This window comes from Hippoglossus stenolepis, chromosome 14 (assembly GCF_022539355.2).
Source record: "Hippoglossus stenolepis isolate QCI-W04-F060 chromosome 14, HSTE1.2, whole genome shotgun sequence".
Taxonomy (NCBI): Eukaryota; Metazoa; Chordata; class Actinopteri; order Pleuronectiformes; family Pleuronectidae; genus Hippoglossus; species Hippoglossus stenolepis.
This window is the reverse complement of record NC_061496.1, coordinates 11,331,736-11,436,541: the sequence shown is the minus strand read 5'-3', so window position 1 is coordinate 11,436,541 and position 104,806 is coordinate 11,331,736. Positions and strand designations below refer to the sequence as shown.

Here is a 104,806-nt window from a genome sequence, read left to right as displayed (position 1 = left end):
CCTTATTCCTCTGACAATTTATAGGTCAGAGGAAGAAGGGTGGTGAAATGGAGGAGAGATATAAATTGACCTCAGTGAAATTCATGGATTGATGTACTCAAGTGTGTTGCTATTTCTCATGTGAACCAGTTTAGAATAACAACAAAACAAGGCACAGCCGAACATTTACGAGAAATGGATGAAGAACTTGTCTGGTAAATAATATTTATAATTATGGAAATAAACTTTATTTAAATTTCAAAAAGAAATAAACACACCTAAAGGAAATATCATTACCAGTCCAGTACAATGGTCAATCGTGTGCATGTGTGTATGACGTGAGCACAGTACGAACAGATCGTCTACTCTACAGCTGGTTGCTTAGTTGCAGAAAATACTACACATGAGTTAGACCACAGATTTATTTTCTATCATAGACAATGAGGCAGTAAGGGTTAGAGACGCTTGTACTTTGCGACCCATGTTGCATTCACCGCTGGTTGTCGACTTATGACAGATAAGACCCAATCAGGAAGAGATGACGTTTTCAAAACTCTTCTTTTTTGGGGCTCCAAAACTCCAGGGTACTATGACACCAGGTGTAAAAAGTTATGCATTTTAAAATTAAAAATGATCAGTGTGAATGTAGCCTCAGCTGTATGGAAATCGTCCCTATTTTTTATTTGGGAGAAGTTTGGTTTTCTGCCTTCCAGGGTCACAATTTTCCATCTCAATCAGTGGCAGCCAGCACAGGAGGATGAAGGCATTTTGTCAGGGTTGAGTGAAGATCACAGCAGCAGGCATGGGCCCAAAAACAGGGTTCGCTACTCACATGGCTGTACACCCACTTTCTAAAGTTCAATGAATAAGACAACAGTCTGAACAAACAGCACAGCCCATTTCTGATTTTCAGATTTGAGCCTCACCTCGCACACTTTCCATCTGAATCACATGCCCACGTGTCAGTAAAACGAGTTAAACAAGAAAAACGTGAGTTTTCTGTACCTCATTACAATGTTCATCATATTGTTGTTTTACGTTAGTCTGTTTTTTCTTGCAGTTTGCCCCGACCAGTACAAATAATGCCAGCACACACCTCAACGTGGAATGAGGGTGAATCAGCTCTTACGCTCGTAACAAACACAACACGAAACAGACTGATGTTGTCACGAGATGACACACAAGAGACGGCTTTCGTAAGGGAGTGGCAGCTTGTTTTATTAGTTTCGAAATGAATATTGTTTTTCTAAAATGGCGGACACATTTTAACTGTATTACATATTAACATGAATAATAATGAATAACAATAAATACAAAGGAAGAACTTAAACACTTTATATCTTCTGGTGTGTCTATATGCTTCATGAATGTTTATTTATTTATTTATAACAGCTTTCCATGTATTCCCCTTATTCCTCTGACAATTTATAGGTCAGAGGAAGAAGGGTGGTGAAATGGAGGAGAGATATAAGTTGCCCTCAGTGAAATTCATGGATTGATGTACTCTAGTGTGTTAGAGTAAAGAGTTCAGGGAGGGAGGAACGTTGTCCTCAAGGAGATGATGAGAATGTTGCTATTTCTCATGTGAACCAGTTTAGAATAACAACAAAACAAGGCACAGCCGAACATTTACGAGAAATGGATGAAGAACTTGTCTGGTAAATAATATTTATAATTATGGAAATAAACTTTATTTAAATTTCAAAAAGAAATAAACACACCTAAAGGAAATATCATTACCAGTCCAGTACAATGGTCAATCGTGTGCATGTGTGTATGACGTGAGCACAGTACGAACAGATTGTCTACTCTACAGCTGGTTGCTTAGTTGCAGAAAATACTACACATGAGTTAGACCACAGATTTATTTTCTATCATAGACAATGAGGCAGTAAGGGTTAGAGACGCTTGTACTTTGCGACCCATGTTGCATTCACCGCTGGTTGTCGACTTATGACAGATAAGACCCAATCAGGAAGAGATGACGTTTTCAAAACTCTTCTTTTTTGGGGCTCCAAAACTCCAGGGTACTATGACACCAGGTGTAAAAAGTTATGCATTTTAAAATTAAAAATGATCAGTGTGAATGTAGCCTCAGCTGTATGGAAATCATCCCTGTTTTTTATTTGGGAGAAGTTTGGTTTTCTGCCTTCCAGGGTCACAATTTTCCATCTCAATCAGTGGCAGCCAGCACAGGAGGATGAAGGCATTTTGTCAGGGTTGAGTGAAGATCACAGCAGCAGGCATGGGCCCAAAAACAGGGTTCGCTACTCACATGGCTGTACACCCACTTTCTAAAGTTCAATGAATAAGACAACAGTCTGAACAAACAGCACAGCCCATTTCTGATTTTCAGATTTGAGCCTCACCTCGCACACTTTCCATCTGAATCACTTGCCCACGTGTCAGTAAAACGAGTTAAACAAGAATGTGTGAGTTTTCTGTACCTCATTAGAATGTTCATCATATTGTTGTTTTACGTTAGTCTGTTTATTCTTGCAGTTTGCCCCGACCAGTACAAATAATGCCAGCACACACCTCAACGTGGAATGAGGGTGAATCAGCTCTTACGCTCGTAACAAACACAACACGAAACAGACTGATGTTGTCACGAGATGACACACAAGAGACGGCTTTCGTAAGGGAGTGGCAGCTTGTTTTATTAGTTTCGAAATTAATATTTTTTTTCTAAAATGGCGGACACATTTTAATCGCATTACATATTAACATGAATAATAATGAATAACAATAAATACAAAGGAAGAACTTAAACACTTTATATCTTCTGGTGTGTCTATACGCTTGATGAATATTGAAATCATCGATCAATGAAGCCTTTATTGCTGTCTAAAATCTATTTTTTAACTGGCCTTTACATTTTCCTCTATCTGCCTAGAAACAATTAACATGGTAAATAATGTGACCCTGCATCTAAAAATAAGAACAAAACAAACAAAATAGTCAAATCAGGGGTTGTACGACTGCACCCAGATGATGATGATGGTAATGAAGCTGACTGATATGAAGAGGACGTACAGGCCGAACAGCAGGCGGTCTATGATGAAACCCACCTGGATCCACTCCTCTGAACTCTGGCTCCCACCCAGATGCTGCTCCACCTGGAGGCGGAGACCCTGGAGCTCCTTACCCAGGCTCCTCAGCTCGTCCAGGGCCTTGTCCTTATTCAGAGGTCCTTTCTGCTCTGGAGCCTCGCTGTCCTCTTCCACCACAGAGGAAACTTTCATTTCTGTTGCAGAGGGGACACAGGAAGAGGGGAAGGCAGATCTGACTATTTACTCTGACTTGACTACTTCTGCAAAGCAGGAAATGTTAACGTGTGTAAAATCAAATCTCAGGTCAGACCAGCTACCATGTGCTGAAGGGTTTTGGATGACTGTGACATCTTGTAGATCTCTGGACTTTGGAGGAAGTCGCACCAGTTGGCCCAGGATACGGAGAACAAGTACTCTGATCCAGTGAGGAACTGCAGAATAATGAGTGGAGCCGCACAGCAGGTTGGTGATCAGGATAGTCTCCAGCAGACTGGCCACCATCAGACCCAGGCACAGAGACAGGAACACATCTGGGATAACAATAGAGTACTTTTGTTCAATGTGTGGGATTTAGTGGCATCTAGTGGTGAAGTTGTCAGACAAATCACGTTCAAATGTTTATTGCAAAAGTAGAACAGGTTAGTGTTTGGCGTCTAGGCCCCGATTTAGTCACTCCCCCCGATATGATTACATAGATATGATGGGAGTGATGAGCAAATACTTGTAACCCCCCCGTCGGAGCCTACAGGTGGATACTGGGGTGTAAGCAACTGGCAGCAATACTGACGCAGCAGTGAGGCAAGCAAAGGGAGTGATGGGAAATCTTCTCTGCTTAAAAAGACAGCGTGATAAGGTATTAAAGATGATTGTGGAGAGTGAGGTATGTCACGTGATGTACGTCACATGATTGGAGCAGCGCAGCTTGAGTTGGTTGCCTGAGCTAGCTCGCAGGCGTCGCTCCATTTATGCGGCTACTAACAACAAGAGATAAATATAAGTGAAAGTATTTTCAACTGACTTATGAGAGGTATGGAGTTTCCTGTGACGGGCAGCAGGTCGTTCATGATGAGCAGGAAGACGGTGTAGCCCAGGATGAGGGTCATCTTGAAGGAGGAGCGGTCCACAGTCTGAGGAGGCAGCAGGAAGCTGAAGAGGTCCACCGTGATGAGGAAGCAGCTGGGGATCAGCAGGTTCACCACGTACAGGGTGGCCCGACGCTTCAGTGAAACCTGCAGCAGAGTTAATACATTGTGGAAGTCAAGATGAGATATACATGTAATGCATTGGATAGAAAATAACTAAATGTGTTTGTGTGTGTGTGTGTGTGTGTGTGTATGGATGTGAGTGAGTGAGTGTGTATGCAAATTTGCAAGAGCAGTAGTAAAAATAAATGATTCAATAAGAAAGTAAAAAAAGAGGGTAACATTTAGAAAAAGAATAATATACAATCCAATAAAAGAATGTTTAGAACGTCAGAGGTTTAACATCAGTTTACATTAAAACACTCAGATTTAATATTTGAACATCCCGTACAATAACTTTACTTTTAATTTTTGAGGCAAAAGAAGAGATTATTTAAATGTGTGCATATTTTTTGTATGATTGTCCTGCATAATCAGTGTGTAAAACTGTTGGTTCACATTATTCTCTGTGTCTTGCTAGTTTTTTATTTAACCATTACACTCTAATTCTTTACATCTCCTGTATCATCCTCTTAGCTTTCCTGTTGTTTGAATACATAAAACACCATAAGAGTGTATATTACAGTAACAATAAGTGTAGTGTAGGATTTACTTACATAGAAACGAAGCTCCTCATACACTTCTTCATTGTTAGCATTAAAAACTAATTTCTCCACTGTGATTCCAATTAGTTCCCACTCGCCCATAGTCGCCATCATTTCCTTAGACATTTCAAATATTTCCCCTGCAGGCCCTGGGAGGTTAATCTGTAGAGCAGACTCTGAGAGGAAAGATATAATACAGTCAAAGCTTTGTCAGATCAGATCTACTTCTATTATATTTTTATACTTTATTGAAAGTATCCATCTGCAGATTTCAACTCACAGAGTTAGTAACCCAAACCCCCTAAAACCCTTACTGAGGTACATGTAGGAGTTGAAGCTTAAGCTGCAGTTCTGGACGTCGAATGGGAACTTGTAGATGTCCAGTCTGCAGGAGCTGACCACTCTGACAGGTTGTGCATCAAAAACAAGGCCGTCATAATACACATAGGTGTATGGAGTGAATGGAGCTGAGTTCTTCTCCATACTACAGAAAAAAAGACATTAAACACATCGATTTTATGATTTCTCATAAAACTTGTATCTCTAGTCCCTCCAATTCAATTAGGACAATAATTATTCATATGAAAATTAGAGCTGTCGTAAGTTGAAGACGTTTGTTGGTTTATAACAGACTTTCTTACTGAGCAGATATAAGAACATTTTCAAGAGCTTATAATATATTTTTCAACAATTACAGTATTTTATAATCTGTTTATTGAGCAGCCTCAACGGGTTAAGGATGCCTACATATCAATTTACAGGTACTTGTGTTTAAAACTATATTATAGTGTGTTATAACCCATGAATTAAGTGTGCTCTCCATAGATGCTGAATGGGGGGGACTTCAGATAAAATGCTGATCTGTTTTGATTGAGTTTTAACACCCTCATTGATCTGTTTCCATCACACAACCTCTAATGAACCCACTCTTCAATACCTGCCCAACACGACAGGGTAGAGACACAGAGTTAGCAGGTAGCATGTGAACATGGTGGAGGATTTAACAGGCAAAGAGCCTGATGTTACAGTCAGGGCCTGGAGGGGACCAGGCGCTGAGCTAAAAGCAGACTAACACTCATCAGGTGGACAGAAACCCAACAGAACAGAATGCCAATGTTGGTTGGATTTGTAAATAGGCATCAATTTGCTAACATTATTGTGATTATGTACTGTAGTTATTAATTAAGAAGTTGTAGTTGTTAATAGCTTCAAGAGTTTTTCCCTGCCAACTATTGCTCAGACATATTCAATTACACTCTGTCCACTGACACTGGGAAACAAAACCAAAAACTGGTTGAAAAGATAATTCATCCCAAAAGTAAAAGCAATAGCGTTTATGTTATTTTGTTACTTCTCTTTTAATATTGATTAAATATCCTCCAAAGCACCTTTTATGTAGGAATCAATCAAAATCAAGCTTATGACATGTAAACATTTAACCGACATCTAAGGCGGCAGGCCTCTACACATTAGCTGGTACTTACAATTCATTAATGACCACATCTGGTACCCACAGTAGTTTTCTTGGGACTGTGATCGATGAAGAACCACACTGTTGTGGGTCCCACGAGATGAACTCGTTTCTCCAACTCTGCAACACATGAATCACACACATACATCAAGTACATTAATGAAACTAGAGCTCTCAGGGGATGTCACTATATATATATATATATATATATATAGTGTAGTGTCTGAAGTTGGTCACAAATTTTGACAGTCACATTTTATAATATGGTTTTAAAAGACTTGAAAAGCAGCTCTGTTTTCTTAATTCATTTCGGCTGAAAACATTTTATTTTGTCATTAATGAGATACACTTTACATCATATACTATATACTGACCTTTTTCGAACAGGAAGCAAGATGATCAATTTTATCATTGCTTAGAAACTGAGAAATGAAGTACTTACTAAAGATTGCCAGATTAAAGTTGTCAAGATTTGGGCCTTTTCATCCTGGAAAAGAACAAATATTTACTTGTGGTCAATTCTCTTTTAATGCAAAGTCGCATTAGGTAATACAGACCTAGTGCAATGACTTTGTTAAGGTTGACAGAACCACAAAATGTTGTACGAAGAATAACAGAAAGTTGTTAAACTCCAAAAATATAATTATAAAGATGACTTTACACTGACAAGCAATTGAACATGGCCTCAGGCAGAATTGGTTGTGTTTTTTGTCGTGTTTCTTACCACCCCCAAAATGCCATACAGGGTGAAGGAAATGTTGACATGAGTGATGGTTGATATATTCCTGACGGGTCGAATGGCGCTCAGTTTGAAAACTGGTTTGAGAGCCTCCAGCAAGGAGGGTGCGTCAGGTTGAGAGCAGTTCATCATAAGGGAACTGCTCTCGGCTGCAGAGGAAAAACCAAACAGTTTCCACAATGAGCAGACACTTGGCAACTGTGGGAAAAGCTCCAGCAGAACCAAACACAGGTAAAATGAGGAATATTGATGAATAAATATGTCATGTTTCTCTTTACTGGATTTCACACAGTGGCCTCTGTTTTCTGAACCACATGGATTTAATATTCAGTAACAAGCAGGAGCTCTATGTACATGTGACGATATGAGGTGAGCTGGACTTACCATTCATGAGAACAAAGATGAAGATGAATAGAAGCTTAGAAGGCTTGACTTTCCGCTGGCAGCACTAAAAACATCAACATCGGGTCAAAAGCTGTTGTTAGTGTGTGTGGTTTCCTGGTGGTGAGAGCTGACCTGTCAAGTTGGCTTCACAGAGTTGAAATGTATTAACTAAGATTAAAAGATACAGTTACTATTTTTATCTATTGTGTGATTGGACTTTAGGTCTTCGGTGTAGATGTTAGAGTTATTTTAAAATGTTATGTTGCATGAACAGGCCTGAATTCTACAGTCAATCCCAACATTAGGAAACCATTGTATAATATTCAGAGGTAAATTTAAGACCGAAATGAGAAAGTTTGGGTGTTAATATTGGAACGCAGATGTAAAAAAAAACTTCTGTCATAAAACACATTTCTTGTAATCACAACTACACCATCTAGTTACTCTCCAAGAATTTTTTAAATATGGATTTGGATTATTATGTTATTTTAAGTTGTGCACATATATATAACATGGCCTTGGGATACACTACAAAAGTATGTGGACATGAATTGTGCTTGGCATCGTATTGCTGAACCAAGGTCAATTTTCATGTTTCAGCGATATTTTGTGCTTGAAGCTTTGCGGCATTGAGTCTTCACCTCAACCACATCCAAAACCTTCAATGAATGAGAAGACCGACTGTGAGCTAGACCATATCGGCAAATAGCCACATTTTAAAATTCCGTGATATTATGTCCACATACTTTTGGCCATGTTGTGTAGCCTTTTTAATATATCAAATTGTTTGTCAATGATAATTGTGACTAAACAAATGTTTGTGCTTAGATTGCCTCTCTTTAAAAAACATGATCTTCAGTTACTCACAATGTGTTAAAATTGTAGATAAAAATGTGGCTTGTGTAATTTGAATGATAAATATAATAGTTAAATTCCCAAAGGTTTAACGGTTACATTTCTTAAAGCGGTAGGTTACACATCATCAGAAACATTGCTTTCAGTTATTGCTTGGTTATTCGCTTGTTTAAACCAACCTACTAACTATATATATTTTTATACATCTTATTATTTAAGACTCCTTTTATTAAGAGTTTGTTAATATTTCTGATCATATTCTACATGAGCAAATGAAAGCCGTTACAAATCCTACACTATTTGATTACTTCATTTAGTTTTGGTGGAGTGAGTCATAGCAGATAACAATATTTTCTAGTAATGTTAGCGTAGCTTAGCTTCTGCGCAGTGTGAGGATTAGGGGTTAGGATTAGCAATACAAATTTTAAATAAATGAAAAGTAAATAAAATTATTGGAACACAATCAGTATGTTTGAAATAAATGTCAATCAAAAACTGAAAGAATTTTTTTCCAAGTACTTTTATTTTGCATACAGTGGTTCCCTCCATTTTAAAATTGCAAAAAGCAGACGAGCTATTTTAGTTTTTCACTAGGGATAATATGAGCATTTGTTATACATTAACCATATAATAGACTGTATTTATTGCATAAATAAGAAAATGATCAGAAGCATTAAAACATTATGATGAACTGATCAGAAACTGATTGAAACATTTGAATCACTATCACGCAAAATGGAGGATGTTAAAACAGAGGTCTACTGCCTGTATGAGTTCACCCAGATAATAATGATGGTAATGAAGCTGACTGATATGAAGAGGATGTAGAGGCCGAACAGCAGGCGGTCTATGGTGAAACCCACCTGGATCCACTCCTCGGAGCTTGAGGTTCCACCAAGCTGCTGCTCCACCTGGAGGCGGAGAGCCTGGAGGTCCTTACCCAGGCTCCTCAGCTCCTGCACGGCCTTGTCCTCCACCAGTGGCCCCCTCTCGTCTCGAGGCTCCTCACGCTTTGCCACCGCAGCACTTCGCTTTGTGTCTGAAAAAAAGGCTTGATTGTTATAATTTCATCCGGAAAATACTTTCACGACATTTACCTCTTTGTTTCCTTCTTTTTGAATTGACATCGCATGCAAAGAATCATGTTGACCATATTTTCTGTCATCCCACATTATGAATATTTGTGTATTTGCCACTGTAAGATAGCAGTCACTCAATACCTGAATCTTTAACCTTCTGTGGCAGGGGAACAAGACAGCCCAGAATTTGCAGGACGAGCACTTGGATCCAGTGAGGGACTGGAGAGACGTTTGCGGAGCCGCACAGCAGGTTGGTGATGAAGATAGTCTCCAGTAGACTGGCCACCATCAGAGCCAGGCAGAGAGAGAAGAAGATGTCTGATGCAGAGAGATAAGAGAGTGTGTGTGTGAGGGATGTGAGGCCAGAACCAATGGAAAGCATCAGAGGGGCGTTGCTGTAAATACCCCAACCAGGCAATGCTAACTATTGTAATAATGCCATTTCATAATGATGATGACTTATGGTTAATCTAAATAGGCTGGACAATTTGCCTCTAATGACATTGGTTGCAAAACTTAGTGCATTACTACACTATATAATGTAATTTTCAGACAATGCCATTGTAACATTATTCCTACCATATGATAAAAAAAATGTTTGGATCAATATCAGCTTTAGGTTGTGTCTATACTCCTGACATCTTTTTATAACTTGCCATTCATTATATGAGGGGTAATAACAGCGATATCTCTGAATGAAGTTTTCCAAATCACATTTTCTTTATGCTGATCTTGACCTTTGACTGATCAGCTCTAAAAGTCAATCATTCTGAGAGATACCCTACCAGGTAATAGTCTCACCAAATTTGGTGAAAATCCATCTATTACATACACACACTCAGAGACAAAAACAATACCCTGCTTCTAGCTACAGTATGCTGGTGTGCAGGGTGATAGAATATTTATTTTCTGTTCAGCGGGCGGACAGCTGCCTATGTTGGTCAAATATGTAAAAGTCTTTCTACCCTTCTGCCTTCACCAGAAAATCACATGTAAATTATGTAAATTTTAAAACATTCTGCCCACCGAATCAGTTTATGGCTAAGATGGAAATCCAGTTGCAACACTTGCCTGACGAGCCGCCCTAAACCTTGTAAGCTCTCTAATTATGATCGAAAGGTCAACTAATGACAACAGATCCAATAATCTTCACCATCTTCAGTGAGGGAGAGGTTCCAGCAGATTTGAGCTATCCACTTAATTCTTTCAATGAGTTAATATTTGTGTGATGGTGTCAAGGGAGAAGGAAGAAGTACTGTTTTTACATCCTAGTCTAAACTTTCCTTCACTTTAGTCAGATGGCTCACAGTCTTCCATTCGCTACCAATTATATTTGAAAGGAACAAACCCTTCCTTTCACATTCTGTCATATTACACTGCTAAAAACCTTTGTTTAATCTGAATGCCGCTGACTTATGAGAGGTATGGAGTTTCCTGTGGAGGGCAGCAGGTCGTTCATCATGAGCAGGAAGACGGTGTAGCCCAGGATGAGGGTCATCTTGAAGGAGGAGCGGTCCACAGCCTGAGGAGGCAGCAGGAAGCTGAAGAGGTCCACTGTGATGAGGAAGCAGCTGGGGATCAGCAGGTTCACCACGTACAGGGTGGCCCGACGCCTCAGTCTGATCTGCAAAGGGAAGATCAGAAAAAAATAAGACACTGTCATCTGTTGCTCAGTTCAGTGTGGTTCTTATCAATTATCAAAACTGTGTACTTTTACATTGCTAAAAACTGAATATGGTACAGAGAACTATGTTGTAGTACCCGGCTGGCATCAGACATTTAACTGATGAGTTTAATTTTGTTTTCTACCGTCCATTTTATTGTAAAGGCACAAAGACTGAGTTATCTGTCTCTGTGTGAAACTTTTAAATTAGCCAGGTATTTGGATAAATGTCAATTTATAGATATATAATCGTTCTATAAGCGTTCATTTGGAATTTCTTTTTTTTCTTTTTGTGTGTGTGTGTGGTTCTTCTCTTTTTCTTTTTTCTTTTGTATATGTATTACCAGAAGAGGATGTATGTGTCTGTCAATTAAGGTTGTCTTGTAATAAGAATAAATGTATGTATGTATTTATGCTGTGAATTATTGTTGTCACACCCCAGTCCACTTATCTTTACTGTAGCTGTACATCTAAGGACTTGAATTGTATAGATGTCTGTAACGATGTTGTATCTACAATCATTTACAGAGCGTACAATCAATCAACGTACATGAAATGCGAGCTCGTCAATAACTTCACCATCAGCAAATTCTAGGGTGTGTTTGTTGGAGGTGATGTCCAGCAGCTCCCATTCCCCCAGTGTGGTCATGACATCCTTGGAGTGCTCCGTGATGTGATCCATAGATTTGTTCAGGAAAATAATAATGTCTGTCGCTGAGGAGAGAAGAGCAGAGAAATGTATCCTGTTCATCAGTGTAAACATGTGTTCATCCCTCTCACATGACCCACTCTCAATAATCATCCTAACTCTGACAAAGAAAGGAGGGAAAAAAAATACATGATAGTAGCAGCAGTGTGAAACTCTCTAATGTGCATAATCTACAGGTTAACTCATGTTTAGTAATCAGATACAACCCTTTATCTAAAGCGACTGTGACTCAGGAGAAAGAGCAGTTTGTCCGCTAACCAGAAGGTTGGTGGTTCATTCCCCTGCAAGCTGAAGTGTCCTTGGGCAACCCCTATATTGCACCCCAACAGCAGAAGGAAATGAAAACACTGTGAGGTGTCTCACCATAATGGATGTAGGAGTTGAATGTCAAAGTGCAGTTCTGTATGTCGAAGGGGAAGTTGTAGATATCGAGGTTACAGGAGCTGACAACTTTGGCCGGATAAGCATCATGCATCCAACCATTGCTGTACAGGTTCAGATACGGGACAGTAGGGGCTGTGTTTTCATCCATGCTGCAGGACAAGAGAAAAGCATAGGAGCATAGTACTGTCTTAACTTTTTCCGATGTTTAGGAGTCTATTTGCATTTCAGAGTTCAGATTTGAAAACAAAGCTACGTGTCTGCCACCACGGAATAATATTTAATTCATATGATACTTTCATCTAATACTCTTGTAACTTGAGCTTATTTTGCACTGAGAATTCTCTATTCATTTATTAAGCTCTTATATTCATGGTGGACAGCAAATATATATTCATAACTTCCATCGTCCACATATCCCATGAAGATTAAAACAGAAAAGAAAAACTTGAGAAGGAAAAACAATAAAATGATCCTGGCAAAGAGTATTGCCAAGTTTGTTTGACCAAACATTGACTAATATTATGCTATTTATATGGTGCAAATACTCACTGGAGCAGCAAAGCTATAGTAATTCACAGCTGAAAATAACAGTTTTTCACAGTGCTTAGTTGGAAATTACTGAACCTCTTAAAGAAATTAAAATATGAAGATTGCATAGCTAGTTTTTAAAGATTTACATCTCCCTCAGGAGTAAATATTGAAAAGACAAACTACTTGGTTTTGGTCAGATTTATAGAATTTGTTCTTAATAAGGAAAATTTGGAATGTCACCACTCTAACTTTAACAAAGATGCATTTTAGTTTTGAGGTCACTCACAATTCATTGATGACAATATCTGGAATCCAGAATTTGTCTCTGGGCAGAGTGATCTTGTTGGTGCCACACTCGACTGGATCCCAACTGACAAGCTCGTTTATCCACCACTGAAACAACCAAACTGGTGTCGGTGCACAGAGCAGCTTATACACTTACTAATATTCACATCACACACACAGACTGATCACGCAGTTTCCCTGAGACATTAAGATGGACGAGTGCAGGACTTACATAGTGGAGCCACAGGTACGTGGTCAAGAGTTGAGCCTTTTCATCCTGGAAGACAAGAGGAGCGACTTTAAGACACCAAAACATTGTCAATGCTAATCAATATGAAGTTTATGATAAATTTATCATATTCTTATACTTGTTGGACTATGTGCTACAGCTAATGAGTTCTACTCCTCATCAGAGAGTTGAACGTACCACTCCTAGTATTCCATACAGGGTGAAGAAGATTTTGATGTTGGTGCAGGTCGTCATGTTCATGACAGGTCGTATGGCGCTCAGGTTAAAGATTGGAGTCAGCGCCTCCAGCAGGGCCGGCTGGTTTGGCTGAGAGCAGTTCACCATGATGGCGCTGCACGGAGCTGGTGGGACCATTCAGAGATTATTATGGTAATCTTCTTTATTAACGTTAGTGATTTGAAGTAAAACTATTTCCAGCTAATAACATTTTTTTTGCTAGTTTTCCAGTTTCATGAACAATATACAGTAACTTGAATCTTCCAGCATTTCAATTGCTTCAATCCTTTTTTTTGTTGATTCGATTTGTCTTCACATCATTTAGTGTTTATTTACTGTAGCTTATATGTATTATTATTATTATTGTACAACATACATTACTTTCTTGAGGTAAAGTTGGGCCACAAACACAGATATTGTGCAGAGAGAAACTCTTACCTGGCATTAGGATAACAAACACAACCAGAGTGGATGTGACAAATGGAAAAAGCCACTAAAATGAACACAGATGAAAGACTGTTATGGACCGATAAATTATATGGGTAAAGATCATCAGTTATAAAATGGAGATTTATAACAACAGATCAGAAATAACACTTCATCACATACAGAATATGCACCATGAGGAAGATACTTTACCTTCAGTGTGATGCCCTTGGATGTCATGATGTCGAGAGTTAAATCTCTATACTCCTTCAGGATGTTGTGCCTATAGAGAGGAAATAACCATCATCACATTGTTAAATGGGAGCCTTTGATTTAGGCGGTGAATTGCAATGTCAGAAAAGTCACCTCAAATTTAAACTGAGGTGATCAATAAATAACCAACCCACCTGTTACTTACCTGTGAGACTAACTCTTGCATGACTAAATTCAGCCTCAGTGGCCAAGATATACATAGTGCCACGGGCAAATGATGTGGGAAATGGAAAACTCTGCAAGGCTGCTACTTTCCCTGTCGGTGGTTTCACACAAAACAAAGCAAAACCACAGTGAACGTCTGGTGCCTCGGTGTGTGACTGGGAGAAGGTGACGACTGACCACGACAGAATCATTGTCACACCTGCTGGTCGGATGCAAATAAATCGTGGAGGCCCCGTGAGCAACAGGTGTCCTCTGGTGTCAGCTCCAACCCACCCACCTACCTCCCTCGTGTTGTAGGCCTCATCAAATTAAACTGGTAGTGTCTTTATGTCATACTTGTGCAGTGCCCATTCTTAACCTGCCTGTTTGGAACTTTCTGTTTGGAGCTATACTTTAGTATTATTTCTCGTCATTAGTGAGTCCACCTAAAGTTTTACAGTTTACTGTTTTATTGTTTTTGTGCTGGACGTAGTGTGCAGAGCTCTTTATAAACAGACTGTGGTGCAGAGTAAAGATAGAAAAGTTTGTGTTCATCCTACCTGGTTTGTTTGCATTGAACATTCTTCGCACCCAAGTTAATAACTTTTCAAAATAAAAGCTCTGTAGTTGGGCTTGTTATAAGCATTACAGCAACAAAACAAACCTTGTGGTTTCATTCTATGAATGTTGCTGGCATGAAAAGGCTCAGCACCCATGTCGGATGTGATGAAATAAAAATAATCAAATTATCGCAACGATCTGATGGCCATTTTGAGCCACAGTTTGACCAAGATGTGGACCACTGCTGTAGTTTATTCATGGGCGTAGAAGAAGACATGTTCAACTCAGTCCACAGACTGAAGACACACTGCCCCACCCCCACTGTCTGCAACAGAGTGCTGGTTGCCTGTTTATTCAATTTGTATTATTTATTGAACGAATCAGGTGGGCCAATCGCACCAAAATCGGCAATGCACTTTTTCGGGCAATTTATAATCGAATGCCAAGTGTGAAGCCGATAGGAAGAAGAATGCTTCACAATGGTTTCACATACACAGACATTTGCGGAATTAATAGGCAGATAAAAAACAACAACTTTTGGCTCCATCTTTCAAGTGACGGCCAGCACACCACAAGTGTCTTTAGTTCGGCCTCGTATGGTATACCCATGCAGTCATTTACCCATCAAGCACCTGTGTTGGAAAAATAGCAAATGCACTTGCACCCATCTGAGACATGTAGGTCTGAAATAAAAAATAAGGTGTGGTCAGGCACATTGTTGTCTTGATCAAGAAAAACCTGTTTTCGTTGAGAGCTACTACGTCGTAGGTGACGGCTGCACACAGCCAAGTTTAGGTATTTCTGAATACCCATTTGCAAGCCTGATGTTAATAGGAAACAGCTTCAGAACATGTCAAATAAAGAAGGCACATTGTTTACGGGGGGAGATGGACATCAGACTTTGAGGGTGGATTATTTTATTTTTGTGCTTCACCCTGTCTGTACAAGTGGTCCTGGTGGCTCTAAAGTCAGCTGATGTGTAAACTAAATGAACAGCTTGTGAGAAAGATTCCTGTGCCTGTTCAACATTTCTCTTATTGCACATTGGGGCTGTGTTTGTCCTGTCCAGCAAATTGAAAGTGATGTCGCTCTGCCAACAGTTAGAGGAAAACGAAACTTAAAGGGGACATAGCATGCCCATTTTACCACAAGTTGATATGGTTCCTTGGGGTCTTAATGAAATGTCTGTAACATACTTTGGTCAAAATACCACAAGGATCATTTAAAACCGCACCCTTTTTACCCTGTATAAAACAGCCCTCCACAGAGCGACCTGTTTTGACTGCCTGTTCCTTTAAATGCTAATGAGCCAGCTCCCCCTCCCCTCTCCCCCCATGATTTTAAACGATATAAATTACATATTTTATATGATATAAATTATCAAATATGCATCCCATACTTTGTATTCCCTTGTTGTCCTGGAGTTTTAATTTTCCCAATCACATAATTAAATGTCCCCTCTGCCCATCCACTACAAGCACACAAGCAGACAGACAGAGAGAGAAAGAGAGGTGGGGGGCTATGAAGACCATCATTTACCCCCGAACCCCGACATTCAACGGGTACAACAACAAGCGGAGAAAGCAGAATCGCGGGCTGACCTTATATGTACAGTCTATGGGGCTGACCAGCGGAGAAATGCTCGTCCCGTGTGAACAGCCAGGCGGCTGCGTGCTGGAGAACGGCGCTGCGCTGCCTCGCAGCGGCACTTCCGCGTCCGGTGTACCCCGGCGTAACTACTGTAACCCGGCGTAACTACTGTAACCCGGCGTAACTACTGTAACCCGGCGTAACTACTGTAACCTGGGGTACAGTAGAGCTGAACACTGCGGAAGTCTTCCACACTGCTGGCAGTGTGGAAGACCGCTGCGAGGCAGCGCAGCGCCGCTCTCAAGCGCGCAGCCGCCTGGCTGTTCACACGGGACGAGCATTTCTCCGCGCTGGTCAGCCCCATAGACTGTATATATAAGGTCAGCCCGCGATTCTGCTTTCTCCGCTTGTTGTTGTACCCGTTGAATGTCGGGGTTCGGGGGTTACAGTAGCGCTGAACACTGCGGAAGTCTTCCACACTGTTGGCTGTGTGGCGCTGACACAAATTCCAGCTCACGCACGGGAGAGCGCGGTCGCTCCCGAGCAGCTGCTGCAGCCTCCCAGTCCCAACGATCCAGACAAATGCCACATGTGAGTGAATCGCGGGCTGACCAGCGGAGAAATGCTCGTCCCGTGTGAACAGCCCGGCTGCGTGCTTGGGAACGGCGCTGCGCTGCTCCGCAGCCTCCGGTGTAAACCCGAAGTAACAAGTGTGGGGGACGGGACGGGACGGGGCCAAGACCATGTAGGAGACTTCCAGTGTATTGTTACGACACAATACCCAGGAAGCGCAATCGAGTCGCTCAAGCATGACGTTTCTGACTTAGAGGAACTATAACAAAACGCGCGAGTGTTTTTTCCCCAGAGTTTTTGGGTTGGTAGACATGCCAGATACCCACATTAACCTGTAGAAGCACTAACAAAGTGGAATTTGCATGCTATGTCCCCTTTAATCTTTCCTTTTTTCTAGTACATCCATTTCACTTTAATATATATATATATGTACATTGCAAATTTGCTTGAATGTTGAAAAAGCAATAAAAAACCTCTTCTGCCCAAGGGAATCATTTGTATTTCCGCCACTTAAAGGTGTTCCAGTGGTGCAGTTGTCTGCAAGTAAGTGGTTAACTTTGCTTCTAGTGTGGCTGTGAGTCTGCTGCACTGTTTCAGCATCTGAAGTGATACATATTAAGGAGATTAGAAATATAAATGGCCCCCCTTGTGTGAAGTGTAGCCCCTTTATGGCCTCCATAAAAGAAAAATCTTAGATCCTCCACAGGTAAAATAGAGCCAAATAACTTCAACTATTTGCAAGGACACTGGAGAATTTGCTAAAACGTCAAGGCTATTCAGTGCTCATCACAGTGATGTTCTTATTTGTGAAACAGAGGGAGCTTTGAGGGTGGATTATTTTATTTTTGTGCTTCATCCTGTCTGTACAAGTGGTCCTGGTGGCTCTAAAGTCAGCTGATGTGTGAACTAAATGAACAGCTTGTGAGAAAGATTCCTGTGCCTGTGCAACATTTCTCTTATTGCACATTGGGGCTGTGTTTGTCCTGTCCGGCAAACTGAAAGTGATGAAACTGCCAACAGTTAGAGGAAAACGAAACTTAAGTTTGAGGTTAGACAATAATCAGGGTGGAGCACGGAAGTCTCATGTTGCTCAGCTTGATGTCAACACCAAATAGTCATCAAACCGTCTAATTGTGAAAAAGCTAAATAAAAATATATTTACACACAGAATATGAAAGTGTAACTCCTCTTTGTTTACATGGGTTACATGGTCACTTATGCCCGGAGACCAAAGCCTACTGTTTTAATCTTACATCACACACAGAAGTTTTGATTATATCGACTAATGCACAGACAAGACCTCTGCACAACATTCACATTTCTTCTACATCTTTAAAACACTTCTCTTTTCACATCCGCAAATATTTTCCGTTCCTCTACACCACACCTCTGCCTCCACTGTATAGGATAATAGAAAGATAAGTCAGATTTACTCAACGTTTTCATTTGAAATAAGTTGAAAAATGCTTGTTTCATCGTAAGAAGAGTAGAGAGCCAGAGAGAGATATTACTTTTGTAAATTATAGTTTAATAAGAGCATAACAACAAATTCAAAAACTCTTGTTACAATCTCAAAAAAACACACCCTCCCCCCCAGGATATTAAATCTGGGACAAGTATTATTTTTAGGTACATTTATCAAAACAAACGGAGTTACAAGCGATGCCAAAAGCAACGGCACAAAACTGTGCGATCATGAAGCGCGGCTCACTCTTTTGTACAGACGCCTTGAATACATCCCTCGCAGTGGGCAGGCTCGTGGGGACTGTTGACTTCGAGCTTCGTGGGATTGTAGTGGCCTTGATCCAGTTTTTCGTTGTAGCACTTAATTCTTATCTTCTTCACCAGGTTCCTCATGAGGATGGTGATGTTCTCCGGCTCTACGCTGGGATCCACCATTGGAGCATTGCTGCACCTTTTGCAGTTCTGACGCAAGCGCCTCACTTTGACGGTGCCCGTGCTGCCCTCCAGGTGCATGTGGAAGACCACCATCACTCGGTTGGAGGGCCAGCCCCGTGGACACAGGCTGCACTGAAACCTTCAGATAGACAGATGGCTTAAAACACAGTGTGGATATGAAACTGACAGTAGTGTATATTTCCTTCAACAGGCCTCTCCTCTTAGTCTCACCCACTATTTAAATATAACTATACATTATACATCTCTAATTCAGACCATAGCAACACAGATATTTGCTGTATTTTATTACATGTGTTTGCTGTGTGGCTGCTGTCTCAATAGTATTTATTTGTCTGGTTCAAAATCTAAGAACAGCCAATATCTCTGCTGCAGGAAAGCATCCTAGCCAAAATGTCCTCACTTTGGAAGATCTATGCTCAAAATGGTCCTCAAGAAGATGTAAGGACAAGTACACGTACATACATACATACAACAAAAGTCACATTTAAAATTAAGGTCTAAAAGTCTGTCAGAAAGTCTTTTATCCTGTGTGACATTATCCCCTGTTCATTTCTATTCCAACAGTTTTAATGTGCATGATAGATGTGTTATGCCTCACATTTGGAAATGTAAATAATGATCTAAATGTAAATAATAAAATAAAAGAAATAATTTTTACTTATTTTTAGAGGTTAACCTACAACTTATCATGTAGTATCTAAAGTCTACCAGAATCATTTGCAGTGTTTAGCAGTACACTGACCTTGCACTGGTCTTCCTGAGGTACTCCTTCCATCCATGCTGAGGATGTTCGGTCTGAATACTGGAATCAAACTCCAGATTCCAGGTGTCTCCATGCAGGAGACCGTCAGCTTCGCTCTGGAAGTTAGACCTCCACTCTGCCAGAGCCATCCTGTCAGTGCCGGTGGTGCTGGTGGTTCAGTAAAGTCTGACAGCTGATCAGTGCGGTAAAAGAAAAGCTTGAGAGGACATCACGTCAGCCTGGTCAACTTCACTGCTGCTGCTGCTTGTGAGTGCAGATCTTGTATTTATATGTTTTCGTCCTCCGGTGAACAGGAAGTGATGTTGCACTGTTACAGAGAGTTACAGGAAAATGAAACTTAATATTGGATTCCTCAAATTTAGTTTTATTATGGTGGGGAGGAGGAGGGTGAGGAGAGGCTTGTGTTGTTATGACAGATGTTGATTATAAACATGAGTCACTGAATTATCCAGCTGTGAAAAAGATGAATATGCTACTATGCTACAACATTTAAAAAATTTGTTTCAACGTCACACACACAATATAATTATGAGTTGTGTGGATTTACTGACAGACTATGGTTTATTTGTCCTTATTTGCCAAGAAGAGAAGCACCTGAATAACTGACTCTAATCAGGCTGCTTGGGAAATAGAAACTTAGGGCTTCAGTTTTCCATAGTTGTTTTGTTTGTGCAGTAGTGCAACCTACTGGAGCTTTTCTGCATTGCACCCTTCAACAGTCCATCTTTTGGTGCAAAGTCTGCTCTGTCTAACAACCACACACCCTTTTTATGGACGTCACAGTTTGCGAATTGCTGATTGAGGAATCTTGACTCGCTCCTCCTACAGATCATTTGAAGTTTTGCTCCATTCTTCTTGGTAACACGTTTTTGGTGATTGTAGAAAAGAGCTTGATTTCCATATGTCTCTGTCTGTAGGCCTGCTGTACTGTACTGTACCTTACTGTACTATACCATAGTGTACTGTCCTGTTCACTGCACTGTACCATAGTGTACGTCTATACATCTTTATCATACCTTTATAACTGTGATGTAATTTGTCTTTTAGGTCAAATGAAACTAGCAGTTCTAATTAAAAGTCACGCTTCAAAAACTTTACTTGAGTTTCAATTGATACCATCCTCGTTTCCACATGGAGAAATATTAAGGACGTTAAAATTATAATTTTGTACATATTGATACTGGGCTTTTTTCTTCTTCAACCAATGCCCAATTAAAAACAATATGAACTGTGAATAAAAATGGTTGAATAAAAATTATAGCTGCTATTTACACATTAGCTTGACTCACAGTCGACCATCAGTGGAGGAGCTACAAGAGTAAATGTGTAAACCTTTATTCTCTCACCACAACCGTGCATGTAAACAGAAGCTCATTGTAATAAACCAATACAAAAATGCATTAAGGTCTGATTGCTCATTCGCAGGTTTAATGATTGAAGGGAAAGTAATTGAATTACAGTTATTTGTAATTGTACCTTATTATGGGCCTCTAGATAATGAGGATCAATACAGAAAGGGCTGAATCAACCTTTGGCTCCAGTGTAATCAGACATTTTATGGCCTTTACCCGCTGCTTCTGCAGCAATTAAACTGAGCAAACAGTGTTGACCCCTCTGGCTTTGTGATACAAGCGTGATTTCAAATGATTATCTTTAATGATTCTAATAAAGCATCATGTAGATTTGAAAGAGACTCATTGGATTTGTGTTGTTTTGCGAGTGAGTGTTGTCCAGCACTTGATTTAGTGTATATGCAGATGTTGGATGGTGCTAAATCAGGAGGAAACCTTGTTATTATAGAGACATTTCAATTTGGCCTGTATATGATACATACTCAAATATTTGTGATTGAATACAAAAAACCATTGATTTTAATATGAACAGTTTATTGTGGAAACATCCATCCACTTTTTCTTTCACTAAGCAGGAGGAGTGAAAATTGAGAAATGGGAGATTTGGATGTAAAGTTCCCAGTATCCGTGCGGCTATCAGAGCCTGACACTGATTATTGGACCGTATCTGGTCTTTTTGGTTTCTTGTCAGGGAAGTGAAACCAGGAGATACATGTATGTTCTGATTTGATTGCAGCTGAAGAGGCCTTGAAAGTGGTTGAGTTCAGAAATCACGATAAAGACCTTGGCGACTTGGATGTGACTTCTTTGAATATCACCCTACTTCACGTGGGAGTAAAAGGAAGTGAGGGTGAAATAAAAGAGATAGAGGAGGTAGTAGTGACATTTTAGACGATTCTTGTATCGCAAAAAAAAAGGCTTATTCCCTCAGAAGAGACAGAACAATGAGAATAAAGATCAGAAGCAGGTATTTTTGGTTCCTCTCACACTGATAAAGTCAGAAATACATATAGAGTAGAAGACAGATATGGAAAGGATGAGATAGAAGGTTTAGGTTGAGCCTTTCTGAGTAGAGTGTTTGACATTTGAGAAACCTAAAGGAGATGCGCCCTCGGGCCTTAACCCCAAACCTCAGACAGATCAGTGATAACACCGGACAGCTTCCAGGTATGAATTAACGTTACTCTGTGATCATAAATGTCTTTATTCTTATTATTTCCATCCATCCATTATCTATACCGCTTATCCTTTGAGGGTCGCAATGTCAAACTGTAAATATCAACCGTTCAAATCGCACATACCCTTTTTTTCTAAAATCTAGTGTTCATAATATTTTGCAGTGTTTTTCAATTTTTCAATTCATTATTGCTCTAACATATCACAGCTGATTCCTTGTATAAACCTACTTGGCAATAGACCACAGTTGTCACAGTGATTCTTTTTATCATTATTTTAACTGATGTCAAAGATCTCATAGTGTTTTCTTTTGTTTAGCAGAGGAAGAAATAACACATTTCAAAAGGACGAATTAAGTTTTCAAGACTAAATTGAAAGGAAATAACCCACGAATTCCTGGTTAGTATTACATTATCAATGGGGTAAACATACTCTTATTTTGAAACGGGAAGCTTGTGTTGAACGTCGCTATGGTAACAGCCACCACTGAGCAAAGACTAGCTAGTTAGCAGAGAGACAGCGAGCTCAAATGGTGGCAGCGGCAGCTCGTAGAGGCACTTCCGGTGGCAACAGAAACTGCCACTGATTTGTGAAGGCAGTTAACGCGATTTGAGGCAGCTGTCAGTTGCCACAGCTGTTTGGGGGCAGTTGCCCCTGCTGCCACACTGTCTGAGAGCAACTACCGCTGTTTGTGACTTATTCAGAACGCTTACTTACTTGTTATTGTTCCGGGGCATGGATGGTTGAGACACTGCGTACAGTTATGTTGTCATCCCTTCACATCTGTTTTATTCTTCTCTACTTTCTGTGCTCATATGTACTGTATTTAAATATGGCTGAATTCCCAAATAAATATTTTGTCTACAAAATATCCAGATATATTGGTTTTCATCTGAAAAAAACGTTTTATTGGTTTAGTTAAACTTGAATAAGATTTATTAAGCATTTTATGGGTCCATGCCATGTTAATTCTTTTATTTTTGTTTACTGCCACACCTCAGACTCCTAACAGCGACACAGAACAAATAACATAATCATATTTGTCAAAGTCAAAGAAATGCAGTCTGCATGGAAAAAGAAGTTGACTGGTCAGCACAAAATGAGCATGAGCGCTTAGGCGACCCATGCTAGGTTTCCCTAATGATCAAGGAGAACAAGGCAAAGATTTTCTTTTGTTTCTTAAGTATTGTATCCTCATATTGCTTAGTAATTGCATTTTACTAAGCAATACGAATGTGGTAGGACTTGGCAGTGATGTCAGTGGAACATGATGCTTATTGACTGAAACTGGAACAATGCTTTCTTTTCAATGAGTTACATAAAATGACTCAAATTTGCTATGACTTTACTCCTCTGTCTGAAATGATGATGGTGAGAAGCTGTTATTAATGTATCATCAGCCAATTAATGTCTGTGCCTTGTCAACCGCAACAATTTTTTAATATTAAAGTCACTTTAACTGAGTTTGTGTCTGTTGTTGCAGCTCTGTAGCCCTTTTTAAGGTTCCAATATTAACATTTACCTTAATATGTCATTGCATTAGACAATGCTATAATTTAATGCTTTAATTTAGTTATTATGATCTGCATTTGCACAAATTACTCAAACATAAAAAAATAAAAGGCGATTATTTGCACATGTTTAGCGTCTATCTGTCATCAAAAGCAACATTATTTTTATCTTTCAAGTTGTACTTGAAATTACTGAGAGCTAAAGAGCTATCTCATAAACTTTCATAAACCAGCATCTCATTGAATAAATGTAGTTGCTCTCAGTGTGGCAACAAAGGCAACTGCCTTGAAACAGTGAAGCGTCAGAGGCAGCTGCCTTTACGTATCAGTGGCAGCACCGGAAGTGTCTCTACGAGCTACCGCTGCCACGAATTGATCTTGTCCTCACTGAGTTAGCATCGACATGTGTGTTTTAATGTCCTCTGTGCTGTTGTGGCTCTAACGTTGATTCAACATGGAGTCGTCGGACACTTTTGTCATCAGACCTCATCATCAGCACAAGTGAGTCGCTCGAAAAAACAGCTTTCAGCGAAAACCTCTGGTGGATGGGTTTAGCCGCTGTATTAGCATTTCCAGAGTAACTCGCCATTTCCTTTGGCGTTTTAAGATGAAACCACTAAGACCGGTGTTAGCTTGGATATCTGTTTTACAAAAGACCAGGATTAAGTGTTTATTCTAGCGTTAGGTCAGGTAGCTCATACCGTTAGCTGTGTGTACACATGTATGAAGAAGTGGTCAAAGTTAAGAGTCAAGTGCCCTGTGTAGTAACATCACTTATCAATATAGTGACATTACACCAAGTCACCAAACACTTTAATGCACTCAATTTAATTCACTTTTTAAAAATCTGAAGTTATCTCCCTTAGAGCATTGGAGGGAAACAACCAGTATCCATTAGGAGATTTCTACCACAGTCCCCTCATGAAACCACTATTAAATTCACTAGATCCACATTTTCATTCTGATCTGCACCGGATTGCACACACTCTCAGATATTACTCCTGTGGTATTACTCCACATGCCAGATGTTTTTTCATTAAGAAACCATTCATTATTTAGTTTTTTCTAGAAATCAATGTTAATGTTAAAAAACGCAATGTTTAATAAAGAGGAAAAAATTAAACCCTGGGTCCGCTCCCTGATCCAGAAATGCACCAAATTTTAATTGGTTTTACCCTGACCCATACCACATCCTTCCACCAAGTTTCATGTCGTAGTTTTTGTATAATCCTGCTAAATATCAGACAGATAGACGCACGCAGACGCAAACAACCTCCTTGGCAGAGGTCGTCATATGTGGCCCCATACTTAGGGAGGCTGATTATTTGTTCCCACTGTGACCAGTTTAAGCTGATTGAATTTAACTTCCTGCCTCGTTTCTTCTCACTGTTAAATCTTCCAGATTTAAACCAGCCATCGTGAAGGAGTGCATTCGTGAAATCGTGAGGGAGCAACTGTCTGGGGTGCAGTATGACCCAGAGGAGGTCCCACTGCTGTCCAAAACACTGGCAGACTCTGTCAAGGAAAAAGTGAAGAGTGAGAGATGCTTTTTTTTTTTTTTACTTTCTGGTGTTATTTACTCAGAGGGACAGAGGAGCCAGAAACGTTTTCACGATAAAAGAATCCTGCTCTGATTTTCAACAATGAGATGGCTCAAAATCCCACAAAGTCGACACAGTAATACCAATGTCATCCATATAACTAAGACACACGCATTCACCTGTCGTAAACCCAAACCAAAATAAAACTGGATCAAACTACACGGACCGGACATGTTTGCTTTCAACACTCTGAAAGGCTAAATGTGAGATTTGGGATTTTGACTTAGACTATTTGAGACATTGGGAAATGCTTGTTTCTTTAAGTAATGTAAATTGCATTGTTATGATTTGTTTGCTTTGCGCAGGCACCTCAGGTCTTTGGGATTGTTCGGAGGGAAAGTACAAGGATTTGGGGTTATCTCGTTAATTCAGAAAAACAGAAGAGTTTTGCAATATGGTTCTGTAAAGCTCCCCTATCTGTGACTCTTTTTTTATATCCCCCATCTCCTCCAATAATATCACAGACCTCCCTGTGGGCTGCCTGCTCTGTGTGCACTCATGTCCACCTTCCTGTTGCCTCTTAAAAACCATGAATCCTACACAGTAAATGTAGCATATCAATACCCACCCTTGTATCGTCCCTTCTCAATATTTGGATAATTGCTGATGCGCATTATTACAACTCATTTCCTCAACAGATGCTGGATTTGACAGATATAAGCTCGTCGTGCAGGTTGTCCTCGGAGAACAACGAGGACAGGGAGTCAAGTGAGTGATCATTTGGTACTGGTACATAAAAAGTAGCTGCTACACTTTGTAAAACTACTATATTCTGCGGTGTACTATGTTATTTGGGGGAAGCAGGTGTAAAACTTGTTGCACTTCACATTGGATTTGAAAGTGTGCTGCTCTGTTGACAATATTATTGCTTTAGAAATGCAAATACTGTAAACTCGTAAATCTCTGGCTGCCTCTCAGTCTGTTGTCAACTAATTCTACACCCACGTTCCCCAGATAACATAGTATAACATTAAACTTTTTTTTTTTTTTACCAGTATGAGTGTTTGTTTACTAGTATGTACTTTTTATTAAATGATCTTTTAGGAATCCAGTTTTTTTTTTTCTCTGGCACTGAGCCCACAGCAATATTTAACTAATGTATGAAGTGAAGCCTGTGCTCTTGTTGTGTGATTATGGTTTTAAAATATCAATATTCAAGCAATAACTAAGCAGTTGCTTACATTTGAACATCAGATAACAATTTTCAATAATTTAGTCATATTCATGTTTACAAAATCAACGTTCAGAGATAGCCTGGGAAAGGAAATTTAAAATGTGACATGAAACTCTGTGATAATGAAGGTGGTTTGTTTGGTTTTTATTGACTTTACACAATTCATTTTTGGGCTGGAATTTGTGCTGGTGTTCCATTACATTGTTTAATATTGAAAAAGTATCTAAATGGGGTTGGAGATAAGATCTAATAATGAATATAGCTTCAACCTTCCTCTGACTTTCAACAAAAACAGTGAGGGTAAATTATATTACTATGTTCACATAATAAAATAGTATTTTTTACAAGGTTTTTCTGTGATTCTTTACATATTGCAGGGTCTCCCAGACAGGAGTCCAGATGTATTTCAATGTATGAGTCCATGACCATTGTGACTCAGCTCAATCTCTTCTTGTGTTTTACTAGGATGTCCTCCAGGTGCTTGTGGGATGCTGACACAGACAACTATGCAGAAGATGTTTATATGAACGTAGGTGCTTTTGCTCAGATCACTTAATTGGGATGGGGGTGTGGGGCAAATTACTCACAGTTATTCTTAAATTCTGTGTTTTGCCTCTACAGGACAACTTGTTCTGTTTGGTGGCAGTTTTCGGAAGCTATCATTACTGAGGACGGGACGAATTTACCAGGATGAGAGTGGAAAGACTGGCCTCTATTGTAGATATAGTGTAATGTTGTAGATCAAAGCATGGTAACTTTGACTCCTTAACTGTTGTTGTTAACAAGTTCCAAATGGTGTTGAAACGTTTGTTGTCATGTTGGGTGTGGAAATCCTCAACACGTTCGTGAGATGTTATTTTTACTGAAGAACAAAACAGACTTTCACACCCATCAGTGAAAATGTCAACTTTACCGCATTTTCTTTTATTTTGAAATTCTTTTATTTAAAAGACCAGTTATTTGTTTTTGAAAGTGAACAGATTAAAATTGTGTCTAAAAACTTTTCCAGATCATTTTATTCCGTGTTTAGCAGACATGCAAGGTTAGAAAATTACAGCCGTCGCTGTATCCAGTACTTGCAGCACTTTCAGCTGCAAAAACACAGTAAAAACAAATGACTGTAATGCAGTATAGTGTGTATTTGTACTATACTTTGGGTGCTTGACTCAGGAGTACAGTAGAGGTCAGTATTTATTTCTGGTCATAACAGGGGTAACTGCTGCAGGGAAGCTACTGGCTGTCAGAATTTCAAAACTCATGCTTTTTAGATTAAATTGAGGAAAAGAAAATATATCCTGTGTCTTTCTGACAGGAGGAATGATTGTTAATAAGTGCTGAAACAACAAAGTCTGGCCAAGTCAAGCTGATATAATACGCTTGGTCTGAGAGAAAATGTCTTCAAGCTACTTTGTCTCTTCAGGATTAAAATAAAAAATCCAAAGACCATTTGTCCTGCAGAGGCTTTAATCAGCCGGAGAGCCATTATATTACTAATCATAATTGTTTTCCATTCCGCCTTTTTAGTCAGATTCCACTGTGAGAAGGTTCTACATTTAAACAGATGATAAACGTAGTGATGAGACACCACATTTCATTGGATCTATGAAGCATATGAGGAGGCTGAAAACACAGCATTCAACTGATAGTACTCACAGAGCAACACTCCATTATTGCATTGGAGAACAAGGAGGGGCTAACACAAACAAAGACAAAACCCAAAAGATTCAGTATGTTTCATAATAAAATATCTTGATCATGTATCATTTTAAACTCTTATTCTATCTATTATTAAGTGTTATCAAGTATTTTTGTAAAATTTTTAAGGTATGACTAAATTTGTGGCATGTTTGCTTCATCAAAGTGTCTCAGCCTACTGCATTGTGTTTTCTGCTCATTTCACGTTAGCTGTACGACTCCTCGAAGCCTGAATATAAACCTTAATTTTGTTTTCACACAACAAAATCTCCTTGTAGCTACAGTATTTGCAACTATTGTCAGTTGTCTCAAAGGTTTACCAACTCTTCTCTGTAATTATTTGGTCAAATTGAGGCGCCTGTCTTCAGTTATACAGGATGACATTTTCGGATATTCCTTTGCTTTGGTAGTTACTCCTCCATCTATCCAGCCATCATCTATACTGTTTATCCTTTGAGGGTCACGACGGGGCTGGAGCCAATCCCAGCTGATATTGGGGCGAGAGACGGGGTACACCCTGGACTGGTCGCCAGTGTATCACAGGCGCGGACTTACAGAGACACACATTCACTCTCACATTCACACCTACGGTTAATTTAGTCTCCAATCATCCTAAACCCAATCTGCATGTGTTTGGACCGTGGCAGGAAGCCGGAGTACCTGGAGAAAACCCACACAGACACGGAGAGAACATGCACATGCACACAGAAAGCTGGGATTCCAAACAGGAACCTTCCTGCTGTGTTGGGACAATACTACCACACCACTGTACTGCCATGTAGTAATTCAGGTTTTTTCCATTAATTTCAGTAAATCTGCCTCCAGCGAGCAAACTAAGATGCTTTTCAGACTGTATATAAAGACTAATGAGACTTGAAGTGATCAAGCAAAGCCAAATCAATTAGTCCAATGGCTCACACTCTAATTACACATAAATGCTTGATGATTCTGTTATGCTGCTCTATTTCTGGTTGCAGCGCGCAGCTGAGTTGTGAATGTCGTGTTAGAAACTCTTATACTTTACACATATGATTGGTGATTGCAATTCCTTCTCATTATTTAGTGAGAGAGGTGACAGAGAAAGTGAATTGTTACAATTGCACCGTATGAGTTTTGTGAAGATCAGAAGAATGTCAGCAAGGTGTAAAAATAATGATCCATAAGCTTATTACTTTTGTGTTTTTAATGATGAAACAGATTGAAATATAAATAAAAAAGTATTTGTGGAAAAAATATACGTTGGCGTTCAGAGTAGTTTGAAAAACTACTCTGAACGCCTTTGCAACCTAATAGGCAGCTATTTGCATTTTCACCCCATTATGTCTTCACTATAATTTATTATCTACACTTGCTGAGCACCCAGTGGGAACACCACATTTAACCTGGGTAAGACCTCCCTTTGCTCTCAAAACACCCACAGTTTTTTCGTGGCATCGATTCGACCAAGATGTTGGACAGAATATAAACCTCCAAAAAAACCCACATAGGTGGTTCAGAGAGAGCCACATGTGAGGGATCCCTCTCCCAGGATAGATGCCGCGTTTAACTAACATGACACTATTTACAACATGGATTAGAAGAAACTGGAAAATTGTGTCAATGTTTAAAGTATTTATCTATAAGAAAATGTCTGACAGAGATAAAGCGATCAGCAGGGACAATTGAAATGGAGGAGTTATGGTCAGTAATGGTCGAGAATGTGAGTAGACATATTGTATATAAACAGTCTAGTTGTAATTATAGTGCACGATCAGCTGCCGCCCCGATCAGGATCCACCAACACAATCAGATGCCACCACGATCCACTGTTTACTGTTTACTCTCTCATCCAGAGGCTCGGTTTATCATATCTTCTCAATGCAGTCTGTGCTACAGCCCCAGTTGCTACGGCAACTGCCTTTGGGGAATGGTGCGGCTGGACCCTACCAGTGTCCTCACAGCCATCCTAGAGACACACAGCATCTATACTGCCTTAAGGGCTCACTTGTTAGTAGTGCCTCATACCTAAATTCCTTCCCATGCACAACCTTGCAGAAAGTTCAGCGGAGCCTCACATTGCTCCTCATCTATTTGAGCAGTCCATAAGAATCTGAATTCTTTGTGAATGTATTTGTGCAGTGATTTGCACAGCTGCTCTTTACATTTTAAACAGTGGTTTTGATGTTGTTTTTCATTGTGAATCCACAATGACAGATGCTGGCTGTTGGGTGTTTACCACTCAGGGAGCAGTGATTGTGGCGAGTTGTGTAAACCCTCTATTATCCTCGGCTCTCTCCTCCTCACTGCCTGTTGTCTTGGAAGCAATATTATTGAGTTATAGACTACTACTTCACCAAGTGAATAGGATGACTTCGCTTACTTGACTTAAGGCTAATTGCTTTATTTAGTGGATGCTGTTTTATTGGCTTAATTCAAAGTTATCAAAAATCCCTGCTTAATATTCAGACTAACACCAGTAAACACTTCAGAAATGCACAGAACTGAAACCATTGACTAAGATTTTCAATGCTCTGTCAAGCCCTAAATATCTATGTTTTACTCAAAACAAGCAAATTCGAGGGCAGTAAGTGATAAGATGTCTTAAAATATGTCAGACTGTCATTCTAGCTTCTCATTAACCTAACCAATGCAAACGTGCATAAATTAACACACAAAACTAGATCAGTTTTTAGCTTCAAATTACTTCCAATTACATTTTTAAAATCCTTGATTTTAGGGAGCAAAATTATAAACAAACAAAACATTTGTACATAAACACAGGGTTAACCCAAACCCTTAAGCTTATTTAAAATGTGCTTCTTTTGAATGAAAGCATACTTGCATCCAAACAGGGCATTTGGCAAGCGAGTACCCTAAATACATTGAGTGCTATCTTTTTAAATAGAATTCTTTTTTTTCTATTCAAATGTGGTGTAGAAACTATTTTTTTGCAAACAGTTCTCCTTTTTGGTGCAAAATGAAACACATATTTGAGGGGGAAAAAATATGAACAATGGCGAATCTAGACTTTGGGCCATCTAGTTGTAAACCTGTGGTATAGCAACTTAAAAATAAATTGATCTCTCTAAAACTCGGCTACAATGCCAAAATTGTACATTAGCTTATAAAGCCAGTGCGTGGCCAACCTCTGGTCATCTGGTATAATTATGCTGTCATTTTTCTAGGGTGTACATTCTCCGCAAATCTCCCGTGTGCTGAAATCTATCATTATATCCTCCTGCTCATTACCAACATGTTCCCCTGAGCCTTTCATTTCACATATCCACAGTTGAGCACAGTAAGATATACTTAACACGCAAAGGTGAGAACAAATCTATATATGTTCAACAAAAATGTCCCCTTGTTAGAAGACAATACTGCTATGTATCACTCAAATTAACTTACTTTAACTAACGCAATATAATTGTATAAAAACACAAATATATATATATATATATTTTTACACAAGCTATTTTATATTAAAAAGAACAAACCAAAAAAAAACACATTAAAACTGTCTTTTACACAAGAAACATTCAATATTTATACCTTTTGCATATAGAGGTGAAAATCATGATGGTGAAAACCATCATGACAATGGTGACGACAAGTTCATGGCTCTGCGTATAGACTGTGTATCAAGATGGACGACATGACAGCTCCTCAAAAGTGATGCTCCAAAGATGGCAGCGTTCAAATCTGGGATATTTTGGCTTCATTTTTGGAATGTGGAAAGGAGTGGAGACACGTCGTCCATCTTTATATAAAGTCTACTGTTCTGCGTACTGAGTCAAGGTATATCTGACTTTGAGTTAACGACACACAGCACTTTGTGTAGCACTGGGGGCGCAGCTTCAGGGTTCCATGGACTTAGTTTGCCATGTCCTGACAAAGACCGCAGCCGTCACATCTAAATTAGGTTAGGTCTCTTTTGCTGTTGAATTAAGGTGCAACCAGCATAAACACAGGCCAAGCAAACAGGTTAGTCCAAACAGGCAGGTTAAGAACAGGCCCAGCACCAGGTTCTTTAGTTCCTTTATGACTCAATGGCCTTTTTTCCCCTAATATTTGTGAAGAACATAGACAAGTCAATATACCTCACCCTTGACAACACCTCGGGTTATTTAAACCTTTCATCCTCAGCCCGCAGCTTCTCCCATGAGCCTAAGTGGTGAGGAAGCAGATCTATTGATTTTTCAGGGAAAACCCTGATCTCCTTTATTGATTTTGGGGCTTAAAGCCAACAGATTTACCTGAATACATAGAACATAGGACATAATTCACAACCGCTCGTTGGAGAGGAAGCAAGAGGACCACACCAGGCAATTCCCTCTGATATCTAAAGGTGTGAGTAAATGTGAGACTGAGTGATGTCGAAGTGGACACTCACCCATGCCCACCATGACGAAATAAATTCAATGGCTGAGCTGCCTGAAAATAGAAACACATGGTGACTTTCATGGTCTTATTTAATGTATGTTCTCACTTTCATCACCTCCATCAATGTCACATATTAATCTCACAGGACGTTTGATGCCGTCATATAGCTTCGTCTTAATTGGCTCCGACAGATTGGAAATCTAAACTGTCAAAGACACGTACCCCTTCGATCATTAAGCGTGAAGTTGGAGGGTTTTCTAATTTGCGCTTAGCTTTATGTTTTACGTTTGAAGGAGTGATTGTATGAGCCATTCCCTATCATCAGCATATCACTCATCATCACTCACTGCCTCTTCAAATTTACTGTGTTTTATCCCCCATTTCATTTCAAAGAGTTATTAAGATTCATGGGCAAATGTTTTACAGTTCATGAACATGGAATCTTTGGGTCACAGGTTTTCAGGTTACAGGAATTCTCTCAACAGCCCCCACTCCTTTCGAGGATTTGCATAGATTATTCATCAAGGCAGACAAAGCAGAAGCAGAAGAAAACCTCCCTGTCGACTATATTCATTCATTTCTAAATGATTTGTCCATTTACATTGTTGGTGATATACTGAACGGTATTTTGACCTTAAGGAATGAGGCATCTGACCACTTGTATCTTCACAGAATGGGAGGCTTTTGGTGAGCTGACCTTTGCGTGATCGTTTCAGCAACAAAAACTGTAAAGCTAATGTAGCTTCCATGAAATATCACCTTGCATCCTGCAGCACTATTCAGTGTGAAGCTTTCACCTTTCAAATGTCGTTCTAGTTCTAGAACTACTAGTTAATGGTCATTTTCCAATGGACTAATAGACTGAAGGATGCATTCACATTTGGGATGTGGCTTGACTCGAAGAAACAAGTAAAGATATATGACTATTATTTTCTTTAATATAATCCAGGCTAACAACGTGTGATAAAATCAGTTGACTGTGCTTTCCATAATGATGGTAGTCCAACCAGAAATAGCAATTGTCAGGTTAATTAAAATTGTTGTATTATTAATACAACTTGAGATAATGGCGAATTTGTATATTTACTCAAAAGAGCACTGCACATTATTATTACACAATTTTACACATGATTGAATAGTTCTTATAGTAGAAATATATATAAAAAAAGATTTGTCATATAAGATAAAGAAATTCCTGGATCTGCCTATTACCTGCATTTGCACCTTTTTTAATGTTTTTTTCTCAGGCCCAGGCTCCATCCCTTGACCAAGTTTGGTGGAACTCACATATGTAGACTTTGTGTAATCCTGCAGACGAAGAAACCAACAAACAGACCATCTGCACATCATGAAGCTCAGTGACTTGTATTGATTGAGGCACCAACATTTTTATCAACACAAAGCAGAACTTGTTTAAGCCTGTATAACTGTTAAAGTGAAGCAAGCAAACACAGGATTTTGAAAAGATCCGCAGTGGAAATCTTAAAATACTGAAATGAGACTTGTGGCATCATCAGTATAATTCAAATGTACAATGTGTAATTAGCAGTATTCAGTCTATATGGCTCAGAGCTGTGCAGTGACAATCAAACTCCCTCTTGTTAGATATATTTATAAATGAGCTATAATTACTGGACTGGAGGATTTGCATGATGCAGCCAGTGCAGCGTTTAGCATAATTTCCATGAAGAACATGAAGAACTGGTTGTTAGTATAATTATACATTTAATAAGTGAAAAATAATAACTGGTTACAGTTTGGCTGTTGTTCTTTTTAGTCCCAACGCACTCTTATTTCCCAGTAATATAAAATGATGATCTCAACAGCACTTTCTACATTTTACATGGAGTAAAAAGTATTTAATTGATTGTCACTCACTGTTTGCTGAAAGCCTAACAGCGAAATTATTGGCTAATTTATAGCCCAGAGTCACATTTCAACCATTATATCAGTATTTCTTCAGGCTGTATCACGATTTAATTACAAACCACAAAGTAATTGTGTTTACACTCAGTTATTTGCTTTGTTATCACCAGTGATGAGGGGAAGGTTTGTCTTGCCTCTGAACAGGAGAATATTGATGTGCAATAATTTGTGGCCGAAGTGAATGTGTTTACATTCAATTAAGCTTTTTCTCAGATAATGGAAATTGTGGCCAGAAGGTCTGCAGAGGAAATGGCTCTGTGAGATGATTACAGAACCTGCCTTCCTCTTGTTTTATGTTCTCTCAACAATCTCCACTGGCTTCAGACAAGTGTGTTGTCCTGTTGTAACCACTGTGGGGACAGCTTACCACAATGTTCCTAATGAATGTGTTTGTGCTTTGCTGCGTCTATAATTTACTTTTGCCAAGCTGTCACTGGAGTGGTAGCCATTTTTTTTTTGTTTGGTGTTAGTGTTCACCATTATATTTAACACTCCATCTTGCAGCTTCACCCAGGGACAAGTTGGTATGCAAGCAGGGGCCCTGAGTTGAGAGAGGGCCCCCAAGAATGGCTGATTATGTCCACAGCAACGACAAATTTGTAAGAACCCCCTTATATTCTATGATCGGCTATGCACAGGGGACTGCGAAGACCCCATGGTTGAAAACCACCAAATGAGGCCCCATGTCAGGAGCTCTCTGCCAAAACCTTGAGTGTCTGAATGAATGTGTCTGATGTTCCTTGGGAGATTTCACTTTCTCAATCAGCACTTTGTTAATGCTTTTGATAGTAAAAGAATCGTTTAAAGATTGTAAGGATATGGTTTTGTATCAAGTGTGTCTCATGGAGGGGTGGGGTGGGGGTCAGGTTGGTTCCATGTAGGGTCCCGATATTGAAATGTTCCTGCATAAAGCTGCATATCTTTTTCACTATATGATCAAACTGTCATGAAATATGGACACGGTTGGACACATGCCCACACAGACGATGAAAGGTTGGATTTCATGTAGAATATCACTGGTGGCACCTTCTGAGACAATTTCCATTTGAAAGCTGGAAAAAAAATGATCCTGTGAAGATGATTGATATTTAAATTTCTTATGTTTCGAGACACTAGAACAAGTAAAGTGAATTATTCATTCTAGAATAGCATTGTCAATTAGTCCATGAAATATAAATATTTGCTCTTATATCTTATGATCTATAACATAGGTTGGGCATAACCATACTTCAATAAGTATCATGAGAACACTACTTCATTATTTTACATTCGTTGAGATGTATAAAAAGTGAAGTTGCATTTATTGTCCTCTCAAACACACCTGGCATGTGGGAACTGACGCACAAAGACCTCGTTCCTTTATTTACTTTAGTTCAGTTTGTGGGGTGAGTTTTGTGGGGAAAGTTTTCTTCCAGTAAAAAGAGAGATTAGTACATTGTGGTGATCGTGTTAATAACAAGAGATGAGCATAAAAAGAGTATTTTATTAATATATTTTATAAAATGCTGTTATATGTATATTAACTTTTTTTTAAAGAAAAACCTCTTGATTGAATCGGGACTGTGGCTCGTGGTAATAAAGGCCTCAATAATATTTCTCAGTGTGAGTTCTCACTCGGCCTCAGTAAATGCTTCTTACCTCTTCACAGCATTAGTTTTATCTGCACTAGCTGATGCAAATCCCACCTCTGAGCTTTATGTTTAATCCCTCCTCCGCCTGCAGAATGGAACTGGTTGAGAGTCCTTGTTGCTGATTGAATAATTATCATCCAACCGTCCATTTGCTGCACCAGTTATCCTTTGAGGGCAGGAGCAAATCCCTGCTGACACTGGGCAGGAGACAACATGGGGAGGTCGCCAGTTCATCACAGGGTTGACACGCAGAGACAAACGACCACTGAAGTCCACTGATTACATAATTATCTGCTACTAAATTGATCAAATAATAATTCTTGTCACAATGCAGTTAGAAGTTATGTAAATGATTCCTGAACAAAAGGCAGAGGATGAATTGGTAAAGTAAGAAACTCCATGCCACCAATTATTTGTGAACAATTATTCATTTATCCATCAGCATTTTCTTACGTGCCTGTGAATTGCAACCAGCAGACAAATGTGTAAAGTTTTGCATGAGAACAGAAATGTCAATGTCAATACATTTTAAAATGTTCATTAAATCCCATCATAATAAGGAGGCATCAACTCAGAAGAATTTCACAATTTAGATCCGTTGCTATAGATCGACCTAAAGAGGACACTGGGGAGGGACACATGTTTACTTTCACCTTTGTGCTCAGTGAGACATTTCCTTGTTTCCATAGCAACATCATATGATGACTGAGCCACATAATCTAAACTGGCAAACTGCAGTGTTGGGTAGTGTAGAAGAAAATATTGAACTTTCATATACTCATCTTGATATTTCCATAATACACCAAGATCAAGTTCCCTCTTCCTCCACATGACACCAAGGTCTGTGCTGAACTGTTTAAAATTAATTATCAGGTGACCAACTTTCCCAGGAAGCCGACCTGCGAGAAGACTTTTTCTCTTACTAATGCAGGTGGACAAATCACGTTAGCAGAGGGGGTGAAAAGACTGACCAAATGGGTTAGTGGCAGATAAAAGCACTTTGTATTGTAAATCAGCCTGTCCAGGACTCACACAGACCCTTTGTGTGGCTCAATCCACAACCTATTGTTTAAGATTTACTTTAAAAACCCAACTCTGAATGTTGACCAGCAGAAAGGAATGTGCTGCCTTGCTGTGGTGCTTTATAAATATAGTTTTTCGTTAGCAGGAAACTAATGTATGATAATTTTTTTGCACCAACATTGTTGAAAGTCCTTGGAGTCCAAGTTGTACAAAGACAAAATCATCACTTTCTACAGCAGAGAAATCGGATCAGATTCCCTGATGTGGCTGCGCTCTTCCAGCAAACACACTTGACTTGGGCGGCTGTGGCTGAGGGGTAGAGCAGTCGTCCTCCAATCTGAAGGTCTGAAGGTCGGCAGTTCGATCCCCAGTCTTCCCCATCTGCATGCCGAAGTGTCCTTGGGCAAGATGCTGAACCCCCAATTGCCCCTCATAGAACAACAAAATGCTGCTAATAGATGCACTGTATGAATGTGTGTGTGAATGTGTGTGTGAATGGGTGAATGTAGAACTGTACTGTAAAGAGCTTTGAGTGGTCATCAAGACTAGAAAAGCGCTATATAAATACAAAACCATTTACCATTTACTTGGTTTGTGCACGTGAAGCTGCTGAGGAATCTCTCCCCTGTGACATGGTTGTATCTCATTCACTATCATATCTGCCCTACAAGATTTAATCACCCCATCTTATCAAAGTCCGACTCCACGTGGTTTTTGAAGAACATATACGTACATATTTTTTTCACTCTTTTAGGATTGTTCAGCTTTCTAGTTCCCTGCCAGCTGATGGTTTATTCATGAATTATGTGTGAGCCTGTCCGAGTAGAGGGTTTTTTGTGGCTTTGTTATGTACAAGAATGCAGCCTTGTTTGCGATTTTCTGTCCGAACGTGTCCAAGCCCAAGAGAAAACTAATTTACAGGCACATGCAAGGTTAAAGAAGATAGCCTGGCCAATGTGACCAAACCCGAACCCCAATATAATTTATAATAAGTGTTGTCCGATCCCAGTCCAACCAGATGCGTCCCAACAGATCCCTATGGACTCACTCACACTTGTTGGAACACAATGAACAGCTTAGCTTCAGTCCACCCTTCCTTTGCCCCTATCTTTTATTCCTGATTACTGAAACCTGCTAGGTGCAATATTCAGTTCAGCTCATAGTGACAGTGCAGTGACTTATGAAAAAGGAGCAGAGAACGCCCTAAAATTACAGTCTCAATGGAGATATTGTTTGTTTTCATTTGAGGATTCCAATAGAATCAACAGTTTCAGAATTCAGAGGTTATTATTCTTCCCATGTGAAAATGTATGTTCATCTCAGAGTCTTGGTTTGTGCTCTTCCAGATGGCTTCAGAGTTGTGTGTCTGTGTTCACAATCTCCTGATGGACTCTGCTGAGAGTTGTGTCACTGCATTAATGAGGCCGTATTTTCCAATCTTCGCCCTCTCCTCTGGGAGAGTTGGCTGTGAGCTGATCACTGGAGTATTCCAGTGGAATCCAGTGGTGATAATCTGTCTGGGCAACGGGTTCAAGTATTTTGCACTGAACACTGGACATGTTTCGATAAGGATCTGAGGCATTCATCAACATTTCTGCGAATGTGCCAGTGCTAGCCAGCTGGCAAATCTTTGACTTCAGTCCTTCAGCACGATGTTTTGAGAATCATCAATGCAATTATCAAGACAAAACCAGAACCATTACATTACATTACATTTCATTTAGCTGACGCTTTTATCCAAAGCGACCTATAATAAGTGCATTCAACCATGAGGGTACAAACCCAGAACAACAAGAATCAAGAAAGTACAATTTCTTCAAAAAAGCAAAACTACAAAGTGCTATAAGTAAGTGCCATTTAAGTGCTACTAAATTGTTAGTTTAAAATGTGCATAGCAACAATACAGATTGTTCATAGTTGCATAAAGTTTTATTTCCTTTAATAATGTCACTGATTGAGTGTTTTGTTTTATTGTTTCTGTGCTTTTGCCTGATACACCCGTGTCTTTATATTGTTTAACTAATCATCTGTACATCCGTGTGCTATGTGACAATTTGTTTTCATATGTCATACAGCTACATCAGTGATTTAATCGTTATCCATGCTCAGTGTCTTGTGCGTCTGTGCTTTAATGCATGTAACATTTTAATTAGTAGGTTTTAAAGCTTCTTTCTGGAAGACGTCTTCACTGTTGGAAAGAATATTGTGTTTTAGCTGAAAGGACCGAAAATGCCAGGACAGACGCTTGGCTTGTGGAAACGAAGAACTGAGTGCAAACAAAGTAAAATCGGTTTAAAGCACAGTTGTGGCTTGGTAGGTAGAGCTGGTCGACCACTAACCAGAGGCTCCAGTGCAAAGGCTGAAGTATCCTTGGACAAGATACTGAACCTCAAACTGCCAACATGTGTGTGAATGGTATTGAAAAGGTAGAGCATATAACGGCGCTGTGTGATTGGGTAAATGTGGTTTGTACTGTAAAGCACTTTGAGGGGTTGACGAGACTAGAAAAGCACTATACTGTATGGATACAGTCCATTTACCATTTTATTTACAGCCTTTGTTTTTTCTGTAAACAAATATTATGCTTTAATAGTAAATAGTTTAATTCAATCTATTGAATGAATTGAAATTTAAAACCGAAGCTCAGCACCGTGGCAGTAAGATAATACAACTGCACTGAGCAAAGTGAGTGGATGAAAAGCAGTATCTACTTTGATTATAACGATTCAAAGTGCTATTTCTCCAATGACTCATATTCCCGTGGACGTCCCACTGCTCTGTGATTTCATTTTAACGCCACAGAATTGCGATTGAGAGAAGGCAGAAGCTGTCACTTAGCTAAAGGTGTAATTTGAAGCCTTGAAAAGCTTTTGTGGTAATCACATCAAACTACAGCCCCATTATTCATCTGACCGAGGGCAAGACAGTTGCTGCCCCGAGATATTTGTGCCATGCAAATGTGCTACATGTAGGATTTTTCTCTTTTTGCTGTTTAGCACATGCAATAGAGTAATAAATTCACAAGATGAAGGCAGGTGCGCCATGTGAGTGTAACTTAACCACATTCTTAGTCTCTTGAACTTAGGGGAAAAGGTAGATAAATGAGCTGAGTACAGCTAGAAAGCATCAGATGTTCAGATTAGTCAGATGAATCATGAAAAGCTTTAATTATGAATTATTTAATGCCCTTATAAATTCCCCTGGTAAGACAGGATAGCTTTAATAAGATGCATAGCATGGTAGGTTAATGGTTGAGCTGTGGAGCTATACACTTGTCAAACCTCTGCACTAAATGTCATGCTTGTGATACATTGGGTCTCAGCATAGAAGAATACATTTTCTTCTGCTGAAGGGCAAAAGAGAGGATTACTGTTGCTGCTGCTGATTAAGGCAACAAGCTTGGCACTAAATACTTTTCAGCTTTTTAGCCTTTCAGGGTACATGTGAATACAAATCATATTAAGTGCAGAATGAGCCTTTCAAGTGAATGTCAAAGTAGATGAGGGTCTCCAGTGTTCAAAAATTGATTCAAGAATTAATTCACTGACAAAGAACCAAATGCACTCAGGTAAGTAGATACAGTGGTGAAATCACATTTACTAGAAATACTCACAATGCCTGAGAACAGGTGAATTGTACTCATTGACAAAATGAAGAAACTAGGGGGGCAATCAGTAGGGTTAGGGGGTTAGGGGTTAGGGGGTTAGGGGGTTAGTGCATACCTCCGACCAAAAATATATTTTGTTAGGTCACAGTGTCCTTGACCTTTGACCACCAAACTAAACCAATAAATAAACTTTTCGACCAATAAAATCCACGAGCCAAACTGAATGATGATACCAAATTTGAAGAAATTCCCTCAAGGTGTTATTGAGATGGCGCGTTCACAAGAATGGGACAGATGGACGACCCGAAAACATAATGCCTCCGGCCACTGGCTTTTGCCAGCAAAGTGGAATAAATAGCTGCTAAAAAACAAGACAATGCAAATGTGGTTGTGCTGCACCATCAGTGCAGCCTCTTGTTAATATAAATTGTCAGTTAATAGGAACCAGACATGTTATTTATGTAGACAAGGCTCCTGAAGACGCCACCTCTTTACTGAATATTATACAGACACGCAGGTCGATGCCCTTGGCGATCCTCTGCACACTCAAACGTAGCCGTGGAATTCGATGTGACATGAAATGGGATCGGAGTAGTCTGCATTTCTAGAGAGTAGTTAGCTCTCCAGCCACTGCCAAAGTCCTGCCGCAGCCCGCCGCATCACTACAGGCATTTCTTTTGTGGTTCACTGTGCTTACGTCTTCGTCATCACCGAAGTTCATCATCATGCTCCGAACCTCTCTGCTTTGATTTTCTTCGTCACTGCTTTGGCGAATGACAATGCACAAAAACATGGTCGGTGTTCTCAGGCAGAGAGGTTACACTTACAGCTTTTTTATGAGGTAACAGACCTCATAAAAAAAGGGTGGGGGGGTCCATAATCCTTTTGCTCCTGGCAGTTATCCCCACACGGTTATATAATATACATATTAATCTTTTTTTATTTTTCTAAACTCTTTTATACTCTTTTCTACTCCTTTTTAAGTTTTATTTAGTTTGAAATTTGTTTTAAACTGTTCTTTCAGATTATAAACAGTTTTCTTTTAATTTTGTCTTTAGGTTCGATCACTTATTATTTTCATACATTATTTTGGTTTGTACCTCACATATTAGTTTGGTTGTGTAGTTATTCATCAGGTTGTGGGTGGCGTTTGTAGTATCACAGAAGGTAGTGTTTTTTTGTTCCTTTAGTTGTGATTGGCGTTGTGCTTCCATCAGTTGTGCCAGTGGTTTTGTTTTATTGGCTTTATGGTTTATCACCACCCGCGGCCCTCTACGCCTCACTTGACTCCTGATTTGTTTGTTTGCCCGTTAATGTTCATTAAACACACAACAGCTTATTTAGCCTTTTCCATCACCAGCGGTTGTTGCTTCCCTCGTTTCTTTTATCTGTAAACACCTGCAGGGTTGTAACATAGAAAATATTTTTTGGTACCCTCAGATAAATATTATTACACAGATGTTGAGATGGGAAATTACATGAAAGAGATAAAAAATATGAATTACCACATGAGATAACTTGCACACGGAATCTGCAGCAAACGTACAGCAGGCCGGAGTTCCTCAGGGGTCAACGCAGCCTTTTCCTAAATATGATGAGTTACCCATGAAAATGTCTGCTGTTCCAGAGAAACGTGTGATGAATAGTACACACAGCAAATGATGGTGATAATGCTTGTGGTGCAGGCACTACTTTCTGCCTGAAATACAAATGTACAGCTTTAAGGGAATCTGCCTCCCTCCCTTAAAGAGAAGGGGCAACTTTGGTTAATATCTGTAATCACATGTCACAAGTGAGAAACTGCTTCAGGTGAATTCTGACCCCTCCACACGAATGGCTTTGAATAGCAAAGACAGGTATGATGGATGCCTCTAATTACAGTCATGGCACACAATTATCTTGTCTTCTATTGTATGCTGGCAGTTCACGTACAGAGAGGTCTTTCAAAACTTTATTTCTGCAGCTTTGGCCATATGGGTAACAATTCCATTTGTTGGGGATGTTGTAACACTGCTAGAGCCACGACCGAAAAATATGAGCTGAGAGATGATGACTCCTACACAAAACAACACCTTTTGTTCAGCAAGTTTTAAAAGCACTTATAGCCACTAAAGCATCTGAAAGCATTTTGACTGGCTTCCTACAAAACACAATGCAACATAGAGAAATGGTACAAATGATTTTTGAATGTACTTTCACGTAGGTCTACAAATTGCTGCTGTAAAAAACAACCAACGGCAGGTGTCTTCATAAAGTACAACACACTTCTACACTGTAAAAAGCAAAAGACATTCAGCAGAAATGACTTGAACACCGATGTAAACATTCCACAGGGCTGACATGCATTTGGTCACCTGAACATAGCTTTTTCAGATTATATACAGATTATATACAGAGTTTATAATTTGGTAGAAATAATAACTCTACTTACAGTGTAGTTGACCATGTTAACAAGATATTGAATTTTCCCTCATCTTGCAGCCATTCGTCACATTTTTATACATGTAAGCCATTTTGAATATGTTTCCACACAAATCAGTGCACAAGATCCAGGCTTTTGTCAAGACTCTAACATTGAGATACACTTGGGCTTCCTGTTCATGACCAAATCTATAAATATATACATTTTCAAATTCTTTCTGGGCTGGACCAATAGCAGCATTTTGGAAGAAATGTGGCATCATCAATTGAATGTACAATATTTTTCCAAATGGAACGAACAAACAATATGTTTTCATTTGAAATTACATGACATGTCTTTCTAACAAACAGCAACGGAGCGAGTGAACTAACCCTAACCCTTTTGAGTTCTCAAAATTCTCTTAATATTTCCCTCAGCTAGCATGATTTTTTGTCATTGGAATATTGTTATATGTCATACAGGGTCACCATATAGGCTGTAATAAGACTGAAACTGTCAGATCAATGGAGTTATTTTAGAATCTGGCAAATATGCAGGTTAAAACTCACAGAAATTGAGCGTAAGTGAGCTTTTTTTTATGTGCGCTGAACCATGATCCAGTTTAGAACGTTTTCATTCTAAACTGCACGGTTTCCTGTGACTTGAGAGCAATTAGGTTTGAAATGATGCACTGCAAGAAATGTGATGTTAAACTTCAATATGTGATTTGCTGAGTTACAGATTAAGTTTTCATAAGCAGGCTGCAGTGACAGTTTCAGCTGATGAGTGCTTTGCCCACCTGCACTTCCTCCACTCAGACGATTCTGTATTTAGCTGATGCACCTGTTTATAGTGGATGTTGATGACAGCTGACGGATGCAGTGACTCAGAACGAGAGAGTCGTTCCGTCCACCATGCCACCCTCCCATGTCCTCCAAGACTAACCCCTTAAGTTGTAAAAGTGGTCTCATTCTTCACCCTCGCTTCTCCATCTTCTGCCTCGGCTTCAACAACAACAACGCCATTGCTGAGTGGCGCATCACTCAGGGTGCTGCGGAGCGTCACCCGGGTGACACTGAGAGAGTATTTCCTGGGAGCGATGTGATGTGGCCGATGGCACATGACCTCCTTGAACATTTCTCTAAAGCGCGTGGACATGAGGTTGTAGAGGATTGGGTTGACAACTGAGCTGAGGTAGAAAAACACACCGGAGATGATGTGCACATACTGGAAGATCTCCAGGTGGTTTTCGGTCCAGTCATGGATGAAACTCCACATGAGGCGGTCAGTGTGAAAGGGGGCCCAGCAGATCGCAAAAACCACCACGAGCACAACTGGAACAAACAGAAAAAGCAAGAAGAAATGACAATGGGAGACACAGTTAGATGGGATTTTAAAGGCCATTAATGGATGTCCCCGACATGCTCCCTCTGTTCTCAATCAAATTGTCCCTCTGTGTGCTGTGAGTCAGTGATGCAGAAAAAAAACCTCTGCACTGGACACACAGCCTTTGATTTAGTTCTAACACATCAGTATTAAATCCATTTTTTGACTCATAATTCAATCAATCAATTAATCAAATTTTGAAACTATATTTATTATAATGGAAAAATACATCTTTGAAGTCCTCACTCATATCATCTTCTGGTTCCTTGTACTTATCCTTAACTTGGTTTTTGTTTTGCTCTCAGAAAATACCTTCACATACGACACAAAAACCAAAGGCTGAATAAAAAGTATGCATGAAGATCAAAAGAGGAGCTATTATGAAATAATAGGTCTACATTTTCACCTTTGTCATTTTGGTTTGAAAAGTAATTGTTTTATTTTACTTTAGGGAGACATTTCTGTCTGAGTTCTTGAATTAAAGAAAGGTAACCAAAAATGACTGTTTTAAAGTTTTAAAGGTGTGGGGAACAAGTTCTGTGCTTGTTGGGAGCCAATGGAAGGTCAACAGGCTTAGCCAGAGGAAATTTCAAACACATATATTACCTTAGCTAGCTTTCTTAACACATCCATAAAAAGGGTTCCAACAATAAAGCATCTGATCTTTAAACTCCTAAATATTGGTATTGAACAAAGACATTTTGAGCATTATTGTTTTGCTGATTGGTGAGTTGGGCACACATTTCCCAGTTAGCGTCATTTGAGAAAAGGCAGGAAAAGAAGAAAATCTATGGTTTTGATAGATAAGGACAGTTTGTTACTCACACAACATTTTCGTGACCTGCCGGCGACGTGCCTTCTGCTGCTGTGTGCGGATGTTACAGAAGCTGTCCTGTCCAAAGCCCGACTTGGTCTCCAGTGCCTGATGCATCTTCTCTCGCTTCAGCTGCAGCCCGATCAGCAAGTAGAGAACGCTGATGATGAGCATGGGCAGAACGAAAAACAGCAAAGTGGTCACCTGGATGGTCAGATTGTACATCCATAGTGGTTTCACCAGTGTACAGATCGCGGAGTCAGGGATTTCCACATTTTCGTTCCCAGCTTGGCCGATGGAGCGACTGTAAAGGATGGCGATCCCATGCAGACTGGTGTTTGGAACTGCACACAACACTGACACACCCCACACCGTGAGGATGACCCGTTTGGCGTGAGTGCGTGTCACAACGTACTTTGCGCGCAGTGGGTGCACCACAGCAATGTAGCGCTCCACACTCAGTGCCGTCACGTTGAGGATCGATGCCAAGCATACTGTCTCGAATAGGAAGGTTTTGAAGTAGCAACCTCCCTTCCCCAGGAGAAAGGGGTAGTTATGCCACAGCTCATACAGCTCCAACGGCATGCCAAGCAGCAGCACCAGCAGGTCTGACACCGCCAGGCTGAAGAGATAGTAGTTTGTTGGCGTCCACATCACTTTGTTGCGTGCAATGACACTGCAGGTCAGCACATTCCCCAACACGCCCACCAGAAAGATCAACAGGTAGATGAGACAGACAGGGAGGAACACCGTTGATCGACGAGGACCCAGATATTTTTCCAGGTAGCCTGCCAAGCATGCATCGTCCAGATCGATGCTGCTGCCGTTCATGCCCGGGGTCAGATTGGTACACTTTTCCCCAAGAGGACAAAGCCACCCTCCTTTTTCAGCCAATAGATCGAGAGAACAGTTGGAAGTTGACATCCTGCTTGATTAGTCACAGTGGAGTCGCAATCTGAGGGAAAGAAACAAAAAGTCATCTGTGTTAAATTGGTACAGACTCACACAAGAATAGAGATGGTGGATGGTAATCACATTCACACAAAACCTCCAATTAAACAATCAATTTCTAGAGATGAGTGGTTTTCAATCATAGTTGAATAGGAATCAAATCTTTGTTCAGGAACTTGGGTGCCATCATCAAATTAGGAAAGAGTTGTCTCACATCTTGACATTCATCATTCTCCATCACATTTCCCAACCAATTTTCCAAACTCTGAATTGGAGTAGCCATGACATCTGTTTCTACCAATGAGTTTTGAACATAAGACTGAGTGATTGAAAGATCTTGAATTGCCATCTGTTTCCCGCCCTTTGGTTTGAGCTCAAAACCATCAGAAAGTCTGCCTCTGTGCTTCAATCTACTCAATCATGCAGATACGTGTTGAAACTGAATGGTAACATCATAAAGGCCACTATGCTTTAATAAACGTTAGTAATAGCTGCTCTAATGAATATATTTTGAGTTGCAACAAATGGGATGACTACAAGCAAATTGACATGGGGTGCTTGTCGTCATGCACCCACAGAAAATGTAATATCATAATGGATTTTTACCTAGTTCTGCTCATTATTTTAGTATCATTTTATGAATAAGAGTCATTTCCGAACACGGTGAAGAATAAAGCTTCTGAAGAGCCAGATACAGTATATTAATAGGGAAGAGGAGTTGGTGGAGACAAAAACAGAGAATTACATTCCCCTGATACAAGAATCCAAATTGCAAATGTTGTATTATAAGTTGTTGCATTACAAATGCAGATTTAAAAATGGATCCCAAATATATGGATCAAAAATGTGGGTGCAGCGGTCGGCTCAAAGCAGGAACATTCTGTATTCAAACTAAATAGCCGACATGGACCATTCTGTGTGGAGTTTACATGTTCTCCCTGTTTCTAAGTAGGATTTGCTTCTTCCCACAGTCCAAAGATATGCAGCTTGGATTCATTTGAGACTCCAAATTGCCCGTAGGTGTAATTGTGAGTGTGAACGGTTGTTTGTCTCTTGATGGGGGTTTGTCTCTCAATGTCAGCCCTGTGATATGCTGGTGACACGTCCAGGCTCCACCACGCTTCTCACCCAATGTCCTGCAGTGCTTAAAGGATAATTGGTATAGATATTTGATGGATGGATGGAGGGAAAACAAATTCATCATGAACAAATGCACATTCAGCAACACTTATGGTCACAGTGCCTTTCTCCATGGTAATAAAGAAACACGGCACCTGGTTCAGTTGTGTGTCTCATTGACGTGTATTATTAGCTTTGGAAATTGGAGGTCTATTACACAGATAACGCTTCATGTACGAGGGCAAAACTCTATACTTACGAGAGTTATTTCTTTGCTGTCTTTGGTCTTTTCATGGAATTTATTGACGGAAGAATTATTCACCCTATTTCAGAATTTCTTAGAACTGTCCAATCAGTATATTTGTTTCACTGGCTGGAGCATGGTCATATGAGGCCAATACGACCAAAAGCTGCGATGAAAGGTCTGCTGTGGTAGGATTCCTATTATTCTGATTACCTTGACTCTTTGAAGCTCAGCAGGAGCAGCTTGCCAGTGGGAGGGGGGTGTGGGGCTCCCTCACTTATGTGACTCAACATAATGAACATCACTGCTGCTCTGAGTTTGTTTCTCAGTCGGGGGAGCAACTTTATTTGCCGTACTGTGAGTCCTTGTGCCACTGACTCACTAGGTTTAATTGACCACGGATGGTAAATGTAATAGTTTTATGTGCATGGTGTCACACCCTGCAGGGAGCCAAACTATTGGCTCGAGTGCGAGCCTCCGGAGCTTCAGTTTTCTTTCTCTGCCTGGCCTCTTATTATAAAGTCAGCTGAAAGTCTGCAGAAGTCGAGGTGAGAACACAGCAGGGGATCCCCACCGCTGGATTCACTGAGGCCGAGTGGAGGGTGGATTCTAACAGGCGACAGGCGCAAAAATGAATAAAACAAAGAAAACATATTTCGGGATGAAAAAGTGGAGCCACACATGTAGGAGACACCGACATCTGAATCCTGTGGAGGATCAGTTGCTGCTGTGAGCGTGTTTGAGCAGAGAACGCCCGCAGCCCCATGCATGTGTGAAGGGCAAACTGCGGAGAAAGTACGGACCCAATTCTCTGGAGATGGTTCCCAGGACATGTCTGAAAACAAACTTTAAACAGACTAATTAACATTTTCACATTATCTTATTTGTTTAATCCTAACCATCAAACTCATTTAACCCCCAGCATAAATGCAAATACAAAAATGTTTAATAGGCTAATGCTTCTATTTGTCTTTAAGGGCGCGTCAACATTATTGGAAAGATGTGCTGGCGCCGCACTTTGACCACCTGGACCAGATCTATCCTGCCAGTCTGGGGATCAAACAGACGACCTTTCTGTAACCTTTAGGTTGCTGCTTGGGCATTACAGGTGCAGGGGCAAATCAGCAGATTCATATTAATGCCAGCAGTATACTGTTTGTCCTTGAAAGGTACTTTACCTTCTGTTCAAAGGAAAACAGATCACAAAGCAGTGTCATTACATATACAATCTTTGAAGGCTTTTGAAGCTCCGGTTGATGGAAATGAACTGTAATGATGATGATAATAATTCAGTCTAGAACACTTTGTCATGATTTAACCATTTATTTCACAAATGAGAATATAGTTATTTGCTTGGCGCGGATGGCTCCATTCTTTGGATGTTCCCTGGATTAGCCACGCAGCATGCTAACATAAAACAGGGAACACGTGCAAAAAAAACCCATGCAGTGGGCGTAGCAGGCAAGATACATTTGTTCAAGATTAATACCATTTACCACAAGCATGTTTGAACTGCTAAAAGGTGCCGCTGCCGGCAAAGCATGTGTGGCAGTGTAGCTGAGCAGGGATCAGTGAGGAGGAGGTCGTATTTAAAGGGAACAACTTTGTTGAGAGAATGGGCTGTGATTGGTTAGTGACTGGCGTGCCCCCATAAACCTATGAGCAGCTGACAGCTTATGGCAGTTGAGCACAACATGATGCTTCATTAATAATGATATTCCTGGTTGAAGATGAAAGTTCCCTCAATAAATGACTGTTTTTCTGTAAAGGATTTTTTCATTAATTTAGTGGTTTGTAAGTTTATTACATAAAGAAAATTTCATTTTGTTTTACAGAGGAAATTCTGGGAGGGATTATTTCCGGCCAAGTCTTTGCATTTTGTCATTCTTCACTTGACGTAAGGGAACACGTTTCATTTAGCTGAATGCAAACTTGTGACATGGAGGTGAAGTGGAACGATATTTGCAATTTAGAACATGAGAGCTGGATAATGAGAATGACAGGGAAAGGGCTTTCCTGCCAGTTACATATGAATGACTTCTGATGACGAGCGGTGAAAAATACCACAATGATCTTACCATACATTTACATATATCAGTCAGAGGCCTTTTCTGTCTGTGGCTCAGAGTGTCAGTGTTTCATCAGGATGCAGCTCATGTCTGTCAACCCTCTCGATCTTGACAGAAAGTGAGGCCTGTTGGTCGTGTATTGTAAAGCCACATCCACTGCATTAAAACAAACAGCATACCAGTGACTGTTCCCCTGTGGCTTTGAGTGCAGCCACTGCTGTGCCATAAATGAATTTGATTGTCAATAGGATTTTCACATCACAGCGCCCGCTGTCAATCAGGCCACTTGTTACAGATCAGACTGTTGGCTGCAACAGCTTATTAGCATTCTGACTGGCCGTATTTCAAGGAATAAAGTCGCAGGCTTTATAAATACGAATACACTACTGTAATGAATGTTTCAAGGACAGGATCTACGGTGTATTTGATGCATTAATGGATGACACATCCTCATGAGCATTCTGCAAGTCACATGTCACAAATATTCTACGTCGAAAATCTCAGTAACTCTGGATTATTTTGTTGTAATTTTTTCTAAATTAATACACACTAAAATCGAATATCCTCTCTTATGAATTATTAGATTGGCAAGCAATCGTGTTTAAAAGTTTTTTTTTTCCAGCTTCTATAAATTGTTTTTCCTTCCTCAGAGTCATGACTTGTTTTCACCTAAAATGAGTGAAACGAAGTCCTAACACGAATTGTCCTAAAATCGATGTATTGAAGTGTCAGTTCTGGAAACTACTGTATTCACTCTGCTCACCTGTCAGAAATCTCCAAGGTAGGGCAGTTGATTATTCTTTATTTATCCCCATGGGGAAATTCATCCTCTGCTTTTGAATGAAATGAGCTGCAGCTACGGCGCTCACATGTCAGCAATAACCCCCTTGTGTATGAAATAACTACATGCACTGCACAGGTTAAAACATAGAACATAAATCAATGTTCCACACAGCTTTTATTAGGTGCACAGCAGCCGTGCATTGTACCGCTCATTACAAACAGTATACTGCAGTAAGCCACTTTCACTCTGATGCAACATATCCAGCCTTCAATAGTTCACACGCCTTGTGTCTGATTCTGAGCAAACATCCATTGCCTTGCCCTGAAGCTGCTGCCCTGCAGTCTCTGTCCTTGTCCTGAGAGCCCCGACATCTCTGTACTCTCCTCCAGAGCGATGTCATGAATAATCCAAATCACAAGTTCAAGTCGTGTGCATTTGCCTTGAGAGAAGTCAACACAGCAAAATAACTGGAACAGCAGCACAAAAGCTGATGCTACTCCCGATGAGAGTCAACAGTGTCATGACTTTGTGGGATGAAATTGGGTTTGAGCGCCAGGTTCTGCAACCTGCGCTGTTGTTCACTTTTTATGTGTTTAATCAGCAGTAATTGTATGAATGGTATTAAGACGGAAGAACTTTAATAACACCGCATCACATTTTATGATCCATCACTTAACGAACTGATTCCACAGAACATCCCCGACTCTGTTCTGCAGGTAAATGCTGCAATTTTCCTGATTTCAGGTCACACTGATACTTTTCTCACAATCATGACTTCAATATGTTGTTTTCCTGGTCATCATCATTTTCCTATTGTACAGTTTCTTTTTGGACGCAGAAAGAGCCTAGACATATTTATTTGGTCACCAGGACACCAAGTTTTTTTTAAATGATGTTTAGATGCTTTTATTTCACAGGTAGCCTAATTACACTTACTTGGTTTAAAACAGGCTGCTCCCCCTACAATCCAGTTGTACTAAACCTGGCACTGCTTTAACAGAAAGTCACCACTTAGATAAATGAAGGTCACACGAGAAATTAAATTATAGCCTCCGTGTAGTAGCCCAAGCAAATCCTTTTTTTGCTGGTTATTTGCACAAATACGAATGTACAGTGTCCTTGATATTAAATGTTTTTGAAAAAAGCAAGTTATTTATGAAGAAAGTCAAACATAACAGTAATCACTGAAATAGAGTATATTATGGCTGCTTACTGATCCACTACATTCATTCACATTTATTTAAGCTAAGTCGAGTGTTTATTCTAACCTCATTTATTATCTATTTCAAAAAATGACACAATTAAAATAACTGGAGCATTAACAATAATTTCAAAACGTGGATATATAAGTTAATGAATTGGTTAATTACATGAAGACATCCGGAAAGGACTTACCTCTAATGTGCTTCCCTTGTTGTTATTCCCTGGTGTAAACACAGATTAGTGTCTTGAGAGGTCGGTTAACAATGAGCTGCTCTCTCAGTCCACTCTGCTCCCTTTCTGACGCTTCCTCTCCTCTAGCCTCACTCATGATCACACACTCGCACATTTAGTACAAACACACACACACACACTGTCCCTCTCTCTCTCTCTCTCTCTCTCTCTCTCTCTCTCTCTCTCTCTCTCTCTCTCTCTCTCTCTCTCTCTCTCTCTCTCGTCTTCTTTCCCTCTTCATCATTCTCCCTCTCCTCCGCCCTCTCTATACCACACATGTACCTGAAGACATCCAAACCTTCACTTATAATTCTGCCCACACTTAAAGTATAATGACTGTAATGGTAATAGGATAATGACATGCTGCATGAATATTGAGCTTTCAGTCTTCATGTTTGAATATATATATGCATAATATGTTTCACACTTTACTCTTGTACTATATATGTAAAGTTGTCTTTGTACCTCGATAGCTCGGCTTGTTTATTTTTCCGATCTGTCGAAGTGACTCCCACAATTTAATTAACAATTATTTTGTATCTCTACACGGGCCGTGGAGATCCTGTGGTGTTACTGTACAACCCTGGAAAGAGAAGAAAGTGAGCCTGAGTTGCAGGAGACGGACGGACGGACGTCAACATTATCTGGTGAGACTTAGTGATCGAGAGCTGTGAAGCATTGCGATGCACTGCAGGAATCACAAGCCCTTATACAAATTCATGTGGCCCTATAAGTAGAAGAAGTATTGACAAACTCTCCTGTTGAGACTGGCACCTTGTTTATCAGTTTCTGCATCCAAGCTGGCCCGTACCCAAAATAAGGCTCATCACTTAAAGGTGTTCCTCAGAGACAACGTGTGCGTGGCCAGAGGATGCGTCCAATGTGCGCCTCCTTCTCCTGCACTCACTATTTGGGAGCATTTCTTTTAACACAGCCAGAATCTGAAAGTTGAAGAAAAAAGCATCCTAGACCTCCCTAGACCACGGCCATCTGTCCCTCCCTCGTCTATTTCTCCAGGCTCCAGGAGTGATGGTGTTGTGCTGTTGTGCATGAAGTGGTCACTATTCCGGCTGCGTACAGATCCTCTTGATTATAATGCAAAGGTCTCCTCCTCCTCAGTATACCTGGAAAAGATTCTAAATCAGTCCTTCGCTCATTATTAATTCTCTACCACTTTCTTGTTTTAAAACCAACTGAAAAACATATTTTTTTGTGTGCAAATTTAGATTAAAGTATGACATTAACAGGTGAAACTTCTGCATGTATTACTATTGATTGTAATGATTCTCAGGTGATATGGTGGTGCAGTGTCTAGCACTGTCAACTCACAGCAAGAACGTTCCTGGTTTGAATCCCAGCCTGTGGAGTGCGGCTTCTGTGTGGAGTTTACATGTTCTCTCTGGGTTTACGTCGGTTTTCCCTGGCTACTCTAGCTTCCTCTAACAGTCTAAAGACATGTAGACTGGGTTAGGCTAATTGGAGACTCTACATGTGAATGGTTGTTTGTCTCAGTATGTGTTAGCCCTGGGATATGCTGGCCTCTCGCTTTACGTCAGCTGGGATTGGCTCCAGTCCCTAACTGCGACCCTCAAAAAGGATAGGTGATATATGGATGGAGGGAGGATTATTCATATATTCATATACATTGACTCTATGCTGTATGCAATGTGTTATAGGAATACATTTTACTTGACTTATGGGAAAGAGTGTCCCTTGATAGAGATGGGTTTTGATGATCCCAGCCTCCCATACTCCAGGAATTGGCCTATTGCCAGTGAGTGTCTGGGGTTATGATGGAGATTCTACTGTAAATAATTAGGGATGCACCGATATGGAAATTCTTGGCCTATACCGATATTTAAAACAACAATCTAGCCGATAGCCGATACCGATATTTGTTTATTACTTGCTTCAGCGCCCGGTGTAAACCCGGCGTCAGTGTACCATAATCTGGATGCCAGATTGGCAGGCTGCAGAAAACATACCAATGAACATCGGCCAATGTTATCGGTGAAAGTCAAGTTTATTACCGATACGCCGATGGCAGTAAACGAGGCGAATATCGGCCGCTACCGATATACGGCCGATACATCGGTGCACCACTATAAATAATCAATGATTCATCAATGCACCCAGGAACCCTGTGTGAGATTTGGTTGGTGGAATATATGGACATCTCCATATATAACCTCTGGTGACCTTATATATAAAATATGTCACATTCACTGAACATATAATCACAGGCATGGTTTGCTCCCACCTGATTCTGGGCTGATTGCTTTGCCTCTAATGGATAATAATATAATATTATATAATAATATGGCCATAGAGAGGAAGCACAGTCGCAGCAGGTGGACTTACTGTACGTGTGCCCTGCTGGTTCCAAACATAAGTCTGCTCCACAGAGGTAAGAAAGGAGTTCCCGTCTACTACAGTGGAAACCACTTAGAGTGATCATGGATATAGTTATCATCAGCTGATATGGATCAAAAAGCTTGGGACAGAGTCGTTCCTATAAAAATGCTGTTTAAATAAGTCGTTATAGTGATCAAGTAATCTGCTTACAGAGTTGATTTGGGGTCTTTTATACATGATTGGACCGAAGATAATTCATTTTTTACAGTTTTTCACAGTTTCACAGTTTGTGACTGTAAAAAGTCAGAGATGTCAGCTTAGAGAGAGAAAGAGAGAGAGAGCAGCGGAGTCAGTGTGTGTGTGTGAGCAAGGTTACCTTTGCCTCAAGTTCCAGGATTATCATACAGAAGCTACGCAATTTTGTTTATAGTAATCAACCACTCATACTGATAACTTTGGCCCTGGACGAACGTGATCACTATAAGCAGTTTCCACTGTATTTGATTAACCATCAAGATAAACCAGACATTAAATCTTCGGAGGCAAAGACTTTCAGCAAAGCTTATATGTTTCTTATACCGCAAATTCTCCAAACTATGGTTCAGTTTGTTCTGGACAGACACCATCTCTTTTGGTTGGGTTCATTTTTGGTTCGTCGGTCCAGCCTGTGGTCCGAGGCACCTTTCTCATCTGTTATTTATGTTCAGACTTGTGGAGTTTATACGTCGTGTCCTGCCTCCTGAGTGCTCTACCTAGGCACCAGCCCTCGCCTGAATGTTTCCTTGTTGATGTGAACGCGTCTGACCTGGAAAATCTTTTGTTGCGTCCTTCATATGTGAGAGGCAAACTTTTGACTTTATCTTTCTGAAACATCTGAAAATGGGAAGTGATCTGCCAACAGAACAAAATAAACTGGAATGTAATGTAATGTAATGCTCCAACATAAAAACTGCTCGACAACACAAAAAACAATCATTTGTTGCTGTGATTGAAGGCATTTATCTCACTTATCGATTTCATTCTACAGTGAACACGCTGGTCTCTCATCTCCGCCACCTCCTGTCTGTCATTTTCTCTTAATCTCCTCCTCCAGTCCTGCGTCTCTTCCCTAACAGGATGCTGAGGAGCTGTCAAGGTGCTTTAGTGTTGATGCTCACTGATCTGTAAAGGTTATGTTTTTTTTTAGATTGAATCAGAAATGAATGAAATGGAGCCTTTAAGTTGTAAATTTGAAAAGAAAACATTATTTCTACTTTCCCTGGACGACAGTGGAAATGATGGAATGACTCATTGCAGCAGGAGCAGTGAACAATTTCTTCCATCCTTCGGGCTGCAGGCGGCAGAGGAGCTCATATCACGTACTTTTCCCAAAGTTAGATTAAATTTTGAATTGCCAAACTACCTGGCTGTCATTTTCCAAACCATCCCTCAGGTTCTCTGCATTAACATAAAATCAATCACTTCAATCTGAAGTCATTTCTTCTTTGTTGATTCCCGATTTTTAAAATGTCTTTGTGATTCGTCATTAACCCCTTTTTCAGAGGATGTGAAGACTAATTGTTCTGGAAACATAATTTTCATTATATCTCTATGTTACTGCGGTCATTTATAAAGTCAACAGGGCAGGGAATTTTTTTTCATTTCCTATCCATGCTGCTAATTCAAATCAGGAAAAAAAACTGCTTCCACTCTCTGAAATATCAAAACACAGAAGCCTAAGGCGAGATGATTTCATGCAGTTTACCGAACAACGCATCGTAGGGACTTCTTTCAATCCCTCTCCAGTACGTGCTGATTGCCTGTGGAGTGATCAATCTCACATGGGTAGGGAACTTCATGGTGGGGGAGCATTTTTCAAATGAACTTTCAGACAGTAATCCAGGTTAAAAAAAAACAGAGCAGAGGCGGCTGATAAGAGTGAATAATTTAAATAGCGCACAGGTATCACACAGCATTTCTGTTTTTCATGAATAATCAATCTGTGCTGAGCAGATGTTAACCTGACAGGACTGATGCATGTTAATAAGTGACCTTTTGCTCTATCTCTCTCAGACACACACACACACACACACACACACACACACACACACACACACACACACACACACACACACACACACACAGCTTTTCATGAGAATTCCCACATGGGAGTAATATTGAATACTTAATCTAAGTACGTCACTCACTCGCCACATGACATCTACAGAAGGATTTCCTGCATGTTGAATAATGATTCGTGATTAATATTTTTTTATTATTACTAATTATAATGACAATGATGGGAGCGAGAAGGTTCTTGATTCAAATCTTGATCCCCATTTAGATCCAATCGGTTAATCTCTACAGTCTGGACATTATTCAGGCTTTGTCTTATATGAAGAACGCAGCAGGAGATTGTTTTGGTCACCTGCATTCACAACAACAGAAAAATCAGGTGAGGGTAGGCTTCTGGGTAGAGCATCAGCCCTTAGCACCAACAGCTCCTGAAACACATTGTCTTTCCAAGTTAAAGTGTTCTTTGGCGTCTTCAACACCTTCTTCGACACCTCCTTTTCCATCCTGCAATATTTGTATTATGTTTGGTATTATTTTCAGTTTAAAATTACCCATACTATGAATGTGAGAGTGCTGTTTGTCTCTCTCTATATGCTGGAGTATGCTGACCACCTGGCCAGACCTCATATCCGCTGGGATTGGCTTCAGCCCCACACCCTCAAAGAATAAACTGTAAAGATAATGGATAGATGATAATGATGATATTTGAGCAAGATATTGTAAAAAGAAGAAAAGGCAATATGAGCCTTGACCGAAATGAAATGTCCATGTTTGCCAATGCTGCTGCTGCTAACTGCACATCTCTGACCAACCTTCACAGATGAATATTTAAACATTTCAATCTATCTATATATACAGTATATCTATGTTTCTTTTTTATTATTTAATCATCTATTTATATGATAAACTTTGCTCTGTCTTCCAGCATCAAGGCAGGGATCCCATTTAATTCTTAAAAACACTATCCTCTAGCAATAAACATTACTGACACCTGACAACCTGAAACATCCACATTCAAGTTACCCAGTGCGGTAGAGAGGATGCCACACTGAGCTGGCCTGTCAGATTTCTTGTTTTGTGCACCCATTGTAGCAGTGTAGGCCATGGCTGTTATGACCATGACAGCATAATGGCTTGTCCTTTCAGTGCAATCCATTATTTCTGACACTGTAAACCACATATAAGCTTGCTGAGTCTCCTGAGGGTTAGAGATTACAAGACCACAACAGCTGATGTGTCTGTCGAGTGTCTTTGAAGTTGCACGAGGCAGTTTCACATATATATTCACGTTTATAATGGCAAACATCCACTAACCAGAAGGTCCATGGTTTGTCGCTGGCACATGCCGGAGTGTCCTTGGGCAAGACAATCAACCCATAATTGCCCCTGACGGCTGAATTGGCAGTGTATGAATAGTCAATTTACAGCGTATATTAAAAGGAAAAAATTCTGAGGACATGTAGTGGCATGATGATTCATTTTAATGTATTCTTGTGAATAAAATGAGGGTTTCTGCTTGTAGCTTGAACCGGTTCACCATTTCACTGTGGCACATGTAGGACCACATTGGAACATTAACAGATAGTTGCTGCAGAATATCAGGTAAGATTATTAGACTACGTCATAGCAATCAGTGTCAGATGTCTGCCATTCACCAAATAAGGTAAAAAAAAGACTTTAATCAGTTCTAAGGAAATGGCTGATTTGGTTTTTCCATATTAGAGCAATTAGGGAACATTTGACTTGACGTATAATTTATCAGCTCAGATGCAGACCATGAGTGAATAGGCACCACTTAGTCAATTGGAGAGAGAAAGATCGGATAAATGGGAAATTACAAGGACAAATAGTAGCATTGCAGTGGGATAGAGTTCTGGGTGGCTGAAGAAGACATGATGATGTGAACACGATGGCACATCCTGAGGGTAGATGTTTAGACCACCAGATTTCATGGCAAACCTTCAAGTAGTTGAGATTTATTTTAAATACGTTTTTTTTAAATGTTCACCCAGCAGAAGAAAAGTCAAATTATCAACAGATCAGAAGGCGACAAAAGGTACTCTCATATTTGTAGAAATATTTCATTCTGGACCAAAGCTTTGCTGTGAGCGTGTCTAAGAATAAAGAGGCATGAACATTATGGCCGGCAGCAACAAGAAATCCCGTCAGGATGCTACATGGAGTTTACCAAAAACAAAGAGAGGAGAAAAGTTCCACGCTACAGGATCAGCACATCACCTGTGCTTTCGTAAATAAACCCAGGATGAGCCAAATGCCTACTGATGCCCACAGGATCAGACACCTCTCAGTCCATTCCCATCAGATCCATCTAATCCAAGACTTTGTGTGCGAAAAGAAACAGGCTTTTCATTCAAAGAATCATTTGTGGAATAGATCAATGACTGTGGAATTGATTGTTGATATTAAATAGGCACGGTACACATATTTGAACCCATCCAGCAGTCACTGGAACATGTGCCAGAGACCACTGATCTCGAATTACTGGATGATAAATATGCAATACACTAATGCTGAGAGTCAACAGTGTCTGTGACAGCTGCCATTTCAGACACATGTTGCTCAGGGGACATTTGATCAAGTCATGGGCGAGGGAGAGAAGAGTGGTTGGGACTGGCCAAGCTGAAAGCCAAATCATAAATATGAATAGGATGTCAGATGGAGGCTGCATACATAATGCATTTGTACTTTTTCTCCCATTCCCTTCTCAGAGGCCACCTTGTGTTCAGTGAAGTTTTATTTATTTCAGAAAGGATCACAGTTTAGATCGAGAAAAGCCGTCTGTTTTGCTGTTCTTTGCTCTTTCTTCACATCTACATTTCTGATGTAACTGATTCTATAGTAGCAACTTTGCTAACCTCTTTAGCATCTGCCATTAACAAACAGTCACTAGTCGCAGTTGTCACACCACAGATATGCCTGTAGCTGCCAATGGTTCCTCCCTCGTTAGAAGCTGATTGGTCTGAACATCTACGGTTTGGCCACAAGCAAATACTTTTGGCTAGATGGATTCTCACTTGGGAGAAATCCAGCTTCCCACAAGATCACTAATCTGTCATTATGCCTAATAAATCATGGGGGGGATCAAGGGCCCTCCGACATCACAATCATGACTTTCAAAAATACATGCTTCGAAATAACATGATTATCAAAGCTTGATTTCTAACAGTAATCACATATGTGGCGATGTTTGCAAGCTAGTTCAGGCGGCCAACTGGAGCTGCACTGCTCCAATCACGTGATGTGGCTCACTCTGCACAGTCCTTTTTATTACACACCCTCCCAATGTGGCGATTTATTCAAGCTGCAAAAAATGTCCCATCACTCCCTTTGTTTTCCCCCGCTGCTGCTGCGTCAGTATCGCCGCCGGTTGTTTCATAACCTTCACATCCACAGCTCACCACTCCTATGATATAAAATAATAAAAATAATAATATGAATATGAATAATATAGTAATAATATCAAGGGGGAGTGATGAAGCTGGAGCCCAGATGCCAAACACTAACCCTGCTGCAATAAGCACTTCAAGGTGAGTTATTTGACTGAAATGGCTTTACTGTATAATGTATAAACAAGGAATGTAAATTTGATGTTTTGGGAAAAGTAGAAGAAAGCGCATTGGTTCAACTGTGGCAATACAATATCCAGGCATTGAAAACATGGCAATGTGCAGGAAGCATCATATTTAGCCCCCTCAACCCCAACATACAGCCAGGTCATGAATAAAGTCAGGATTCAGTCCTATCATTTTGATGAAGTGAAGAATCAAGCTAGTGGCTGGTATACACAGAAACAAAAGCAGCTGGTTGACCAGCTGACATTTTCTCTGTGCCGCTGCTGTCGGTGATGGGGGGATGATTTGTGACAGGTGATCTGAGATGACTCCATGTTCGAGGCCACTGACCCCAAATGCACACACACGCTCACATCTGCCCATGTTTGAAAAGCATTGCCATTCATCTAAGAAGATGCACACTCAGACAATATCTATATAATGCCAAGACATCATGAAATAAATAATCTATATATAATATGCTAAGCATAAGCGACAAGTGTTTACATGGGTGTACCAAGTGGGTGATAAGCTTTAAGTGACTGATATCGGCTCAAACTGAGAATTACTGTCATAAAAATTCATGCCAAAGCCGAAAGTAGATTTTCCTTTTAATAGATGAAAATTATTATTAGCTTACTTTATCTTAAAGCCCCTTCAAGGAGTTTTAAATTGGCCTTATTTTAATATCGCTGCCTCTTTATGACCTTCAACAGCAAATGAGACAATCAGGAAGAAAATTGTCTTTTCTATAAACTATTCTCAATGACTGGTCGGGACGGAATACCCGCGAAGTCAGAGCAACGATTTAAGCCAGTCAGGCTAGAACAGCCTATTGGAGGGAGAGGAAAAACTACCGCTTTTGTCCACAGAGGCGCCAAAATGGACAAAAATCTAAACATCCTTGTAGAACATTCAACAAAGTTATTGGTGTTGATAATTAAAGTTGAACCAACTAATACGTGAGTCAAATGTATTCAGCTTGTACAAACCCACAGAGGTCTGTCTGACCTGCAGGGAAAATGCAGAGGCTTGTAGAATCCAGGCCTAATGAAATGTAAAAGTGGCTGAGTAACAGGACTAAAAGCAAATGCCAGAAATACTTACTTCAACTGTCTGCAACTTAAAACAAGACATGAAAAATGCAAACCATCTGCTGACACTGTTGTAGAAAAGATGGACGATGCAGAAATGTTAGTTGGGCTCACTTGCCTGCACAAACTGTAACTGCAGCCAATTGATACATTCATGAGCGCTTTCACATCCACTTTGTTCAGTTGGGACCTTCTGACTTTTTAGCCCCGTCATTTCTAAAGTCAATTAGCAGTGAGGTGAATCCAGGAGACAGTGTGACAACCTGAGCAGGTAATCAGGGGATCCTGAGACGAAGCAGGGCTACAGCACAAGCAGGCAGCTACAAGAACATGATCCAACAAACTGGACAGGGTTTGGACGAAGCATGCCATAAAGTAAGGCTAAAGTTCTGGTGAGGAGGTGGCGATCGGACCTGTGCTTGTATAACTCCTGAATATCTCTGCAGGAGAGAATATGGTCGATATCGTAAATCTCAGCCTCTGGTAAACACTGTCCATCACTGTCAACAGCAGCTAGCAGCAGGGTTGATACTACATGAGTCTGTTCACAAAGTTAGCTCACTTCTCTTGGAACAATTGAATTAGCTTTTTCTATTAGTCCAAACACACTGCAATGCAACTGAGCGGCTGGAGGGAATGTGGAGAGGTTATGGTTGATCATGCCGACGTATTTTGGTCTTTCCCCCGGTCTATTTACAATAATAGTGCATTAGATCATTTTCAACATAGGGAGAACTTCAATTCTCACAGGTTACAGGATGTGAGATGGCACCAGCGTTGCAGTGGTCCAGTGTTGTTTGGAGAAGTTGGTTTACCTTTAATTAGTTTTAGTCACTTGTAAAAACAGTGACATGTAAGACAACTCTTGCATTTATTTCTTCCAGGTGATGCAGCGACGCGATGACATTTTGAGTCAACTCAGTCGTCTATGGGCCAGAAGGTTCTTTGTAAACTTACTTGCAACAACGTACAACCACCATTATAAAATTAACATGATTTGACCTGAGGCCGTTTGCCAGTATTACTGTATACATATTACAGTTTGCCAATATTACTATATAAATAACTCCACTGAATATTATTAGCATAATTTACAAGGTTCAGCCATTAAAAAGTGCTCAACGTGGTTGGTGTCTTCACTTTAAATTGTTATACAAGAGGTAGAATCTCTGTCATCATCAGCATCCTCTCTGACGGGGGTGGGGGACATGGGGACGGCTTGCACTACAATCACTACCTGAGCTGCTGGCGAGCAGCACCGAGGAGGCAGAGCGTAATGACACGTCTGATGAAATTTTTGTTTGGGTAGTTGTTCGCTTCATGTTTGAATTTCCTTAGAGGCTGAATTTAGTTGCGTTTTTTAATGAGTTCCCTTTAATCAGGAGGATTGATAAAAAATATCAATAAGACAAACACAGACATCCCTTCCAGGTCTCTATTGGCTTATTCTGATATTGTTGTCCTAACTAACCAATCAGAAAAAATTGGCTTGCAGAACACGAATGATGATGTGCACCACAGGCGATTTAGAGGTGGGTACTATATGCTGATTGAAAAATAAGTTGTTATACGCCGTATACCTGCGTTTACCCTGCACTACACCACTGTTGTGAGGTAATCCAGAATGAATGCAGGACTAAGGACCTGTAGCCCCAAAATATAACCAAAAAATACAAAGATTTTGGATATAATGGGTAAAAACAACAGATATAGGCAAATTAGATTAGATTTGCACCTTTTCAGTTGTAGTGAAATACCTCTCTTTGGGTATATGTGACGTCATATTGTGGTTTCACCAGAACCGGGAATATCATTATATATCAACCAATATCACCATGACTAGTTAGAAGCTACTATAGTAGCTTCTAAGTAGTCACAATTATATCTATGATATTAGCTGTTGTCATATATTGTCATATATTGTTTTTTGAAGAAATTAACAGTATGTTCACATGATGAAGCTGTGGGGAATAAAAGCTAAACCTCTATCTGATTTACCTCTGGAAAAAAAAATCACTGTTTACATTTACAACCCACTGTGTGCATAGTATCCTTACTAAATGTATGACTAACTTCATCAGTAACCGTCTTGACAATCCAGTCTGTGTTTGAGTCCACAATACACTTCAGGAGTCTCAGGGGTAAACTGTGTTGCAGCGAATCCAATACATGGAAGTCAATTGTGACGTCTGTGACCTCTGATGTCCGCCAGCCCCGACATTCATATTCGACTCGAAACAGTGTCATTTACACCATGTTTTTAGCCTAACCGGCATAGTGGTCAGGAGATAATGAGTGACTTTTACATTTTCTGTGAACTATCCCTTCAAAATTAAAGTGCTATTAAAAAGGTCTTAAAGCATTAAAGTCATTTTTTTTACTGATACCTGCAGATACCCTGTTTTAGTTCTTCTGGTATATTTTACAGATTTACGACAATGACGATGCTGCAGCTGTCCAAGAGGCCCTGAGTACGTTTGTACTGAACATCTTTGTGGACAGCAAAGCCAAGGATGAAGGTCTCAACAATCAAACGGGAATAGCCATCGAGGGAGAAGAGGTGCTTTTCGGTATTTCTGGTGTTGCACATGCTTGTGCCTTCCTGATGTGCCTTACAGGTGCATCTCAATAAATTAGAATATCATGGAAAACTTCATTTATTTCGATAATTCAATTCAAAAAGTGAAACTCATTACACACAGAGTGAAATATTTCAAGCGTTTATTTCTTTTAATTTTGATGATTATGGCTTACAGCAAATGAAAACCCCAAATTCTGTATCTCAGAAAATTAGAATATTACATAAGACCAATAAAACAAAGGATTTTTAAGACAGAAATGTCAGCCTACTGAAAAGTATGTTCTTATATATATATATATATATATATATATATGCACTCAATACTTGGTCGGGGCTCCTTTTGCATGAATTACTGCATCAATGCGTTGTGGCATGGAGGCGATCAGCCTGTGGCACTGCTGAGGTGTTATGGAAGCCCCGGTTGCTTTGATAGCGGCCTTCAGCTCGTCTGCATTGTTGGGTCTGGTGTCTCTCATCTTCCTCTTGACAATATCCCATATATTCTCAATGGGGTTCAGGTCAGGCAAGTTTGCTGGCCAATCAAGCACAGTGATACCATGGTCATTAAACCAGGTATTGGTACTTTTGGCAGTGTGGGCAGGTGCCAGGTCCTGCTGGAAAATGAAATCAGCATCTCCATAAACCTCGTCAGCGGAAGGAAGCATGAAGTGCTCTAAAATTTCCTGGTAGATGGCTGCGTTGACTTTGGACTTGATAAAACACAGTGGACCAACACCAGCAGATGACATGGCTCCCCAAATCATCACTGACTGTGGAAACTTCACACTGGACTTCAAGCAACTTGGATTCTGTGCCTCTCCACTCTTCCTCCAGACTCTGGGACCTTGATTTCCAAATGAAATGCAAAATTTACTTTCATCTGAAAAGAGGACTTTGGACCACTGAGCAACAGTCCATGCCTGCAGTCCACGTTGTCTCTGGTTCGGGAGTGGCTTGACACGAGAAATGCGACAGTTGTAGCCCATGTCCTTGATACGTCTGTGCGTGGTGGCTCTTGATGCACTGACTCCAGCCTCAGTCCACTCCTTGTGAATCTCCCCCAAATTCTTGAATGGCCGTTGCTTCACAATCTTCTCAAGGCTGCGGCTATCCCCGTTGCTTGTGCACCTTTTTCTACCACACTTTTGCCTTCCACTCAACTTTCTATGAATATGCTTGGATACAGCACTCTGTGAACAGCCAGTGTCTTTAGCAATGACCTTTTGTGGCTTACCCTCCTTGTGGAGGGTGTCAATGACTGTCTTCTCGACAACTGTCAGGTCAGCAGCCTTCCCCATGATTGTGTAGCTTACTGAACCAGACTTAGAGACCATTTAAAGGCTCAGGAAACCTTTGCAGGTGTTTTGAGTTAATTAGCTGATTAGAGTGGGACATTGTGAGTCTACAATATTGAACTTTTTCACAATATTCAAATTTTCTGAGATACTGAATTTTGGGTTTTCATTAGCTGTAAGCCATAATCATCAAAATTAAAAGAAATATACATTTGAAATATTTCACTCTGTGTGTAATGAATCTATATAATATGAGTTTCACTTTTTGAATCTAATTATCGAAATAAACAAACTTTTCCATGATATTCTAATTTATTGAGATGCACCTGTATGTATGCCTTGGAACTAAGCTACCCTAAGAATTTAATACCATAATTTCATACGTGTATTGTGCGAGCCTGTTTTAAGCCCCAAGTGTTTAGGAGTGGGTTAAGTGGCATTCCAAAATGTTTTTCAACTTTTAAGGACTTTTAAGTGTTTTAAATAACTTTTGATACCTGATGTGGTAATTGTTCAGGGATTGTCATGATTTTGAGTACATGACAGAGCCAATAAACCCTGTCAATTTTGATGACTTTGTGAATTTTCCTTTAGCACCACCATGAATCACAATATTGTCTTATACACAATAGCTAAAAATCTGAAGGGCAGATATTGAACGCTGTTAGTTTGATTACTTAATGACCAAAATGTCAGCTTTTTTAAAAAAGGTTTAAAAATGTAACAACTGCCATGATATTTCACTGAAAAATAGTGTTTGATCTACTTAGAAAAATTAAGGCAACTTTTTGCATCAGATTACTATGTACATCAAGCAAGACTGGTCATTGTATGAAGTACTTAATTTTTTGTATGTATAAAGCACATTTTGCCAGTAAAGTCAGCTTTATCTTTCTAGTTGAATAACTTGAGTTTTCAAGTAAAGTCAACTAAATTTTTTGTCATAAAGTCAGCTTATTTTTGCTAGTTGAAAAACTTAATTTGTCAAGTAAAGTCAGCTTAATTATGAAAGTAAATTTAAGTTGACTGTACTTGCAAAGTTTAGGTGATTTTACTTGGAAAATTAAACTGACTTTACTTGGAAACTTTAGATCTTGTGTACAAAAAATTAAGTAGTTCATACAAAGACCGATTTTTTATCAGTGTACATTAGCCAGGTTTGACCCTGCTGGGCCTCCTTCAGATGATCACTCCAGTTAATGTCACTTTCCTTAGACCTCAAGGGCCTTTGACGACTCTGCCGCAATCACTCGTACGATAAAAGAAGAGACATTTGTACGTTTACATCCACAAAGGAGGTCATGTGTTCGCCTGCGTTTGTCTATTAGTCTGCAAATTTAGGCAAAAACCACTGGACTGATTGTAACGAAACTTGGTTGAAGGATGCGGCCTGGGTCAGCGAAGAATCCATAACATTTTTGGGCTGATCTAGAATGTTTTTTTTCCTCTTTCTTTTTTAAAAACATTTTCATTGATCTTTAATCGAATAATCCATGGATGTTGGTGGAAAAAAGATCAGGCATGTTTACGGGACCGATATTTATGATTTTGTGCAGATCCAAATAAACATCTGGATGAATAGGTGAATTTAAATGTGGTTTCATTAGCAGACTGTTGGGTCCTTCTAGTTTCATTTTCATTGACTTAGTTACATTTCCCTCATTCCCTCCAATACATTGAGAGCGACCTCAGGGCCGTGGACAGGAAGTGGAAAGGATTTGGTTTTATTTTGAAATGACTCTCCAGACATAAATAGTGCGGCTGCAGGTTGTTTGCATCACACTTGTCCGGTAGTCAAGCGACGTAACGTTTCCTGGGAACTGTTCTCTGGAGTTTTTGTGTATCCGCAGGTGAGTACAGAACAAAACACGAGTCCGCTTATAACGAAACATGCGTTAGTCTGTGGATTCACGAAGCCAGCGCACGTTTTTTAATGCAGAAAGATACGCTGCTCACCGTAGCATGTTTCATACATGTACAGACAATGCACCGGCTGTCACATGCATGCACATGCACTGTGTGTAGTTCCTGATCTTTCCCCTGCTTTAACCCCCTGTGTTATTACTGCGAGTCACACTAATGCTCCAAGAGGGACCCGCTGCAATTTGAACCGAGTCACCTCGTGCAGATCCAGCAGGAAAACACCGAGCACAATCAAAAGTGCAAGAGTGGAGAAAGTGTTGGAGCAGTTACTTCTGAAAGGAGCTCGGAACCTTTTCAGGATGAAGATGACGCAACCGAGTTTAGTTTTCAGACCAGTATTACAAGTTTCTTTGAAAATGAATTTTAATAGTATGTTGTCCAGAACAACATACTAAAAGTCATAAGAAATCCTAGTTGAGGAAATATGTTAAATTCTCATCAATCCGAGATGTGTGCCAATAAGGCCAGGCAACAATACACCCCAATGGGGCTATTGTTTTCCTTTACTCATATCAAAATGAAACTTTACACAATGAAAGTACCCATGAAAAGTAACATTTTTTGTATTACAAGTTTCTTTGAAAATAAATTTTAATATGCAAATGAGCTATACACTAATCGAATATGCCCAAAATACACCCAAATAGGCTTAATTTTTTCCTTTACTCCTACCACAATAAAACTTTACATCGTAAAAGTATACATGAAAAGTAACTTTTTTAACAACAAATAATTCAGTTTTTATCGATACTTAAAAACGAGTCTCAGATTTGCAGATTTGTATAATTTTTTATATAAACTAGTAATTTCTCTGTGATAAATGACTTAAAAGTAATGGAGTATTAAAACTGTTGCTCATTAGTACACAGTTTATCTAAACAGTTTAATAGGAGAGGGAATTCACAGATGGAACAATTAACATACAGTCCTTATCACAATCACTCAACAACAGCAATAATAGTTAAATGAAACAAAAAACTTAAATTGGTGACATGCCAGACAGTAATTTGTTTAAATTATTATAATTTATTACATGCTATAGATTACTGTGTTGCTAATTATTGCAAAAAAAATAAATATTAATCATTGTTTTTCTTGTGGCATTTTTTCATTCAGCACAATGTTGGAACATTCCAAGCCCAGCCTTAGTGAGCCTCAGGCGTCTGAGCTGGTGCAGAGGGTTTTCAGCCTGACACCATCAGAGGTTCGCCCTCTGCCCAGCTACGAGGACCAAAACTTCTATGTGGCCACGGCAGAGGGTGGCGAGTACGTCTTGAAGATAATGAACTCGGAGGACAGCAAGGACCCCAACCTGATTGAGGTGCAGACGTACGCCATGTCCTTCCTGCACCAGAACGGGCTTCCTGCCCAAACAGCCCTGCCCACCGCTTCGGGAAAGCTCATGAGTCTGGAAGAAATGGGTACGAGTTCAGTCACGCTGCTCTGCCCTGAGGAATAATGTCATCTAGCACGTTAGAGATATGTTAGAGATAGTTGTCATATGTTTACTTTAAAAATTACATCCTTGTTCTGTAGGTAGTTAAATCATCTTCTCCAGCACAGTTTCTCACAACAGTCTCAGTCAGTATTTTCATTTCGTTTATATATAAACGAAATGAAAATACTGACTGAGACTGTATGTATACATTTAATTCATTCTATCGTCCACCTCACAATACATCATATGTAGCCACAAGAATAATTAAAAGTAAAACCAAAGACTTCTGCGCAGGATGGTAACTTTGGTACTTTTAGGGATGTTTCTATTTCCCCAAAGACAACTAATTGTCCCTAACTCGTCCCGCAGTTCATACAGGCGGCTCAGCACATTTCCCCGCAAGAGCAAGTCTGATATTGAGTGGACGTGTTTTGCTCGCAAGAGATTCTCTGTGAATAATACAGTGTGTGAAATTTACGTGCGGCGCCACTTGTAAGACTCTCGCTTTCAGTCCTTTCTTTTCCCCCAGCATCGCTCCAGCCCTGTCCCGACACACACCAATACAGTTTTCCGAAGATAGTCCCTCTTCTTTTAGTTTTGTAAAAATGTCCACCTGTGCACGTCCACTCCAGCGCGGAGCAAAACAGCATTACGTTTTCCGTCAAAACTGTATCTGATGAAAACAAGCAGCTGGGCAGAGTTTAATATATCTGTGGATTCATCTAATTGTAAAGCATATTTCCCTTTCTTAACTCTATCCACCAGCTGGCACTTTATGTCCTGGGCCATGTCGGTGATGCGCCGAGCAATAGTCCCGTTAGACAGCGGCACTGATTCCAGATCACGGGCTAATTTATCCCCATGCATGGCCCGATTTATAGCTACAGCAGCGGGTTTAATTAACCTTTCGCCGATTGTGTGTGGCTTTTTTGCCTGTGTAATTAAATATGCCACCTCATATGATGCCCTTTGAGCTTCGGCTGGGATTGTCTGTCTGTTTAGTAAGGACTTTCTTTTGGCCTTGCAACTCTCGCTCGTTCCGCTAATCCGTGTCGTAATAACCTCATGGGTCAACAAAGAAAAAGGAAAAAACTGATGGAAATGTTTTTATTGCATGGGTTTATTCTAATTTCAACTCATATTTATGTATATATTTATACAATAATGGGTTAAATATTCCATTTTAAATTAATTTAAAATTGTATTTGTTTTTTGGACAGCATCTCGCGACCCCTCCTCTGTGTCTCGCAACCCCCGGGGGGTCGGGACCCCCATTTTGGGAACCCCTGTGTTAGACGGTAGTTGCTGGTTCAGAGAGCACAAAGATAAGTGATGGGCTACTCAACCACCGGAGAAGGTACACTGACATTTCCTGCCTCAAGGCGAGGAAATACTTTTCACTCTATTATTTACACTACAGGAAGGATAGATGTTCCTCTGAGCAAGGCTGCAGCACACATGTATTACTGTACGAGACTTTAAGAGGGAGGGAAATGATTGTAATACTAATCTAATGCGTTTGTTTTTAACTTCGGCAGACTTTGGCCACGGCTGTCAGAAGTTCATGGTGCGGCTGTTGACTTATCTGCCTGGAACCACAGTTTCCAAGCTTCATTTAACGCCACAGTTATTGTATGATATTGGCAGCACAGCAGCCAGAATGGAAAAAATCCTGAAAGAGGTATGTTATTTACAACAAAAAAAAACAGTGCTTTTCTTTGAAAAATAAGGACATTTCTAAGAGACCCCAAACTTTTGAACGGTAGTGTATGTTATTCACATTTTAAAATGTCCAATGTTATGTAGATGTAATAATGCTGCAAGACAAAACCCAATCATTGTTTTGTGAATAGTTCACACGTGATGAACCTACCAACCACATCATTATGCCACTTCACTTTCCCCAATGCCATCGTCTTAGTGTCTTCACTACTCATCAACCACGAAACGATAAAGCTCTCAACTGACAAATCTTAAATTACTTTTTCTTGTCGTGTACATTTTCTTTTCTTCCTTCTAATTTTCCCCCCCAGATGACACACCCTCACCTCAGTGTGCTGCAGAGGGAGGGGTTCAATGTGAGTCTGTCAAATGTCCCTCTCCTGGAACGATTCCTCTATGTGTTGGATGGAGACCCTCTTCAGGAGGTTATGAAGTCTGTCATTCAACAGTACAAGACCTCTGTGGTTGGAAAATACCCTGATTTTCGCAAGTGTGAGTTTGGTATTTACTCATTATACCCCCCACTTTGATCCCTGTATGTCACTGAATACAATAGTCAATAATGTATTTTAATTCACCTAACAAATCCTTTTTTATTTCTCTTTTCTAAGGCATTAACCACGGCGACTTCAATGACCTCAATGTGCTCATGCAGCCTGATGAGACTGACTGCTACAGGATTTCTGGTATCATTGACTTTGGGGACTTGAACAGCGGCTACTACATCCATGAGTTAGCCATCGCTATCATGCACATGATGTTAGAGCACCCTAACCCCATTGAGGTGGGTGGACCTGTCCTTGCAGGCTGGGAAAGTGTCCTCCCCCTCAATGAAGCGGAGAAAGAGTGTCTCTATGTGCTGGTGATGTGCCGCTTCTGCCAGTGTATGCTGTTAGCTCGTTACGCCGTGACCTTGCATCCAGAAAATGAAGAGTATTTGATGAGTACATCCAGGAAGGGCGTCGGAATTCTCCGTGAACTCTGGGAGCTCGGGAAGAAGCAGGCAGAGAAGGCCTGGTTCCAAAGTGCTGCTCAGTTTGCTGACAAAAAGTAAGGAATGTGTGAAGGAAGCCATTCACAAATTTCTAAGCACAATAAGTTGATTCCACTGAAGCTTTTGCGCAAGTGAATGAATTATAAAAGCACAAGTTAAAACAATAGATTAGAATAAGTGAGACAACTTGAATATAGAACCGATTTGTTTTCAACATAAACCAAGCTAGAATAATATTCAGGCGAGTGCATTCACCGCCAACTCATCATGAAACCACAATGGAATTCACTAGATCTGGATATTTATATGGATCTGCACCACATTGCACACACACATAAATATCAGTACCCTAAACATGCCTGCAGTTTTTCATCAAGATCCATGAATTATTTTCGGAGAAATCAAATGAAACGCTGAAAAATCTCACGATAAAAAGAAAAACAAATCCCGCCCTCTCAAACAAAATTTCATTTAAATCAGTTCAGTAGTTTTTTGTACAATCCTTCAAATGTAGAGGAAAACACAACCTCCTTGTTGGACATAGACATACATTACCCAAATAGAAATACTGAAGTGTGTCTGAGTTAGAGATGAGTAGATTAACAAAAACTGCAAAAGGAAGTATTGATACTGTATGTTAACAATGGATTATATACTGTAAAAGTAGCCAGCAACCAAACCAATAGAGTGCGATTACTAAAGCATTTAGGGGAAAGTACTGAATAGGGACGTTTAGGATATAACTGCAGAAGCAACTCACACCAAACCATAGAGAATCAGTCACGGTATCTGACCAGAGGTTGGATTTAAAGGTACAGTGTGTAGAATGTAGTGACATCTAGTGGCGAAGTTGCATGTTGCAGCTAAATATCTCTCAGCTCACCCTCCCCTTCCAAACATGAAAGAGAACCTGTGGAGGACCTGTAGTGGACCTTAAAAACAAGGAGGCCTCTGTCGAGAGGACCCGCTCCAGATGTAGATATACAGTATTTATATACAAAAGGCCCATTCTAGGGTAAATACAACAACAATTCATACAATTTAGATGAAACACACTAGTGAAAACATCACTAGGATTATTTTATACTAAACTTATGCCAATAGATCCCTTTCACCTAAATCTTACACACTCGACCTTAAAGAAACATGTTCAGTAAGTTCCCAAGGTCTTCAGGGTTTATACATTTCTATGTACTTGGGTTTATACATTTCTATGTGCTTGGGTTTATACATTTCTATGTGCTTGGGTTTATACATTTCTATGTACTTGGGTTTATACATTTCTATGTGCTTGGGTTTATACATTTCTATGTACTTGGGTTTATGCATTTCTATGTACTTGGGTTTATACATTTCTATGTACTTGGGTTTATACATTTCTATGTGCTTTGGTTTATACATTTCTATGTATGTGCTTGTGTAACAGAATATTCCTCTGTATGGTAACCGGTTGCTTAAATGGACCTTGGACTGTTTTTATTACCTGGGACTCAGCCAGAGATGATGTAGGTGGGAAATTGTCATTGTATGTTTATAAGTAAGTAAGGCCGTTTAGAATATTCTGTGGTAGTAAAAGTTCCTGTCCACATCCAGAAAGAAACAGGGTCTGATTCTCTATATCTGGCCCAGTTAATGTGATCTGTGTTTGATGAGGAGAATGTTCAGGCCACATCTTATGCCTTTAATTAGTAACAGAAACTTCTGGATTCTGGAAGTGTACTGATGGGATACATGGACGCAATGTACAGTATTCATATGTCCCTTTTAACCACTAAAATCAGTCAGTACATTGAGCATCCATTATGTTGAAGGAATCAAACAGTCAACAGACACGACTCCTCTGCAACAAACTTTGTGCCTTCAGAACAAAGTTGAATCTGGTTTACCAAAGACAAATTTAATGCTCTGGAGCTTTTACACTATTCCAATGATCTCTATAAACAAGAGCATTTCTTACAGTTTTTAATATGTTTAGTTATAATTAAATGTTATAACTTTACCTGTTTCTCACCACAAACTGAACTGCAAACTGAAAAGCTTGAGATTGTAAATTTCAATCTTTGATTCCGATCTGTGTATATATATGAAGTAGTGTGGATACTGCCGTACAGATATTCTGAAGCGATTGTATCAATGATTGTTTAACCTATAAAAAAGAGTCATGATGAATAATTTGAAAAGTGTAAACATGTTTGAAGTGAGATGGTTGATTGGATGTGAATTTTGATGGAAACTCCTTTTTGTAGAATCACTATTGTTGAGATTTTTGGACGATGTGCACTGAATGTTTTTCTTCACAATCCAAGAACGTTGTGAGTAAAACTAATATCATTATATGGACAGATTTCTTATTAGTTGTTTTCGCACTTGAATCAACTCTTCGCTTCTGCAAATATTAAATAAAGTATACCACCTGCATTCAAAGTGAAGTGCTCCTAGACTTACTGTTTGAAATCTCACTGTGTAAACAGTTCTATTTGAAATGCCATTAGCCTCTTCTCTGTGATGTCAAACTACAGATTGTGTGTACCCATAAATCAGGTCAATATGGCTCTTGTTGGTTCTATTATAACATTTATATTTACTGCTGCAAAAGTATATTTAAGCTATTAATCCTTTTCATAAACTACAACAACTTTTAATTTTAAGAAAGTGACTATAACAAAAAAATTCGGCAGAACAAGGTACTTTGTCATGTGAATGATCCAGCAAATGAACAAAGAATAATGTTGTATTTGAGTTGTGGCTTATTTTGTTAATGTGTTAATTGTTCATATAGTAGGTCAGTGTCCTGTGAATCATCACATCAAGCCAGTTAACTACAAAACATTAAATCTGTTAGAACAGTAAATGAGCACAACCTGTGTCTCTGTCAGTAATGTATGTCAATTTTATTTATATAGCACATTTAAAACCACTTGGTTGATCAAAGTGCTTTAGAGGTGTAATGGTACAACAAAAGGACAGTAAAGCGTAATACATCATAGTGTAAGTATTATGTTACGACATTATGTAACATTATGTCACTGATGTATCATCAGTTTTATATGTAATCATTTACAACCGTCTCATTCATAAATAACTGAAGTCTTGCACTGAGAACAGTTCTGACCCTCATGTTCTTATCTTTATCTATTGACCAGTAAATTAATTTGTACAATATTTAGCCCTACATCATAAAACCTAGAAGGAGGACGTTCCTTCGGGCGTGGCTTGTCTGCTAAACAGGAAATACGCTGTTGCTGCGATTCACTGAAACCTACAATCTGAAGATTTGGGAACTTTTTTGATCGTGTTGCAGCGCACTAATACGACAAAGATGTCATCTGTGGTTGCACAAACTGCTCTAATCCAACATATTCCAACGACAACATCACACTCAGCCAATCCAAACCACTACGATGGTATAATATCGATCAATATGTGATGATCAGTGTTGATATTTTGACGTATTTTTACTGTAAAAAGTCAGAGATGTCAGCTTAGAGAGAGAAGGAGAGAGAGAGCAGCGGAGTCAGTGTGTGTGTGTGTGAGCAAGGTTACCTTTGCCTCAAGTTCCAGGATTATCATACAGAAGCTACGCAATTTTGTTTATAGTAATCAACCACTCATACTGATAACTTTGGCCGTGGACGAACGTGATCACTATAAGCAGTTTCCACTGTATTTGATTAACCATCAAAATAAACCAGACATTAAATCTTCGGAGGCAAAGACTTTCAGCAAAGCTTATATGTTTATTATACCTCAAATTCTCCAAACTATGGTTCAGTTTGTTCTGGACAGACACCATCTCTTTTGGTTGGGTTCATTTTTGGTTCGTCCGTCCAGCCTGTGGTCCGAGGCATCTTTCTCATCTGTTATTTATGTTCAGACTTGTCTGAAAAGTTCAATCGAGACTGAAAGCTACAAGACTCCGCAGCGGAGTTTATACGTCGTGTCCTGCCTCCTGAGTGCTCTACCTAGGCACCAGCCCTCGCCTGAATGTTTCCTTGTCGATGTGAGTGTCTGACCTGGAAAATATTTTGTTGCGTCCTTCATATGTGAGAGGCAAACTTTTGACTTCATCTTTCTGAAACATCTGAAAATGGGAAGTGATCTGCCAACAGAACAAAATAAACTGGAATGTAATGTAATGTAATGCTCCAACATAAAAACTGCTTGACAACACAAAAAAACAATGTCTTCAATCACAGCAACAAATGATTTTGTTGGGTTAGGGTTAGGCCTAATGAAATGTAAAAGTGGCTGAGTAACAGGACTAAAAGCAAATGCCAGAAATACTTACTTCAACTGTCTGCAACTTAAAACAAGACATGAAAAATGCAAACCATCTGCTGACACTGTTGTAGAAAAGATGGACGATGCAGAAATGTTAGTTGGGCTCACTTGCCTGCACAAACTGTAACTGCAGCCAATTGTTACATTCATGAGCGCTTTCACATCCACTTTGTTCAGTTGGGACCTTCTGACTTTTTAGCCCCTTCATTTCTAAAGTCAATTAGCAGTGAGGTGAATCCAGGAGACAGTGTGACAACCTGAGCAGGTAATCAGGGGATCCTGAGACGAAGCAGGGCTACAGCACAAGCAGGCAGCTACAAGAACATTATCCAACAAACTGGACAGGGTTTGGACGAAGCATGCCATAAAGTAAGGCTAAAGTTCTGGTGAGGAGGTGGCGATCGGACCTGTGCTTGTATAACTCTGCTGTTGTGTAGATGATTGCAAGATAAGGAACAACTGCAGGTAGTGATTGACAGGGAGAGGCAGGAACTGGAGGTCACGGCCGAACGAGTGGCACACACTGTCAGGGGAAGAAGCAGAGTGGGGACATAGAAACACACAGAAAGTGAACCAGAACAATCACATGTTCCAAATCATGTTTTCAAAATAAGTATAACTCCTTTTGGCAACATGTGTATGATGAATATCTTTCTCCAAACCATACATTTTATCCATGGGTTACATTTCGGATTTATCCTGAAACCGATTCATTTTCTCCTGCTTTGTATGAGATACTAATGTTCAAATTTCTAATTCTTCTAATTAACTACATGTTAACATTTAGGTAGACAAACTCATTAAAATGTGTAATAATAAAGAACAGTATATGGAATAGTGGTAGTGGAATGTATCACAAGCACCAAATTTGGGCTTTTATCAATGCGGCCTGGGTCAGCGAAGAATCCATAACATTTTTGGGCTGATCCAGAATGTTTTTTTTCCTCTTTCTTTTTAAAAAATATTTTCATTGATCTCTAATCGAATAATTCATGGATGTTGGTGGAAAAAAGATCAGGCATGTTAACGGACCGATATTTAGGATTTTGTGCAGATCCAAATAAACATCTGGATGAATAGGTGAATTCAAATGTGGTTTCATTAGCAGACTGTTGGGTCCTTCTAGTTTCATTTTCATTCACTTAGTTACATTTCCCTCATTCCCTCCAATACATTGAGAGCGACCTCAGGCCCGTGGACAGGAAGTGGAAAGGATTTGGTTTTATTTTGAAATGACTCACCGGATATAAATAGTGCGGCGGCAAGTTGTCCGGTAGTCAAGCGACGTAACGTTTCCTGTGACCTGCCCTCTGGAGTTTTTGTGTATCCGCAGGTGAGTACAGAACAAAACACGAGTCCGCTTATAACGAAACATGCGTTAGTCTGTGGATTCACGAAGCCAGCGCACGTTTTTTCATGCAGAAAGATACGCTGCTCACCGTAGCATGTTTCATACATGTACAGACAATGCACCGGCTGTCACATGCATGCACATGCACTGTGTGTAGTTCCTGATCTTTCCCCTGCTTTAACCCCCTGTGTTATTACTGCGAGTCACACTAATGCTCCAAGAGGGACCCGCTGCAATTTGAACCGAGTCACCTCGTGCAGATCCAGCAGGAAAACACCGAGCACAATCAAAAGTGCAAGAGTGGAGAAAGTGTTGGAGTAGTTACTTCTGAAAGGAGCTCGGAACCTTTTCAGGATGAAGATGACGCAACCGAGTTTAGTTTTCAGATTTAATATCCAGAATAAACTTTAAAAAGTTGCTTTTACACGTTTCTGGAGTTCAAGATGTCATCTTTTATTTACTGTTAGGACACGAGGACAACAACAAACACAAAGCGAAAGACAAAGGATTTGGTGTAAACAACAACAAATAATTCAGTTTTTAATGATACAAGTCGCAGATTTGTATAATTTTTTATATATATTAGTAATTTCTCTGTGATAAATGACTTAAAAGTAATGGAGTATTAAAACTGTTGCTCATTAGTACACAGTTTATCTAAACAGTTTAATAGGAGAGGGAATTCACAGATGGAACAATTAACATACAGTCCTTGTTACAATCACTCAACAACAGCAATAATAGTTAAATGCAACAAAAAACAATAATTGCACAATGAAACAAAAAACTTCATTGGTGACATGCCAGACAGTAATTTGTTTAAATTATTATAATTTATTACATGCTATAGATTACTGTGTTGCTAATTATTGCAAAAAAAAATAATTAATCATTGTTTTTCTCGTGGCATTTTTTCATTCAGCACAATGTTGGAACATTCCAAGCCCAGCCTTAGTGAGCCTCAGGCGTCTGAGCTGGTGCAGAGGGTTTTCAGCCTGACACCATCAGAGGTTCGCCCTCTGCCCAGCTACGAGGACCAAAACTTCTATGTGGCCACGGCAGAGGGTGGCGAGTACGTCTTGAAGATAATGAACTCGGAGGACAGCAAGGACCCCAACCTGATTGAGGTGCAGACGTACGCCATGTCCTTCCTGCACCAGAACGGGCTTCCTGCCCAAACAGCCCTGCCCACCGCTTCGGGAAAGCTCATGAGTCTGGAAGAAATGGGTACGAGTTCAGTCACGCTGCTCTGCCCTGAGGAATAATGTCATCTAGCACGTTAGAGATATGTTAGAGATAGTTGTCATATGTTTACTTTAAAAATTACGTCCTTGTTCTGTAGGTAGTTAAATCATCTTCTCCAGCACAGTTTCTCACAACAGTCTCAGTCAGTATTTTCATTTCATTTATACATTTAATTCATTCTATCGTCCACCTCACAATACATCATATGTAGCCACAAGAATAATTAAAAGTAAAACCAAAGACTTCTGTGCAGATTCTGTGCAGGATGCTAACTTTGGTACTTTGAGGGATGTTTCTATTTCCACTGTCCCCTTTGTTGCTGAAACACGGCAAATTTCCCCAAAGACAACTAATGGACGATTATTGTATCCTTTCTTATCTTAACTTAGCTTATCCCTTGAGCAAACGTAAAAATGAGGCTACAATGAGGATTACAGGATGGCAATTATGAAATTAGAATTATGTGAGAATAATTATAACATGAAGAGATTAAATATATAATTCAAAGTATAGATATGTGCTGATTTCTCTGAAGGTCTAGAAGGCTCTACAAGGTTCCTCAGTAATGGGAACAGATCTATGGGATACTTTATATATATATATATATATATATATATATTATATTATCCATCATCAGTGTATATTTCTATGGGCATGTGTGGACATGCTTACTATGTTAGACGGTAGTTGCTGGTTCAGAGAGCACAAAGATAAGTGATGGGCTACTCAACCACCGGAGAAGGTACACTGACATTTCCTTCCTCAAGGCGAGCAAATACCGTTCACTCTATTATTTACACTACAGGAATGATAGATGTTCCTCTGAGCAAGGCTGCAGCACACATGTATTACTGTACGAGAGGGAGGGAAATGATTGTAATACTAATCTAATGCGTTTGTTTTTAACTTCGGCAGACTTTGGCCACGGCTGTCAGAAGTTCATGGTGCGGCTGTTGACTTATCTGCCTGGAACCACAGTTTCCAAGCTTCATTTAACGCCACAGTTATTGTATGAAATCGGCAGCACAGCAGCCAGAATGGACAAAATCCTGAAAGAGGTATGTTATTCACTTTGATTTTAAAATGTCCAATGTTATGTAGATGTAATAATGCTGCAAGACAAAACCCAATCATTGTTTTGTGAATAGTTCACACGTGATGAACCTACCAACCACATCATTATGCCACTTCACTTTCCCCAATGCCATCGTCTTAGTGTCTTCACTACTCATCAACCACGAAACGATAAAGCTCTCAACTTTTTCTTGTCGTGTACATTTTTCGTTTCTTCCTTCTAATTCTCAGCCTTACTTATGATGTTTTCCCCCCCAGATGACACACCCTCACCTCAGTGTGCTGCAGAGGGAGGGGTTCAATTGGAGTCTGTCAAATGTCCCTCTCCTGGAACGATTCCTCTATGTGTTGGATGGAGACCCTCTTCAGGAGGTTATAAAGTCTATCATTCAACAGTACAAGACCTCTGTGGTTGGAAAATACCCTGATTTCCGCAAGTGTGAGTTTTGATCCCTGTATGTCACTGAATACAATAGTCAATAATGTATTTCAATTCACCTAACAAATCCTTTTTTTATTTCTCTTTTCTAAGGCATTAACCACGGCGACTTCAATGACCTCAATGTGCTCATGCAGCCTGATGAGACTGACTGCTACAGGATTTCTGGTATCATTGACTTTGGGGACTTGAACAGCGGCTACTACATCCATGAGTTAGCCATCGCTATCATGTACATGATGATAGAGCACCCTAACCCAATTGAGGTGGGTGGACCTGTCCTTGCAGGCTGGGAAAGTGTCCTCCCCCTCAATGAAGCGGAGAAAGAGTGTCTCTATGTGCTGGTGATGTGCCGCTTCTGCCAGTCTTTGCTGTTAGCTCATTACTCCGTGACCTTGCAACCAGAAAATGAAGAGTATTTGATGATTACATCCAGGAAGGGCGTCGGAATTCTCCGTGAACTCTGGGAGCTCGGGAAGAAGCAGGCAGAGAAGGCCTGGTTCCAAAGTGCTGCTCAGTTTGCTGACAAAAAGTAAGGAATGTGTGAAGGAAGCCATTCACAAATTTCTAAGCACAATAAGTTGATTCCACTGAAGCTTTTGCGCAAGTGAATGAATTCTAAAAGCAAAAGTTAAAACAATAGATTAGAATAAGTGAGACAACTTGAATATAGAACCGATTTGTTTTCAACATAAACCAAGCTAGAATAATATTCAGTCGAGTGCATTCACCGCCAACTCATCATGAAACCACAATGGAATTCACTCGATCTGGATATTTATATGGATCTGCACCACATTGCACACACACATAAATATCAAGATCCATGAATTATTTTCGGAGAAATCAAATGAAACGCTGACAAATCTCACGATAAAAAGAAAACAATGGATTATATACTGTAAAAGTAGCCAGCAACCGAACCAATAGAGTGCGAGTACTAAAGCATTTAGGGGAAAGTACTGAATAGGGACGTATAGGATATAACTGCAGAAGCAACTCACACCAAACCATAGAGAATCAGTCACGGTATCTGACCAGAGGTTGGATTTAAAGGTACAGTGTGTAGAATGTAGTGACATCTAGTGGCGAAGTTGCATTTTGCAGCTAAATATCTCTCAGCTCACCCTCCCCTTCCAAACATGAAAGAGAACCTGTGGAGGACCTGTAGTGGACCTTAAAAACAAGGAGGCCTCTGTCGAGAGGACCCGCTCCAGATGTAGATATAAAGTATTTATATACAAAAGGCCCATTCTAGGGTAAATACAACAACAATTCATACAATTTAGATGAAACACACTAGTGAAAACATCACTAGGATTATTTTATGCTAAACTTATGCCAATAGATCCCTTTCACCTAAATCTTACACACTCGACCTTAAAGAAACATGTTCAGTAAGTTCCCAAGGTCTTCAGGGTTTATACACTTCTATGTACTTGGGTTTATACATTTCTATGTGCTTGGGTTTATACATTTCTATGTATGTGCTTGTGTAACAGAATATTCCTCTGTATGGTAACCGGTTGCTTAAATGGACATTGGAATGTTTTTATTACCTGGGACTCAGCCAGAGATGATGTAGGTGGGAAATTGTCATTGTATGTTTATAAGTAAGTAAGGCCGTTTAGAATATTCTGTGGTAGTAAAAGTTCCTGTCCACATCCAGAAAGAAACAGGGTCTGATTCTCCAAATCTGGGCCAGTTAATGTGATCTGTGTTTGATGAGGAGAATGTTCAGGCCACATCTTATGCCTTTAATTAGTAACAGAAACTTCTGGATTCTGGAAGTGTACTGATGGGATACATGGATGCCATGTACAGTATTCATATGTCCCTTTAACCACTAAAATCAGTCAGTACATTGAGCATCCATTATGTTGAAGGAATCAAACAGTCAACAGACACGACTCCTCTGCAACAAACTTTGTGCCTTCAGAACAGATTTGAATCTGGTTTACCAAAGACAAATTTAATGCTCTGGAGCTTTTACACTATTCCAATGATCTCTATAAACAAGAGCATTTCTTACAGTTTTTAATATGTTTAGTTATAATTAAATGTTATAACTTTACCTGTTTCTCACCACGAACTGAACTGCAAACTGAAAAGCTTGAGATTGTAAATTTCAATCTTTGATTCCGATCTGTGTATATATATGAAGTAGTGTGGATACTGCCGTACAGATATTCTGAAGTGATTCTATCAATGGTTGTTTAAATTATAAAAAAGAGTCATGATGAATAATTGAAGTGTAAATGAAGTGTAAACATGTTTGAAGTGAGATGGTTGATTGGATGTGAATTTTGATGGAAACTCCTTTTTGTAGAATCACTATTGTTGAGATTTTTGGACGATGTGCACTGAATGTTTTTCTTCACAATCCAAGAACATTGTGAGTAAAACTAATATCATTATATGGACAGATTTATTTTTAGTTGTTTTCGCACTTGAATCAACTCTTCGCTTCTGCAAATATTAAATAAAGTATACCACCTGCATTCAAAGTGAAGTGCTCCTAGACTTACTGTTTGAAATCTCACTGTGTAAACAGTTCTATTTGAAATGCCATTAGCCTCTTCTCCGTGATGTCAAACTACAGATTGTGTGTACCCATAAATCAGGTCAATATGGCTCTTGTTGGTTCTATTATAACATTTATATTTACTGCTGCAAAAGTATATTTAAGCTATTAATCCTTTTCATAAACTACAACAACTTTTCATTTTAAGAAAGTGACGATTTATAGCAAAAAAATTCTGCAGAACAAGGTACTTTGTCATGTGAATGATCCAGCAAATGAACAAAGAATAATGTTGTATTTGAGTTGTGGCTTATTTTGTTAATGTGTTAATTGTTCATATAGTAGGTCAGTGTCATGTGAATCATCACATCAAGCCAGTTAACTACAAAACATTAAATCTGTTCGAAAAGTAAATGAGCACAACCTGTGTCTCTGTCAGTAATGTATGTCAATGTCAATTTTATTTATATAGCACATTTAAAACCACTTGGTTGACCAAAGTGCTTTAGAGGTGTAATGGTACAACAAAAGGACAGTAAAGCATAATACATCATCGTGTAAGTATTATGTTACGACATTATGTAACATTATGTCACTGATGTATCATCAGTTTTATATGTAATCGTCTATAACCGTCTCATTCATAAATAACTGAAGTCCTGCACTGAGAACAGTTCTGACCCTCATGTTCTTATCTTTATCTATAGACCAGTAAATTAATTTGTACAATATTTAGCCCTACATCATAAAACCTGTTTGCAATTACTACACTTGTAAAACAAATGAGTTGACCTTTGAACTTCAGAGCCTACGGAGCCCCCCTGGTATCAGGTGAAGAAAAAAAAAAAAATCAGTTCCCTCGGTTTAACTAATCCGTGCCTTGGGTTTAATAATCTGTGCTCTCAATTTAATAATTCGTGCCTTCTGTTTAACTAAGGAAGTCCTTCTGCATGCAGAAGCAGGACGTTCCTACGGGCGTGGCTTGTCTGCTAAACAGGAAATACGCTGTTGCTGCGATTTTTACCTGAAACCATTCTACAGAGAAGGAGGAACAGCGACTGCGACCACTACTGCCAGGTAATGTTAACCAAGTCCAGTTTATCCACTTAAGGTTAGAATTAATCCTATATTGTGTTGTAATAAACACAATGTTTCTCGGTTAAACATGTGACACAGCACAATATAGCATTAATAAACTGGACTTAGTTAACATTACCTGGCAGTAGCGGTCGCAGTCGTGCTCCTCCTTCTCTGTAGAATGGTTTCAGGTAAAAATCGCAGCAACAGCGTATTTCCTGTTTCCAATCCTACACAATATTATATAGTTCTTATAGAAGCAATATAAAAGTAAGAATGGAAGTGATCTGATAACCTTAATTATTTCTTTGTCATAAAACATTGTTTAAGAACATGAAAAGAATTCTTGAATCTTCCTGAAAAAACTTAATAACCTCCATGGCGGGGGTCATTAACCATGTTGAGGGCTGTAGCTGACATAAAATAATAAAATGGGTAGTTGACATGTCTCCACTATGGTCATTAGAGGGTGCAATTCACTGAAACCTACAATCTGATGACAAAAACAAGGAACAATGATGGCAGCTATGTCTCAACAACCCAGCCTAGGAAGGCAAATATGTGAAATCTGAATCCGCCATTAAAACCTGTTCTGCAGCTGAGGGTGTGTCAGTGATATTTGACAGTAACTAGTTAGTGTGGAGTTAACATTTCGCAACTGCTTACATTAGGATCACAGATTTCACTTTTAGGTTTGGGAACTTTTTTGATCGTGTTCCAACGCACTAATACGACAAAGATGTCATCTGTGGTTGCACAAACTGCTCTAATCCAACATATTCCAACGACAACATCACACTCCAATCACGCCAATCCAAACCACTACGATGGCTGTGTGTGCTCAAACAACAATACTTTGAGCAATCCAGCAAATCTCTTAACAAATACAAAAATCCCTCAAAGCTGCGCGATGCCAATACATTTTTGGAAAGTATAAAACAGAGAAACTGAACGTGTTCTCACATGTTCAGAACAGATCGTTTAGATACACAGACATGTCAGATTTATTTTCAAGTAGAATGTGTCCAATTAAAACAAGTAATACAACTTTCTCACTTTTAAGATCTTGATATTTTAGGGCATATCATCTGTAGGATGGCTTCATCGAGGAGCTTCTGAAATTCCGGATTTATATTTAATAGGATTCCTATCCACTGTTTACTCGTGCATTCTTTTCTTAAAGACTGTGCTTTAAAACTGGTTTGATCAAGTGTTTTTACTTTATACTGAAGTTTATCTATTTAAAAATTAGATGTAACACTGCCCTCTGGTGGTTCTCAGACCCTCCTACATCCCATTGAGGCGGCATTGCCTTCACTTCGAAAGCAGATGCAGAACGATTTTTATTCAAATGTATCTTATCAGGTCACAGTTGACATTGTCCCTGTGCTGTGTGTGAGCAGTTCAAGCAGCCACAGGCCACTTTGGTGCACAGGTTCTGTCTCACCCCCACATTATTTACCCGGAGGCCAATTTGTTACCCAACAACATTTCTCTCTTCAAGTGCCACATGTTCTGGCAGGAAACAGTCGAGAGACATGCAAGAGACATGCTGCCTATAATGACGCTGGGGGTAACATAGTAGCATAACTGTAAGCATGATATCTGTAAGCATGATATGTCTTTTTTATAATGTTTGATTTAATTTCAGAATATTCTGTGCATTTTTTTGACCATCTGATGCACAAAACTGACATAGACGCAAACTGAACAGATTTACTCATTGTGTGGATATTGGTATTGTTATTACCATGCCCCCCAAAAAATGTAGAAGACAAATTGCTCTTGACAAATTGTGCATTGTGTGTAAACACTGTGTATTTTCCTGCAAGAAAAAAAACGTTGTGAGCCCTGGATATGCTGGTGCTTGTGCAAAATGTTCCTAAGCATGAAAAGCCAACAAACGCAAGTGAACGTATCGGTTGAGATGATTATAGGGAACTTTCTGACAGCATGAAATCCCCGGATTGCATAGCAGCTGCTCAAAGTTAGACACTTACAACATCCCGCTGCTCGAGCTCTAAGTGCACGATCCTGAGGAATCTGAGGCGTGCGGAAGTTTGCATCTCTGTTTTGGAAAACCTACTTCTGAGAGACTACTGCAAAGACTGCTCAAGGCTGACCGACCTAAACCTGGAGAACCAGCTGATAGTTGCATCATCATCATCATCATCATCATCATCATCATCATCATCATCATGACCATCTGTTATAAGACACCTCACCAGAGAGCAGCAGCCATGGCATTAGAGAGATGAGTGTGTTCAGTAGACTAATGGGATTGTTGATACAAAAGTACCCCCGTCCCTAAAAGCCTTAAAGATAATTACATGTTTCAACCCCCAAAACAACCAATCAGAAAACATTTGCTTCTGGGTGGGGCCGTCTGGTCTTTACTGGCTTATCTGGAAACTTCGATCTCTGATAGAGTACTGCTACAGTCTCGCAACGCCTCACATCTTTAGGCAGAAGATGATGGGTAAGTGCTTATTTTTTATCTTCAATAATCTTAAGCAGTGTTGCTGCTGAGTCTTGCCGAGAATGCCAATGTTTGCTGTGCTCTGAAAGTGCTGCACACAGCTGCAGAGACGTTGGAACAGCAGCCCCACACAACATTTAGACCTCAAACGTGTTAAATATGTGTTTATATGTATGAATATTACCAATTAGAAACAGTGTGGATCATACGCTTTGTACTATTCATTACATATTGTAAAGCTGTGACTAATCACTGTGAGTTCTACTCTCGGGTAGGATGGCCTGCTCAACTTTTTATATAGGGCGATTCTGCATGGGCCTGCTCCCTCGTTATCTGTGTGTCTGCGTTATGCAAAAATGCATTGGGAATTCCTCTGTGCGTTCGTTTTTCTCTTTTCCAATTGTTTACACAGAAATTGGGGAAAATGCTTTTGCTTATTCTGCACCTGCAACATGGAATTTATTGCAGAAGGACTTAAAGCTCAGTGAATTATTGTCACTCAAGCCTTCAAAACCAGTATGGAGGCAGATTCGATAAGATGTTGTTGTTTTTAACTTACCTAGTTGGGTGTTACATCTGTTATGGTAGTTTCCTGGAAGCTGGTGAAAGGAGAACTCAGGCAGCAGCTGATGTCTTATGCAGAAGATTTGAATGTAGACTTGATGCATCAAGGAGACCAGAAGGTGGAACAATATAAAAATTATAACACAGTAACATGAGCAATTGTCACCCCCAAGTCTGACAATGTCTTCCACACCCTCCCAGTATATCTTCCTCTACTTGCGTCACCCATTCCAACAGCACATCCATGAATGGCTAGAATTGCTGTCACTCTCCATGTTACATGTAGGTGTTCGCAGCCTACTGGATAGTTAAGCCTAAAGTATGCATTCCTAAATCACGTTGTGTCCTTACGTGTTGCCACTGGTGAAATACCATAGTATCTGTGGAATTAGACAGGCACTATTATCCTGTACAGATATGATGTGTAATATACAATATACATACTATATAGTGGCATAGAGTACAGTAATGTGTGAGGATGGTCAAAAATTCCTCAACATCCATTCCTTTTTCTTCTAACCTCTGACTCTGCAACGTCTCATTCAACCCATTCTTCATGTCTATGAATCCTGTGTGACTGACGAACTGAACAATGCGCTTTGATGTGAACTTCAGCTTTACAGTCTGGCAAGACTCCGCGTACTCTCTCACTATTTGTGTTAAATCGTGTTGTGTTGTTACTGTTTTGTGCACAAATCCCACAGCTGCCGATCCGAGGCCGACGCTCACCCCCCAGCAAGCAACCGAAGTGACGCAGCAGCTTTATGGAGTGACTGTGAGGGAGATCACCACCCTGCCTAGTTACATGGACCAGAACTACCTCGTGGAGGATAAGGAGGGCTCCAAGTATGTCCTGAAGATCATGAACTCAAAAGAGAGTGAGGAGACGGCCCTGCTGGAGTTGCAGACTCTCGCCATGTCCTTCCTACACCAGCATGGATTTCCTGCGCAGACGGTGGTGTCCACCACCACAGGGCAGCTGATGAGTATGGAGGAAATAGGTAACAGCCAAACATCTCTCCAGCATTACATTTCACTCAAATGAAAACATAACTCATAACTAATCCCTGACCACCATAGTTTCACGTAGTTATCAATCTTATCTTACTGTGCCAACTGCCAAAATACCACCCAAATATTTTAAATGAAACGAGGGCTGAGGCACATATCTGTTACATAAAGTTTCACTTTGAGACAATAACATTTGTTGGACTTGGATAACAAAGAAAACTAGATAATTTTTATGTTATGGGTAAAACATCCAAAAGTCGCAATTGAGTCTAGAACTCCCCTAGAAAAAGAAATCCTTTTATTAGGGGCTCAAACTGCTAAATATTCTCATCATGACAAAAATGTGGTTTGAATCAGATTTTGTCATCTGGTAATTATCAGACAAATGAAACTTGCTGAGACTGGTCTGCCACTCCACCAGAAAGCTGGACCCTCAAATTGATGATAGCCTAGGGGCACTATAAACTGCAGGTATGCTGGAGCAAGTGCTTGATAGTGATTGAGAAATCGGAAAGCCGGTCCATCTACCTTCTGCCGTGTCGTAATATCTCTTGACATAGATTCTCACGTGCCTGCTGACACATTTTACTTTATATATTCAAAGCAAAGGTGTACATTTTATTTAAAAGTTATCCTCTGTCCACTGAAACCCCTACACCTGTGTTGTTGCTTGACTTGTAGGCATAGAGAAACCCCATTAGACCAGAAACAGGGGCAGACAGGGGGAGGAAACACATTTGCATTAAATGAATCTAGCACACAACCTTATATGACTGACTCTTTTGTGGTGGTCATATCACATGTGTGCGTTTCTGATTTGCAATGCTATGCAATGCTTTGATATATGTGCAATACTGTTATAGTGTTCTGGCCGAGGAAAGTCACTTAGCAGCAGATAGTCAGAATGAGGTAGACAAGTAGTAAAAATAAAAGATCTAATAAAAATCCATGGAATAATATACATAATATACACCTTTCACTGGGGAAATATGTTTTGTAGAATAATGTAATTAGGTCAAGTGCAGTGGCACAGGATAACTGCACAAGGATGTTGTAAACTGTATTTTTATATTAGTATAAAGAGATATTGAAATAGATGCATCAATATATGTATATATAGACTGTTATAAGTATATATGTATGGTTTACAAAATAATCTATGTTTGTGTATAACTATATAAAGATGTATGTTTATATATATATAAGAAATCGGTATAAATGTGCAATAGTATTTTATATGATATATATAATATATTTTGTTTAAATAGTGCATATTCTTTTTCATATAGTTGCCTGTATAGTCTTTTTTATGTATTTATTTTGTATTTTCCTTATCTTATCTTAATACTTAATTGCACTTTTCTTGGAGCAAAACACTGAACCTTGATAGCGATGTCCTGGTACTGAACTGACTGGGTTTTTCTATCCGCCCTATCGTCTTAGACTGCGGACAAGGTGCTCAAACCTACTGCGTCAGGTTGCTGACCTACCTCCCTGGAGAGACCGTCGCAAAGTCTCCAGTCACGAAGCACGACCTGTATAATCTGGGCAAGTTGGGTGCAGCCCTGAATAAGACGTTGCTTCAGGTACATGTTAACCTCAGATCCCTTTGATGGCTGATGCAGGAGGACTTTCTCCTCCACATTTGAACTCTGTCTGTCATTAGTTTGCCGGGGTTAAACAGTGGGATTTAAGGGATTTTCACAAAAGAGGAAAAAAACAACAACTGCATGCTGTGACTGAAACCGAAGCTATTATAGTGGTGAGACTGAACCAAAGCAGAGTAGTGGACTGTAAAACCTCAAAAATAAAAAAGCTCCAGCTGGTGGGAACTTCAAAGTCTGGTGATGCTTCTCAGTGGGTTCTTCTCTGCAAGACTTTTCTTTCACAATGCTCAATAAAAATACCACTTAGAATTACAGCTGCACATAATGACATTTCTATGACATACGGCTAATGGCTCAGTGGTGATTAACCCATCGTGAATTGGGCTACATCCATACTAAGACGTTTTTGTTTTAGTACAACGTGGACATTTGTGTGTCTGTGTAGACAGGAAACAGATTGTCTATTCTGTAGTTGGTTGCTTTGGTAAATAAAATTCTACGAACAAGTAACAGCAATGTTGAAAAGTTTTCAAATGTCTATTTTGCCAGCCCCCGAGTTTTCAAACTAAAACGGGCCCAGCAGCTTTTCTGAGCTCTATTTGAGGGGCTGGGAAACTCCTGATCAGTATGCCAGTTAAAACATAGCAGCAGTGATGCACTTTGGAACTAAAAGGAAGTAGTGGATAGTAGCCTCATTTCCAGATGTGGCATTCTCAGCTCTACAGAGTTTGAGCATCTTTCAGCTCATTGTTTATGGTTTTAAAGCACACTATTAAACCTAGATACCCGCTGTACACCACCTTCTCTGCACCAAAATGCAGACGTTCAAAGTTTGCATTGAGCCGGTGAACACAGTGGAGTATTAATGTGGTAAAGACCCAGTGCTATTGTTCGTTAACATGCTGTTAGAAGACAAAGAACTAAAATAATCTAAAGAGAGTGAACATTTGGGTTTTAGAAACAAAACCCCCAACTTATGCAAATTGTATGTAAATGAATTATTAATCCACTGTTTGCTAACATGTAGCCAAACCTGTTTTCAGGGCTCATTATGTCTATTGTATATGCAAATTTCAACGTGTAGAGTTCTGCCCCAATGTTGCCAAAACAGTTAAACAGTTGAAAAACAAATACAAATGTTTTGCAGCTTTCATCCCCAAACCTGGATATGTTACAAAGGGACGATGAACCGTGGCATATGCAAAACGTTCCTCTTCTGGAGGGCTACCTGTCAGTGATGGATGGAGACCCCCTGCAGGATGTGATCCGAGCAGTCATCCAACAGTTTCAATCACATGTGCAGCCCAAAATCAGCAATTTCCATAAAGGTAACAAGTCAACATTGATTATGTGCTGTAATGTTTTTCTTTGCTGTGAAACCCTGTTAGTGATTTTTCTTATTTTATTAAATTACTTTTTTGTACAAACAGTGTGAATGCTAATCCAGGCCAGAGTACCGAGAAATTCAGTTTTTATTGAAATGGGGATGAGCAATATGGAAAAAGTCTCATTCCTCGATATAGGTCAATTTTTAACCAGAATATATTGACTTGATGCAAATTTCCTACATGTTTCCATTCCATGTTGAAGATTGCAAAGCGTTATCCAAATGATGAAACATATTCTATTGTTGTGTGTTGATATTCAATTGTTATTCTCAATGAAATACAGTATATCATCCTATTGGACAGCCCTACATTGAATGACTTTAGTTAACATTTGTTTTACTTCAACCATAACCACAATACAAACGTAGCTTTAATAAAAATGTTTACAGTAAAAATACATCACATCCCAAATGGACAAACACATTTTTTTGCAGGATTAATCGGAGGTTTTAAACAATAATTTAACAATCTTACCCTAAACTCAACCATACTGCAGCTGCAACGTGCAGATATTACAGAAAGAAGGGTTTCGCAGAAAATGATCTATTGTTGATTCAGTTATATTAGTGAGTAAATTTTATTATTCATTTCTTTATTTTAGTTGGACTGATTTAGCAAAAAAAACTAACAAGCAAAATGTCTTTACTATTGCAATAGATCCCATAAACTGGAGCCTATATAAAGATGGATGACGTGTCTTCACTTCCTCTATTGTACTAAAAAATGAAGCTAAAATTTCAGTTGTGTTAATTAAGCAGTGGTGATTGTAGAGTTGAGCTACGCTATTGAGGTCCTGCCACTTTTTTTAAGAAACAGTCTTTGAGATTTTTTTTTCATGTGGACTTTAACTTTCTAGTTTGGTCCATGTCCCATCCTGTAATATAGAGGAGGGGCATTTTTACCTTTTCTACAGCCAGCCACCAGGGGGTGATCAAGATGATCAGGCTTCCCTTATGGGAGGATGTCATGTCATCCATCTTTATAGTTTTACGATAGAGACAGGCCCTTTGTGTGAGGCTGCTACTAATCTCTTTCTAGCAACCTTGAGAAATGAATGGCCACACTTCATTTTAAAGTTCTAAGTGTCCTGTCTTTACACAGGGATAATACACGGGGACCTGAGTGACCAGAACATCATTGTCACACCACTAACCAATGGGCACCATGAGGTGTCAGGCATCCTGGACTTTTCAATGCTCATGAGCGGATGCCACGTGTATGATCTGGCAATAATGATCATGTACACGATGCTGGAGAACCCCAGTCCCTTGGACGCAGGTGGCGCACTGTTAGCAGGCTGGGAGAGCGTCATGCTGCTCAACAGTGACGAGAGGGACTGCCTCTTCCTGATGGTGCTCGGTCGGCTGTGCCAGTCTTTGGTTTATGGAAGGTACAATGTCAACAAATACCCAGACAACAAGGAATACCTATTGATCACAGCCAAAAGTGGGACTCAGATATTATACAAACTCTGGGAGCTGGGCAAGAAAGAAGTAGAGAAGAAGTGGTTCACAGACGCCAGCACATTCAAACAAGAAATAAATGTGTCTCCGTGAATTAGCATGGAGGTTTAAATCCTTACAGTAAAAGGGAAAGGGACGATAAACTGTGGGATATGCAAAACGCTCCTGTCGTGGAGGGCTACCTGTCAGTGATGGATGGAGATCCTCTGCAGGATGTGATCAGAGCAGTCCACCAGGAAACGTATGGTAAACAGAAGCAAAGCGACTGCTCTAAAATCCTTACATTGCCCTGCTTGTTGTTCTTGGTTTTCTTTAATACAATATGTTGACAATAACACGGTTGAGGGTTCTTTACAACACAAATAAAATAAATAATCTCTACTTTTCAGTGAATTGTGGATGTTTTATTTAACATATTTGGCACATAAGAAAACATTTCTTGGTTTATTAAATCACCAGCCTTTGGAACAGTAAAAAACATGTTGGACTTGACTTCACATAAATAAAAAAAATATATCTATCCATCAATTGGTGAGGTTGTGTGTGCATGCATGTGTGCGTCTCCCACAGTCTCAACGTCCAGCGCTCGCAGACTTTACAACCGACTTTTTCAAAAGGTAAAACAGACTCCCCTCTCCGGCTCTACTCTCCGACCCCTACACTCATTGCTCTGCTGCCTACCAGTCACTTCCATATAGTGCTTCAGAATACGTGGGGTTGTGGTTGGATTATTGACTGATTTCGGGTGTGACAAATCATTTTGGGATAACACTACAATTTCACGTGTTATAGTGTTAATGGTGGCAGCGGTTGGGGTTTGGCAGGAAGAGGTGAGACACAAAACCGGGGACGTTTGGACAACGATTTCAGTCTTGTTTTGAGAATCGTTACAGCCCCACAGTCCAACATTTGTCCATTCACTCTCAGGGAAAATATGGGCTATAATACAAAACCAGGCATTAACACAGTGTGGTCTATTACATTAGTCTTTACATAAGTCTTTGTACAAAAAAGATTCACGTCAATATAGACAGCCATACTTGTAATTTGTCTTTAAGCTAAATACATACTATATAGATTAACATGAAGTCACTGCTGAAATTATAAAAGTGCAACATCTGTGAGACGGAGGTGAGTGAGGGAACTTCGGGCTCCCTGCATTATTATTATTTCTGCTGCTGATCATGTTGTTGTGCTCCATAACAAACTTTCCCTTTGAGTTTTGAAAACATATTACAAGGTTATAAATTGCACAATTGTATTCATGATCATTCAAATATTTATATTTATTTATATTTATATAATTATCATTAGTGTCACGATAACAAGCAATTGGCCTTTTCCTGAAAATTCCATAGAGAAAGCTGGTAAAAGAAAAAGGTGTACACTAGATGGAGACATCCAACCACTTATCCTGCTGCACATGTTGCATAAAAGGCTCCTTAAAAAAAAACCTTAAAACCCTATGAGTTGTTACAGACGAGCTGTGGAGGGGCCTCATTTCTCGTGAAAATGCTGTGTAACATTTGTAGTTTGTGGAAAGGTTTGTGACTTTACCATAAGCGCTCCAAATGTGAACATTTTTCCATCTTTACCCAAAACAAAATCATTTCTAAATGAAAGATAAACATTGTGGTGTGAATAGGAAGGTGTTTAAATAGCATAAACAGAACGAAGAGGGGCAGAATCTATGAAGAATCCATGGTTCAAGGAAATTAAGTTTAATATTGGTCCCATCATTTTGAGTAAAGCAGAAAGAATAAAAAATGAAACTGTCAAAAACTACAGGATTCTTTTTCTTCAACTGGATCTCACCTCACTTGTGCTGCTGTGCTCCAGACACCTCAGCCAGAGCTTTGTGTCAACACCACACACACACACACCCACACACACCGTCTACCTTTGTATATTTCAACCTCCCACCTCAAAGGCACCATCTGCCCTCTACCCCTGCTGCAGCCCTTGATATGTAACCTCCAGTCATGCAGAAAAAAATCACAGTGTGCGTCTGCCTGCATTCACGTTTGTTCTCCGTCTGTTTCCCCTGAAGTTTGCCGGCGTCTGAGCACAGCGAGCCCAGAGAAGCACAGATCTGAACCATTCCACAGTTTCCCTTATAAAAAGCGCAGTCCCTTCCTCACTCTCTTCTGCCTTTTCTCATCTTGTACTTTAAAACCATGTTCCACAAACCACAGATGAAACAGAAATGGCAACACTCAAAGGCCTTAGCTTGATCCACCAACCCCACTTATCAGTGCCATTAATCCTCTTGGCATTTCCAAACGGAGCACCGGGTCTACACTGCACCTTTTTGAAAATGCAGCACTGAAATTTAAATTACACTCCAAAGACCACCAATCTACATGCTTTCAACGGCAGAGTTAAGTGTTTTAAAAATAAATGCTGCACACATTGTTTAGTCTCTGGAATGACTTTAGGTCTGAATATTCTTCCAGCTCTGTTCAAACAAAGGAAACATTGTGGTACAGTGAAAAACAATGATGACTGAAAGATCTCAGTTACTTGTGATTTGATGGTTTATTGATAATTCACACCTTTTTTGTATTTTACAAAAGACACAGCGTCTCTAGACGCTGTCGGGGGTCTATACTTGGTCCACTTGCCAATCACAAGTATCTGAAACGGCGAGCTCAGCGTTCCTGATTTCCATTTAAGTATGTTTCTGTTCCTGTGGTTCAGCTCCTCAGGGTCGTTTGTCTGATGATGTTGGACTTTACAACCGTGAAGGTTTCCAAGCATTACCGCAGTCTTCACCAATCATTGACGGGCTTACTGAAAAGCCAGGCTACACTTTAAGTATGCAAATACTGGCTTTGAAAAGCTTGAAAAAAAAAGAAACTAATTTCATTACAAACTAGAATGTGACTCAGTAGAGCAAACGCCTCCTCCAAGGCTATGAAACCACATTTAACTCACCAGATACATAATTTTTTTAATCCGCACCAAATTGCAGAAACTCCTAAATCAGTCCTCTCAACATGCTTGATTTTTTTTACCATGAATTATTTTTGGAAAAATCAACAAACTCATGTTAAAAAGAAAGTGAATAAAAAAATCCTCGATTCTCCCCCTGATCCAGATCTGCCCCGCCCCTCCACAAAGGTTCATGGAAATAGAAACCGGCACACGCAGACGAAAACACAACCTCATCGTTGGAGGTAATAAACGCCATTGCCAATTATAATGACTTAGTAAATTAAGTGAGGTTTATTTATATAGCACATTTCACAGAGTCACAAAGGGCCATAAAAAGTTCTTAAGAGAGTTTTACAAGCTCATGAGAAAATGCAAAACAGAAAACAATACAGAGTCCCGTAAAGAGAGAGGAGGGACACACATAAAATTAGAACCCTTGGTCAGTGGCACCACAAATTCAAAATGTCCAATACTATCTTAAACATGCATTTTAGTATTGTCCCCAACCCCTGCATCAACTGAGAATGAAAAAAAACAAGCCCCATCATCCCACCTCTTCCTCTTCCTCCTCCTCCTCCTCCTCCTCCTCAGCCGTGCCTCTTTATTTTATTGAAAACAACTGTTAGTCTCTGTCTTTAATATGGATTCATCACAGAGCTCTGGCGGCGGTGCCAAGCCTTCACTGCTGCCAAGCTGAACTGTCCGGACTAATTCACCTCATGGATCCCTGACAGACGCTCGTGTTATGCATATTACGCCCGGACCACGCAGAGTGGCCAAGATGTCAGTGTTTGATACCAGGCTTATGGGTCTCTCTCTCTCTCTGTTAACAAAGATGTCTCTCATCCATTATGTTAGTCGACAGTTTGCTTAGGTCCTAAACAGGTTTTACACAAACATATGTGCATCCATTACTTAATTGTGTAGCCGATGCAGCGTGCAGGTACCTGACATTTATCGTCGGGCGTTGCTTACTGGGACTGACTGAATCATACAAATTTATCGTGCTGAGAATGCGGCCTTTATTCTTCTAATTCAGTGGCATCATTTGCATTCCAAAGAAAGAACAATTCAAGGTTGGAGTCACCTCGAAAGTGTGGCAACTTTCTAAAAGATGCATAAGCACACCGGCATCCAGCCGCCAGAATCATGCAAAAACAAAAGGGACGCTCCGCACAGTCAGGAGTAAATCTGGAGACGAGACAGAGGCTTCAATTAGTAAGCGGCTGCCGTCGCTCGGTGGGTTCTTCAGTCTTATCAGTTTGTTTCAGAAGGGTCTGGGCTTTGCAGACGGATGCTGGAATCGGTCGTCTATCGCAAACTGTTCCCCATCAGACCTACAAAGCTCACCAACGGGAGAGCAGAGGGAAGGCGTCAGCGGGAATTCATTAAAAACCTTCGCACATCATCACGTGGCGCTTTTCAGTGGACGCCTCCACATCTGCGGTAGCAGGCGTCATGGTGGCCTATCTGCAGCGAACAGGTGAGCAGCACAGTGGCCTCTCAGAGCTCCAACATTAGGGAGGCGCGCAGAGAGGGCGGCTAATCGATTAGACAGACTGGATTTACTGAGTCACAGGGAGACTGTGCAGGCGAGGGAAGAAATCTATTTGTGTGTGTGTGTGTGTGTGTGTGTGTGTGTGTGTGTGTGTGTGTGTGTGTGTGTGTGTGTGTGTGTGTGCACTCATTTTTGTTACCTCTTGAGGACCCTTCCAGTATAAACACTGACCCTGTCTGGACGGGTAGACCTCACAGGGACAAAGCTAATGAGGCTAAACTTGATTTCTGAGGTCCTGGTTAAAGTTAAGGGTAAGATGTGGATGTGGTCAGGTTAAGGTTAGAGTTAGACATGAATTGGTCACGGTTTAGGTTAGTAATAAGGTTTTGGTTAGGCTGTGCACAATGAATGGAAGTCAATGCAAAGTCCCAATAAGGATCGTTATGCAAACTTGTGTGCATGTGTGTGTGCGTGCTTGTAGTAATATCTTTGTGAGGACCATTTTAAAACACAGACATTATGGAGAGAGGACATCTTAGGAAAGTGAGGACATTCTGGGAAAGTGAGGACATCTTAGGAAAGTGAGGACATCTTAGGAAAGTGAGGACATTCTGGGAAAGTGAGGACATCTTAGGAACGTGAGGACATTCTGGGAAAGTGAGGACATCTTGGCAAAGTGAGGACATTCTGGGAAAGTGAGGACATCTTGGCAAAGTGAGGACATTCTGGGAAAGTGAGGACATCTTGGCAGGAGCCAAAAGAGATGTTTAAAGGTTCAGACTTGCTTTTAGAAAGTCCCTTTCATATATGAATTATTACATTATATCTGTGATATTGAATGTTTTGTGTTTTATCTCTTCAAAATCTTACAGGTGTACAACACCCCACTTGTACTGTAATAAATACGTCCTGCTTGGGTCCGAGAAACAAAGTCTGTTCCTCCTATTCTAATACTCTATTCTAGTACTTCTCAATGATCTAGATAAAGTTAATGGCAACTGTATGTGTGACTATATCAGCTGTTTATTATAATAAAGTAAGAATAGAAACTACATGATGTCAGAATACGCTGATGTACTGAGATTGATTGTCATTGCAACTCAGCAAGTCTCAGTGATAACAAATCCATCAAGGGAGAGAAAGAGCAGAGACCTGGGGCCTAAATAATATTTTGAATAACGATGATCAGGACCTACTGAGAGATGTAACTACGGCTCTGTTAGAGTACATTCTCTATTTTTATTGGCCAATTTCCATGCACAAGAGATAATCATCCCAAAACACAGTAAAAGCTTTTAACACACTTGAACTGTGCTCACAGCAGGGGGGTGATAGTGGAGCCTCTTGTCTCATTATATCAGCGCACTGTTGGCACACGAAGCTCAGAACTGAAGCTTTTCACTCATACCAGCTGGATCTGTACCTTTTTATTTCCACATTAACCTCTGCACCAGCTTTCATCTCAATTACTTCTCTTTGAGCAAGGCAGGGGGCTGTATTTCAGCTGTTCTTACATTGTGATATCTCTTTTTTGTTTTATTCTTCTTGCAGAAGGTGGAAATGATAATAAAAGAAATAGTTTTCATAATGTTTTCAGCCCATTTAAATGACATAGTAACATCATCCCTATAGCAACAGCAAGGTGGATATTATTTACTATCTACATACCCATTACTTTCCAATGGTATAAGTGATATTATTTTAAACTTTGCAATTTTCTGTTTCTGTGATTCACATCCTCGACTCTGTCTGACTGGACGTTGTTGTGATGTTGATCCGCCCACACAGCAAATGTACAGCTGAACTCAAAGTATAAAAATTCACACTATGTCTGACTCCTAAAGATAGTTTCAAACACCCCCACATGCCCCGCAGCCAATGGACACACAACTCTTGTCAATCTCATATGTTACTAAAACTTCCACTGCTCCTGCAGCGCTGCAGGATTTGTTTACCACGTTGTTGCAATACAAACTTTTATAACGCTATCAACTGAATCTCATTACTAAAGAGCCCACACATGCTATGCACCCTGTTTTTAAGGTTTATTGCTTGACAGAACCAGACATAGTGTGTAGAATAAAAGTGTGAGGTTTAAATTGTATCCATGCTGAACACTGCAAAGCTGCTGACTGTCAGAAGGATGAACGCACATGCATCTGGAAGGTGAAATTCACATCCTGCAATTTCATTCTACTCAGGAAACTGCTTGTATGCAAATGCACAAAAAAACGTGAGTGGAAATATTTTGAAAACTGGCTGTTTGATTTTCATACTAGGAAGGAAATGCGCTCAACGTGTTTATGAGTGTACATGTAATCCATTACTCTGTGGAAAATATATATTACAAGAAAACAGCATTACTGCTCGCTTGTGACAAAGTTTGTGAGCTGCCGATGTGTGGCCTCAAGTTTGACATATTGTCTATCTGTCAATCCACGTCCCAATGCATACTGTGCATTATTGTCTCTAAATGGGACCATAATTCACATCATTAACATCATGCTGTATCGAAGAAGACTTAAAACTAGTCATTCAGACCATAAACTCCTTATGAAAATGTTTACTGACATTATAAATCAAGTGAGAATTAGTCATTTTCTCATTCTCTTCTATAGAAACAGACTTCTTTTTCCAACCACTGGAGTCGCCCTCTACTGGTCATTCTATAGAATACAGGCACTTGCACCTTGGCTTCACTTTCCAGACCCGGAATTTACCATTTTTATAAATAGTCTAATGACCACACTTGTAAGTAATCCTGGTTTCAGCAACTCAACACCACTAAACACATGATATCTTAGATGTAGCTATTAGTTAACATTCATTTTTAGATTAGGGCCAATGCCAAAATAATATTTAACCCTTTTGTTTATAGAGGGGTAACTGTGCAGTCACTCATTCCTTCATTTACTGTCTTCTTTTCCTCGTTATTTGTCTGGATAAGTGGGCATTAAGCGCTGAGTGGAAGTGAGCTGTGCTGAAGACAAATACACCACGTAGGAGGCTGCTCACATTCCCCTCCAAGCACTGCCGGTGCTCTTCTCTGTCTGACACTCACGTCATGCACAGCTCAAGGTGAGAGACATGTTCAGGGAAATGACCCAAAAACCCAACACGTCCAAAAATGTGAGATTGGAGGAGACACACGTTGGCTACAAACAAGGGCAAACACAGGGCGAGGGAGGAGCTGGAGAGTGAGATATGACCGTGTGATGGTGTATCCTCTCGAACGCATTAACCAGCTGGTTCAGGTGGGTTCAGCCCGACTACGTAGGAGGAGAGAGGACTCCGGATCGCTCTGTTTAGTCTCAAATCCTCCGAGTTGTTCCACAGAGTTGTTCTGCACGTCAGAGGGAGTTGATTTACACGGTGAGGCTTTTAAAAAAAACAAAAAATTAGCAGGAAGTTGTGGGGTTAGATTTGGTCCATCCATTCGTTTTCTATACCGCTTATCCTTTGAGGGTCGTTGGAGCCAATCCCAGCTGCCGTTGGGACAAACAGCAATTCATGCTCACGTCCACACCTACAAACAATTTAGAGTCTCAGTTAACCAAAAGGGGTAAATGCCAAATTCATATTTTGTGAAAATTGTCCAGATTCTATTCACTCTTTCCTTCATTTACTGTTTTCTCTTGCTAGTTTGGAAAGACGTTTACTTTACACCTGTATAAATCTAAAATAAATAGAGGCATCTAAATGGTGAATAACCTGACTTTCTCACAGGGGGCGGATGATGTACTCCAGTCCCGCTTAGTTTTTAGAATCAGTGTAAATGTACTATGTTAATAACAGAAGTCCTGGATTCTGTTCTATTTCTAAGCTTAACTTCCCCAGTGCTCTGCTTTTTGTATTTGGCACAGTCAGTGTATGAAACAGACCTTGGACTCTCTCCCGTTCTGTCAAGTTTAACGAGGGACTGAACAGAACTTTCAAATCCAAACAGATAGGTAAAAGAGGAAAAAAGTTGTTTTTACAGGCAATATGAATTTTGTTGGGAAGGTCGCCTGTAGCAGCATCATATGCCAACCGACATCGTTTTTATTACCTCTGCCAGGAAGGTTACGCTCCGAAAGAGAAATGATCTTTCGATTTTTTCATTTGCTGGTTCTTTGTCTGTTTGTTATTTAGCGGGTTTACACAGAAAGGGGTGGGGCATGACCCATGAAATAATCCATTACATTTTGGAGCAGATCTAGATAAACGGACAGATCCAGGAATATTTCATTTTCTTTAACTTGGCGAGATAGGGCGTTAGCCTTTGCAGAGGTATGTGCTCTTCAAGCACACTTCTATGTGTGCAGTGGAAGAGCAAGCAAACATGATTATGGTTCCATTCAGACTGTTATAGTTTATATTATTGATTTATTATACTGATGTTATCTTTTAAAAAAAAACTCTTTGAAAACATTTGACATTTGACATTTTAGAAGGCAAACACATCTTAACTAACAGGTATCTATAGCTCTCGGATAAACAAAGCTGAATAAAAACTGCCCACTGAATGTGAGATTAAAAAGAGGAGAAGGATAAAATGGAATCAAATAAAATAATTCAAATTAAGTACATGTGCCTCATAACTGTAACTGACTGCAGTACCTAAGTAGAGGTATTTAGTAGCTTTCCACCTGCTTACTCAATAACCTGAGTTGTGAGGTGCTTAATGTTCAATTGGACGATGGAGTTTGTGTGTGGGCCTGTGGGCTAATAATACATTAAATGCTGTTCTGATTCATTTAGAGTGATTAACTCAAGCTCCACTATATGATGTGCTCCCACAGCTGTTCCTCTGTCGCCGCAAAAAACAAGTTTTATCCTTCAACCACCTCCAGCCATTCCACTTTTTCATTAAACCCATTGCTCTGCATCTGTTTCATGTCATGAGGTAAGTGGTGAGTACGCCGAACAGAAATGCCACAAAGTAACAAGATTAAAGATTATACAGGAAAAGTCATTTGAAAGGACGCGGCTCCGTATCCAGTCCTCGTTGATCCAATCTAACTTGTTTAAGGTTTTTACATGACAATTACTTGGTCCATCATCTTCCTGAGGTTAAAGCTGCATCATTAGAGTGAATGTAAACACATTTTGTGATTCAGTGGATTCATAATTGACTGTGACACGAGGTGCGGGCCCGTTCATTGGAACAGATTGCACAAGTCAAACACAGTTCATCACGTTGAAAATAATGCAGCCGTGTTTGTAGGTACGGTGGGTGGCTGTGTGGGTGGGTCAGCAGGACTTCGTTTCTGTGTGTGTGTGTGTGGCTTAGTGTCAGCGTTGGTGTGTCAGCATGCACAGGATGATGGAGAGAGTGTGTGTGTGTGTGTGTGTGTGTGTGTGTGTGTGTGTGTGTGTGTGTGTGTGTGTGTGTGTGTGTGTGTGTGTGTGTGTGTGTGTGTGTGTGTGTGTGTGTGTGAGACTACTGCGTGGACAGTTAAATATACAAACAGATTGTCATCCTGGACGACAGCCCGCGAGCGTCACTGGGAGTCTCGCTGCACAGCAACTGGAATCAAGAATCATTATATGAAAACAGAAGAGTAACAACACTAATCCAAAAAGTTCTTCTGGGAGAGAGAAAGAAGGAAAAGAGCTGAATGTCTTCCCTTCTTTAAATCCCCAAACTGAAAGTGTGTTTATCTCTCTCCCTTTTGACAAATGACATCCATTAGAAGCAAAGTGGAGAAATTAAGAAAAAAGCTGTGGGTGGAAAAAAACTATTTTACTGAAACAATAAAGTAATGTAAAATGATGTAGGGTGGCAGGAGTAGTTAAGCCAACACAGCTTTTTTTTTTGCCAGCAGTCCATAATATTTTGTCTCCGTCTAAAAGGCGCAATGTTTATAGATGAAATTGACTTTTAATTCAACATGTAATTTCCAGTAATTCTGCAAAACCTCCTCGGCCTTTGAGGGGAGAAATTGAGGTGACGCGGGGTTGATTTCCCAGCAGTTGTCGAGATTGAGGAAACACAGTTAAGACGCTTTTCCTTTTTTTTCCTCCCGTTGTTCTTCCATTAATGTTTCAGCAGTTATAATAGGGAACATAATATTTTGATTCCTCTCCGCATTAATTTGGGGGATCTAAGGAAGTTGCTCCGAGGACATGGGTTTCTGTCAAGAGTCGTGTGTGTGTGTTTACAGATAGATAGTCTGAGTCTAAATGACATTGGAGACAGAGTCAGACAGATGGCAAGAGATCAGGAGAAGGAAAAGTGAGTGAGTGGGATGTGTGGACATCGAAACTGTGAATCACGCGATCGGATTGAGGGGGTCAGCGCGACCCCTGATGACTCTTCACACCCATCCACATGATGCAAAACCCCTCAGAGGCCTTTTTGTTGGCCCCCCTCACTCGTCTGTTCAGCCAACATCAAAAAACGCTGCATTACCCATGAGGCTCTCCTGCAAACATGTAGCCTGGATCATTCGGCTTTGGCTCCGCAGCACCTTCTGAACTACAAATAATGTCCATCACAGCGAGGGAAGGAGATTAAATATTGTGCCGGTGTTTTGAGAGTTTTCACTTACGATAAGTGAAAACACATGGAGTCAGATCGCCAAATGTCAGGGCTCGGGTCAAGATTTCATTAAAACTACACGTAAGTGGAAGAAAACATCACAAAACAAAGATACCTCACAGATTTATCATTGTTTAAGATTGTACGAGTGTGTTTGTTCTGGGGAAATGTGATCTTTCCCAAATCAAAGCCAGCGAGGAGAAATTCTCTTTTACACATATCACCAATAATTCTTTCTCTGTAATAAAAAAACAATTGGGTTGATCTGGTGATAAGTTTTGGATTGTGACATCCATCAATTATCTGTACCGCTTTTTCCTTGATGTTCGCTGGAGCCAATCCCAGCGCATCACAGGACTGATAAACAACATTCTCACCTACAGGCAAATCAGAGTTTAAACTCACCCTACATGTCTTTGGAGTGGGGGGTGGAGTACCAACACAGACCTGATGAGAACAAATACCTTCTTCCTGTGAGCACTAACCGCTGGACCACCGTGCCAACCCAGTGACAAAGCTTTATTAAAAGGTTTGTTTCAATGATAAGACAAACACAATTCCTCCCTGAGTGTCAGATACCCTGAGTCAAGTTACCTTCTGTTGTATATAATGTATACGTATTGTACATATATTATTTTGCATATTCTTATTTCTATATTGTATGATAATGCACATATTTTTAGAACTTTTTATTTTATACTTTCAGCTATTTGTTGTCTTGGTCTGTATCTACTTCTATTCTTGGCTGGAGCAACTGAAATGAAACCCAATTTTTATTTTATATCTATATATTTTTACATCATTGTTATTAAATTATGTTTATATCTGATTCTGAAGGTGATGAAATGATTGTTTTAAAAAGGAACCACAAAGTTGGCAATCGGTTTGAAATGGGAAACATACATATCTCCCATGTCAAAGTTCTGTCCACCAATCTGTCTTCACCTGACTTCCTCCATTGCTCCTGTAATGATCGCCACATCCACAAGGGGGCTTTGTGACCCCAGCATGTAAATGCATGAAAAGACTAATACATGTCGTACACAACTGCTGGATGTTGCTCAGTGAAAAAACATAACTCTGGGTCTTTAGTGGTCGTTATTTATGGGAGGACGGTCTCATGTCTCCTGCAGCGTTCCTGTTGCCAGTGACCGGCTCCTCTTCCATTCCGGGTCTTAATCCCCCCGCTGCTCAATATGAGGCTGTTTCTGCTTCTCATTCAGAACCTGATTCTGTTTCCTGTTCCTTGATTTGTCTGTTCAACAGATTATTTCATGCTCCTCAGCCTCAGTTTCCCAGTCTGGTGTTATCTGGTGAGTTGCAATGCAGTGCAAACATAGTGGTTTATCTTACAGGACAGATGTAATTTACTGCAGAAGGGCAATTAAGATTGTGTGACAGCTTAGCAGTTTTAAAAACACACACATTATAAATGGTCTCTCTGGCTGCGTTTGTGTGGTGCTGTGCATAAATCCGGCCCCACGTGCACCTTGTGAATGCACTAAAACACCCTCCAAAGTGTTTTTGCAACAACTGTTTGACACGGGTCTGCTGCGGCACCCCCTATAAAAGTCTCTCTGCTCAGCGCCTTGTGATAGACAGAGAGACAGAGAACTGTGGGAAAAGAGGTCATAGGCGTTGTTGTTCTGGCTGAACGCCGTAGCCTCATAAATCAGATTGTGTATAAACTGGAAGGACACAGACGCAGAGTTGTCTGCTGGCCCCGCTGGATCAGAAGCAGGCAAACAGAAATAAGTGCTGTGTTTATATGAGTGCTGTGTGTGTGTGTTTATGTACTTGCTCCTCTTATGTTTAAACATACTTGTTTGTGTACATATTTATTCTTCATTTCCCCACAGGGATCATTAAATCTCAGCTCAGCTTGTGTGTGCCAATTTGCATGTGTTTGTGAGTAGAAATATATATAGTAATATGAATATATAAATATTGGCATTTCCTGTTCGTACCAGTAGATATACATGCTACTATAACTGGTTAAGTTATAAGACTGCTCCTTGTATTCATAGGGGATTTATGGCCATATATCTGAGTGGACATTGAAGATAATAAAATCCCAATGAAACACTAAATCTAGAAATGACGATCATGTCTGTGGAGGAGGATTTATATTCATACTGTGAGTCATGACTCTATTGATGTAAATTGATCAATTACAGGATATTTGTTTGTGTATGAGCTATGACTCAAACTATATTTGGATGTGTACGGTGTATTGTGAAGCCTGGAGACTGAGTTCTCACTGACAAACAGCAACAAACTGAGTTATTTGACACACTAGCATGGATTTATGATCCTGACTGGCTTGTTTTGTTCTCCCAGGGAATGATCAGCTAAATTCTGGATCTGATCAGTAGATGGGCTCCGATATGCGTTTACTGAGCCAAGAAAGAAAACGCGAGTGCAG

At 39.9% G+C, this 104,806-nt stretch overlaps 7 protein-coding genes across 8 annotated transcripts; 4 read left to right on the top strand and 3 right to left on the bottom strand.

Annotated features, from left to right (window-relative positions):
- Positions 1-2,876: 2,876 nt before the first annotated feature.
- Positions 2,877-14,050, bottom strand: LOC118121262. The gene is given in 20 exon segments (XM_047342973.1): positions 2,877-3,192; positions 3,343-3,562; positions 4,051-4,261; positions 4,831-4,958; positions 5,085-5,302; positions 6,303-6,409; positions 6,732-6,776; positions 7,014-7,182; positions 7,184-7,226; positions 7,413-7,476; positions 9,047-9,306; positions 9,488-9,664; positions 10,760-10,970; positions 11,560-11,723; positions 12,082-12,251; positions 12,920-13,026; positions 13,151-13,195; positions 13,346-13,509; positions 13,823-13,877; positions 14,024-14,050. Coding segments are annotated over 20 exon segments (2,832 nt in total). The 3' UTR covers positions 2,877-2,945.
- A 4,408-nt stretch (positions 14,051-18,458) lies between these two features.
- On the bottom strand, positions 18,459-19,942 carry LOC118121540 (receptor-transporting protein 3). The gene is made up of 2 exons (XM_035177503.1): positions 19,614-19,942; positions 18,459-18,989 (listed from the first exon to the last, which is right to left on the bottom strand). The coding sequence occupies exons 1-2, from the start codon at positions 19,760-19,762 to the stop codon at positions 18,659-18,661; spliced, it is 480 nt and encodes a 159-aa protein (XP_035033394.1). The 5' UTR covers positions 19,763-19,942; the 3' UTR covers positions 18,459-18,658.
- A 4,059-nt stretch (positions 19,943-24,001) lies between these two features.
- On the top strand, positions 24,002-27,451 carry dynlt2b (dynein light chain Tctex-type 2B). The gene is made up of 5 exons (XM_035177505.2): positions 24,002-24,174; positions 25,076-25,209; positions 25,913-25,982; positions 26,914-26,977; positions 27,070-27,451. Exons 1-5 carry the CDS (start codon positions 24,128-24,130, stop codon positions 27,115-27,117), a joined length of 363 nt encoding a protein of 120 aa, XP_035033396.2. The 5' UTR covers positions 24,002-24,127; the 3' UTR covers positions 27,118-27,451.
- Positions 27,452-41,314: 13,863 nt separating this feature from the next.
- Positions 41,315-52,031, bottom strand: nmur1a (neuromedin U receptor 1a). Its single transcript, XM_035175863.2, has 3 exons — positions 51,853-52,031; positions 45,302-46,245; positions 41,315-44,424 (listed from the first exon to the last, which is right to left on the bottom strand). The coding sequence occupies exons 2-3, from the start codon at positions 46,212-46,214 to the stop codon at positions 44,039-44,041; spliced, it is 1,299 nt and encodes a 432-aa protein (XP_035031754.1). The 5' UTR covers positions 46,215-46,245; positions 51,853-52,031; the 3' UTR covers positions 41,315-44,038.
- A 14,571-nt stretch (positions 52,032-66,602) lies between these two features.
- LOC118121121 (hydroxylysine kinase) lies at positions 66,603-73,349 on the top strand. Its single transcript, XM_035176783.2, has 5 exons — positions 66,603-66,693; positions 67,883-68,187; positions 69,743-69,885; positions 70,238-70,418; positions 70,538-73,349. Exons 2-5 carry the CDS (start codon positions 67,887-67,889, stop codon positions 70,978-70,980), a joined length of 1,068 nt encoding a protein of 355 aa, XP_035032674.1. The 5' UTR covers positions 66,603-66,693; positions 67,883-67,886; the 3' UTR covers positions 70,981-73,349.
- A 3,093-nt stretch (positions 73,350-76,442) lies between these two features.
- On the top strand, positions 76,443-81,817 carry LOC118121119 (hydroxylysine kinase). Its single transcript, XM_035176782.2, has 5 exons — positions 76,443-76,534; positions 77,475-77,779; positions 78,713-78,855; positions 79,130-79,310; positions 79,404-81,817. The coding sequence occupies exons 2-5, from the start codon at positions 77,479-77,481 to the stop codon at positions 79,844-79,846; spliced, it is 1,068 nt and encodes a 355-aa protein (XP_035032673.1). The 5' UTR covers positions 76,443-76,534; positions 77,475-77,478; the 3' UTR covers positions 79,847-81,817.
- A 1,257-nt stretch (positions 81,818-83,074) lies between these two features.
- Positions 83,075-91,905, top strand: LOC118120671 (hydroxylysine kinase). Of its 2 annotated transcripts, XM_035175824.2 has the most exons (5): positions 83,075-85,390; positions 86,659-86,955; positions 88,409-88,551; positions 89,720-89,900; positions 91,062-91,905. In XM_035175824.2, the coding sequence occupies exons 1-5, from the start codon at positions 85,384-85,386 to the stop codon at positions 91,514-91,516; spliced, it is 1,083 nt and encodes a 360-aa protein (XP_035031715.1). In that variant the 5' UTR covers positions 83,075-85,383; the 3' UTR covers positions 91,517-91,905. The 2 variants fall into 2 exon arrangements, with proteins under 2 accessions (XP_035031715.1, XP_035031714.1); XM_035175823.2 differs by lacking the exon at positions 83,075-85,390 and having other exon boundaries at positions 86,447-86,955.
- Positions 91,906-104,806: the final 12,901 nt, after the last annotated feature.

Bases quoted from the DNA above. Each gene is read 5' to 3' on its own strand.
- LOC118120671 (XM_035175823.2), top strand. From the start codon at position 86,547: ATGCGCTTTGATGTGAACTTCAGCTTTACAGTCTGGCAAGACTCCGCG. The intron at 88,552-89,719 runs GTACATGTTAAC...AATGTTTTGCAG, and splicing joins TGAATAAGACGTTGCTTCAG to CTTTCATCCCCAAACCTGGA. The intron at 89,901-91,061 runs GTAACAAGTCAA...GTCTTTACACAG, and splicing joins AATCAGCAATTTCCATAAAG to GGATAATACACGGGGACCTG.
- nmur1a (XM_035175863.2), bottom strand. From the start codon at position 46,214: ATGTCAACTTCCAACTGTTCTCTCGATCTATTGGCTGAAAAAGGAGGG. The intron at 44,425-45,301 runs GTGAGTAACAAA...TGTTTGTTCCAG, and splicing joins GCAGGTCACGAAAATGTTGT to TTGTGCTCGTGGTGGTTTTT.
- LOC118121121 (XM_035176783.2), top strand. From the start codon at position 67,887: ATGTTGGAACATTCCAAGCCCAGCCTTAGTGAGCCTCAGGCGTCTGAG. The intron at 68,188-69,742 runs GTACGAGTTCAG...TAACTTCGGCAG, and splicing joins CATGAGTCTGGAAGAAATGG to ACTTTGGCCACGGCTGTCAG. The intron at 70,419-70,537 runs GTGAGTTTGGTA...CTCTTTTCTAAG, and splicing joins ATACCCTGATTTTCGCAAGT to GCATTAACCACGGCGACTTC.
- LOC118121540 (XM_035177503.1), bottom strand. From the start codon at position 19,762: ATGGCTCTGGCAGAGTGGAGGTCTAACTTCCAGAGCGAAGCTGACGGT. The intron at 18,990-19,613 runs GTCAGTGTACTG...GTCTATCTGAAG, and splicing joins CTCAGGAAGACCAGTGCAAG to GTTTCAGTGCAGCCTGTGTC.
- LOC118121119 (XM_035176782.2), top strand. From the start codon at position 77,479: ATGTTGGAACATTCCAAGCCCAGCCTTAGTGAGCCTCAGGCGTCTGAG. The intron at 77,780-78,712 runs GTACGAGTTCAG...TAACTTCGGCAG, and splicing joins CATGAGTCTGGAAGAAATGG to ACTTTGGCCACGGCTGTCAG. The intron at 78,856-79,129 runs GTATGTTATTCA...TTTCCCCCCCAG, and splicing joins TGGACAAAATCCTGAAAGAG to ATGACACACCCTCACCTCAG.
- dynlt2b (XM_035177505.2), top strand. From the start codon at position 24,128: ATGGAGTCGTCGGACACTTTTGTCATCAGACCTCATCATCAGCACAA. The intron at 25,210-25,912 runs GTGAGAGATGCT...TTTCCTCAACAG, and splicing joins TGTCAAGGAAAAAGTGAAGA to ATGCTGGATTTGACAGATAT. The intron at 26,978-27,069 runs GTAGGTGCTTTT...TTGCCTCTACAG, and splicing joins CAGAAGATGTTTATATGAAC to GACAACTTGTTCTGTTTGGT.